Source organism: Oryzias latipes, chromosome 8 (genome assembly GCF_002234675.1).
Source record: "Oryzias latipes chromosome 8, ASM223467v1".
In the NCBI taxonomy this organism is placed as follows: Eukaryota; Metazoa; Chordata; class Actinopteri; order Beloniformes; family Adrianichthyidae; genus Oryzias; species Oryzias latipes.
In genome coordinates, this window is record NC_019866.2 from 12,930,384 (window position 1) to 13,052,117 (window position 121,734).

The 121,734-nt window shown below is 38.4% G+C and overlaps 9 protein-coding genes across 17 annotated transcripts; 6 read left to right on the plus strand and 3 right to left on the minus strand.

Annotated features, from left to right (window-relative positions):
- Nucleotides 1-9,350: 9,350 nt before the first annotated feature.
- LOC101164807 (sterile alpha motif domain-containing protein 3) lies at nucleotides 9,351-17,003 on the plus strand. 5 transcript variants are annotated; one of them, XM_020705349.2, is made up of 7 exons: nucleotides 9,358-9,713; nucleotides 11,269-11,299; nucleotides 13,862-13,970; nucleotides 14,189-15,182; nucleotides 15,467-15,640; nucleotides 15,813-15,902; nucleotides 16,153-17,003. In XM_020705349.2, exons 4-7 carry the CDS (start codon nucleotides 14,226-14,228, stop codon nucleotides 16,486-16,488), a joined length of 1,557 nt encoding a protein of 518 aa, XP_020561008.1. In that variant the 5' UTR covers nucleotides 9,358-9,713; nucleotides 11,269-11,299; nucleotides 13,862-13,970; nucleotides 14,189-14,225; the 3' UTR covers nucleotides 16,489-17,003. The 5 variants fall into 5 exon arrangements, 4 of the variants coding, with proteins under 4 accessions (XP_020561008.1, XP_011476550.1, XP_011476551.1 ...); XR_002873690.1 differs by having other exon boundaries at nucleotides 9,351-9,713; nucleotides 11,269-13,970; XM_011478248.3 differs by lacking the exon at nucleotides 9,358-9,713 and having other exon boundaries at nucleotides 10,795-11,299; nucleotides 13,184-13,970.
- Nucleotides 17,004-18,255: 1,252 nt separating this feature from the next.
- On the plus strand, nucleotides 18,256-64,330 carry LOC101165061 (cytoplasmic phosphatidylinositol transfer protein 1). 3 transcript variants are annotated; one of them, XR_002873691.1, is made up of 10 exons: nucleotides 18,256-19,098; nucleotides 46,955-47,103; nucleotides 51,120-51,208; nucleotides 53,300-53,307; nucleotides 56,776-56,847; nucleotides 58,610-58,705; nucleotides 61,098-61,253; nucleotides 61,789-61,852; nucleotides 62,291-62,485; nucleotides 63,004-63,115. XR_002873691.1 is itself a non-coding variant. In XM_023957599.1 (9 exons), the coding sequence occupies exons 1-9, from the start codon at nucleotides 19,051-19,053 to the stop codon at nucleotides 63,312-63,314; spliced, it is 993 nt and encodes a 330-aa protein (XP_023813367.1). In that variant the 5' UTR covers nucleotides 18,354-19,050; the 3' UTR covers nucleotides 63,315-64,330. The 3 variants fall into 3 exon arrangements, 1 of the variants encoding a protein (XP_023813367.1); XR_002873692.1 differs by having other exon boundaries at nucleotides 62,294-62,485; XM_023957599.1 differs by lacking the exon at nucleotides 62,291-62,485 and having other exon boundaries at nucleotides 18,354-19,098; nucleotides 63,004-64,330.
- Nucleotides 64,331-66,353: 2,023 nt separating this feature from the next.
- slc25a19 (solute carrier family 25 member 19) lies at nucleotides 66,354-72,067 on the minus strand. 2 transcript variants are annotated; one of them, XM_011478251.3, is made up of 7 exons: nucleotides 71,560-72,067; nucleotides 70,623-70,771; nucleotides 70,257-70,412; nucleotides 70,010-70,180; nucleotides 69,431-69,611; nucleotides 69,120-69,250; nucleotides 66,354-69,036 (listed from the first exon to the last, which is right to left on the minus strand). In XM_011478251.3, the coding sequence occupies exons 2-7, from the start codon at nucleotides 70,752-70,754 to the stop codon at nucleotides 68,833-68,835; spliced, it is 975 nt and encodes a 324-aa protein (XP_011476553.1). In that variant the 5' UTR covers nucleotides 70,755-70,771; nucleotides 71,560-72,067; the 3' UTR covers nucleotides 66,354-68,832. The 2 variants fall into 2 exon arrangements, with proteins under 2 accessions (XP_011476553.1, XP_004071531.1); XM_004071483.4 differs by lacking the exon at nucleotides 71,560-72,067 and adding an exon at nucleotides 71,077-71,247.
- mif4gd (MIF4G domain containing) lies at nucleotides 71,387-74,874 on the plus strand. Its single transcript, XM_004071482.4, has 6 exons — nucleotides 71,387-71,494; nucleotides 72,099-72,203; nucleotides 72,295-72,404; nucleotides 72,612-72,767; nucleotides 73,473-73,565; nucleotides 73,652-74,874. Exons 1-6 carry the CDS (start codon nucleotides 71,482-71,484, stop codon nucleotides 73,877-73,879), a joined length of 705 nt encoding a protein of 234 aa, XP_004071530.1. The 5' UTR covers nucleotides 71,387-71,481; the 3' UTR covers nucleotides 73,880-74,874.
- A 380-nt stretch (nucleotides 74,875-75,254) lies between these two features.
- Nucleotides 75,255-77,043, minus strand: mrps7 (mitochondrial ribosomal protein S7). The gene is made up of 5 exons (XM_004071484.4): nucleotides 76,945-77,043; nucleotides 76,249-76,440; nucleotides 76,113-76,176; nucleotides 75,871-76,038; nucleotides 75,255-75,735 (listed from the first exon to the last, which is right to left on the minus strand). The coding sequence occupies exons 1-5, from the start codon at nucleotides 77,019-77,021 to the stop codon at nucleotides 75,514-75,516; spliced, it is 723 nt and encodes a 240-aa protein (XP_004071532.2). The 5' UTR covers nucleotides 77,022-77,043; the 3' UTR covers nucleotides 75,255-75,513.
- A 67-nt stretch (nucleotides 77,044-77,110) lies between these two features.
- Nucleotides 77,111-84,469, plus strand: gga3 (golgi associated, gamma adaptin ear containing, ARF binding protein 3). Of its 2 annotated transcripts, none has more exons than XM_011478252.2 (17): nucleotides 77,111-77,272; nucleotides 78,737-78,821; nucleotides 78,892-78,964; nucleotides 79,043-79,141; nucleotides 79,233-79,356; nucleotides 79,447-79,550; nucleotides 79,640-79,720; nucleotides 79,814-79,951; nucleotides 80,388-80,469; nucleotides 80,552-80,668; nucleotides 80,757-80,999; nucleotides 81,228-81,310; nucleotides 82,048-82,181; nucleotides 82,630-82,913; nucleotides 82,990-83,159; nucleotides 83,233-83,343; nucleotides 83,420-84,469. In XM_011478252.2, exons 1-17 carry the CDS (start codon nucleotides 77,233-77,235, stop codon nucleotides 83,528-83,530), a joined length of 2,079 nt encoding a protein of 692 aa, XP_011476554.1. In that variant the 5' UTR covers nucleotides 77,111-77,232; the 3' UTR covers nucleotides 83,531-84,469. The 2 variants fall into 2 exon arrangements, with proteins under 2 accessions (XP_011476554.1, XP_011476556.1); XM_011478254.2 differs by having other exon boundaries at nucleotides 80,760-80,999.
- Nucleotides 84,470-84,511: 42 nt separating this feature from the next.
- nup85 (nucleoporin 85) lies at nucleotides 84,512-93,284 on the minus strand. The gene is made up of 19 exons (XM_004071485.4): nucleotides 92,569-93,284; nucleotides 90,501-90,591; nucleotides 90,269-90,425; nucleotides 90,005-90,075; nucleotides 89,874-89,917; nucleotides 89,225-89,294; nucleotides 88,992-89,113; nucleotides 88,785-88,919; nucleotides 88,416-88,538; nucleotides 87,933-88,064; nucleotides 87,754-87,860; nucleotides 87,590-87,673; nucleotides 87,442-87,507; nucleotides 87,196-87,347; nucleotides 86,966-87,083; nucleotides 85,914-86,014; nucleotides 85,636-85,787; nucleotides 84,902-85,003; nucleotides 84,512-84,696 (listed from the first exon to the last, which is right to left on the minus strand). The coding sequence occupies exons 1-19, from the start codon at nucleotides 92,599-92,601 to the stop codon at nucleotides 84,598-84,600; spliced, it is 1,959 nt and encodes a 652-aa protein (XP_004071533.1). The 5' UTR covers nucleotides 92,602-93,284; the 3' UTR covers nucleotides 84,512-84,597.
- Nucleotides 93,285-93,486: 202 nt separating this feature from the next.
- On the plus strand, nucleotides 93,487-99,424 carry sumo2 (small ubiquitin-like modifier 2). The gene is made up of 4 exons (NM_001172048.1): nucleotides 93,487-93,525; nucleotides 95,990-96,121; nucleotides 97,133-97,204; nucleotides 99,345-99,424. The coding sequence occupies exons 1-4, from the start codon at nucleotides 93,505-93,507 to the stop codon at nucleotides 99,405-99,407; spliced, it is 288 nt and encodes a 95-aa protein (NP_001165519.1). The 5' UTR covers nucleotides 93,487-93,504; the 3' UTR covers nucleotides 99,408-99,424.
- A 724-nt stretch (nucleotides 99,425-100,148) lies between these two features.
- jpt1 (Jupiter microtubule associated homolog 1) lies at nucleotides 100,149-107,077 on the plus strand. Its single transcript, XM_004071486.4, has 5 exons — nucleotides 100,149-100,492; nucleotides 102,297-102,439; nucleotides 104,357-104,505; nucleotides 105,286-105,316; nucleotides 106,501-107,077. The coding sequence occupies exons 1-5, from the start codon at nucleotides 100,164-100,166 to the stop codon at nucleotides 106,644-106,646; spliced, it is 798 nt and encodes a 265-aa protein (XP_004071534.2). The 5' UTR covers nucleotides 100,149-100,163; the 3' UTR covers nucleotides 106,647-107,077.
- The last annotated feature ends 14,657 nt before the right edge of the window (nucleotides 107,078-121,734 follow it).

The window sequence follows — 121,734 nt, forward strand, 5'->3', positions numbered from 1 at the left end:
CTAAATAAGTTTGATAAATGTGTGTTCTTCCAATAAGTGTATAGTATTTTTAATACCTACTTGCTCAAATATTACATTTGTCTCATAAAAAGATTAACTTCTAGCCACGGTAAACCAACTTAGTGAGTTTTACATGGCAGTATATTATTTTGAAAAATGTTAAAGTATCAATATTTAACTGTATAGTCAGAAAACATTGCAGAAACAGTGCAGCAACAACAACGTTTAAACTCAGTCTAAACTCAGAATCAGCTTCTGTTAAACAAAACAAAAAGGAGGAAAGTCGGCCAATAGGAACAATGGGATGAAGATTAGGATGAGGATGACGAAGGCATTATTGAAACAAGCTGCAGGTAAGGGGATTGAACTGAAGCCAGATGAAGTTAAATGATGAAAAAAGACAGAAAAGAACAGAAGATTAAAAATAAAATCCTAAAATTGAAAAATTGTTCCAAAAGGAACAACGCTGCAGCTTAAGGTAATACAAAAGCCTGGATCAAACACTCTGAGTTTCAACTCACATTTAATTCTAAGCCAATAAAGATTGTTTAAACTGCCAATGTCAGACATGCTTGAGTCTTTTTGGGTGTTAAACATGACTCTTTTTCTGGCACTTCTCCCCAGTGCAGAATAAACTTTGGTTTTCAAACAGATACGGTGGTGCAGTGGGTAGTGCTCTTGCCTTAAAACCCATGGTTCAAATCCCAGCTGGGAGTTTTTCTGTGTGGAGTTTGCATGTTCTCCTTGTGCATGCAGGAGTTTTCTTCAGGCACTCCGACTTCCTCCATGAGGACCTAGCTGCAGACAACAAGATGGCGCCCAGACATCACTCGCCGGAGCTGGAAGTCCTCGACCTGAACCGCAAGTTCACCTTCTCTCCCCCCATTTTGGTAAGAAAATACTTTATTGTTGTCAGAAAAAGCTAATTTAACTGGCAACCATAACAATTATGTTTAAACCTTTAACCTCTTTCAAAACCTACTATGCCGTTTGACGTACTGTAGCTCCTTACGCGATCAATGTGAATCAGCTGATCGGCAGAGAAAAAAGACTTTTCACTGCAACACATTATTAATATAAAGTATTGCATACTGGTGCAACGTTGCTTTTCTCCATGACAGAATGAGCCGATTCACGTTGATCGTGTTAAGCTAAAACTCCAATACAAATGGGTTAACAGTTTTACAAATGTGAACAGGATCTGAACAGGATTTTGTTAATATCCTTTTTGAAAAGAATAAAACTATTACAGTTTTTTGTCCCATTATAAGCTCATTATGCAAACAAAAATTTTCCTTTGACATGGAGATCATAATAGTTACTGTTTTTCACGTTAAAAGGTTTTAATAAAAGTTGCTACAATTCTGAAAATGTATGGAATTTTTGCTTTGGCAAATCTGGCCACCATATTGTCTGCTGTCAGGGATCCCCTCGCTTCCTCCCACAGTCCAAAACATGCTTCGTAGGTTAATCTGTGTCTCTAAATTGCCCCTAGGTGTGCATATGAGCATATAAGCGTATGAGGCCCTGCAACAGAATGCCAATCTGTTCAGGGTGTACCCCACCTTCACCCAACCCAGCTATTACTGGGTTGGCTCCAGCAACCTGTGAGCTTGAAAGGGTACCAGCGGGTTCTGAAGATGGATGGATGGATGTTATTACCAGTTTTTAATGGAAGCTGTGTATCTTGTTATTAGCTTGTAACACATTTGGCCAGAAACAAAAGCAGCATTTTTTATCTCAGAGATTTGTATCACATCAACCTTAATACTTTCCTTTGCCACACTGTCATGCTCATGAGGAAGGAAGGAAGTTGAGTCATCAAATGAGAGCATGTTTGGGAAAACAGGTTTGGGAAAACACGTGATTTAAATGAGATTCTTTGTCACAATAATCGACTTAAAGTGAGCTCGACTGTAAAATATTTCCTTATTTTATGCAGCAAGTAAAAAAACAAGTGTGTGTGTTCCCAGTTGGCGTGTAAACGGCATGTGCAGCTGAATGACAAACTCATATCCGTTAAATCCGCGCTGTTCCTCCAGGGACTTCTGCGCTTGCATAATTAATCAGCAGCATTTCAGCCCGACGCAGGTGAGTGAGCTCGGCTGCAGAAGCGTCCGTTAACAGTGAGGAACAGGTGAGGCTGTGCCCAGCCACCAACGACAGTTGACAGCCACCTCCAATCCACCCAGGTAAATGTTATTTCAGAAGCAATTTACAAAGCAGACGAAGGATCAGTGGAGCATATCGCAACATTTCCTCATCTGTTTTTTTTTTCTCTTAGCAAAGCTTAAGAATGTTTTTTTTTTTTTTTTGTTCTCTAAGGGTTTCATTGTAAATCAATTACACTGTGAAAATTAACTCCTGATAAGACTAGTGAGATTCAGGCAGAATGCAAAGCACCCAGCACAGGTAGAGAAGGAACAGAAGAATAGCTTATTGAGTCAATGTCTTGCTCCTTTCACACGAGGCAATAAAAGGAAGGTTTTATCTTTTAAAAAGTGGAAATGTGACTCATCAATTCATAGTTTGTCTTTGTTTGCACTTTACTGGTAAAAAGGTGAAATGTGAGTGTGTGTCTCCCCACTTTCATCATGGTCTGGGCTCCACCTTAAAGCTCCTCTGATGAACTCATTAGTATCCACCTGAAAGATCATTAACTTTCCAAGCTCTGCCTTTCTCACATCCTAGCCGGCTTGACCTCCTTGCACTCCTCCCATTTTCATCCACTTCCTCCTCTTTCCCTTTCATGTCTGCTGTTTTGACTTCCTTTTTCACCATCACCACACAAAAGCAGCCAGATAAAATTTGTTGTGGTTCTCGTTAGTGCAGTTTTGTCCATGCATTGGCATCATTATTATACATTTGTTGACAACATGACCGCAGCACAGTGAGTGTCCAGTTTGGAAAACACTTAATCACACAAGTTGTTAGCAAACGCAGCCCGAGACCGCTGTCTGCCATCCGCCTATTATACGCATGTCATCGGCTGTTATCACTGCCATTAATTTGGCCAGTAGGAGCCGTTCGTCATCTCCTGGGGTGCTTTTTCACACGCCATCACTCATCATTTTGTTCTGTGACAACTAGAAAGCAGCACGGATCAATTAGGGGGACCTCCAGTCGACATGCAAAGAAAAGCCTGTAAATAATCCATTGTTTGCTTTGGCTTGAAGGTTTTATTCAAAGCATGAACAATTATGTCTGCTCCACCCCCAAGAGTTATTAAAAATAAACTAGACTAAATAGAAAAGTGAAATTATTTTTCAGTTGCTTTGATCCATTGGTTGGTCAAACGTTGGGTTTTGTTGATGATTGCTGGACAGAGGGAGTGTTCACATGACCTGTGCGTTTGTATTGAATCGATTTAAAGACAGTTTTTCTGCCCTGCAATTTTTGTCTTTTGCGTCTCTAAACCTCGACTTTTCTCAATTTTGGTGTTTGGGCAAATTCATAACAATGTATACTTAGAATGATTGTAATGGATGTTCAAACTAACCAGGGGGACTATGAAGTGAGTTACATGTGTTATTTTTTGTTTTAAACATTTTTATAAAGTGATTTTATTTGTGAAATTCATCATAAATAATTCAAATGAACCTGCTTATGCGTACAAATTATGTTTCATCCATTTTCAATATATCTTTATGTATTGTTTTGAGTCAAGGGGGTTGCTTGAGCCTATCCCAGCAACCACTGAACAAAGGTACGGTTCACTCTGTACAGGTCACTAGATTTTGGTAGAGAAGTAATGAAACATACAACACACACAATTAGATCAATACCAATCAACCTATGTTTTTGGATTGGAGTACTCGGAAAAAACTCAGCATTAAGGGGTTGGATTGGGGGGGTCAAACCACCAAATGGTTACCTGCATGGCCGGCCCTCCCTATACGCGAATTACGCAGCCGCGTAGGGCCCCCGTCACCACCAGGGCCCCGAAGTGGCGAAAAAATAAAATTAAAAAAAGACCCAAATCTGGCAACCTTTTTCATAGCTGTGAATGTTGTGCAAAAGAATGTTGCCTGCACTTTTGTGATCCCCCCTTCAACACACCTGAACCAATCTGGCAACCCAAATAATGACGTTACGCCCCTCTCAGCAACGATTGGTCAACATCACTGCATCTGATCCTGGCACAGTGTGTATTTACGAGCGCATTTTGTTTCAATAAAGTTGAGAAAAGAAAAAAAACGAGCGCATTTTGTCACGCTGATCAAATCAAAGCGACAACAAGAGCACTTCATGCCACATAGACTTTAACCATCAGGAGCTGAAAAAAGATGAAGAATTCAACATCAGTCACAAGGTAAGTTTGGAGGATGATGGGGCTTTATTTTTTACATTATCCAGTATTTCTGTGCATTCGCAATTTAAAATACTAATTGATCCGAAGTTCGGTAAAGTTAGAAAGACAGGTGAAGTTTGCACATAAACGACCCCGTTTCGTAATTTCCAATGGAAAACTCTAAAATAATTCTGATACCCAAGTTTCCTGGATGAGGTCAGACATGACCTTCCAAAACGGCGAAGAGAAGATTAAATAACGACAATGGTGATGGCTGATAAATGTTTAACTCACGTTATTGTATTGTTTAATTGTTTTGCTAACACATATTTAGTGCGTTCTGCATTTTCCGGTTTATGTCAGTATAGAAACTGCTGTTTATCTGTTATAGACAGTCTGGTAGTCTGACTTTTTCAACAATGTGTCTTAAAATCTTGCATTGGCATGGAATATGGAGAATCAAAACTGCCAAATACATAGGAAATAAAGGTTCTAATTTATTAATGACAAATAAAATAAATGTACTCATTTTAAAATTATGAACATACAAAATAATAGAATAAGAAGTGTATAAATGCTTATATTTCCATTTATACTCAAATTATTATTCACATTTATTATTTATAAATAGGTACATTTCTTTTTATTTGTATTTTGCAGTTTTGGTTGTACATAATGACGATGTTCTGCACAGTTCCGTGTCAGCCAACATTTTCTTCTGCTCTCAAAAAGTATCAAAAAGTATTGGAGGAGGTGCAGCATCCACATCCCTTCATGTGGCATGTAAAGTAATTTAAAAAACAGTGTCTGCATAACCCTTTTTTTTCCATAAACAGCGGCTGAAGAGTATGGAGCCCCAAACTGTTCATAATTAAATAAATAAATATGATCTTTTGCAAATATATAATCAAACAATCTATTTCTCATAAATATATAAAAAGATCATGACATTGTGAAAAACCTGCACACAGATTTTAACTGAACCACTAAACTATTAGTAGTATTCTGCTATAGTTATTTTATTAACTTCATCATTAATTATTGTATAATAATTCTTGTTTTTTAGCTGAAGACAGAAGACAGAAGACAGAAGAAACTCCTGTCACCACATCTTCTGTTGAAAGGGAAAACGTTGATGCTGCTGCTGGTCAGTTCAAATCTACCCAATATGGAACCCAAATCAAACTTATTGTTTCATTATTACTTAAAAGACAGTTATACATTTGTGCACACACGCACAACAGTGAAGGCACTTCTTTCCAACATTCTGCACTAGAGATATCTCATTTATATTACAACAACAGTTGCGTTTTGTTGGTGCTGCTGATCAGTTAGAGGGCCCACAAATTAAATTTCGCTTAGGGCCCCCGGAAGACCAGGGCCGGCCCTGGTTACCTGGCACGGCTGTGTCTGCAGCTCACTGCTCCCCCAGAGAATGGGTCAAATGCAGAGAACAAATTTCGCACATCTAGGTGTGTGAAAAATAATGGGACTTTAACTTTAACTTTTAACTTAAACTCTGCACATGAAGGACCCACACCCTTCAAATACAAGGACATCCCTTTCTGAACCTTTTGAACCCCTTTCAGGGTCACAGAGTTGCCGGAGCCTATCACAACTTCTCATATACACCAAGGAGCAATTTGGAATCACCAATAAATCCATGAAGCATGCGTTTGGACCGTGGAAGGAAGCTGGAGTGCCTGGAGAAAAACCACACATGTACTGAGAGACCATGCAAACTCCACACAAAAAGATTTCAGCCAGGTTTTGAACCAGGGCCTTCTCGTTGCCAGACGAGAGGCCTAACTACTACACCAAATCACCCAAACAATTACTTGTCTTTCAATGTCTGGTAAACATGCCTAACAGAATCTACTTTGATAAAAACTTCCACAAAATTTTGGTCAACTAACTTGGTCACCAAAGAGCTAACAATAAAAAACATTCCCCATTTTCATCCTGCTTTTCTGATATCAGAAACATCTCACTTTAAGGCAGAAAAACCCCACACCAAAGTAAAGTTATTAACCCAAAGCGAGTGTTTCACCTGGCACCGCTTTACTGTTTTTACTCGTCACTGATTGGTTGATGTATAGCAACCGGTGTCTCCATAGTGATGTGGAAGCTGCAGTTAAGCTGCAAGCAGGGGATGATCACCAGACCCCCAAAACGCTGCAGCCACTGTGACAAAGGAAAATCAGTCTGTTTGTAAGATCCCACAAAGCAGACCCACAAGCTCACCGGAACGGGCGTGAGCACAGAAAACAAACAAACAGACACGCATGAAGAGCCTCCACCCCCCACCCTCCATCACACCTTAATGGCTGTTATATTGGGTGTTTGCGGTTTCATCTTCAAGGAGGAATGGAGGCTGAGAGTAAAGATATAAAAGAGGTGCCACATCTTATCCAGCAATTTCTCCCAATGGCAATAAATTCAGATTTTATTATACATAATGCAACAGACTATCTCCCTCTCAAAATGAAATGTGCACGATTCATACAAACCTCTGTGACCCCCCAGATTCCCAAATAGGAAGGCTGAAATTTCCTGAAAAAAAAAGACACATGAATACCTCAGTCATTGGATTTGTTCGTTTTCTTTTATGTTAATGACTGTCAACCAGAAGCCCCTGCACTTTTTTTGAAAAGCTCAGGAATCTAAGATGTGAATTGTGTTTCAGCGTATCTATGGAAACAGTCTCAGCAATCAGTGGCGGCTCTAAAGGGCTGCAGTCAGAATGACTGATATGGATAATGTTGTAACTCCTTTGCCTGCAAAGAGTTCGATTTTCTCAGTTTGCAAACATCTGATGGTAATGAAAGGTTCTGGTTGGTGATTTCTCATAGATCCGGTTGGCTCTGGAACCGTCCGCAGATTGTCAACCCAAACTCCTCCTTTTTTGTTGATCTAAGATTTATATTTATATATATATATATATGCAATATTTACCTTATTTTGTTTCATTTGAATAAATATCAAATCAATTTTGACTATAAAAATTTATTTTATGAAGGAAAAGTACTCTGGTTTTACAAGTATCTGGATGTTAAAAACATCAATAACAAATCCATTTCCTTCAGTCCTCCCTTCACATCACATGTCACTTCAGAAAGTGTTGTCTGTGGGAATGGAGACAGACCGCAGTTCATCCACAGACTTATCTTATCACCTCACAAAGTCCTTCAGAGATCGAACATCTGTCCTTGTCAGCTTTCTCACGTATAAAACCTCAGTATTTTGCTCACATCTTTGAGGAGATTTGTTTTCTTTCTTGAAGAAAAGCAATGACATTTGCAGCATCTTGCGTGTGCAGTGTTTACTAGATTGTAGACTTTAGTCCCTCTGTATTTTTTTTTAAAAGACACAACCTTCTTTATTTTGTCTGTAACTGCGATGTCGGACATTTTCAGCCGGCTGGTTGTTGGAGTTTGACGTAATAAATGACCTGGCCACAAAATTAGGGTTAAGAAAGCTTTTATTGAGGCAAACATTGATGAAAATTTAAATCTCATCAAACGAAATTGTTGCCTGTTGCTGGTTCACTCAGTTTTCTTGTTTTATATATTTTCATTTCGTATTTTGCTGTTTCTCCATCATCACAGCTGTCCCTTGTTTGTCCCTATTCTGTAAACTATCACTTTGTTCCTCACCAGATGTTGTTTGTTTTTCTGATTGAATTCATTTTTTTGTATAATTTTCTATTTTTTATTATTATAAATATACTTTCTTTGGTTTGATAAAGAAAAAGGAGTTACATTTTCATCCCCTTCATTTCTCCATGCATGTAGGGCCTCACCATCTGCGCCCACTTTTGACAAGAAGATTAGCTGCCATGGTTTGAAGTCATTTTTTTTATCCCTGCACAGTAAAAGTGACTGTAAAAAATGTGTTATAACTAATCATTTTGCACCACATGCTGCTAGAAGAACCAAATGTTTTAAACCATGTTGTGATCAATGTGGAACCCAATCTGTCAGTCCCAAACTGAAAAAGATAAAATACATTTATGTGCCATTTTCTTTTCTGCTGGAAGCTTTTCATTTCTTCCTGTATTTGGGAAGTAACAACAGTTTTGATTCCTAAATTACAGTAGTTTTGATGTTGAAAGTATTTAGGGATCTCTTCCATAGTTTATGTCAGCAGTTTACATCTGAAAGACCTCTTTTTCTGATCAGAGGCAGTTTTATTTACTGCACAATAAAAAATCTAGAGATACCTGTTAAACAATAAAGCAGCATCCCACTGCTTTTACTGTATTTTTGTCCCTTTAGATCTAATCTCATGTAGAAGAAAGATGTTTCAGTAAAAGCATTTTAGACCAAAACAAAGGTTATAGATGTTGGTGATGCTATTCGCCTGAATGTGTGTCTTTTAGTTTTGATCATAGCATGGATGCTTCTCAAAAGAACATCACATACAAGTGCACCCTCTTGAGGTCAAAAGTGAGAACCCTTGCTTAGGTTTTTTGGCTAAAGTTGTAGTTCCAGTTAAAGAGACAAAAATAATCAATGTTTGCATCCTGTTACTATATTTTAAGAGTTTTCAGTCATTTTTGTAATCAAATGGACATGACTACGGTACTAACTTTTCATAATTATTCACTTGTTTTTTTATTTTAACCATGTATCAAAGCATTCTTCTGACACCCCAATAAACTGCAGGAATGTTCGTTTCTGACAAAGGGGTGGATGATGATTGACAAACTAAAGGTCTATTTCTAACTGAAAATAAGTCTATACCTGCATACTCTTAGAGGTCTTTTTCAGAGAATGTATTTAACCCAAAAATGTGCAAGCTCAGCAGGATCAAACACATGCTGCAGACATTCAGTGGTCATCATCATTTGATACTAAATCCCTTTTTAGTGCCAAATACTGATTTTTTTTATGTTCAACAAGTGACTTCCCATCATATTCAACACCCATCGTTGGCTTTTTTTTTCAAATCATAATGGCTCCCGTTTGTCACATGATTTTGCTTACTGAATTACTTGAGTTTACTTCAAAGAGGTTTAGTGACACCTACCTGTAAAAAGCGGAACTGCGGGTACACTGCAAAAAAGAATTTTCATTTTTAGTTCTTCTTACTTATTTTCTTGAGTCAGGTCAACTAAACTTTTTCAAAAAGTGGAGACAACTAGAAATATTAGGTTTTAATCCTTGCGACTAAATAAATAGTTAAGTATACTTTAAAGTTTAATTTTCGCCAACTTGTACAAAAGTGAGATAGGTTTTGGACATGCTCAGTACACTGCCCCTGCACAGTGCCCTTGGTCAACCTGTGCCTGCACACTCACATGAAATGAGGTCACATACGTCCATTTTCCTCACATGTTGGAATCGCCTTTTAGTGGACAAAGGAGTATATTTTTCTGCACTACATTTAAACTCACAAGAGGACTTCGATCAGTTAAAAGGTAAGTCCATAACTTTATTTTTATTATATGAGTGTCAAACTTAACAGGGTGGCTGTTTTCTCTGTGCCTTGTGCGCAATGCAGACTTGCAATGCTAGCTAGCATAATTATCTAGCTATCTGAAATGTCATATAAAAGCCTCTTAGTATGTCTTTTCGTTACATTAACCCACTGTTTAAGTTATGGAATGGTTGTATGTATTTGGTTGGAAAAGTGTCTGGCTAGTTGCTGGAAATTGGATTTGTCTGTGTGTATGCAGAGGAAAAATGCAGACTGCATTTCATTAGTGAAGACAGAAAATCAGTACAACTTGTTCCTTTAAGCTGTTTTCACATTGCACTCTGATTGAATGATACGCCGGCAAATCTGCCTCCGGCAGCAGGATGTCGGCGCGGTGACCCTTAATAGAAAATTTGAAAATCGCGGCTTTTTGGACTGAGCAGTATAACTCTATCAGCGCAGCGCGAAGTCTGCGGGCAGCTCCGCTCATTTCTTGAAGATTCTTCTGTTTCCATAGACTATACGTGTCCCGAAAGTTTTCCTCTTGTCGCTGGGATCCGCTGAAAAACCAAAAATATTTAAGTAGCAGCCCCGTGTGTTGCGGGACACACACACACACCCACACACACACACACACACACCCACACACACAGAAACAGGTGCGCCAGTGGGGGGTGGGGGGCAGGCTGCTGATCGGATCCCGCTCTGCTGCTGGGATGTGGAATCAATGGTTTATTAATGTAGTGATGTTTTTTGGAGGATTTTTACTATTTGCGTTGCAAGATATTTGGAATTTCTAATATTGTATATTAGTATTTTATATTAGATATTTTAGTATTTTCCTAATATACTAAAAACATTATATATATTGGTGCTGCTGTGTTAATGGTTCAGATCAATTTAAATTTAATATTATTTATTGATTTAATTATTTTTCTCAGCATCAATGGTTCAGTTGGTCAAAAATGTTTCTAGTTTAAATAAGGACTGACAGATTTTTATTTCAGTCACTGTAAGATTTTTTTTTTTCTGTTTTAGACTATAAGAAAGTTTCTGTGTTGGAAAAATAAAATTAGCATTTGTTTAAAGTTTATTTATTTTGCTTTTGTTAATGTTAAAAAGAATACAATTTTAGGTACACTTGCACAATTTTTATAGAAAGCGCAGTGAGTAGGGGGTGCGAAACATTTACTTTTTTCCAGGGGGTTTTGAAAATATAATTTAGAAGCACTGTGTTAAAGTTATTTAAAATTTAAAATGGTTAAATGGTTTATCCTGCTTTGGACTTTTGCTTTTATATAATGGTAAAATACCTTTAATTTTAATGCAACAGTCTGCAATCTTGCTTGTTCTGCTTTGGTGCTACTATTAAATGATTTTTGTGCTGTGCAAGACTATTTTAAACTTTTTTTTTAAAGCAGCACACTCCTTTTCCGCACAAACCATCACAAGGGCAACATAAGGAATTGAGACAAGCTTTGCTGTATTTTGCGAGAGGTCATCTTCATGCAGCTGCCAGCATATCACCTTAACTAAATGTCTTTTTTTTATTACAGGAAGGGAGAAAAGTCTATATGAAGTGGACATGTAAGTTTTGCATATTTTCCACATCTAATCAGCGCAGTGTAATAAGACACTACAAGTTGAAGCACGGACATTACAGCAGGTCTTGTCCCTTGCCCTGCATCTACAGTGACTGTGTTTGCACTTTTAAGACTCAGGTGGCTCTCAAAAATCATTTACTTAAGCATGAAACAGTGACTAGTCAAATTCAAGATTCTGTAACTCCTGGAAGTAGCATTGTTACATATAGATTGCATTGTGAACTATGTGAGTTTTCAAAGTCATGTACACTTCAAAATTACTTTGTTCATCTGCGAGTCCATTTGAAAAATAAGGAAACTTTAAGGTGCCCTTTCCAGCATTGTCTTTTTAAGTCAAATGTATATTCCACATATACATCACATAGAAGTAGATATCATAGTGGTTGTGTTTTGAATGATTTAAGACCAGAATTAATTCATGATCTACCAGCAACAGCAAGTGAGATATCTGATGTTACAGCAATAGACAGTGATGTCTCTCAAGGTGATTTTTTAGTAGAGGAGGAATTTGAAGAAGTTAATGAAGAGTCAATCAAGCATAGACTAGCGTCCTTATTCTTGCGTATGCAGACAGTCCTTCATGTATCTAAGTCAGCTACACAGGAAATAGTAGAATCACTCTATGATATTGGTACTTTAGCTGGAGAGTACACAAAGAAATCAATTGAAAATGTGTTGAAGGAGCACAACTGTAACTCTGAAGGACCCCTGTTGGCATTATTGACAGAGGTTGTAAAAGAAACAAATCCACTTGGTTTTCTTTTAAAGAGTGGTCCATTTGGCTCTGATCACAAAAGATCAAATTTTTTCAAAGATAATTTTCCAGTCATTGAACCAGTAGAGTATTTACTGGATGCAGATGAGAAAAAAAGTTTTGTGTATGTGCCCATACTTCGTGTCTTAACTGAATTGCTGAGTAGGAATGAGATCCTTGACAAAGTATTAGATAAATCTTGTGTTAATTCACAGCCTGACCAGTTTAAGTCATTTCGTGATGGCCTTTTCTTCAAAGAAAATCCACTAATCTCCAGAGATGAGTTATCAATAGCAGTTGGTTTGTATATCGATGAATTTGAGGTGTGTAACCCATTAGGTACCTCTAGAAAAAAACATAAAGTGTGTGCTGTGTATTGGGTAATCTTAAATCTTCCAATCAAACATAGATCTGCCCTGTCATCTATTTACCTTGCAGTTTTGTGTAAGAGTGCTGATTTAAAAAAATTTGGTTATGATATTGTTTTAGATGCTCTTTTGAAAGACATCCAAATACTTGAAAACCAAGGTGTTTTTATCCAGCGGTTAGGGGCAAATGTCAAAGGTACTGTGGGTTTTGTCTCTGCTGATAACTTAGGAGCACATTCTCTTGCTGGTTTTCAGGAATCTTTTAATGTAGATAAGTTTTGCAGGTTTTGTTTGGCAAGTCGCAGGGATATTCAGACAATTGAAGTTGGAAAAGATTTTTTTCCTCTCAGAACTAAACTGTCTTATGAAGCCAGTGTATCAAAGCTCAAACAGGACACTGATTTGTTGTGTGTTGATGGTGTCAAAAATGACTGTGTTTTAAACAAGTTGACCTATTTTCACGCTGTAACGGGATTCCCACCTGATGTCCTACATGACTTACTAGAGGGAATTGTGCCTGTTGAACTTAGCTTGTGTCTGCGGAAATTGATTTCTGACGGATATTTCACACTTGACGAATTAAACACTGCCATTCAGAACTTCCCATATTCCTTCTCAGACAAGACTAACCAACCTCAAAGACTAACAAAGACTTTTAAAGCTCATGGAACAATTGGGGGCAATGGACATGAGAATTGGACTCTTTTGCGGTTGCTACCCCTGATGGTTGGTCATCTGATTCCAGAGAACAACACAACTTGGAGAATATTGCTTGAACTGAAAGACATTGTGGAACTTCTTTCCTCTTCTGTGTTTACAACTGAATCATTGTGCTATTTGGAGTACAAAATATCGAACCACAGGCAGTTCCTGCAGGAGGATTTCCCGGACTTCAAGTTACGACCCAAACATCATTTTATAGAACATTATCCCTACCTCATTCGTTGTTTTGGACCATTACTTGACTGTTGGACTATCCGTTTTGAAGCTAAGCACAGTTTTTTTAAAAAAGTTGTCCGTGATGTGAACAATTTTAAAAATGTTTTGCTCACATTAGCTAAAAGACATCAACTCATGCTGGCCTACTTCCTTGACCTGCCCAGTCTTTTTAAGCCCCCAGTGGAAGCCAGGAATGTGATTCATGTTTCTCCAGACATTTTGGATTATTCACTGAGACAGGCCATCAAGTCAAAGTACAAAGATGTCTCATCCGTGTGTCTTACATCTCGCGCCTCTCTGCATGGCACTGTGTACGCTGAGGGCATGTTTGTGTCTCTTGGTAGCACAAGTGGCCTCCCAGATTTTGGCAAAATTCTCAAAGTACTAATTGTTGCAAACAAGGCTTCATTCATCATTGAGCGTTTTTCTTGCTGGTACTTGGAGCACCTCAGATGTTATGAACTTAACAAGAAATCTTCTGCAGATGTAGTTATTGCTGAACCAGAAGAACTGAACAGCTACTGCCCACTATCTCCTTACCACCTTCAAGGAAGACTCTTGGTCTCACCCAAGGATTTTCTACTACATTAGAGGTATTATTTACATTTTTTTGTCATGTTTGTTTGTAAAGTTTCAACATATTAACAAGGATGTTGTAAGGGGATCAAAATGATGTCCAAAAGAGTCAGGGATCATATGTCTGTTGATTAGTTTCTGTAACACTTGGATGTGTGATTTTGTGTTTCATCTTATCAACAAAAAACTTGCAGTGTTATGGCTGTCTGATACCCATGTCTCATTTTATCCCCAGATCTTTTTCCGTATTTTCCCATCAACATCAAGCCAGCATGTTGCTTCATGTCATACTTTCAGATGACAACATTCAGAGAGTTTGTACTGAAGCTCTTCCAGAGACAGTGGATGAGCTGAAGTTGATGTTAATGACCCGTTTGAACCTGGAAGGCGAGGGCGAGATGATCATCCAATTTCAAGATGAAGAATTCAGAGGGGAATTCTGTAATCTCAACAACATGCAGGATTTACATGGTGAAAAAATTAAACTAAAGGTCATCATGAAGGCACCACCAAGCATTCCACAGTCAGACGACACACCGGACACTGAAAGCTTAGACACATCTTGTTGGTCCTCAGGCGAGACATCTGGACGCTCAAAACCCTGGCCGAATCCGTTCCCCATACCCACTTTCTCTTATGACATTGAGTTAAAGCTCAGTCGAGGAAATGAAGATTATCAGAGGGATGGTTCCCTTTTGCCTCTCTCGTCTCACACTGACATAAAAATCGACATTCTTGACAAGGTTGGTCGTGCCATGTATGAGTACAATGCCTATCCAACTCAGAAACAAATAGAAGAAGTTGCCAAAGCCCTGGTTGAGAAACACCCATGCTTAAAAGAGCCAGGTTCAAAAGAGGGATTCTACTGCTGGAAGTTTAGTCTCAGTTTCAAGATGGGGAACCTGCGTCAGAAGTTTCGTATTGCTGGATCGCGTGAGCTTGCAGTAAACCGCAAGAGGTCAGCAGGGCAGATAACCAGAAAGATGAAGAAAGCAAGGCGGTGCGAGACCAATTTTCTCCCAGACTTCCCTCAAGGAAGAACTTCCAACAGCCTTGAGGAGGACAGAGAATCTCTACTAGATGAAGTCAAGAAGAAGAAGCCAGATTATTATCTAATTAATTCACTTATGGGCCAGACCTTTGCACTTCGCAGAAAGGAAATAGTTGGGAACGAGCCACTTGTGACGGAGATTCAAAGCAGGTGGCCAGCTTTGTTTTCAGAAAGACAGGTGAGTTCCAACATTATTCACACGTTCCTCCTTCATTACAATTGAAATAGTTTTGACACAGTTTTGGCTTGTCTTGACAAAACATACATAAAAGGTAAGTTTAGTATTTTTGACATCTATCACTAGTTTTAGTTTGTCAAAATGTTACATTTGTCATAGCAATGCCTGATTATGCAATTAAAATATTGCTTCACTTTTATATCCATTTAACATGTTTTGTATTTGTCCAGGAATGAGCAACCTGTTTTTCTGCATGTAAAATGTTTGGTTTTCACTCTTCAAAGATTGGTGCTGAGTTCACACGTCTAGTATCTGCTGACCTTCTGAAGTCCTTCCTGAGTGGACTTGATCGATATTTGCCAAGATTGATCAACTTGTATGAAGCACAAAAGCAACGGAAAACAAATCTGGGACATGATGCCAAGCTCCAGAGTCTTCTTGTGTCTTTTGATTCTGTTGTAAGTACATAAAACTGAAATGTTTGGTATGATCATCTGTTTATGAAAATACTGATTTGCAGGTATAAATAGGTTAAAAGATTTTTACAAAGTAGATAAAATAATTTCAGCTGTTCAATGTTTGTGTATTTGTGGCTCTAAAGCCGAAATGCTTGTTTTGGTGGTGTTACAGAAGTCCAACCAGAACAGGAGATCCACTGCACTTCTTGCACTTCCATTCATCTTAAAAGAAGATGTCTCAAACTTCATTAGGTTCTCAGAGGTAAGATTGAAACACTCCCAGTATTGCTATAATGCATGATGTTAAAATTTAAAGGACAGTCCTTCAAATATCTCACTATCTGTATTGATGTGAAGATCTGTAGAGTTTCCTCCCCATGTATATTGGTGACCATCTTTAACCCCTGCAGATAAAAGGCTGAAGCACAGGCGTCAGAAGAAATAACCTAAACAAAACACATTTTGAATGCTAGGGTTATATATACACATTTTGTTCTCTTTTTTTACTTTAGACCATGGACGCTGCAGAGGTCCCAGCAGAGACGAAAGAATTGAGTGTCAGCCTACTCGTCACCACAGACCAAAACACGGAGATGACAGCTCAGTCAAAGAACGTTGTGAATGTTTCCATAATCTTGGAGGGGTGCATCGTTTTGCGGGAGTTGCGAGATCTACCAAATGGCTTTGCAGTGCTGATCGGACTACTTTACTGCCTCAACATCGATTATCCAAAGGAACTGAAGTACACCTTTGAATTCATCCAAAAGGTAATCATGGACATTGGGGGTAGTGCATGCTCTGCTCGCGTTCATGGACTGCGGAACAAACTGCTTCAGAGAACAATGTAGAGACGTTCTTCAGAAAAAAAGCAGGTGACACATTATTTTTGTTTGAATTCTCTACAGTTGGAATTTACATTTTTGTGAACTGTTTTAGGAGTCTCTGTTTATGGAAAGATGCAAAAATGTTCTGAACAAATTCCTGTGTTAGTTCAGTTGGACTTATTTTTGACACATTTGTAAAATGTGTAATTGTAAACTTTGAAGTGTACTGTTTAGGAGAAAGCAAGTTATTTGTTCTGTTTTGTGACACACACACGCGCACACACACACACCGAAACATCATCCCGCACAGTGACATGTGAAAAAAAATGGTTCTATATTTTAGTTGTGTTACAGTGTTTAAGATGGTAAGCCAACTGGTATTACTACTTGCAATGATACTATGCGTATATCTCCATAAAATTTTACAACAAACATTGACACATATGTGAGTTTTAAATGTTGTTCTTTTCTTTGTTTCAAAAAGATAATTTTATACTATTTCAATAGCAATGCTTTTGAAATAAAAATTTTCACAAATTATTGAGATTGTCTTTAATATAAAGTTATGTTTTTTTCTTAGTTGTGGATTTAATATTGCATTTTTTCATTGCTTTGTGTTAAATTCTAACTCTGACCGACTTTTGCATTTAAGAAGCTGAAACATCCTGGGAAAAATTTAAGTTAACTCAACTTAAAATAATTTGTAACCTGGCTGCCTTAAAATTTTGATTTAAGCTAGCAAAATATTTCGAATAATTTAAACTCAATTATAGTTTTTCCAACTTAAAAGTTCAAGTTCACATAACTTATTGATTTGTTGTGGGTACTTAATTTTGTAGTTAAAAAGAACGTATAGTTTGTTGAGTCAACAATGCAAATTAAGTAACTGCAACTGAATTTTAAATCTGGCCAACACATTTGTTTAAGTAGTTGGAATATAGTTGTAAGTTGACATTACTTAAGAAATTAGTTGGACTTAATAAGAAAGTTAGTTGAGAATACTTGACTTCCCTAGTCGATACAATAAAAATATTTGTTTATTTAACTTAAAAAATACATTTCCCAAAACAAAGCAATAAGTGATATAAACCCGATCCTTTAAGTTTGGGAAACAAATTGATGAGTTGAAGCTACTTGAAATAATTTGCCAACTTTAATCAAAATTTTAAGGCAGCCAGGTTACAAATTATTTTAAGTTGGATCAACTTGGGATTTTTTACAGTGTACCATTCATGTTTTTCTTTTTTTTATTGGATCAAGCAAGGGAAAACACTATCTATAAATATCATGCAGTGCTTTGTGTGGAAGTGCGACTTAAAAAAAAGCAAGTTTTAAAATATTCTAATGATCTCTGAGTTAATTTATATCCAAACCTTAAGTATGAGAAATAATCTTATTTGATTTGTAAATGGAAATCAGATGATTTGGTCTTTATTCACGCAGTATTTCCCTAAATTAAGCATCTAAACCCCTGAATCAGAAGAAAAAGTGAAGTAATGATTTAAAAATAATAATCATGCGTAGCTCAGTAATCTATTACATGAAACACACGTTAATAAATAGCTGGAACACATCACGTCAAATGTTGCTCATTAGCGGCTATCTAAGCCTTCAATCCTAAATTTTGTTTGACACTTTTTGTGTGGGAAAGAGCTGCTATCTGCTTTTTTTTAAAACTCAAAACAAAATGTTTTAAATTCTGAATTATGGTCTACTCGTGCTACAAATCAGACAAGTTTCTTGTGTTGTTTAAGTCCATCGCTAAATTTGCAGCCTGTCAGATTAATAAAAATACTTGTTTAAGAGGAGGACGCATGAAGGGACGAGTAAAATACGCCCAAATTCAAAGAAATGATAGTTTTATAAAGCTGTCATCTGAAAATCTTTGTTCATCAGCCATGGTTTATTTTGTTTGAGTTTCATTTGTTTTCTCTGCTTTTCTCTGCGCCACACTGAGAGAAATCAACAGAACGCGAGACTTTTCCTCAAGTTTCTTGATAAAACTACTTATTTTAAATCATTGTTTACCAGTAAAGTTGCTTTAAAGCAGTAGTTCATGGTGATTTCTAAATCACTGCAGGTCTCATGGTCACATCCTCGTTTCCTGCAGCGTCGCTGCGCTCCAGCAGCTCCCTCACTGACGCAGGCGCCGCGCACCGTGGCGCATCTCTGCTCATGAGCTGCCCGTGGTGGATTTAACAAAAAAGCTGTCTTGATGCAGAAACGTTGTTTTTGTTTGAGAACCAATTCTACTAAGAGGTTGTTAGATTGAAACTGTGCGTCTTCAGGGACTGACTTGGTTGGAGTTTTGTTTCCGCGGAGTTTGAATCCTTCGGGAACAGCACAGGTGCGGTGGAACGGACAGGTGACTGCTGCTGGCGTGGGGTTGTTTGGCGCCCTGACAGAACCTCTTGTACTTCTGGACTTGCTGTCTGTGCGCACAGAGCGGTCTGGGCATTGCGGAACGGCGGCTGGAGGTGTTGCTGATGCAGAAGTGAGCGGGGATTTGGTGATTTTTGGATTCCTCTGTGCAGCCGCGTTCCACACCGCAATTCAAGAACTGCCATCACCTTTAACACGGGAACAATGTTGATGAAGGAGTACCGCATCTGCATGCCTCTCACAGTGGAAGAGGTGGGTGAAGTTTTCTTGATTTGGGTTTTTTGGGGGGAACATTCCTACATTTGGAGTAAAATCCATGTGCAGCAGCTAGACGTCTGCAGATCTTTTCGACGGTTAGCCACATTTGAACTGTAGAACTGCTTGTTGTAAAGTTGTCATTGATGCATCTCTGTAGTATTTTGCACCAAAGATCATACTGCGGCCTGGGAACCACCGCGGGGTGGAGCTGCTGTTTTCTTCAGTGCGCACAGATTAGTGCGCACAATAAAGTGAAGGCTGTGGGTAATGGAGAACATCATAATATGAACTTTAAGTTTAAAATATTTTGAACCTCAATTAATTACCTTTAAAACAGGTTTCTAATGTGTTATTACAGACAGTTTCTGAGTTGTTTAGCAGGAAAGCATGTTGAGCTCCACATCCAGCATTTTCAGCCTGTTGTTGTCTGTCAAATTAGGCTACATTACAGCCTTTGTCTCTCATTTTTGGATAAATTCACACCGACTAAAAATCTCAATAGGCCTTCATAATATTTGTATGTTAACAAACAGTAAAGTAAATCTTTGTAAAGTCAATCTTGTGCCAGAGAGGAATCTTTACTGATGGCTGCAGCTGGACTGAACAAAGATCAACTTTTTCTTTTGTCTGAGTGCCTCTGAATCCTGCTAATCTCAAACTATTCAATAAGAGTCTCACAATTCTAATCGCCAGCATGCTGCTTCATCACATCTTGTCCTCAGGCTGGCTGGTCCTGCTGCTTTGTTGTGCCATTGAACACATAAATGAACCAAACAGCTTTTACATCTTCTGCTAATATAAATGACCCAGTTCAACCTAATCTATTGATCTGACCGGGGGTTTGATGAATCATTGCATACAAAACTCAAAATCACAGAGTGCATGTGATTATAATTCAATAATATAATCACTTTGAATATAATGTTTGGTGGAATTTTCCAGCAAGGCACTGCTTTATCGACCACACAAGCACTTTATCTCCCAAAGACAATATATGTTTCTCCTTAAAATTGCCATTAAAGTCTCACTCCGATCATCTTTTGATCTATTGTAAAAGCATTCCCAGTGGTATTTTAATTAAGATTATGCCATTTTTAGCCCAAATAAAAAGTAATTAACTAGAAATGTATCTCTGAGTTGTGGGTGGGACTGTTGGTGCAGAATACATTCCTCTCCACTTCCCATAATCAATTTGTTTACACTCTCTTCTGCTAGCTTACAGCCCATCACAACCCCAACTTAACATTTCCAGTGAAACAAAAAAGGTGAGCAATGTTGGAGCTATCCAGCCGTACAGTTTTGATTCAGATCCCAGTTCAGACAAGGAAAAAAGAAGATGTACTTTTATCTAGTAATCTACAAGTGAATCCATCAGAATAGAGTGAAAAAGGGAGCTTGTGGTTTGCAGTTATAGGTTCTACGTCTCACCTACAAGCTTTTTCAAGTTGCATTTTTTGGTCTGCTCCTGATTCACAACGATTTAAATAAATACATACTCAGAAATGCAACTTTTAGCTAAATTTTCCTTATATGTACATATACGTCCCCCATCATGAAGAAAATGCCACAGAAACATGTTAAAAACAGCAAAACCACAATTTTCTTCAAAGTGGGTCTTTGAATTATTGTGTCCTTTTGTGTTATGTTGGTTGCATCCCTTTATCAATCCATCATACAACTAAAATGATCATCCCCTTCTGAAGATTTAAAGTACAAAAAATCACATTCTATATAACTGGAATGTTGATTGATATGCAAAAAGATAATGTGGTATTTAAAAAGCTTTTAGTTGTAAAAACAAATAAAAACACACTTTTTAAAAAATAGATACATTAATAATATGCTTTTAGAATATTGTTTAGTTGCAAAAACTTAAAAGTACCGGTACCATCAACGTTGGGAGTCTCAGACATCATTGTGCAGGGATTGAAGGTGATGTAAGCTCATGGAAACTTATCTCTGCTCAGAAGGTCAGCTGTTGCTTTTTCTGCAGCTTTCTTAAGGTTCCGCCGGCACACTTGTTTTGGTTTGGAGCCGTTTCAGCGCCCTTTTCTTATGATCTCGATCATGAAATCCTTTTGCTGCGTGACAAAATTACAGATCAGCTTTGGAAACAGCATTGCTCTGCTTGACTCAGTCACTCAAAGGAGAATATTTGCCACCACTCCTAAAAAAGCAGAGTCAGATGACATCTTTAACTGTGTTAGTCTGGAAGCTTGTAATTTGATCTAGACAGGCTCATAAGGGCTGCGTTTGTGCAGATAGGAGTAAGAATTCAGCAATGTTCTTGCAGACACAATAGATTGGTCTCATTTTGATGAAGGGAACAACCGTCAGTTAACGTTGGGTCGGTCTTGGGGCTGTGCTTATAATAATCTGTTCCACATGGCATCTCGTCTCAGAAAGATTTTGTTTTTATACCTAAAGTGGATACTTTATGTCATGACTAATGAAAAGCTCATTTCATCATTGTGCCCTGAGGAGCTCGTCACCCAGCGAGAAAGTGAATCTCCAGATGCCAAAGGACAAGCCTGGGAGTCTGTGTGCGACTGCGTGTGTCATTTTGGCAGCTGTCAGAGGTTTTCACCCAGCGGTTCTTCTCAGGGAGAACGGAGCATCGAAATTAAAGAGTCTGGAAGATGCAAAAGCAAAAAAATTAATGTAATGCAGGGATCATTTACTTCGGAACAGTTTTTTTTTGCCATTTTAATGAATACATCACTATTACTCAATGCTTTGGAGACTCCAAAATGTTTGGAATACATTGGAATATTTTTTTAACATCCCTTTTGTTTTTGCAAAACATTAAATTGTCTTTATTGTTTTATTCTTATTTTTTTTATTGCAATCAAAAATGATTCAGGAGCGCTAAACCACAACAAGAGAACACAACAGAGAATTACATTATTTTACATTTTATAATGAATGTTTTAGGAAACAGTAAATGAAAATTATAAGACTTGTGATATTTTTAAAAAGTATTTGTAGGACAATTACAACAGGGCACTAACACCCTCAAGTAAAATGATATCTCTATTTCTGCAAATAAAGAAAGATCAGTTTAATTAAAAGGTGAAACTAACCAAACTTTGTGTTGGGGATTGTTGGGGACCCAAAAGCAGAAAACCCGATTTAATGCCAGAAATATAATAAAGAACTGAAAAAGAAAAACTTTTACCATTGAAAAAAGCTGATCTTGACCTAAATCATTACAAAAGAAAAACGTTTAAATTGTGACAACAGAAACGAAGACAATAGGTTTTGGCAGTGAACAACTAAAAAAATAGTTCTTAAATACACTGAGGCTAATAACAAATAAAAAGAGCTTGTTGATTGGCAGCTTAAACCTGGCATGCTCGTGGCACGGGAAGAGAGCAGAGACAGAAAACGAAATGATCAAACATAACTCTTCACAACATGACGTAAACCTATGTTTGCAGAAATGTACCATAAAATATACATTAATACAGAAACCTGGACTATGACACATAAAAACTCTATAAACCCAAATAAAATATAAAATGTCAATATTTTAGTCACCGTCTATATTAGACAACTTGATTTTTTTATGTCTACTTTTTTCTAGAATTTGTCTCTGGTCTCTTTAGAATCTTTCAATTAAGCTTTACTTTGTTTCTTTTGTCAAAGTAATAACTGAGATATTATTAGGTCTGGAGAACTTGGGCACTTTTATACAGATGATGCCATCTTTTACAAGTAGAAACTTAAAAGCATTCTATTTAGTATTTTGGAAAGTTTGAGCCATCTTAATGAAAAAGGGGTTCAAACCCTTCCACTGGTGTGTTGTACCTGTCCATAAATACAGAAAACTGGTCATTGTTGATGAATCTGAGCTTTTTAGGTCAACAGTGGCTGTTGGTCAAAATAAGAACCTCATTGCAGCAGCTTAAAAAAGTAAGATCAATCTTTTTTTTTATTGGTTCATTGCAGGCAGATGTAAGTCTTTGTAGTGATCTTTGTCATAAAGTTTGCAGAGGTAATCTTTGTGGTTAATCCAGAAGCACATGTGTCACTGTTTTCCCCTTTTATTTACTAGGTTAAGAAGAACATTCTGATTTTCAGAGATTCATTTTGTGGACTGGTGTTGAGGAGTAAACTGTAAAACTAAAATATGACCCAAAAAATTCAGAGATCTGAACTGAACATGACAAAGCGAACACATCAGAGAACAGAAAGCAGCAAGTGAGTGCAGCACAGACACAATCAACCTTTTCTAGACTGAATGAAGGAGTTAAAAAGTCAAAGCTCTTATTTTAACAATTATTGTCAGCCCCCTCAATTGGCAAACATTTCATTCTATCTTGGCTGTATTCTCAATTTTTTTCATCATTATAATTTACATTTTTTAATTCTTATGACTGACTTTCACTAAACAGTAATATACAATGTTTCCCGTTTTTTTTGTTAACACTTTAAACAAACCACTCAGGATTTAAAAAATAAACGACAAAAAATGTTCATTTTCTCTTTGTGTCCCACTGAGAACATTTCTTAGTGAATGTGGCCAGTGGTCCTGCCCTCTTTAAGGCAGTAATTTGATGTTCCACAGCCCCGTTATTACTGCTCCATTAAGTGCATTCAATTACGGCTGGCAGGATTAGTCTTTTGGGCAACAATTGACATTTGCAGGGAATTAAGGCAACATGTTTTATCATTCAACTTTAAAGTGATTGTAATTATGAAGTCGTGCACAATGCTTCAGGCGTGGGATACTTTCATAATTATGTATGTTTTTAGAGTCATTTGGGTATATTTGTTTCCTGTAGGGGTAAATAAGGTTCATTTGCTTTCTTAAAAAAAAAAAACATCACCTTTTCAACTTAATGGTTATCTACTTAAGGTTTGAGGTTTGAAAACTGACAAGTCTATAACCACAAAAACTCTAAAAAAAAATCTGGATTTTTGACAACTTCAAAGTTAATTAATGAAACTATAGATCCCACATTTTTATTTAATCCAAATTCTTATTTTATAAACTGTTAAGATAATTTCATTTGACTGGATATTCCATTGAGATTACATTTTCCAACCTTAAAGGCTAATCTGGCGGATTGAACCAAATTTTGCCACACAAATGGCAACATGAAAATGGCTGATTGACATGAATGGCTTGCTGAGAGGAACTAGGCTTGCTTGAGTCATTGCCCTTACATGAAAAGCAGTGGCGTGGATGCAGACAAGCACACACATGTGGCCCCTCTCCGTAGCAACATTAATGATTTGGTAAACAAGGGGGGTTAATGCTTTGCTTTTTATAGCCAAGGGTGGACGGCTAAATTAAGATCAGTCGCTGGTCAGGTGCCTGCAGGCAAAACTACTAAGACAGGTGAGACATAAAATGAATAGAATGGTGAACAGACACTATTTGAAGGTGTACTACTAGTTATTTAAGGCTGAAGAAATTTTTGTTATAGACTGGAACTCAGGAGACATTTAAGATGGAAGGGAAAAATACACAAAGGCAGGAAAAAGAGAAAAATTCTTAAATGTTGCTCTAAATCTGCCATTTTTGTTTTAATGCTTCTATTTTTGTCTGAAGACATTTCTTATATCTATGCCATGGTTTTATACTCTTCATTCATTTAAAACAGCCAAGCTATTCGAAAAAGCCTGAGACCACTGAGAAGAATACGCATTCATCCTTATAGTATTTTCCTAAATGATTGGTTTCACCAAGATAGTTTTTCAAAAATTACATCCAATTTGAAATCACTGCAGTTAGTCTGCCTCCAGCTCTCATCATTTCAAAGCTTTACACCTGTAACAGTTGCACCTTATTGCTGCTGCCACCAGCTATGTGTTCGAAACTCCTCATATCTTGATCCGCAGCTTCAAACAGAGGTCTTTAAGGCCTTAAGAAAGTGGTATTGCTTTTTTAAAGCCATTCTTGCACGTACAGTCCTGCTCCCTGTCCTTGCACTTCACAAGATAGCAGGCAAAAGAAGCAAAACTCATTTATTATTCATTTTAAAGTATGTAGTGGACTGAGACACCAGAAGAATGCATGCATCTTAGCATTAAAGTGAGAAGTTGAGATTGAAAAACATATTTTCTCGACTTCCTTAAACCGTCACATGTTTTTTTGCCATGGTTGTGTATATTTATGTTCAATGTGAACACTTAGAGGGCTGGATTAAACCTTTTATTAACTAACACTGCAGCTTTTGACGTTTTAATGGAACATTCAAAAGTACATTTGAACATGAGAGGGTTTCAGTTTTTCCACCAACTCATGAAACATTTAGCAAATGTAGGTGTAGATGGCTATCTATTGTAAAATATACTTTTTTCTTCTTCTAAATAAAACGCCTGCTCATATTTTCTGTTGTTGCCTTTAACCCACCTCTGCTCAGCCCCCCTCAAACTTTGCTTACTGTCAACATCCTTGTCTAAACGTGGAGAAACGATGGCTGCTGAGAATAGAACCTGCGCTGACACACTGGATGTGTCAGTAGAATTATGGGACAGGTGTAAAAGGAGATGCTGCATGAGGAGGAGAGAGCAGCTGGACATGCCGCATTATAATGTGATCACAATGCATGAGGACGCTTTGTGGACAGCTATTTACAGAATGATGCAGTGAAATTCATGAACCACTGGTTGATAAAAACCCAACGATAAACACTAGGATGTGGCTTTAAATAATTCTTTATATCAGTGTCTCACTTTAATTATTTCAGTCCCACATCTAGATTTTGAGGTTAAAGTATAGAGAAATATATATATATATATATATATATATATATATATATATATATATATATATATATATATATATATATATATATATATATATATATATATACATATGTTTACCTTTATTAGGTAAACCTGTGCAACTGCTCATTAACGCACATTTCTAATCACATGACAGCAACTCAATGCATTTAGTCATGTAGACACAGTCAAGATGACCTGCTGCAGTTCAAAGCGAGCATCAGAATGGGGAAAAAGGTGATTTGAGGGAGTTTGAACGTGGCATAGTTGTTGGCGCCATACTTTGAGTATTCAGAAAATGCTGATCTGCTAAGATTTTAACGCGAAAACATCTTATATTTATAGAGAATGGTCTGAAAAAGAGAAAATATTTAGTCTGTAATATGCAATATTAAATATGCATATTAAATATGCAAGTTTGTAGGCAGAAAGGCCTTGTTGATGTCGGAGGTCAGAGGAGAATGGCCAGACTGGTTCCAGCTGAGAGAAAGGCAACAGTAACTTAAATAACCACTGGTATGCAGAACCAAGGTCTGCAGAAGAAAATCTCTGAATGCACAACACATCCAACCATGAGTCAGATGGGTTACAGCAACAGAAGACCACACTGGGTGCCACTTCTGTCAGCTAAGAACAGGAAACTGAGGCTAAATTTCACACAGACTTACAAAAAATGAATAAAAGAAGATGGGAAAAACGTTGTCTGGTCTAAAGAGTCTTCATTTCTGCTGCATCATTCAGTAAGAACCTGGTGTCACAACACAGCATTGTATCAATGGTTAAGACTGGTGTTGGTGCAGTAATGATATTGGGGATATATTCTTAGTACCAATTGAGCATGATAGGACAGGAACTGAACCTGTTATCCTCTGATCATAGGTCGACCGCTATGCCACGGATGCTCCATCATTTGTTTTGCACTTCATCTGGGGCAACTAATTAGGTGTCTCTTTAGCAAAATGGGAGTTCAGCTTTTAAAAGCAATGTGTTTGTAAGTAAATTATTTCAAAATTTAGCTGCAAACAGTGACATGGAGAATGCTTTTCTTGCATGTTTCTAACTGCTGTGTGTTCCCCCTGGTTTGAATTACGACGGCTCTCCAATGTTGTGGGGATGGATGACCAATTTGTGTTCCACTAATTAATTGTCTTTTCCAAATCAAAGCAAGTGATTTGACTGATTCAGTGAGTGGCATAATTATCATTTGATCTTTGAAGGGCGTTCAAAGTGTAACTTGCAAACGTTCGCTTGGCACCCCGCAGGCAGTAAACCCAATCAACTCCACAACCTGCTGATTATCATAATGCAATTAAATCTTGTAAGTAACAGCTCTCTGTGTGTCCCACTAATCCAACCATAAGAAGCTCAATGGATACCACAGCTGAACCGCAGCACATCAAAGCGGTGCTTCAAAGGGAAGGGACCAGCTACTTGGTAAGCCGTGGTAAAACCTAAACTGTAGGTACGAACACAAAATGGGACAGTGCAGTTTATGGTTTTTGCAAAAAATAAAAATAAAACCCAGTTGTGCAAATGCACAACTACGATGTTGTGATGTGAGGTTTGGGTCCCCACAACAACATATAGATATGTACACATCGGTGGAGACACCCATGGCTTCACAATGTGCATACCAGAATAACAGACACGAGTGGCACTAGTTGCCATAGAGACATTAACAGTGCACATTTGATTTGAAATCTCTTTGATGCTGAAGTGGCTTTTTCTGTGTGTACAGAAAGCACAATTTGGTTAAGGTTTGTGTGTTGCAACAGTAAAAAAAGAGAAAAAAAATCATAAATATTAAGTAGCAGTGAATGTCATCGCAAAATAAAGTTTTTTTGCTCAGCTTTAATATGCTTTGGAAGTTCTGATAAATTAGCAAACATCTGTTGCAAGTGGGGGAGGGATGATGTTGTTGGAAAATCTGAATGCAAGTAGAACCTCATCCAAAACACCAGATGGTCCAAGTGTGTATTTACTGCTTGTGTGTGTGCCATGACTTGGTAAGTTCTGTGATTTATGTTTATTTCTACTCCATAATTTAGAAACGGTATCAAAATGATAGGAATGCATTAAAAAAATAATAATAATTGTTTTCATTAATTTACCTGAGAAACAGATGAGAGCGCAAACAGAGTGATATTAGTTTATTGTCTACGTCAAAATAAAGAGCATTGCTGATGCAGACATGCTGCTTCAGGGGAATTTTATTGACAGTTCTGTGCTTTAGCTGCTTAATGTCTCAGTAAAATCGATGCAATAAAACATATAAGCCGGTATTTCAAACAAAAATTACAGAATTTGGTGTCAACAACATGAAACTATGGATCTATCCTGTGTCAGGATCGGTGTGGACACAATATGCAGGATGCAGGAAGATCAGAAAAAAGTTCATTTTTATTAGGAACCAAACTGGAGATAACTCGAAACAAGGCTCGTGGCTCTCATACAAACAAAACAATCTGGCAACGAATGCCAGGAAGAGGCAGACTTTAAACAGGAGGAGTGATTAACCAACTACAAACAGGTGCGCTCAACAGGAAGAACAGGTGATAACACTGAGGGAGATATACACTGGGAGGGAGAACTCAAGACACCTGAAATGAGAGGACAACAGGAAGTAACAAAATAAGCCAAAATAAAAGCAGAAAACCCGCCCTGACCTCACATCCTGCCTTGTATCAATGGTTCAGACTGGTGGTGGTCTAATGGTGTGAGAGATGTTTTCTACGGACACTTCGGGCCCTTTAGTATCAGTTTAGCATCGTCATGTCACAGGCTACCTGAGTATTACTGCTGGCCACGTCTATCCTGTTGTGACCACACTGTTCTCATCTTCTGATGACTACTTCCAGCTGGAATAATCTCAGACTGGTTTTTTGAACATGACAATGGGTTCATTGGACTCAGATGGCCTACACCAGTCACGACATCTCAACCCAATGGAGCAGCTTTGGGATGTGGTGGAACTGGAGATTGGCATCATGGGTGTGTAGCCGACAAATCTGCAGCAACTGCGTGATGTCAACATGGACCAAACTCTCAGAGGAATGTTTCCAATACCTTGTTGAATCTATGCCACCAAGGAATAAGGCAGTTCTGAAGGCAAAATGGGGTCCAGCCTGGTATTTGCAAGTTGTATCTAATAAAGTGTCCAGTGAGTGTAAGTAATCAAAATTAAAATTAAACATATGAACATTATAATGGCAGATGTACTCACTTTTGTAAATGTGTATTATTGTATTGATTTGGAGCCTTAATGAACATATCCAAAGTTTGTTGGTTTAATTGATTGATACATGAAAAATATGGGAAAAGACAATGAAAATTGTTGTTATTTAACATGTTAATATAAAAAATTGAAAGAAAATACAAGACAATTGTGCTAATTATTTTGATTACATTTGGAAAACAAAAGGTGCATGAGCTTGTAAATTTCTTCTATTCAAAGAACTGACTAAAGTCAGAAAATGTATTATCTTTGACAAAAGACGAAAAAAATAAGTGTGCATGAAAGTAAAGTTCCCTTTGTCCCAAAGAGACACAATTCCACAAAATACAGAAATGTCCAGGACACAGTATTCATGAAATATCGAAGTGTGAATTTGTCTTGTATGTGTTTTTGTTTGAGGGGGTGACAAAACATTTGTGTTTGCTTTGCTTCGCAGGACTTTGAGGATGTGTGATGTCAGGGTAACATGTCGTCTTTGAGGGCTGATGAGTGAGATGCTTTAGGTAATAGGACGAGGCAGAATGTCTTTTACAGCTCAGACTGTTTTTTTGACTTTGACAGAGGTTGAAAAGGTGGAGGAAGACTGAATGCACATGATTTTGACCAACAGACTTGTTCTGGTAAAGTTCAGCTGCTCTCCTGATTTCTGGAAACAGAGTGAGAGTGGAAGGTTTGAACTGCAATGACAATGCAAAGTTTTCTTGCCGCAAAATAAGGTGCGATTTGCACGTTGACCGCCTCACCTTCGCCACGCAGCGAATTCTGTGCTCGCCGCCTGACCAAATATGTGTTCATAAGCTTGACGCCGCGGCCACATGTTGGAGGAGCTACCAGCTAATGTTTTTAGACTGATCGGTACATGGAGCGGTGTCTGTGTTTATCTCATTTACAATGAATGGAAAACATGGATGATGTTGAGAGATCAGGTTTACTTATTTATTTTAGAACTCTCCAAAAATAAAAAACGGTAATCACATCTCCGTGTTTGGGATCTTTCAGATTCTCCCTGTTCAGCGAGCTTCTCTTCTGCTGTTGTGTCTGAATGACGTTCCGTATCTCTAATCGAGTTTGAAGGCTTGCTGTCCCGCGTTAAGCTGAGAAGGAAAACATAAAAACAAAGAACAAAAACAAGAATAAAATGAGGGGACCTTTTTTATTATTGTCAAGATGAAAATAAGAAAAATCTAAAGTTATGGAGGCTCCCCAGCTCACCTCCTGGGAGCCGCATAGCAAAATCAATTGCTCCAGCTCCATCAACCCTGCGACAAACAGTCTAGGGTCTAGGATACAGAAGCTTAAGAAAATGAATGGAAGTTCAGGAGAACAATGGATTGATTCACTACATTGGATACCATTACCTGCCCGAGGATGAGTCCCTAATTGGTTGAAGCTACACGGTGACCTCCCCGGCCAGAGTTCTGATTTTTCTTTTACCCTGGCCCGCCGCAGCCGCCGCCCAATTTCACGCCGTGCCACTCTAACTGCGCTGCTGCCAAACCTTCGCATTGCGCCCGCCGCTCAATTCGTGCCGCAGGACCTCAGATCAGGTCTGTACCATTGACCCAACATTGAAACTGGCTGCCTCCGCTGCGCGAATCGCGTTCAGGCAATGCAAATCCAAACGGCCATTTTCAATGAAAAGACTATGTAGACGCCCGTGAATGCATGTTTCTGACTTCCACGTTCAAAGCTCTCTTGTTCACATGTTGCTGTGCAAGTTTTACAACCTTTTTCAGGCTCTGCGTATAAAACGTGTGGCCATTTAATGCTTTTTAAAGGTAAAATGGAGAAATGAATAATTGTGGTTTGTGCTCGGCTCGATTTTTAATGACACCAAGCCCTTCGTATGTCGGAATAGAGCTGTGAAAGAAAAACCCTTAAGCAAGATTTGCACCACTTCAAAATTTTATATCATGCCTCTTAAAACTCTAGGTGGTGGACATGCAATAGTAAATAGTAGAAAAAAAAGAAAAAGCCCCTACCTGCTTGTTCAGTGTGAACACCATGGGCCAAGCACACCTTAAAAAACCAACTAAATATTGATTCTTGAAGGCAGGACTCATGCCTGGCTGTAGCTTTAGGGCTTTTGAGCTGAATTTTAGTAATTTTCTATTGAGTTTTTCTTGAGTTTTAGATTTGTTTTGTACTATACTTTTCTAGTAGCCTATATCACTCTCTGTTTAGTTGAGTTTTAGCTCTTTCTGTCATTTTAATTCCTATCAATGCTCTTATCTGGTTTCTGCTCTTTGACTTCGGCTTCATTTATTTCTCTCCCTCAATAAATACTTATTTGAGTTAATTCCAATTTTTTTGTTTTTGGTTGACCTGTTATACGGCAGATTTATTTCATATGCTATTGCAATAATAAAGACACTTTTTTTTCCCGGTGCTCAGTTTCCTCCTGTTGCCACTGTGTTGGGGTCATTCACCCCATTCTGCTCCTGCTTCCACTGTAACACAATCAGGTGCAGGATGAGGATGTGAGGGGTAAGTGGCTGCTTCCTGCTTTTAAGGGCTCTGCCCCCCCTGGAGCACATCTTTTGGTAAGGCCTGATGGATTGGCTGTAGAGGCAGAACCCAGGCACCTCTCCAGCACTTGTAATCCAAAGGAAAATATGTTATTTCCACTTATAAAAACAAACTTAAACAAATCCACGAGTTACACCTGTTGGTGGAGGTAAAGAGTGAATGAATGAAAAGAGATTTTTTATTCATTGCCAGGAATACTCTGAACTGTTTGAATAGATGAAATACAGCAACTCCTTCAAATTCTTTCAGTTAATGAAAAGCTCTCACCATAACATTAGCAGGCAATTTAAGAAAATTATAGGTTTCTTAATAATAAGAATATAATAAACTTTATCTGTATAGCACCTTTCAAGATAAAAATCACAAAGTGCTTCACAGTAAAACACAATGAAACACAGAATGTAAAAGAATTAAGAAAAATGTATTTTAAAAAGCTAGGTTTTTAGCTGCTTTTTAAAAGAAAATACTGAGTCTGCAGACCTGAGGCTGAAAGGGAGGGAGTTCCAGAGTGATGGAGCCACTGCTGCAAAGGCTCTGTCACCTTTAGTTTTTAACCGGGTTCTCTTAACAACCAGCAGACCCTGGTCACATGACCTTAGGGACCTAGTGGGAGTTTACGGCTGCAAAAGGTCTTTTATGTAGACCAGTGCTTGGCTATTAAGAGCTGTGTATGTTAAAACCAGGATTTAAAATGCACTCGTTAGCGGATAGGGAGCCAGTGCAGCTGGATTACTAACGGGGTGACGTGTGAAAACTTGGATGAATCAGTTAAAAACCTTGCAGCAGGATTCTGGACAACCTGGAGCCGTTCTGAAGATTTTTTGCTTAAACATGCGAAGATGGAGTTAATCAAGACGGGAAGACATAAAAGAGTGGATTAGCATCTCCATCTCAGAACGCGACACAATTGGACTTAGTTTTGCAATGTTTTTAAGATGATAAAAACAAGAACGAACAAGTGTCCAGACTTGAGTGTCAAGGGATAAAACTGGGTCGAGAGTCACCCGAAGGTTCCTGACAGAGGGCTTGATAGAGGAAGCGAGTGGACCGAGCCACTGGACTATCTGGGGGAGGCAACTGTCAGGAGCACAGACTAGGAGAAAATTATCATTCATCCAATTCTTGACTGAATCCAGACAACTGCATAAACTCTGTATTTTAAAAGCATCCTGGGGTTTAAAAGACACATAGAGCTGCATATCATCAGCATAGAAATGATAAGAAATGTCATTAAAAGAACTTAAAATATGCAGCAAAGGCAGCAGATATAAAATAAACAATAAAGGTCCCAAAACTGAGCCTTGTGGCACACCAGAAGTGAGGGATGCAGAAGAGGAATTTAATTTTGAAAAAAAAACAAAGAAAAAGATCTACCAGTCAGATAAGAGGAGAACCAGTTTAAAGCAGAAACCCCAACCCAGTTTTTCAACCTGTCCAAGAGAACGTAATGGTCAGTAGCAGTTGCACAGAGCATTTTCCTGCATCACTCTGCATCAAGATGTCATTAGTGACTTTGGGTAGGGCTGTTTCAGTGGAGTGAGGTCTGCGAATACCTAACTGAAACTGATCAAAGATTGCCATGACTGTGGAGAGCAGTTGTAATTTGGCTAGCAACAACTTTTTCTAAAACTTTGGACATGAATGGAAGATTAGAAATAGGTCTAAAACTGCTCAAGAGGGAGGAATCAAACCCAGGTTTTTTAGGGAGAGGCAGGACAACAGATTTCTTGAAGTGCTCGGGGACTTGACCAGACAGCAATGACGAGTTAATTATTGACAGGACAGAAGGACCGATGGATTGGACGGCATCTTGAGCAGATGTTTGAGCATGTTGGCAGCACGTTGAGCGAGCAAGAGGATGACTTCATTGTGCCAACTAATCTGACTAGCTCAGGGAGAGAAACAGGTGACAACGTGTCTAAATTCACAGGCCGAGGTGGACTAACTTGGAAACGAACCAGAACCAGCTGTGTGACACAGACAGTTTCCTTACAGATCTGACTTTTTCAATAAAAAATGATAAAAACTTTTCACAATCATCATTTGAATGGATGGGAACGGCAGGTGGACTGGGCACTGGGCACAATATCACTAATGGTGTTAAATAGCACCTTGGGATTACCTCTGCTTTTGGAAATGAGATTGGTTAATTATGCAGACCTCGCATCCCTGACAGCACTGTTAAAAGACACTAAAAGATCCTTAAGATGAAGTAGATGAACATGTAAGTGAGCTCTGTTCCATAAACGTTCAACTTTTCTGCAAGATTTCTTTAGACGGCGAATGCTGTCGTTTATCCTAGGAGAAACCTTAGTGACAGGGGCCAGTCTAGTTTTTATGGGACAGACTTCATCTAAGATGGAAAGACAGTAACTGCTAAAAGTACGTAATAAAGAATTAGCATCGGTGCATGGGGAGGTTAAAAACAAATACACTGATGGTCAGAAATAAAAATTTCCTCAGAAAAAATAAAGACAATATGTACACCTAATGTAAAAACAAGGTCAAGTCTGCCACCTTTAACATGTGTGGGCCCAGACACATGCTGAGTAAAAATTAAAAGAGTCCATTAGACTGCTGAAACCTCTGGCAAAGAGGTCAGAGTCATCATTAATGTGCATATTAAAATCACCGACTATGATGATTCTTACAATCAAGGACAACCTATTTTGCCCAGGCACACATTAACTGCAAAGCTGGGGGGGGCTCTAGGTAACCGATTGATAGACAGTTTGCTCAACCCAATGAGATCCTAAATCTTTAGATTTTATAATTTCCTACCAGCTTCCTTCTGTTTCACCATCATTGAGCTCAGTGAAGCGGAAAGAGTTCAAGGTCTGGAGAAACGATGCCCTTCAACACTATAGTAACGTTAGGCAGTATTTAAGGTTGTGCCATGCTCTGAAAGGCTTTATCTTAAATGATGGGAAAAACATACAAATTGTTTTATGAAAAGGCAGTGTTTTTAAAATAAAAACTTGTTCTGATTCAGATTAAAGTCCCACTCCGATCATCTTTTGAGATATTGTAAAAGCCTTCCCAGAGGTCATTTAATTATGATAATTCCAGCCAGCATACGCAAGCGGGCCCCATATAGTTCAAAAGTGGCCAGAAAATGTGGGCCCCGAATGGGTTTGTTTGCAGTTTCCGTGGTGGCCCCACTTGTGTTTCCCCACAGGTGAGTGCCCACTCGAGCCAAAATCGGCACTCATAGTTCATAGTTTCTTTGGCTAAAACTAAAAGGGGGGGAAAAAAACTCTAAATGATAGATACGTAAAAAAAAAAAAATCAGCTTGAAATGTTTGATTGTGTGTGTGACAGTTTAATTTCTTTTTTCCCTTAAACATCACTTCCAGGTGTTAGTAATCTAATTATTCCATGTTATTCAGGCCCTATCATGCTACACATTGTCATTTCAACCTTCACATTGTTTTTGTTTCAAACTCACAGCTCATCTTCACTATAGCAACCGACATGAGGATGTTCAGACAGAAAATAATGATGCACACCAAACCAATATCAGGCAGGACTTGGTGTTGTTCACATTTTCTCACTATTATTATTATTTTTTTGTTTGTCTGGATCTTAACATCTCCTTTCCTGCGAGGCTGAGAGAGATGTGCACAACGCTTCCCCTATACATAATAAATGAGATGGTTTTCCCCCAGCAATCTGACATTCCAAAACACTCCTGAGTAAAACAGTGGGGGGGGGGGGGGGGGGGGGGGGGGGCATATAGTTGATATGATAGAAAGGCTTAGTTCAAGGTGAACATTGTGATGGATTTAGATTTACTGGGAACATCAGAAAGGTACATTATTCCCAAGCCGCATAGTGTGGCACTTTCAAAACTAAATTAGAGCAAACAGAAAAACTGCGTTGCTTTGAACGCACCTCAGCATGCAGCTGTGGGGTCCACTTCTTCATTCTCGACGGGGGGATGGATTGATCGCCGCCTGCTCCTTTTTTCCATTGACTGTAAATCAAGCTTTAAATGAAGTCGTGTGAAGCATAGTCTGCATAGAAAAATGAACCATTTTTACTCCACTTTGAGAGGATTTCATGGAGGCTACAGGATCAAATGTTTGCATTTTGCCTTACTGGAATGTATGTTTTGTTTAATGGAAAATGATTTGCCCTGTTCTGTTTGGTAGTTTTCATCTAAATAAATCTTTTCTACGCCTCAGTCTGTAATGGTTCAAAGAATTATGGGATTCAGTAAAGAAAAAAATTGTTGTTTCTCAGCTCACAAAGCATGTAGTCCCATGCCATATAGGCTCATGTCCAATTTTTTGTGCATGAATGCACCAAGTCATGAACCCGCCTAGTAGGTTGTCAACTTCAATGGAAATGCCAGGAAAAACGTATTTGCTTGTAGGTTTGTGATAATGAATGATGCTTGGTTTTGTTTGTGGTACTTTCTCTCTGTGCTGTCATTAACACACAGCCTCCTGTAGATTTTTTGACAATGTGTTCGCAGCAGTTATGAACTCCTTAGCATTCCTATTACCTATTACATTAAATATATTTGTCTTTTTACACAGTTTACTTAAATGTTAGTATTGTCTCCAAAAACCATAACTATAAAAGGATAATTAATGGCAGGTGGCATAAACAAATATAACAATAACAGGGGGCAGTTCATAAATTCTATTCAGTTTTATTTATTATAGCCCAAAATCACAACAACAGTTGTCTCAATGGTCGTCTTATTGTCTATTTGCTGCTGGTTTTTGCTGGAGCCATCGCTTTGTTTAGTTTCATTTATTTAAACTCCAAATTGTTTGATCCAATAATTACTTTTATTCTTCTTGCATTGGGATTAAAATATTGTTTTGTGCAGCCTTGTGTGTGTGTACACTTGAATACAGTTTTTTTTTGCGAAGACTTAATGTCTTTTCAGTCTTAAAACCATGTCATCAATATATTTTCTTTGATCTATTGTAGAAGTGTTCTCGGTGATCTGTAAATGATGATTATACCATTTTTAGGTCAAATTAAAAAACCTATTCAGTTTCTGCAGAGCGGCAGAGGTTAATTAGAAATTCACTTCTGAGTTTAAAACACAATATACTTTAAAAAAAGAAAATGTATAGTGGTTGAAAAAGACATATACAGACATGAGAAATACTGACAAAAGCTCAGAGGGAAGAGGAAATGGTTGTTGTGTGTCAGAAAAGCTGAAGGAGAAAGTGATATGCATCAAGGACAGAATAAAATGGAAAAGGAGTAGATTAGCAGAGAGGGCAAAAGAACCGCTGTCCTCAATCAAGTCAGCTTATGTAATGCTTCACCAGCCTGTCAGTTTCCAGAGCATCTTTCTTCAGCACCTTCTCCTTTACCCCTTTCTTTACCTCACACAATTCTTCCCTTTTCCTCTCCATTTACAGCATCCGTATAAACACATGCAGCGCTGCCAGCTGGGAGATAAAGATGTTGCAGACTAGAGGGATCTGCAGAGAGTGATCACCATAGTGATCTCTTGTGTAATTTGCAGTTCAGTGACCCTAGACACTGCACAGCTGCAGGCTTGAGGGCAAGAGGGAGAAAAAGAAAGAGGGGGATGCAGGTCAATAAGAAGTGTTTGCAGTGATCATTTTTAATAATGTACGGCTCAGTATACATCTCTGAAATAGTTTGTTTAATCTGCTCGTGTGCTCCAGACAGGTGTGTTCTCTTGCTTTATGTTTGTTCAATTACATGTTTCAACAATATATTTTGTTTACACTAAGATTGCACTTTGCGCAATCTCTAACTAGGATTGCTGCAGCTTTAGTGAACAATTCAAAGCAAAGAGACTCTCCCTTCTTCCATGCATGGTTGGAAAAATGTCAAGATTGGGATTTGCAAAGCGGTGGAATTTATTCTGGCATTTTTTAGCGTCTGTTTTCTGTTCATGGAAAAACGTGTTTTTTTTTTAAATAAGATTAGAGGTGACCCAAGGAAGAATGGTTTAAACCCACAGGAAAGATGAAAGATAGAAAGACCTTGCACTGTGGTCAGGTGTCAATGCTCATTAGTCTCCTTCTCTAAAAAAAAAAACACTTCCCACGAAAAGGCAGTGATCAATCATCAATCACATTGTCCTTGAAATCATGTTATCAAAAAGGGTGTTTCTGTCGTAAAACATTTGAAACAGGTCGAGGGATTTAGAAAGATGGGAAGAAGGAAAGCCAGAACAGTTGGGTGCTCTGTTTGGTTGTGTTCTTTTATCGTCCATCTAGCAGGGAATATGACAACTATTTTCCTCAATAAAGCAAATTCAGCTACATACACACACACTGAGACACGCGTGTGCTGGTCAGTGCATAAGGATGCAGCAAAAATTGGCGAAAATTCCCTTGTGTAGACTGTTCAGGTTTAAAAAAAAGCTTTATAAATCAGATGGAACCAACACTTTGAACTTTATTTCTCTCTGTAACATTTAACTAAAGCCCTTTAAACATAGAACTGTATTTTTGTTGCTGTCTTAAAGTGAATTCTAACAAATATATTAATTTTAATTGAAAAAAATTATGCAATTAATAGTTTGTGGAAAAAGACATAAAAATAAACAAATTATAATTTTTGTTTGCCAAAAAGGATTCTGTCTTCTTCTGCTGCTGCACTAACTTTCTGTAGGATTTGGTAGCATCTATGATAGCAGTTCTACTGCAAATTGCAGACATGCTACAAAAAATATTTAAGTATATATTTATTTATATATATTTATATATATATATTTAAGTATATAATTAAATATTTAAGTATATTTAAGTTATTGTTGCTTAGCAGATGTATGTGTATGACAAAGTTTAATAAAACAGCACAATGTTCTAAGCAGCATTGAGAACATTTAGGTGGTGTAGCCCACTATCTAAATAAGGTCTATAGTAAGCTTTAATCAGGCCTGCTGCCCCTTTCAAAACAATTGTAAATGTGACTCACCTGCACTGTTGCCAGAAACATGAAACACATGCGCTCGAAAAAGTTTTTGGTTTTTTTTTCACATTAAGTCCCTGTTCCACCGAATATGGGCGCCATGTCTAATCATGAAGTGAACATCTTATAGGCTAAGAAGGAACAGTAAAAAAAATCCTTCAATATGGTCTTTTAACATGAAATATCTTGAAAGTCAAAGTTGTGACGAAGAGGCGGAGGCGTTTCGATCCACGTGCAACTGTTTGACCACACACAGGGCTCAAAAGGATGGTCAAGGAGCCGATATGTGAATCAGCAAATAAACTGGGCAAGGGCGAGGCAGAGTAAAGTTAAAACAGTCACCAAATCTGGCCCTCCTTGCAAAAACTGTTGACACCCCTGATCTAGACATTATTTTTAGATGATGTAATCCACCATGGCAACAGTATCACATCCATGTTTTAATAGAATAAGTTCCCCAGAATTTTAAAAATGGCAAGCAGAGGTAAAGGGGCTGACTTGGCTTTCTAAGCCCCAACATTTGAGGTCTGCAAAAGCAGCTGCCGCAGCATAAACAGGAACTCTGCCTCACAATTTATACAGCTTAATGATTTGTTGTGCTGTCTTGGCACGTAATATCTCACAACTTTCCTGGAGGTCTTGTAGGGAGTTTGCGTAAGTGCTCATGGCACAGTAGGCGGCACAAAGAGCACGTAGGCAGCATTAGGGAGGGGTTTAATTTAGCTTTTACAGCTGATCTGTGCATTAAGAAGATTGCAAACCCTCTAGTATCATGAAATTTGTACACGTTCATGTCAACATATGTCTGCCTCATTCATACTGGCAAATGGTCTTATTATTATTAAAAAATAATCATTAAACATCTAAGCATCCAACTGTGCACTGCACTGAGTGAGGCCATGCAGCAGCAACTCCAAACTTACTACTTCACTACATCCCTGCCTTGCACCAGCTGCCATCCTCTGCAGCCCAGAAAGCTGCCAATATCACCCATTGCAATTGAGTTTGCTAAAGCTTTGCAGGGAGCCAAGGCTCACCTTGGCTTTTTGCTGAATCAGCACCAATAGAGAAAATGCAGTCAGTTGTGCGCTCATTCTGAACAGCAGTCCAATGTTTCTGCTGACACAACAGATTGCAGTGTGTGTATATGAGTGAGTGTGTGATAAAAGCAAAAAGTCAGGTTTGCCAGATTAAGTCTAAAAGATGTTTGAGAAAATAATGTGATAAAAAAAATACTGCAGAGTCTGGGAATTAATGAAGATGATGAAGAACCTGTGTTTTAATCTATTAAAAAAGCTCAACTCACATGATTGAAAATGAAGTATACCTTACATTTAATGAATTTGACCATAAACATAATCTTGGGAATATTGAATTCTGTTATTTTTCTAATACTGCCAAGCAGGACCCATAATGTGCAAAAGAACTGAATTCAATCTGAGGCTGGAATGACGTTTAAACCCTGGAGTTCTGCAGCTTTGTACTATAGTAATGTCTTTTAAATCAAGGAGAAAAAGGGAAAAAATCAAGTTTTCTCCATCACTCAATAAGGAATCCCTGCTCCTCAAACTTAAAACACCACATGTTATGTTTAACACTATTTGCATGACGAAGTTTTGTCTATATTATCTTGCTGCACTAAAGGGTTTTTCTTTCCCAGTAACATTGTTTTAGCTCAAGTTGCAGGTTTGATGCACGGGGAAAAAATACATTTAGGTTAAAACTGATTTGAAGTTTCTTTACATTTTTGCTAACAATTTATTTGTCTTATTATTCAGAATTTTGTTAAAAGCAGAAATTGTTACGTTTGAATTCAGTTTTTTGTTTTTTCCTACGTTTGCTACATTCACAAGAAAATTATATTTTTTGTTTGTGTTAATTTACACATATTAGCATACTTTAACTGTTTTGTTTTCTTTTTTGTGCCGTTATATTAAACTTTTCTCATGCCACAAAAGATGAATATTAATGCCTTTCATTTTCAAAAATCTTTTTTTTTTTAAATTGTGCAATTTTCCGTACTTTGATAATTTATTCTATGAGTAATCTACAGAGTAATGTTTTATTTTCTTCAATAAGATGAGATAATGTAATTGTTCTGAACTCAGACTTTGAAAATATAAAATTTACCAAAAAATAAAATTAAGATTAGCTCTTGAAGATTTGAATTTTTTGAAATGTTGATGCAGAAATGGTGTTAAATAAAGACTTTAATATAAAAAAAAATAATTAAAAGTAAAGTCTTACGTGAACACATTTTCTTTAAAGCTGGATATAGTGCATCTAAAGCAAAAGAAAAAGCCATTTAACCCAGACTGCTTGTGGCTTAGAGCACTAATTACTTTGTCTGCAGTTGAATTTTAATTATAACTTAGCATTGTGCTTCTGTTAGCATGAATGCTCTCTGTCAGGATTCTTATCTTCCACTCACAGTCACACACTTCTTGGCTGCGGCACAATTGACACTGATCCTCAGCACCTGCTGTTGTGTCAGAACAGAGTCAGAACAGCAGAAAAGCAGAGTTTGATCACAAACCTTATAGGGTTTCTTTATATTGCACATTTGCATATTAAAGTGAGTTTTACACATAAAAATTTGACGTAAAATCCTTCTGTTTTGTTTTGTTTCTAGGTTCTTTACATGGGGTAAAGATTATTTATTTCTCAAACATCTTTTTATGACTCAAGAAATCCATCTTAAAAATTCTCATGAGTCTTCTAACCCAATGGGAATCACAGAAATGATTCTGTACAGGGCTGCTCAACACTGTTACTTTCTTAGAAACTCAACAGTGTCGGGGGGGCTGTGGGGCAGAGTTAGAGTGGTCGGCCTCTGATCAGAGAATCACAGGTTCATTTGCTTGCCGCCTTGTTGCCTTGTCCACCCCTGTGTGGAGGTGTCCTTGGGGAAGACACTGAACTCATGGTGTTCAAAATCATGGGGGTTGCAGGTTGGCAGCAGATCTACCATCATTGTTTGAATGTGTTTGCATCAGTGAATGGCACTGCAGTCAAGGTAGAAAGATGCTATGTACGTATACACCATGCTATACGGCTTGCTAGTAAATATCCTCCAGAGTACCACGAGAAAAAATGTTTTCTAGTAATGTGGCTTTTCTTGGGGTCTGGATGAATTGCTTTAATGCCCAATTTCAAAATGCAGAGGAGGTTCATAAAAAATATTCATACTTAGTGTTAGGAAGCAGATTTTATAGCCCATAGTGCAACAAACACACCTGATCAACACTAGATTTAGGACAGCTGTCTATTTAGAGAAATTAAAAAAAAAAAATTTTAGATTGTTTATTAGACATGTTTCAAATTAACAGACATATATGTTGAGATGTCACAGCACAGGACAGTGGTGTGTGAGAAAACACTCAAATGTCAGCCCCTCCCACCCCCTTCAACAGCCCCCAACAGGCCAGGACAGACAAAAAAAAAGGAGAGAGAAAAAAAAAAAAAGGGAATAAGTAAACCGCTTAGTCATTTAGAAATAGGAAAACATATAAACATAAATAAATAAATAAACACAAAATAATAAAATAAGTGAGGTAACCATGGTAACGGCCTTAACCATTCGTTACGCCAGAGCTCAGTCAGCCTGCGGATTGTGAGGAAATGTCACGGAGTCCATGTATTGTAGAAAAGGGGCCCCAGGTCCCATGAAATGCCCTGAGTGAGCCTTGAAGTGAGTGCCTGAGCTTCTCTAATTTGAGACTAAAAAGCACCTTGGACCCAGCGGACATGCGAAGGGGGACGGGGGAGCTTTCAGTTCCATTTGTTTATATTTAAGATGGTAGCCATAGCATATTTACTTGACAACAAAAAAATAATGACAGCTTTCTGTTTGAAATGACTCCCAAAGACCTTAGATTGAAGATGTAGTGGACGAAGAAATAACAAGTTTTACCCCTCAGTTTATTTACCTTCAATAAAATCTGCTGTTTTAGTGTTTTCCAATAGTCCAAAATCTTGAATTGTAATTTATCACTTAGCTTTCCGAGTACTCCTGCAAATGTTTACACATTTTTCAACTGCTGATACTTTTCTATTTTATCTCTGAATGTTGTTCAGCATTATAGAATGGAGGGTTTGCCCAATTTTGTTTTATTTGTTCAGTTTTTAAATCTTAAATCAGTTTATAGGATTTCTTAAAAACTTCATATTGTGTGATTTAGAGGTCACTATGGGGGGGGGGGGGTCAGAGGGTTAAATATCGAAGTTACTTTAAAGGTTCAAATTTATTATTTCAGAACCACTAATTCTTTATTCTAGGTGCAAAAAAAACTGTTGTCGTCACTAAGAGTAGTTCTATGAGGAAATGGTGTAACTTTTTTTCACTTGCTGATTGTTAGTTTAAAAGCAAACAAAACGGGATGTGTTAAAGCCCCACTCTGATCCTCTTTTAAACTATTTTAAAACTATATTATTTTAAACTAGTTTTGAAACTGGTTTCAAAACCAGTTTTTAGTTTCTTTTAAAATATTTCAAAAGCGTTTCCAGTTATCTTTTAATTATGATTACGCTGCTTTTTTCCAAAAAACCTGTAATTCATAGAAAAATTCTCCTTTGAGTTTGGAAAGGACCATTGGCGCAAAGGAAACCCAGCCCCACTTCCCATCACCCATGTGTTTACTCTGTCTCCCTCTATCTTATTGTAGCTCGTCTCAACCTGAAGCAAACATTACGGGAGCAACAAAAATGGCGAGCCGTACAGCTTAGAGCCAGATGCCAGCTCAGACAAGGAAAATGAAGACGTATATGGATCTATTAGTCAACAAGTGGATGCATCAGAATGGAGCAGAGCAGGGAGCTTGTGCCCGGTCGATTAGAGCCTCTATATATAGCTTTAAGCTTTTTCAAAGAGTATTGTTTGTCTGCTTCTCATTTACAATGATATGAATAAAGAAACACTTAGAAATGCAATTTCCAGTTACATTTTCTTAATATATGTCCTCCATCATCAGAAAAATGCCACAAGAACAAGTTAAAAACTCCCAAAAACAAAATTTTTGTCTGAGTGGGTCTGTAACCCTTGTGCTATCCCAGGCACTTTAACATTGGGAGTGGGGTCATCTAGACCCACTAGACAGTGAGCTGAACCTTTTTTCTTCAATGATTTGTGAACCTCACTGGTGTCCATGGATTACATGAAATCTTTCCACCTTTGTCATGGTAGGGAGAACACCTCAATGTAAGGGTGGGGTCATCTAAGGTAGCACAAGGGTTAAAATCAAAGTTTTGAGTAAGGTTCAAACTATATAAATGCTTAAATGTTTTGAGGAGAAAGAAGAAGGGAAAAAAGACAAGAATTGACAACAGAGCAAATAAAAGTTGTGACAGGTGGAAGTGAAGAGAGTAAGAGCAATTACACCTGAACATCGCAGACAGCAAATTATTCCTCCTTGTGAACCCTCGAGCCTCATCACAGCTCGGTCTCTTTTATAGGCAAAGAGACGTAAATACGCAATTATTCATGGCCACTCTATCCTGAATGAGGATCTCTTCTCCCATCTCATCATCAGAGTGAGATTTCTAAACACAACTATGAAAGCAGCTTTCATTCAGAGGCTGCTTCCAGGTAGACAATGAAACAACCACTCTATGAACCATATATATAGATAATCTCCTAAATTGTTTAATGTAGAGGTCACAAAAAGAAAAAGAAAAAATCAATGCTGCTGGAAATCAAGTTATCAGACGTATTTCCATGTTGACTGTAAAGAAAAAGCTTTTCTATCCACCACCCCATGAGAGGAAAGCATCTCTGGCAGGATTTTTTCCGCCATACTCTCACGTTTCACATGACTTTTAGTGGCTGGATGTTGACTCACAAGTCGAAATCCCAGACAATTCTTGTCCTACTTTCCATTAGCTTAACGCATCTATCCTTGGTTGTGTAGACTGTGTCATTCGGGTCCTACATGGCCCCTCGGCATTCCAGTGGAGAACCATAAGTCGTTGTCAGAGGCGGTATCAGTTTCCCTCTGGCCCGAAAATAGGCACCTAAACATTTAGAAACCTCTGTACTGGAGAACCCTCACTTTAATAGCCGTCATTTTACAAATGTATGGAAAATAACTGGCATGTGACAAGTCTGGTTTGTCAAGGCGGCTCAAAGTCACATTGCAATTGGGCCAAGTGGGTCAGTCATCCATGAGTGATAGATCGAGGGTGTTGACTGATATGTCACACTGGGCCGTGGGAGAAGGTCACCTGACAGGCTTCTGCTTCTGTTGCTGCTGTTGTGCTGTTTAGTTGTGCCGTGATGTGAGGTCTTTGTCACTATGCAGCAAACGCCTTCTAATCCACCAACTTCCTTTCTCTGTGGCACCTGTCCTCATGTGTCATGAAAGTAATCCCAGTATTTTCCCTTCTGCGTTTATTACAAACGGTTGCTCTACATTCATACAGCTCAGTCAGTTGCTGGACCCAAATTATATTTTTATTTGACGACACTTTCGCCTTAATATGTAGAACCGAGCAGTTAAGGACACAATACCACAGGTTACTAACAAAAATATCTTTATTGTCCAGAAAAATGTCAAAAATCTCAAAAGAAAAGCAGCAAACTTACTGATAGTAGAGGACTGGGCTCTTAAAACAAGGTCAACTTAACCTAATTTTGAAATAATTTTGAAAATAATCAGCAAAACCTCAAAATCGAGAAACAAAATCTAAAGATGACAGACCTGGCAACATTTTGGATTTGGATTTGGAAACAGATTATTTCAAGCTATCAAATCAAAGATAAAGCTAAAGAAGACAAACAAAAAAAATATTTATACACAGATATATCCAACTTAGGATATTTATGAGGTGGAGTATGGGAAGGTCATCTCTGATTTTATCATCTAGGGCAAATATAATAAACTTCTTTTAAACACATCCAAAACACATCGGACTGAAAGGACCCATAAGCCTGTCAAAATCAATGACAACACCATGGAGATTGTTCCTACTTTAAATACCTTGGAGTTCACAAGAATAACAAACTTGACTGGGCGGTAAAGGTAAATGCTTCTTTTACAAAAGGTCAAACCAGATTCTTCTTTCTAAGAAGGCTCAAACCATTCAAGGTCTGTAATTTGATGCTAAAAATGTTTTACCAGTCAGTTGTTGCCAGTGCAGGTTTTTTATGCTGTGGTTTGTTGGGGGAACAAAATCAAACCGCTTACAAAAACTGCTGGACAAGTGTGCGTCAGTGGTGGGGGATTGGGTTTTATTTGTGGATGTGCTGGTGGAGGCAAGTTCGAGGAGCATGTTGAAAACCATCCTCGTGAACAAAATGCACCCGCTGCACGTGACCCTGCCCTTCAGAGGAGCAGTCGCAGTGAGAGAATCATCTCACTGCGCTGCATAACAGAGAGGTTCAGAGTGTCTTTTATTCTGGCTGAAATAAGGTTCCATAACAGGCACTGCGGACAGAGGATGTTATTTTAATTTCAATTTAGTAATTTTTAGCATTTTATTTGTTTTTATTGTTGTATTTTATGTTAAGTTTTAACTATTTTATTCATGCATTACGAATTCATTCTATTTATCTTGTTAGTTTAGCAAAATTTATTTTTATGTTTCCTCTCCGAGTGTTGTATGTGTGCTAGCTGGATTTCTCCAGATGGTGATCAATAAAGTAGTTTCTGCTCCTCTGTAGTCATGAAATTGATTAGAAAATACATATACATTCACATACTCTTGTAAAATTGTTACTCTTTATCATATATTGACATGTTAACTCTTATGCATACAGAACACAGACACAATGAGACTAATGAATATTAGGTTTGTCAAAAGGAGTTTATTGTGAGTCATCAGCCCATTTAGGATACCCATGGGTGGGTGGGTGTTGGAGGGGTGGGTTGTATAGAAATAAGCAGACTGTTTCCAAATTCCCTTCCTTCTCCGCAGTGCACTATACAGGGGTTTGTTATTTCGTCAGGGTGTCTGAATATACAATTTTGAAATCCAGTGCCCTAGAAATTTCAAAAGTCACTATAAAAAACTACAGTGCACTGATGCTCACTAGATTAGCGAATGTAGACCACAATTCATTGCATTTGAACAATTTTTCATTTGAAAAGTATACGCAAGATATTTTTTTTAATAAATCATCCAAATTTTTGTTATTAGAACACAATAGTTTTAGTAAAATATGACTCAACCCTGACCCTTAAAATACATGAAAGTAGTGAACATGTCTCCAAATTGCATTAAAACCTAGGTCACTGGATTGTTCCACACCAAATCTTTTAGGGGTTAGGGAGTAGTGAGTGAATTCGAACAAAACCACAGTAACTGACAACTACAAAATATGTCACAACCCACAGTGAAATTCCACTTCCTGTTGTTTCTGACTGAAACTGTATACCCTAATGTTTCCTGATGTTTTAATGGCAAGCCTCCCGGTGTGTTTATCTCTTGCAGTATCAGATCGGTCAGCTGTACATGATCAGCAAACACAGTCATGAGCAGAGTGAACGTGGGGAAGGAGTGGAGGTGGTGCAGAATGAGCCGTACGAAGATCCCGAACACGGCTCAGGCCAGTTTACGGAGAAACGGATCTACCTCAACAAGTGAGTGTGGATCTCTTTCCGTTCCAAGTCCAGTCAAAGAAAAAAAATGTCACCTGAAAGTCCTACTCCCATCATCTTTTGATCTAATGATCTAATATATATATATATATATATATATATATTTGAATATATTTATATGTCTGCAGAGCAGCAGTGGTTCATTAGAAATTCACCCATGAAGTACAAAGGGACCCATGAGGTCCCTTTGTACTTAATTTTCTTTTTATATGTCCTCCATTATGAGAAAAAATGCCACGAGAGCATGTTAAAAACTCCAAAAACACAATTTTCATCAAAACGGGTCTTTAAACAAAATTAACAGTGAAAAGACTTGGCAGGAATGATTTGACTGAGAATCAGTGGTGACAGCCTTCCTTGGGCAGTGTGTGTATGTGTCTGTTGTTTGTTGATATTGAATGTGAATGGATAAAAATGCGGTGAATGATGGTTTGCACGGGCAGTTCCTGTTTGCAGATAGTGGTGAAAAATCCACTCCCAAAAAAGGTCCAGGTGCATGAACGGATGAAATTCTTTTATTTTTTTTGTACACGTTTTATATTGTATCTATTACACAAGAAAAATAACTAAAATGTGTCAACTGTTTTACTGTGAATCTCTTTATATTATAATATATATATATATATATATATATATTTATACTTTTTCTTTTTTTAATGTATAAAAGATGTATGTCTCTCTCAGAAAAGAAGAAGCTTTTAAACAACAACTCACTGCTTTAAAAGTTTTCTTATCTTTTGTTCAAGTTATTGAGAAAACTCTCACTCCTCATTTAATATATAATAATATTCATGGCATTGTTTGTCTACTTTGCATAGCAAAACAATACATTTTTACCTCTGATAATCAGTATTTAAAAGAACAGATAATTTCCTGTAAAAACATTTTTATTTTTACATTTTCATTTCTTTAGAGAAAATGTAAACAGGTTTTATAAGTGATTTAAACAAGTTTTTAAATAAAAAAACATTTGTTCAGCCGTGTCTAAGTTACTTGAGAAATTGTGAAAGGACAGTCCACAAAAGCTCACAGTTTACCTTTGCGTTTTCACAAACATGGTCTAGCACAAAGGAGAGCTCTTCACAGTTGTGAGTAAAAAAAAGACTTTTATGTAGCTCCATACCTTATCCTTGAAAAGCTGAGAAAATTCTATAGAAAGTTCTTGCACTTGACATGTGTGGTTCTACTGTGACTTTCACTTGGTCCTAAAAGAAGATTCAGTTCTTTTCTTCACAGGAATGTTTGTACCTCTCAAGTAGTTGAAGTAATATCTCCAATCTTAACCATTTTTAAGTTACTTTACTAGCTTTGAAGATGTGATTTAAGACACATTACTTCCATTACTATCTCATTTCAGTGCCGTACCGGTACGAAGCTCATTGATACGACTGTTGTTGTGAATTTGGGTGACACAAATAAAATTGAATTGAATTGAAAAGTGCAGTTTGACATTCTTTGTGTGTCTTCTCACTTATAAATCTGTATTGTTGTCACAAAACAGGCAGACAGCTGGCTCCAATTCCAGCAGGTTTTATTGGCACAGCTAAAAGTCCACAAAGCTAAATCAAGGTCAGGCAGGCAGAGGTTAATAATGAGCATGGAAGCATCAGAGAAGAGACGTGAATGGTCAAGATCCAGGCAAGATTCAGGGCAGGTGGCATGCACACGGAGTCAAAGACAAAACAGGGTCAGAAATTAGAAGATCAAGACTGAATGTAACACTCTGTAATGCAGGCAGAGTGGCACAAACAATACTTCGCACTGAGTGAGACTCAGTACAGTGCTTGAGTAGACTGTGATTGATTTGGCGAATGAGAGTCAGGTGTGCAGCACTCAGAAACTGCATGCTGAGATTGCTGGGAGATGCAGTACATCTAGAAGTCCGGAAACGGCTTCCGGCGGTGACTAGAGGGGGAGACAGAGCTCTAACTGCTGACAATTTCTATGCTTTTTTGTAAAAAAAATTCTCCTGAACCCCAATATTTTTTTTCTGTGTGAGACCACAAACAGGCTAGAAAGCAAAGAAAAAGAGATTTTTATCTTCTTGAGAACAGTGGATGGAGAACACAGATGGTGGGGATCACGCTGAATGCAAACTCCAACCCACCTCTGATTCCTTAGGTGAGTCTATAAGAGCTGAGTTGTAGACATCAATAATATGTGGGTCTTAGAGAATGTTAATGCAGAGATTAAGGAGGCAATGTTTTTATATAAGATGTATTAAAATACATTGTTTTACAGGCCTATGATAAATACAAAGGACTCAATCAGTCTTTAAAGACCATCTCTGAAGAAAATTGTGTTCTTAGTGTTTTTAACATTTTTAACACAGGATTTTGGTTAAAAATTGCACAATCTTAATTAAAAGACCACTGGGAACATTTTTATAATAGATCAAGAGGCAATTGGAGTGGGTTTTTAATTTAAGAGATGATCTTTGATACTGTAAAACTGTACAGCTCAGATTATTTTTTAAATATTGCTTGGTATTGATTATTAAATAATTAAGCGATAAATCATAAATGAATGAGTTTATATTAGGGTTTATCTATTTTGAAGGAAAATATTGATAATATATGTGTGTGTAAGCGTGTTCATTTTCCCTCCTGGTGGTGCCTTTCTAAACCAAAATCCTCCATGTGGCTTGCACTAATGAGATACTTCTGTGTAACAAATGACTCCCAAAAAAAAAGAAGAAGAAAGCCTCGACATTACATGATGGGTGAGGTGATGTTTTGTGGTCAGAAGTGACGACTTATAGTCTCTTTGGGAAATGGGAACTGTGATGTCCAACTCCAGAGAAGTACTGTGCTTGGTGTGTGTCTGTGTGTAAGTAAGTGAGTGTTGGGGTTGTCACACTGTGTGGGTGCAGAGAGAGAGATGAGGTTAGCGGCAGTGCTGGATAATTTGAGCAGTCGCTGTTGGACGCCGAGCTTGCTGCTCTCCACCCACAAGCCACCTGTTAATGTGTTATGGCTGCAGTCTGTGCGGGTGTGCGTCTGTAACGCATGTCTCGTCATTAAAGCAGTGCGTGGACTCGTGACCATCATCTGGTGTTTGAGTTGTCCTGTGGTTCTTTCAATTGTCTCACTTACCAACAGAAAACAAATATTTGTTTACAGTTTTCAAAAAAAAAAAAAAGAAAGAAAACACAAAATTCAAAGAAATATCACCTTTTAAGAACACACTGCAGTTTAGGGTACTGATGGATGATTTGGAGGTTTGGATGATGGAGAGAAAGTCAGAGAAAGTCAAATGCAATTTGTAACAGCCCTCGTTAGGATACAGTAATCACTGCCCCCCCACTCCCGTCTTCTACACACATTTTTGTCCAGTCAGAATCTATGTTTATGTCACTGAAAATTTTTACGTGTTTAAGTCAATCTGTCCTTTTAATCCGGGGATTCCTCCATCCGTCGTCTGTTTCCCCTTGGTCCTGTCACGGGAATCCAGGTTACACGCTGGACAGCCTGCCAGTTCATTGCAGGGCCACACACCCTGAGAATCACAATCCCACTTTCACTCCTAAAGTACAATTTTCAGAGCCACCAATCGACCGATGAAGCATGTTTTTGGGCTGTTGGAGAGTGCCCGGATGACTTGCAACCTGCAAAGACAGCCAAGATTCCAACCTGCTGTGAGGCAATGGTGCAAACCACTACACCCCTGTGTGCCCCCTCCATTTTTTTCCTGAATCGTCACCAGTTTTCTCCTCCTAACCATCTTGAAACCCTTTTTTCTTGTGAACGTTTGGTCCTTTGGAGTTTTCTTATCATCTGCCCCCTCATGTCCCTCTCTGTCTCTATCCCAGCTAACCCTGCAGGGTGCAGGCTGTCATCAGTGTAATCAACTTCCCCACAGGCCATTATGGCTGCATTGTACAGCTTCTATTATGGCTCCACTCAGCGGGATGGGTGTGTGTATGTGTGTGTGTGTGTTTTTTTTTTTTTACTGTCTGTTCTAGCTAAGTTTTTCACACTTCTTTCTGTGTATTTCAGCAAGCTGCCAAGCTGGGCCCGAGCAGTGGTCCCTAAAATCTTCTATGTCACGGAGAAAGCCTGGAACTATTACCCGTACACTATCACAGGTAATGCTGTAATCTTACAAGCTATGCAGGGTGCTAGGTACACCATTATTACCCCCATTTTTGAGACTTTTAGCAAAAAAACCAAGTGGAAATATTGGAACGTGCATCTCGTGTTAACAAACTTTAGGCAGTCAATCATTCCCTGCTGCAGTCCACAAAGGTGAGGCTGTTCACCTGCTGGCAGCTACTGTATGAGGGAGGAGGGCAGCAATCACCTGTGCAGCATATAGAGTTAATGAACATTATAGGTTCTTTGTACCTGTTTAGAGCTGTAGTGTACAGGATCATAAAAATAAAGGTACTTGTTCTCAGCACTAAAGAGAATTCAGTTGTGCTGTAAAAGTTGTGAGTTTCCCATAATTCCTTTATAATTTGCTCCCAATGAGTCTTTATGAAACCTCACATTTCATCGAAAGGTATGTATTTGTTTTTTAATTGTGTTTTTCGTTCTACATTTTTGTTTTTATGGTAATTCTTTCAAAGAACTACAAGAGAAAAGAACTACAAATGGACACGGACACATTGTGGTTTTTCAACTTTTAATTGCAGGTCTTCTTACAGCTTTCATGAGCATTAGGTTAGTATCGATAAGACTTCTTGGACTTCTTTGCTTTTGTAGTTCTCATAAAAGGTTTTACAAAAAAACACAAAAAGATTGAACAAAAAACTCTTTTTTTGTTGTTAAACACAATACTCTTCCATGCATTTTATCAGAAAGAAAAGTAATAATAAAATAAGCAGAATCAGGTGATTACAGCTTCCAAAAGGTAACATGAGCCAAATACACTTGTCATTAGTATTTTTCATACATTTCATTATTGAGTAGATGAATTAAGGTTAAAAAAAAGAACACTTCAAACTGCAAATGCATATGTTCAGAAAAATGTGGTGTTTGAAGAAATACATTAAAGAAGACCGGCAGAGTGCTGCCTTTTAGCTTTAAACCCTCAAAATGAATCACTTTTGTCAGCATTTCGCATCCTCACAACCAAAAGAGTAAAAGAATTCCAATTCAATCTGCAATTTTTCACACATAAATAATAGTGCCACCTGTGAAGGTGTCAGAACAAATTTATGGAGCAAAACATGTTTGACTGAAGAATGCTTTTGCCCAGTTGGCCTTCAGTTCTTTTGTTTCACTTTTCTTTTTTTGTCACTGAAACCATGTGGCAGTCTTTTTTAAATAATTTAATTGTTATATATGGAATTTAGACGTTTTGCTATAATTTCTATTGTGATAAAAAAGTATCATAAACAACTACAAGAGAAAGTTTAGTTTTCACACTGAACTGCTTGTTGTGTGTGTATTTTTTTAATTCAAAGTCAAGGTTTTTCATTAGATCATTACAGTTCTAATTGTACCACTTTAAACAGCAAGTAGAGCCTTGATGATGTGACAATAGGGCAGTGGCATCAGATAGTTTGAAAGATTGCTGCACTCTGACTCATCAGAGAATTACAAAGACACTGAACTTCAGAAATGAGCTCTGTATTTGTTCTGACTGATTTGAAATTCAGGGTCCCCCTATCTGACACCACTCTGTTTTGTTTAATAGGTCACTATTTAACCCAAATATTCTCTCAGGGTTTCTGAATCCACCTCATTTGGCTCTTCCATGTATTTAACACTCTAGTGGTGCTTGATGTACAGTGTTTGGTACCCTTTGGATCCTTCTTCCCCATTGGGTAACCATCATTTAATTCAAATTAGAATTTTGCAGTAACAATTCAGTATATGGTAGAGTGATATTATATGAACACAAGCACCATGTCAACAATCTTTTGTGAACTTTTACATCTATTTCCAACTAGATTTTAACTTTGATCATAAAGTGTTAGTTGCATGTGAGCATGTTTTAACAAACTGAGGGAAGTAAAACGACAACAGTATGCACATTAGATATACTTTGAAAAGTCAGCAGGTAGCGATGGACTATGTTGCTTCTGGATGTCTACAGACTTAAGGCAGTGTCTGATGCCATTACTTCCTTTTACGATTTCTTCCCTTTTCCTTCTTGTTTTCTTTTTTTCACAAACCTCTCACCTTCCATTCCTATCCATTACACGCATGTCCTGGGCTGATATGGGCAGAGTACACGGTGAGTACATCCTCTCACACACACACATGCACCTTCCACCTGATCTTAGAGCAGGCAAGAAAGAAGTCTTCTTCCAGAGACATTAAAGGTTTCCCCTTGCAGAAACGTGTATTATAAAATGGAAGCACATACTGTATTTTTTTGTATTTCTTTTTTAGTTACCTGCTTTTTTTTTTACTCCTGGTATCAAAGCACAGCTGTTGAGCATTTTTGGGAGAGATAAGGAGCCTTATTTACCTCAGTGCTTTCTAGAGAGCTCTCAAACCTTCATAGGCTTGCTATTTCAATGGATGCTCGCTACTGTGGCAACAGAGGTGCCAACCCATCAACGGAAAATGCAAATGCCACAGTATCGCAAATTACAGCTGAGACCCTCTTCATGCTCAATTTCATGATGTAACAATAGTTTTAATATGTCATGGTAAACAGCTTGATTAGCTATTTGGTTTGGTTAGCTTTCAAACATTTTAGAGCCTACCTAATAGACTGTATTTTGCAACATGCTTTTAGTTTGACCAATCAACTTTTTGGGGTATTTTTTTATTTATAAAAGGTGTACAAAGCATCCAAATGTTACACTGAAGTGAAAGTAATGTTGTTGTTCTTTTGCATAAAATCAAACAAAAATGAACTAAAAATGAAATAGTTTTTTTCTTCTTTTTTTTAAGCCATGCAGTCAGACTTTCACTAATGAAACCAAAAATCAACAAACGTTACCAAGCTGCTGGAGGAAGTTAAATAAGTTATCAGAAATGAAACAAAGAAATTGGATTATATTTTCACCTTTGTTGTGGAGATAAGCATCTTTATGCGTAGCAATTACAATAATGCCAGAGTTTGTGTGGTGGAATAAAGGGAATAAGGTAAGCTGGATATGCAGTTTTCCAGCATCTGCATTATAGATTTATCCCAACAACAGTTTTTCCACCTTATCTACAGGCCATACTGTGTTTTGGCCCATTCTTTTGAAGAAACACTTTTTGCTTTCTGCACTTCACAACTTTAGTGTTCATTACAACTGCACAGCAACAGAACTAAGCTACTTAGAACTGCAATTCCCAGTTTTCAACCACTGACTGTAAAAGAGAACTGGACTGAGCGAAATTTAGTTCCAATTCAGTCACAAGTTTTTCACAATACTATTGTCGGCATGTTGGAGCCAGAAATCGTCAATAAGTAGTTATTGGTCCAAGTCGGTGTGCATCAACGTTTCTATGACAGCTACTCTCAGAAATCAGAAGTGAGCTTGATTGAAGACCACACTCCTACCACTTGAAAGCAGGCTCAGGAGAATCTGTCAATTAAAGGCTTTGAATGTTCAATGCGAGGCCACATAGGATAGGATAGGATAGGATAGGATAGGATAGGATAGGATTGCATGGGATAGCATAGGGTAGGATAGTATTTTATTGTCATTTGTACATTTAAAACAAATACATTGGAATTTTTCCTCGCCAGTCTCAAGTCAGGGTGAAATACAGAAGGACAACAAAACAACTGAAACTATCAGGCATCATAAATAAAAATGAGGGACAGAATTTAGCAAAAGAGAAGAGTAAAAAATAGGAATTACTTGCAGTGAGACATAATACAGTCATAACTACTCATTATTGCAGTGTCTCAACCGGTTGATAATTCTTCATTGTTCATTGCACTTCATGTCTCGACAAGTTAGCATTAAATAGACTGAAGAAATAAGTCATGTGGAAGGGAGGATTTTTCTTGCTGTGTTGATGACCCTTTGCAGCATCCTCACCGAGGATTTGAAGATTCCGGGCACAGATTCCTGCGTGAGGGACATGTTGAAGGTTTCTGTGTCCACCTCTGCTAGCTGCACCCCGCAGACATTCAGAACTCCTGGTGACACGTGGTCTGGTCCTGTCGCCTTGTGCGTAAAAGTTGTTTGGCTGTCTGGCAGGATGTCATTCTAAAACCAATCAATTTGACTCCCTGCCACAGGCCTGTTGTGTTGTTTTTGCTGTAGAAGCTCTCAAGTTTCTGGATATAGCTCCTCTTGGCAGCCTTGATGGACTTCTGGAGGTCATAGCGAGCGTTTTTACACTCTGTGCCATTTCCCAACTTGAAGGCTGCACATCGTTTCTTGATTTTTTTGCGCACATCTGTGCTTAACCAGGGTTTTTGGTTAGGAAAGATACGAATTGTCCGATAGGGGAAGCAAATGGAGGTGCAACAGTCTATGGCGCTGCTTAATGTATCTGTGTATTCATCAATATTTGCTGAAGCTGCTTTGAATATGCTCATGTCTGTGGCCTTGAAGCATTCTTTCAGTTATTCCACAGCACTGCCAGTTAATGTCATTACAGTCCAAAAATATATATAGATATATCTTGTTCGCCATGAGAGTGGCAAGGATAATGATCAAGAGTGTTAGCCTCCCGCAGCTAGCCAGCCGGCATGGCCTGCATGTCATCCCACCTCATCTTTTGCGCTTGCGTGGCGGCGTGACGGCTTCTGGATTCCAGGAGACAAGCCTGCTGCGGCCTGTCGCTGTAACATCCCAATGTGGGGTTGTAGCTCCGGGTAGGGACTCATTATATTTGTGTCGAATTTCCTCTGTCACTCGTTTGTTCCAACTTTAAGAGAGCTTCCCAGTTGTACTTGATGTGAGCGATCACTGTTCGGATTTTATGAGACAATGACAGAACTAACAACAATAGAAAACAAAACCTGACTCTGAGATTAGTGCGATGTCGCACACGGGAGAGCGTCTTCTTTTCCATACTTTCATTGAGGCATCTGATTGGTCAGTTTATAACTTTCACAACTTGCAATAAAGACAAATATTAGGATAGCAAGAACATGTCATAAAAAAAGTAGAGCAAGAACTGTGACTGAATGATAGCTGTTATTTCTCAATAGAACTCTGTGGGATTTTGTTTTTTTGGGACTAATGTGTACGTCCTATTTGGTACGCCAGAGGGGAGGGGATACTCAGTCCACTTGTCATATATAGTGACTGTTTCCAACAGACAAAGCAACCCGACCTTATGGTTGGTCATCTTTACACGAAATCTGTGTTGAATTCCAACATTGTTGAAAGCTTGAACAATAACGAAGACATGTGTTGTGTCCACTTGTCCTGGTCTTTGTTCCCCCAAAAACCCACAACTGTTTTGTCCATAAACTAATCCTGTTACCAGTGGCACACTTTTGTGTGTTCAATGAAAGAGTTCACCTTGAATGAAGTTATCAGAGAGCAAACCGTATTCAGAGGTAGTGAACTGCAACCATGAGTCGTGACATGACAAAACAACAGATCATTGATCGCTATTCACGAAAGAAAAAAAATCCTGTTTGACTTGCATTTAGAAAAAAAGCTCTGACAGAAACACATTTGGTCCCAGATGCCTGTTGTGTGACATAACAAACACAATAAAGCAGTACACTGGAACAATCACGGTGGTGGGTATTGATTTCTCCTTGTTTAGACTTTTTTTTTTCCTCCAGTGCTCATTCCTGCCCAAGTTTTCCATCCACATAGAGACCAAATATGAGGACAACAAAGGGAGTAATGATAATGTAAGTAGTGTATCTGGTCTGTGACAAATTCTATGATTAAACTTATAAATATGGATTTTTTTTTTTTGTTCTAACAAATGTTTTGTTTCTCTTTTCATTTTCATGCATTAAAAATAGTTTTCCTGTTATGGGTCCAACTCTTCTTTCCCTACATACATCAACCATCATCATGTTAATGCCTTTAAATAAAAAACTACAATTCTTGGGCCATTGCTCTTGAAAGGTTTAAAGAAAACTAGCACTTTTGTGCAACCAACAGGCAGTTTTCACACTCAGCATCATGGGTAAAAATTATATTTGTGGCCTGATGAAGTTGGCCACCTAATTTCTCTTACATTAATCACAGTTCTGGCCTTTGAAATCAATGCTATGAGTGAAACAAAATTAGTCCAAAAAACTAAAACTTTTACTTTTGGTCTGGTATGTAATGGATGAAAGACCCAACTACATGATCTACACGCTTTAAAGAAGTAAGTTACCTATGGAAAGTTCATCACTGGAACTTGAAGCAATATGGGAACATAAAAAGAACACTCCTTCTATGAAACCAAAAGAAATGAATCAAAAAGAAATGAACAGAATCTTTAAGAAAGTTATGTTTTCACTAAAACAACATAAGACATAGCTTAACTTTTTTAATGTTGTTGTTACAAATGTTTTTCTGTGACAATGATCATTTCCCGTATTTAACAAATTACCAAATGTCTGTTATTATTGATCGTTTATTTAGTTAAAAACGTGATAATTCATTGTTAATGATTCTCAGTTCAAATCAAATCAAACTTTATTTATATAGCACTTTTCCTATAAAAGCATAACACAAACAATGTTTGTAGCTAACAGTGAGAATCTGGTGGGATGTTTTTGGTAATGTTTACAGCTCATATTATTTTATAAAAGAAAATCCACCGTTATTAGTATTTTTTTGTCTATAATGTTAATATCTACAAACAAGAGTTTGAAATATGAGTAATGCACCATTAGCTGACTGTCTCCTACCACATCACTTAAAGATGTTCTTAGATTTTTCACATCTTTCATGCCAGTAAAAAGCAGTTTGCCTTGTCTCCAGCTCTTCTTCAAAGCCAGTAAACACTTTGATTGGCAAAATCAAGCAATTCTGACTGTTATGCAACTGTGCTTCATCAATAACTGAGCTGAAAACAGCAATCTGCAGCTCCTCTCAGTGGTTAGTTTTAGTATTTGCACTTGGAGCATTTCAATTTCAAGGACCATGGATGCACTTTTGCCATCTAAGTGGAACAAATGGTAGTGTATGTACATTTAATAAAAGGGTTCACTCTTTGCACTCTCAAGTTAACAATAAACTACTCCAGCGGTTAACCCGCACTCTCAGTTTCATTTGATTTTTTTGTGACCTTTCAATTTATCTGCCTGCCCTTTCATTTGCTACGTCTGTGTGGGAGTTTAGAGTAAGTTTAATCAAGAGTTGGTGACATAGGAGCAGAGAGTCTGCTCCAAAAGGAGCAGGTAATTGTCCTTGCATGAGTCATACAGGAAGAAATCTGTGATCACAAAGTGACTCAAACTCATTCACAACATTGTTGGATCAGAACGGAAGCAGAAGATTGTGTTTCCTTCTGTACTTTTATGCCAGTATTGGTGCAGTTACTGACTTCTTCAAGCTTCTGCATTTTGTATTAATACAGCATTTTTTAGTACACTGCTAGCAGGGTTTTTTTTTGCCACCATTTATAACACCTTTGCTGCCGTGTTAGTCTTATGTTTCTCTGTCCCTCAGATCTTTGGCAGCGAGCCCAAAGAAGAAGAAACAGAGGTATGCTTTGTGGACATCGTCTATGATGAAATCCCTGAGCGCCACTACAAGGAATCGGAGGTACAAGAAGCAAAAAGCTGAATGAAAAAACAAAACAAAAGGGTAAACAAATGGGAAAGAATAGGGGAACCAGAAAAGCGAGTGGTTCTCCATGTGTAAAGTACCAGCGTCTTGTTTATGCTCACCAGCGGGTCATGTAGCTCTGAATGATGAAAGGAGGTAAAGTGCATGTGCACATGTCCCAGACGTGATGGATATCAGCAGAGGGGATGTGCATGGGTGTGTATTGGACCATCTATCAAGGCGTGATGGTCATAAGGAGCTTAGTTATTAATAATCTAAAGGAGTCACGACAGCACTGCTGTGGTATTTTATTATTGACACCTTCATTCTCACACACACACACTGCTTAGCCAGCTTTACGATCCTCTGCTCTCGTATAGATAAGAATAGCTCAGCGATATTAGATGGCCAAAGCAAATACCACTTCACTTATAGACAAAGGCTCTGAAGGTGCTGTATATCATGGCTGTTTCAACTCCTCTACCCTTCAGGGCAGAGATCTGAAAACAGCTGAAGCTAATGTCATAGTTTGGGCAACATTATCATGTAAAAGGCCTGTAAATACCAGCTTTTGATATTTCTCAAGCTTAAAGCATCTGGATGTTGGTTCTGTGTAGGCCTGGTGTATAGAGAACAAGGGTTCGATTTTCAGGGGGGAAGATGGGCTTCATCCAGTGTGTGTACTAGGGCAAGACCTTTCATGCTACTGCCTACCTATGCAGCCACAAGAGGGCCCATATCTGAGTCCCCCTGTGACGGTTCCCAGCCTGAATAAAATACAGGGTTGTGTCAGGACATTCGGTGTAAAAGATATCTGCCAAACCACTTGAGTGAATCAGTGGAAGCTGATTTCATTATGGCGAACCCTGAATGAAAATGCTGAAAGGTGAACAACGATATTTCTCAGGCTTAGTGTTATTCTTATTTCTGATGTTGCTAATATCTACATAAATAAATTGTCTTTTTGTGTAGTTAAACCATCAGTTCCTTTGTCAATCATAACCAAGGCATCAATCAATTCCTGGAAGTCTATAAGATTTGAGCATAAATCTTTACCACCATTGGAGGCAGGGACAAAGCCACAGGGGGGCAAGGGGCAGCTGCTCCCTCAGCAAAAAACTTTGCATTACATTCCCCTCCAATTTTTGAGTCAATATTAGTATCATTATTGACAAAGATTAAGAAATCATCAATACAAACTTTGTTAAGCATTGCAAAAATAATAAAAACAATAACAATTATAAAACGGTTAGAAATATGTATTTTTAATAGTTTCATTTGTAATGGCTTCCACTCTGGTGTTCTGCCTCCCTCCAAAGTCTTCTGCCCCCCTCCCCACATAAAAGAATTCCTAACAAAACTTGCCTGGAGGTCCACTCCATCAGCTCAGTGGCCTTGTAGAATAGTGGCTGACCTGAGACTGGAAGCTTGTAGTTCAAATCCAGGCTGAGTCATACCAAAGACTAAAAATGGGACCTATTGCTTCCCTGTTTGACACCCAGTATTAAAATGGTTGGATTGGGGCGTCAAACCACTAAATGGTTCCTAAGCACGGCTGCCTTTGCAGACTGTGAAACTGACTTCAACGAACCTCAACAACATTCATTCCTTTTTATGTTTCAGATCCAATCCAAACACTCATCCTTTTAGGCTTTCTTACTCCATCCAGGTGGAGGGCGGAAACAAATGTTTTATATGTTTTTCACATTTTACCCTGCACTTCCTGATCATGCCTAGTTATGACTATTTTTGTTTCTTTTATGGGGTATTTGGTAGCTTTTTTTAACTTCACTGTGCTGTGACCTTAATACCTAAAACAGCTACGTAGGGTTAGTTGTTATTTATACATTTGGATATCAGAATTAAAATCAAATCTACCATACACAGGTTGGTACTGTATCTCTGTGCATTTAGGTATGTGGATGTGGCTAAAATGAACCAGTTCAAGCTAAAGTACATTACATTGTACAATTTCTATCACATATACTGTGCACTCACTATGTAAAAAAGTTAGCTAATGCATCTCAAATCGGCTAAGCAGCAGCCTTCTCTAAGTTCTGCATTCGTTGCTGTGATGGAAATTGTTGTATCGCCCCCACACACTGTTGTCACAGAGACAACAGCCAAAGACGACTGGACACCACCCTATAATTAGTCCATGGAGAGCAGTGATTAATGCAAGAGTGGTTTGTGGACTTCGTCACATCACCATGAGTCTTTTAATGAATGCAGGTGTTCCTATTCCGGAGACCTGGAGACAGGTTTAGGTTCATCATTGATGGGAAATGACAACCTTACAATAGACTGTGATTGAAAATTCTAAGCAAAAAACAAGGCTTATACAAGAGGAACATATGGCTTTCTTAACCCAAATGTCTCATCTTTTTAGGATCTTCGTTATTTCAAGTCAAAGAAGACCAACAGAGGTTTTCTGCAGGAAGGATGGATCAGCACTCATGATCCCATCATGTGCTCGTACAAACTGGTCACAGTCAAATTTGAAGTGTGGGGCCTGCAAACACGCGTGGAACAGTTTGTACACAAGGTCAGGATGAGGGAAAACAGCGTAAACCTTTTTTTCATGTGGTCAAACTTTCTGACCCGTGTGGATTACTTCCAGAGCCAGAGGCTGCAATTTTCTGTTGGCGAAACATTCTGTTATGTTATCACGCTCTAGAAAAGTCTTTCCCAGTCACCTCTAACAGCTTTTCCTGGCTGCAGCCTTCAAACTTCATATCTCTGATTTAGCAATCAATTTCTCCCAACACTGTGCAGCATCTGTCTCTGGGTTGTGGTGTCCTGTTCTTTTTTTTTGTTTTGCCTGAGGCTCCCATCCACACATCCACACACCAACACATATAGTCCGGCAGGAAAAAGCCTGGGTCAGTGCTCAGAAGGTAACTTTAATGACTCTTATGTCCAGGGGCAAAAAATAAACATGACGAACTTCAGAGTTTTGTTAATCATTTTCAATTTTACAATTAAGCACAAGTCATATCTCACCTTGAATCTCCTCCTCTGCACTTATTTCTCAGTGATTTTACTCTTTTTGCTTCCTTTTCTTCATTTACTCTGTTTAGGTGATCCGTGATGTCCTGACACTGGGACACCGGCAGGCCTTTGCCTGGGTCGATGAGTGGATTGGTAAGTTATTCAGAAGTGGCATTGAGATGTGTTGATAAATTATGAGCATTTTTAATGATTTGGGGAGTCATAAGTGCACTACTCACAATGAGGAGGGATATTGTTATTTACATTAGTGCTTTTCCTGTTTGGTCTGAGTTTTAATGAAATATGTAAAAGTTCCTTTTGAGATTACTAATAATGAATTAGAGGAAACACCATTTTCATTAGTTTAATAATTATCACCCCCAAAATTAAAACAATAATAAAGAGAGCACCAAAAAAAAAAGACCATGTTATAGACCAGCTATTCCCACCATTTGCTGCAATGGCGGCTTGACATTGGCATCTCAGTTTCATTTTTAGCCTCAGGATGATGTTCTGAGGCAACGCGTTCCTTTCTTCCAAAAGTGCTTACATGTGGTAGGGTGGGGTACAATCATCCAGTCTCTGTTTCAGCAGCTTCCACATGTCCTCTATGGGGTTCAGGTCAGGGGACACTGTTGGCCACACCAAATGAGGCTCTCTCACATCCTGAAGTCCAGCTGCGACAATTCTGGCTCCATGAGGTGGAGCATTATCATCCATGAACAGAAAGTCTGGGGTGTGCTGGTGGAACTGGATGGTGTTGAGGGGTTCTATGGTGTCTCTGAGGTAAGAACTTACAGTGACTGGGCCATCTACAAGAACCAATTTGGTTTTGTGCTGACTGGTGTTGCCTGCTAAGACTGTTTCACCTACTCCACCAAAGCCAACCCTTGTCCTTCTTGCCGAAGGACACAACACTTGACTGAAGGGAAGCAGGGATTGAGACACTGACCCTTCAATCATTGGCTGTCCTGCTCAACTGCCTGAGCTACTGCCGCCCCCTGTACACAAATCAGGGTGTGCCTATCTCCCCAATACAATTGCTCCCCATCCCAAAAATCTGTAAAGTGACACAAACACTGTGTATACAAAATCCACTGAGTTTTTCACAATATCCTTACCTTATTGTGAGATGTGTAATTGTGGTGTTAATTAAGCAATAGAATGTGATAACCTTGGATTTGATAGCAATAACTGTGAACAAGTCATGGTCCTGAACAAGTCTTGCAAACAAAAATAAGAGTAATTGCTCTGTTTCAGTAATTAAGTTGTCTTTCAGTGTTAAAAAAAATGTACTCCATCAGATATGACCATGGAGGAGGTCAGGGAGTACGAGCGCGCCACACAGCAGGCCACCAACCTCAAGATTGGAACATTCCCACCTGCCATCTCCATCTCAGAGACACAGCTGCCGTCCAGCGCTCGAAGCGGACCCAACAGTGCTCCATCAACACCCCTCTCCACTGAAGCCCCCGACTTCCTGTCAGTTCCCAAGGACAGACCCAGGAAGAAATCTGCTCCGGAGACTCTGACGCTTCCGGATACGGGCCGCCGAGATTCCCTATTCAAACTGCCCAGCTTCTTCTCCTGGAACTCCAGTCCACAGCCAGAATGAGAGCAGGGTCGCCCCACCGAGGAAAAAACCCTTCCCGCAAGCCCACAGGAACAGAGGCAGCGTCCTCTCCACTGCAACACGTCCTGGGAGGTTCAAAGATTCAGCCCGTCGATGCCGGAGTCTAACGGCGATCGCAGACTCCTCAATCATCCCTCCTTTGAAACAACAGCCGGCCTTCAATGTGCACCAGTCAGCATGGAGACCATTTTCAACTGAATGTAGCACATTCCTACAAAGCTCCATCCCAGAGTCTCATGTTGTTTTCATCTAAGCTTAAGGTGTCTTGATGGCATTTGGTTGCTTTACAGAACTTGTACAGAAATGAATTCTTTATTTTAAACACCTGAGTCTGGAGCTTCATAACCTGAGGCGGGTAGTTTGTTTATTTTGGTTCATTTTGAAAATATGCTGTTGGGTATTTTGTTTTTTTCATCCAAGTGTACAGTGAAATTTCTTGTATAAACTGTATGAACCTCATTCAAATGATATACGGTCAGTATTTCAAAACGTTGTGTCCAGTGAAGGAGCTGCTATAAAATGTATGTGCATTAACTGATGAGACTCTTTCCTCCATGTTGATTTACAGTGACTTCTCACAGTCATCATGTTGTCGGGTGCTGGCATGATTTTTTAAAAATGTGTAAATATGATGCCTAAGTACGTTTTTCTCCGACTCTCTAGTTTGGTAAAGTGGACTTGTTTTGCTGCCACATTTATTTCAGTTGCGTTACTTTTTCACTCACATTATTGTCATTTTTCTGTTTCAGTATTTATTTGAATATCGTTAAGTATGAAGAGTCTTTGACTTTGTTTTATTTAACTCATAAAAGCCAGTAAATCTGTTCAAATGAGATGTGGAAATGAAAATACATTTTTAAAAAATGGCTCACAATCTCTAACAGTTGAGAGTGTGTGTAAAAAAAAAAAGTACAATCCAGAACTGACTGCAGATCAGCTGTTGTGTATCATAATTTTTGTATATTTGTATGCATCTCGAATAAAAAGCAGTGACCAGATCACATTAGAGCAGTGAGAGTTTTCTATTCCAAGCTGTGAGGTTTTTTATTACTTTTTTTAAAAATACATTTGAAAAATAAACATTTGCACAGCACAAAAATGTAGGTGAAAAACTTCCTTTGCTAATAACTTACTGTACCAGAAATAAAAACAACTTGTCAGGACAAGCAGCAAACATTCAGATATCTTTTAAATATATCTTTCTGTCAAAAACAAAGGGAAAGAAAAACAAATATTCTTAAGTTTATAATTAGACACTCCTGTTATAGGGTAACACTAACAAATGGAACCCCATGTGTTTTTATAGTGGGACATCTGATTAAATCATTGCACTATATGCTTAAAAACATTCATATGCTTATACATTTAAAACACTTAATATGACCATTTCACCTGGCGGCACAAAACAAAATAACTACAGTCTGCAAGGTGATTCCTCCACAACTGTCCAAACTCGCAAGACTGAAGACCAAGAGCTGCAACCCCGGTATTAATCAGGTAAACAACTTCAATGTTTCCAGAAATCATCTTAAATGGGGAGGGCTTACCTCAGAGGGTCATGCAAAAAGACAATCAATCCACACATATTTGAAAAATATTTATTTAGAAAGCTGCAGTGTGAAAGAAAAGGTTGATTCAAATGACAATAAATTAAACTCAAAACAAAATTAAAGGCAGCATTGATTAAAAAATAATAAAGTAATGTTGTTTATTTTTAAACAATATTAAAAATTCCCAATTGGTTTGGCTTTGACTTCCAAGCTTTATCCCCTTTGAGTTTCTAATGAAAAGTCTCAATCTACGTACCCACCGGGCATGTGATGCTCGTTCAAGAATGTGCTAAATGGACATTTTTGAATATGCTTTTAGCATTTGGTCTTCAGCCTGGACTTTTACTACCCGATAGCACATGTTCACACAGTTGGAAGAGCCTTGGTGCGAAATGTTGAAGCGGTGCAATCTTGCACCATACTTTTTCTTTCACAGCTCTATTCTGATAGATGAAAGACTTGCTGTCATAGAATTCTGGCCGGGCACAAATGGCAATTATTAATTTCTCCTCCATGATCAATTTTCAAACGGTTGGCACATCCAGGTTTCGGAAAGGATGCTACCCATAAGCCTCTACCAAATCTGAGTCCCGGATTGGTCAAAGTTCAACTGGTTTAACTTTCAACGTGCATTCAATAGCCGTCCATTTTGTACATAGAGCACAAAAATGGACTTAAAAACTTCCGTAGCGACGTGTGAATGCACAAATGCGTGTTTACATAGACTTTTTATAGGAAGTAGTCACTTGAACACACTTCTGAGCCCAGTGTGAACGTAGCATTAGTGCTCTGTTGGTGTTGTACAGTTTCAAGAATTCAGTGATCGGTGTAGTTAATCCATACAGTACACACATTGCTATGTTTGGTCTTGCAGTCTTGAGTGATTGTTGTATCTGCCAACTGCACTCCCAGGTACTTATGTACTCCCGTTAGCTTCTTTTGCAAGTAGGTGTGGATCATGTCAGGGCCTGGTACTGTCCAGTTCTTCATACAACAGACCTTTCTTGGAGATCTTGTTACACCAAGTCCTTATGTTCTGCTCTTAAATCCACTATCTACTGTTATTAGGTGACATTTTTCTTCCCTTACAAGCTTCTCTTTTATTATTTACTCTCCAGCTTTAATGGTTCTGTCTTCATGTTGTCACACAGCATTAAGAGTACATCTTTAATACTTCAGGGAAGAACATCTGGTTTATCCTACTCTATCTCTCCAGTGTTCCTATTCAAGAGGACAGTTAAGACTGCAAGTCACTAAACTCCAATGGCAGTTTCCTTTAGGCACAGACAGCTAGTTGTGTTAGGCTTTCTTCACACCAATAGTTCCGGTGACTGGCTGACTTCTCTGCATGTCGGCTAAATCTTTGTCTCTACCCTCTGTTTTCATTGAAGATTCTGCTTCTTATGTTTGGTGTCTATCTTATAACCTCAAGGATCAGCATTTCTATTGTGTATTTTAGCTCATTTTTCTCTGTGATGGTTGTCGTTGGGATTGTATGTTAGTCCTCTAGTAGTCTTTCATAAGGTACTTGTCCTAACCTTGGTGGTCAGCTAATGGGGTTCCTGGTTGGTTGTGATCTTCAATGGGAGCTATGTTTGACCTGTCTTGTCTCCACTTTATCAAAGTATTTATGTTGCATCTCTTCCGTCTCTTTTTGGGATGCTTCAGCGTAGTATAAGTTAGCAAATGTTGGAACAATAAGCTCCCGGTTTTATGCAACATTTCTAAAGATTTGGGGTTTTAAAGACTCCATAGTTCCTACATTCTCTGTATACAACCCTTTTCACTAGGGTTTTTGGTTTAGCCGCATTCAAATAGTTCCCGATTTACAACTCTTGTTCATAAAGGTCTTATTCTAATAGCCAAACAGTCACTTCCTAATCAAGATGGTATCTAGAAGCCTTGAAACTGTTTACCACATGAAAGCCTGAATGCCAAAATGTTCCAATAAGTCTTCAGTTTTGCAAGTTTGGACTGTGTGTGAGAATCCCTCTACTTCAGGGGTGGGCAAACTACGGCCCGCGGGCTGGATCCGGCCCGCCTCCATGTTTGGTCCAATCAATATCAGAGACCCGTGTTTCTTATTTTTATCTGGCCACACGATCAAAACCTGCATAGAACGTGACATTTTATTCCACCCTTCTGCAGTCTGTTCTCCAACCTGAAATCCTCTAAAATCCCTGTCAAACAGAACAGAAGACAGTCTTCCCTTTCAATTTTGCAGTTCATCTTTCCTGGTTTAGCTCATTCTTTTAGAGCGGTTATGCTGTTCTTTTTAAACAGCGCCCCCTGTTTTTTGTCCTGATTGGCTGGAGACCTTGTCAATCAATCTCCCCCGTGCCGTGTCTCCTGTACAGAAACGCGGAGCTCTTCAGATCTACAGAAATATTTGATAAAGATCAGATCGTTGTTTTCATTCTAAGATTCTGGACCTAATTTCTATGAAGGTTCGAGAATTTAAACAAGAGAGAAAAGGGAGAAAATGTTCACGTCTGTCTGAGAAAAGTGTATTTAGGCAGTGAGGAGTTTTACTGCCATGAACGTCTGTAATCTGACTCTGTGGATTTCACGATCACGGGTTATTTTTAGAAGATAACTCAATAAACGAGGGAACTCTGTACTGGTGAAAAGGTAATGCAGATATATGCTTCGCTGCAGCACATAGAAATGTGCTTTTTCATTATTACTGGATGAGAAACAGACGTGCAGGACACAGCGCAGCTGCTCAGTTTGAGCGCAAACTGTGAGACCTGTGAGGAACTGCAGTGCTCTAAGTCTCAGCGGGACGAAGACGGGAGAGGATCCATTATTTACTGGTTCTCTTTTAAATATATCAGTATATTTTTTCCTGACTTTTTGTCTTTGAAAATCAATTATTTGGTCATTTTCTTTATTTTATAAAAAGCTTTATTTATTTTATTAAAATGATCACGAATTAATAAAACTTTATTTTAGGGCTTTACAATAAAAGAAAGATAAAAGAAGTTTAAAAAAAAAAGAGTTCTTGTGGCCCTCACGAAAAAATATTTGGGGACCCGCTCTAGCATCCATGTGGTGTTTGAAGATTTGGTGTTTTTCATTCTTCCTATCATTCAAACACCACATGAACGCAGCATTTCTCTAAGCCATCCATCAAGCCATTGGTGCAATTGGCTCTAAATTGAGAACAAAAGTTTTAACCTAAAAACTCTAAAATATTCTGTTTTAAAATATAATTTTCAATCCAAATGTTTTCATCCAGATTCCATGGTATTTCTTTCTCACTCCACGCATCTGTTCCTGGTCCGGCCCTTCTATCTAGTTTTAGAACCCTATGTGGCCCCCGAGTCAAAACAACCCCTGCTCTACTTTCTGATTCATGGCTGCCATGTTGCCACTTTTAGGAAGCCGTTATTTTAACAAACTTCCGTTTGACATAGATGACCCGAGAAACCCCTGTAACAGACACACACCTCGGCACAACTGCAGACTACTACTGGTTACCAAGCATATGTTAAATTTAAGACATACTCAGGTGTCTAAGCATATGTTTTGAAAAAATCTTTAACATTATATCTTTTTAATATCTGCACCTACAAGATAACTCTGAACTTTATTTCTTTTTTCTGTCGAGCAAGTCCACAAGGGTCAAAATCTGACCCCTCAAACAAAAGTTAGAGTTCAAAGTGCAAACTTCAAAATAAAAGCTGAGAATATTTAGTTTTGCGAATAAATAATATGCAAGATATTCATGGAAAATCAGGATGTAAAATGCTCTGCTTGTATTGATCAAAAATGCTCGACTTTTAGTTTTCCTTTTAATCTGAAGGTTTTCCCATCTGTACATGTAAACAAACAGGGAACCATTACCAACGAAGTTGATGGGTTTGTTCCGTGCAAGCACACAAGGCGCTGTAAGTGCATTTTAAATGTGCGTGATTGATCCTTTGGCATTTCCCTGGTCTGTCCTTTCAGTCTTTGGCGGGCTCTGATGTTGTTCGCCTCCTCTCAACGTTATGAATTAAATTAATGAAGAACTCGTACCAAAAAAATGTAAAGCCTGTTGAGAGTGCAGCCTTTACAAGACTGGGAGAAAGACCTTTGAAGAAACCCCGAAAGCCCTCTTCTTTGGCTATCTGAAACATGCAGTCCATCAGACCACTGTACCGCCGAACCTGCGAGGGACAGGCAGAAATGAACGTCGACACTTTTCCTTTATCTGCTCCATTCATGTTAAACATGTTACAGAGAAACATACCTGCCCAAAGCGAGCTCTGGCAGCCTCAAAGCCTCCCACCTGTAGTCTTTTTTTGAACAAGTCAAAAGGGTATGTGATGGTTTTGCTGATCACACCAGCGCCACTGCCACACACCAGGCTTTTCAGACTTCCTTAGAGGCATATAAGAGTACAAACTCAGTTGCAGTGTTTTATACAAACACAGGCCCTCTTTTAGAAAAAATATGCTAATCAGATCTTCAATCTTGCTTACTACTAACAAAAACTGTTTAAAAAAATCATATTCTGAAGTTATTAAAGCATTCAGACCAAAGATTTTACTCCTCATGTACCTCCTGAATCTCCACCTTTGGATGGAGGACCTAGCCATTTCTTGGAGACGTTGTAGAAGAAGAACTGCAATCCTGCGTAAGGATATACGGCAACCAAAGTTGGAGATAATCCGCGAAAAAATGTCAGCGGCCCCTCTGTGCGCCACATGGTGCTTACAGCATGCCGCAGGTTCCTGTACACCTTAAAAAAATGGTTAAAATGTCCTGTTTTAGCTCATGAGGTGTCCACTCGTGACTATAATAATTAACGGTATTTGTATTTTATGCTGCGAGTTGCATCTGTTTAATTTAATCTCACTAATAACCTCAGTAGACCCCAACTGTTGATGACTAGGTGGGGGGTTGGCCTTGTCTAAACGGGTAAACTTGAAACATTTAGACAAACTGCAGCTACATAAATATGCCATATTATATTTGACATAAAAAGAATGAATAACTTTTTTCAAAAGAATCTTGAATACACACAAAATATATTATTGGACACCCAACTGTCCTCTTCCAATTTTACAATTAAATCACATTCTACTTAAAATACAAAATTCTGGAAACAAACAGAGTCTTGGCAGGCGAGTCTCTTACCTTTGGTTCTCCCTGAGAGGCAAAGCGCGTCCGCAGTGTGTCCAGAGGCTGGCAAACCACCGTGGCTGAGCAGGCTGCCAGACCGCCACAGAAAAAATGAACTCCTGCTGACTGGCTGTCATAAGGCGTCAACTTGTAGACCATTTTTGTTAGGACTTCAAAACTGGTAAACTGTAAAATTCAAATACATTCACATTTAAAAAGCAAAAAAAAAAAAAGTTGTCTACAGCCAGGTTACAAAGTTTACCTGGACAGCACCATAACAGATGGATAGGAGCTGTGCTGGAACGTGACCTTTCCAGAAGGCAGAGAGTCCTTCCTCTGAGTAAATGCAGCGAAAGGCCTGAAATAGTCCTGCATATTTCCCCTCCGGTCTGAGTGCAGACACACGCTCGATCTGTAGCTACAGAAAAGAAAAGAAAAGAAAAGAGTGCTAATTGGAATCAGAATTTAGACTTTTTTTTTCTTTGCCAAATGACATATAAGGATTGATATACACAATTCAGGTCCATTCTAGTTCAAAGCTTGAAAAACAAACAGAAAATAATGGGTTTATGCATTTGTTACTTCATATAAATGACAGCACTAATGACACCATCTACTGCACAATTACCTGAAATCGTATTTTTACCACGTCAAAGGGACTGATGAGAGCTCTGGTAACCATCCCAGCAGCCGAACCGGCCAACACGGCTTCTTTCGGGGAGATAGCAGCCTCCTTTGCTCCAGGGTCGAAACCCACCATGTCTGCACAACTTCAAACTAAAGCAGAAAGTAGGCGTTCTTTCAACTTTGTTAATTAAAAACTATGTTTTAAAAAAAGAAATCTTGTGGATATTAATGACACAATAATCACTATAATTTTATATATTGTTTTATATACACACACACCCACCCACACATAAATATAACTGTTGGTGAATCAACTTTCGTAACACATGTTGTAGTACATAGAGGACAGTCAACGCATACGTGGGGCTAGCTAGGCTAAAAACATAGCACTTATTGCTTCGTTTCCGTTACAAAAACAATATATAAATAATATGTAAATATAAAATATAATTTACCTTGTAAGACAACTCATGCATATATATGATTGCAGCTCTCCAACTGACCCATTACATAAAAGCACAATACTATTCCAACACTTCCGCAAACTCGGACAGCGCATGTGCCTAATACCATCAAAGATACCATACTGCAACAAGATGTCTCTCTATTTGCCCTAACCAGTTTAGCGCACAAACGGTTACGGATTAAATTCTAACGGTATAGAACGTGTTTTATATATCTTAATAAATGCATTCATTAAAACATATGGATAATAAGCTGTTTAGTCCGAATTTGTTTTTTTTTTGTTTTTTTCGGTAAATTAAAAAAAAGACAAACATCTTGACATCAACACTTCATCTTCGGAGGATAGTTTCGACGAGCGCTTGGCTGCCCTTACTTCAACATTATGACCATCATATATGAGTCAAATAGGTATATTTTCGCAACCTTTGGCATATCTTCACACTGTAAACGTAACAAAAATGTTGACTACTTACATTTTGTTAAAAGTTTCGCCCGTTTGTGTCTTTTCGCGGATGGATATTATGACGGCTAACAAACCTGATGCCTGACGTTTAGCTGTTTACGGCCGAAGCACACAAGCTAGCAAAGCAAACCGGTTTGTTAATTAGTTCAATTAGTGTTTGAACTGTTTTGTAGTAAATATCAATTTATAGGAAATGTGATTTTAAAAAAGGAGTTCTAAATTTAGTATGGTTACATTATTACATTAAAGAAATCCACGAATCTCAAATCTGAACGTGAAATAAATGTTTGTTTTGTTTTGGAAAACGGGTGCTTTGGTGTAGTTAGATGGTTTCTAGTTGACCCGAGTCTGGCGTAATCCCCTCTAACCCCAGTTGAATGGGCTGCAGGGAGCAGTCTGATGACTGCTGCATTTTTTGTCACAAGTCTCTGTATAGCTGATGTGTTCTCTGAAGCTCACTGATTTTAGCAATCAAGAATCTTGTATAATTGAAGAAAAAAAGCTTTGAGACCAGAAGACAGTTTGATTTCCACATGTGCTGGTCCCCAGATGAAACGGAAGCTCATCCAACTGTAATGGAAAACTCCACGGACGAATACAGATTCCAGTCATTTGACCCAGACACACAGATGTTACTGAAAACTGCCTTGAAAGGTCAACATTTTCCTTTAATATTCTGTAGGCTCTTTTTATGATTTAAAAATGTGTTTAGAAGACATTTTAATGTTATTTAATTAACTTTCAGATCCAAGTTCGGTGGATCTGGAGAAAGTGTCTAACATCATTGTAGATCAGTCTCTAAAGGATCAGGTGTTCAGCAAAGAGGCGGGCCGCATTTGCTACACTATTGTCCAGGTTAGTAATCATGGGGAAATACTTTAAAACTTGACTCAGAGCATCTCCTAATTTAAATATTTGGAAAAACCATATCATCTGATTAAGTCTCCAAGACTGCTTTTCACTATTTCATAAATCATCTCCCCTCTGCCACTGTTTGTCCTGGGATTTGTTTTTAATCTATGCTTTTATCACGCTCTGATTGATTCCTGATCACCACCTCAGGCTGAGGCCAAGCAAAGCGATGGAAATGTATTCAGGCGAAACCTGTTGAACCGACTGCAGCGGGAGTTCAAGGACCGCGAGGACATGCGGGCTCGCTCGATACACGAGTGGGTGTGCTATGTCACCTTTATCTGCAACATTTTTGACTACCTCAAGGTAAAAAGCACAGATGTTTTTTCTTTATTTCTTTCTGAAAGACTTTGACATTTATCTTTGCTGATCAAACTAAAGCAGAGGAAACATAGTGCAACACACATTCAGGATTGCCTCTGTCAGCCATTCTGAATGCATAACTCTTATCAAATATATCTTTATGTTTTTTCAAAACAAAATCGCTGCTCTATGACGGCATTGGATCTTTTTTTCTATTCTTTTTGCGTGTTAAATGTGATCAGGTATATTTCGGGTTCTTGGGTAGAAGTTTTTGATATTTTATTTTATTTCATTGCATTTTGTCACAGCTTTAACTTTTTCCCATCAGTTAATAATTAATTATATGTATTTATTAATGTTAGTTCCGGGTATCAATGCCGAAATGCTGTATCCAATCAGTTTTGATGCACAAGCTCTCGATTAGATTCGATTTTGATTCATTTTCCAACATTTTTATTTAAAAAAAATGTTTTTGTTAAAAAAACACATTTCATACAGTCATTTAAACTGAACAAAGGTGGACTTTTTATTGTTAAAATTCAAAATTCTTACTTTGAAAACCTAATGAAAGTAGACTTTACTTTAAAGGAAAATTGATTCAGACATTTGATGAATCAATATGGATTTTCTTTGTAAGATCAGTTTGCCATTGATTACTAAGTTTATTAAAGGCTGCCCTTATGTGTTGTGTGCCTGCATCCCTGTCAGGTGAACAACATGCCCATGGTGGCCCTGGTCCATCCGGTTTATGACTGTATGATGAGACTGGCACAGCCGGATGCCCTAAAGAACGAAGAGGAGGTGGGAATGTGCTAACGTGTTTGAGAAAAGTGTGGTAAAATCATTGTAGCTTCATAAGGTGGATGTCTTCCTCTCATCCTCTTCAGGTGGACTGTCTGGTTCTTCAGCTGCACCGGATTGGAGAGCAGCTGGAGAAGGCGAACAGCCAGCGGATGGACCAGCTGTTCTTTCTGCTCCGGGACGGATTCCTCCTCCAGGAAGGCCTTACTTCCATGACACGCCTGCTCCTCTTGGAAATCCTAGAGTTCAGGGCTGGAGGCTGGATGCTCAGCAGCACTGCCAACAAGTACTACTACAGCGAAATATCTGACTGACGGAGGTGCAAAGCATTAGACCTTCAAAATACATGAGAGCCCTCACTTCTTTTTAAACTGATGACAAAAAAAACAGCAGCTCTTCCAGGCAGTTAGAACAGCCTGACGAGAGAATCATTCATACAAAAGCTTAGTTTTGGGTGTGTTGTGCAGATTGACTGAGAAGTGGTGGCTGTGGATTGTGCAATAGTTCAGAAAGCTTTCAATTTTATGTTTCTAAATGACATATTTTTAAATTTGAAAGTCTTTTTCTTTATTTTAAGACCATGTTCATTCTAGCTGGAAAAGACATTCCAGTCTGATGCAAACCAAGATCTTTACTTTATGTTTAGTAGAAAATTACCTTTTCTATTTCAGTGTAACATGACAATTTAAAAAAAAAACACATTTTAGTTTACCTCCAGTTTTGCTGTTATATTCCACTTTCTGTTTTGTGTGACCATTTTTTTATAAATGAAATCAATTCAGGGTTGTTCTTTTAATATATCAAAAAGACCAAATGCTAATTATTTTTATCAGCTTTTTTTTACTAATTAGAAAACCTAAATAATAAATTAAATCTGCTCTATACATTACATAAATAGTGCAGAAAAATGACTGATTACTAAAAGGAGCTTCATTTCCAGAAGAAAATGCAGGGTTGAATGATATTGCTGAATGATAATAAAGGTTAATAATTGGCACCAAAAAATACTTAATAGAGAAATGATCAAATTTGACCATAAACATAGTGAAAAAAGCAGAATAACAAAGAGATATTTTCGTGAAAAATGCCAACGCCGGGTCTTGAACCAGCGAGCTTCTGCACCAAGCATTCCCCATGTATCTCAATGGATTCAAAGATCCTGGAATATCTTGATGATGTTCATGGATTTGAAGGACCGAAAGTCATAGCTGGAAAAAGCTGAACATTTTAATAGTTGAATGGTTAAAATAGCTGAAAAATTGTATGAGTTGAGTGGCAGAAAATGGCATAAGATCCTATAAGAAAGAAAGAGAAACAGAAAAACAATGGCTTGAATGCTTTATAGCATTCATAGTTGAATTAAAATAGTAACCCCCTGCAGAAGTGATCTGTGGTTCTTTGTAAATGGGCTTTTACATACCTAGTTTGATAAGGTTACTAGAAAAGTTTAGTCCTTAGAAATATTTTAGTTAAACTTAAATTTCTTTTAACAAGAAAAAGAAACTTTGGATCAAACTGACCTGGTCAGGAATTTTTAAGATTTTCCACATTCCTGCTGGATCCCAACCACTAGTGGGGTTCCTAAAAACTCTGATTTAAAGCTATTCTAACAGGCTCAACATTGAAAGTCTTATCGTTTTAAATCTATTGTGTAATTACAGTTCTTTAAAAATGTCAACAGACACCAGCTCATGTACCTCAGATTTATTATAATGTTACAACACTTTTACATTTGTTTTTATTGTTTGTACAGCAATTCCAAGGATTTTGTTTGAATAAATACTTTTTTTCCATTCTTACTATAATTAGCAGTTATTTTGTATTTATCAGCTGTTTATTCCTCACTGCATGTTTTCTGAATACAAAAAAGTGTTTAGTCATTTTCAGTATTTACAAAACAGCCATAAGTGCTCATTGAGCAGCAGGTTCCATCCTGAAGGGCCAGCGGCTACCACCAGCGGTAGTGGGCATAGGCTCGGTTGGCTTCGGCCATCTTGTGCAGCTCATGCCTCTTCTTGATAACATTGCCTTCCTTTTCAAAGGCGGCCAATAGTTCTTGGGAGAGTTTTTCATACATGTGGGTGCGCCTGTGTTTGTTTTCTCTGCACTCTGTGATCATCCATTTCATGGCGAGGAACCGGCGTCGGTTGTCTGTAAGCGGGATGGGCACCTAATAGCAATCAGAGACAAAAAAACAATTGTGTTCTTTAGTTTTTGGAGCCAAAAGAGGGTAAATCCTATTAAAACTGCCAAAATATTCTTTATTTTGAAAACTACAAATTATCTCGCTGTTGTTGTGACTGACCTGGTAGGACTTTCCACCTTTCTGTATGCTCGCCAGCCCAACAACAGGCTTACAGTTCTCCAGTGCTGTATGGAAGATGGTGTAGGGATTACATTCAATCTCCTCTTTCTTCCCTGCTGGAGATTTGTGATATTTTTCCACTTGTTTCCTTTTTATGTTTTCCAATGTCTAAGAGAAGACATAGAGGAAACAGACTTTGAAAAATTGATTCTGATTTAATCCTCCTGTTTGCTGACGTTTACCTGGGTGATGATCTCTCTGGCTAAAACCTTGTTCCCGTCCGTCATGATCATTCGGACAAATTTACTGCAGAAATGAAGCAAAAACTGAGTGCAATGTCCGCAATGACCGGGTTTAAGAACCTTTGGTTATCTTTACCTAATAAGTGGGTCATCAAAGACTGAGCTGGTGGTGCTGCAGGTCGCTGCTTTTATGGGTCGGAGCTCTTTGAGCTTGCGCTCCTCCTGCTCCTCAGTGCTCAGCTCTGCCTCAGGACGGCTGTATGCCTCCCTCCTCACCTCTGGCTCCAGGTAGTAAGGGTTATATCTGCTCCATCTAACCAGGACCACGCTGTCCAAGGATTACAAAGAGATCGTAAAGAAAATCATCAAACATTTAGTAGATAAGTCATGTTACTAACTGAGACAAATTTAGATACTTTCAAAATAGTTTTAAGACTATCATTAAAATACAAATACAAATAGGGAAAAGCTAATTAACATTTAGATGAATATATTTAGCTAATAAGGCATTGAAATTAGTATTTCGATCATTGTTTTCTAGTTTCTGAGCTGCTCTTTATGTTTACTCTAGCTCAGGTTAATAATTTAGATTTCTTTTTTCAACTTAAACAATGCTGTTTTAAAATCAAGTTTTCTTTAATTAATAGCTTGAGATGATTTTTTTGGATACAAGCGTGATGAGAAACTAATCGTCGACACGGTTAAACCTATTAAGTGACGCTTCAGATAGAAATGTATCATAACTTTCATGTGCTAAATATACAAAACGTACATGAAATGCTCACAATTATGTCCTAAACTGAGAAATTTCAGAAGAAACCGTTAAAATCACCTCGGTGTCCAAGGTTTAAGCAACCCTGCTACGGAGGCCGCCATGCTGAAAATGTGTTTCAGCGAGGACCCCAACATGGTAGCCTCGCAGATGCCTTTGAAAAAACAACAACAATGCTTGGTTTTAGATTCTCTTTATTTATTTATTAATTAATCGTCATATAAATTCGACGTATAGCTCTTTTTCAACCCGAAAAAAATACACATTATTAGGGAATGTTTAATGTTTAGTGTTTAATAGTCTCGCACTCGCAAGCAGATTGGTGACATCCCGCGATGTTTAAGTGCAATGGCGTACGAGGAAGGGGAGTCGCTTGAATCCTGGCTCAGTGAGTGATTAATCTCGTTATATGCATAATCTGATTTGTATATTCAGCGATTAATTTTATTCTTTGGAGCTGGAAGGAAACGGCAGTCAGTCCGGAAGCTGTCAGTCCCTTTTCTTTGTAGACAGGGTGCAAACATTCAAGCTGCGCGACTGTCCGTCTGCCTGCATCATCAGATGGGTGGAGAAGTCAATCCGCAGTGACAGCTCAGTGTGTGCACTGATTGAACAGATTATTGTCCTTAAATGGTGTTTAGTGCCGCGTTCAGGTGCCCACATTTCAATGAGAGACAAAAGCAATCATAAAAATGCAAAATATAAAGAACTAGTGCAGTCTTGATCACAATTGTTCACAATTAGACATAAATCAGTTAAGTAGTAGTAACTATTTTATCCCAGTTTAATTGCAATTTGTGAGCTATAATAAATGTAATTAAAAAGGGGAGTGGTACACTTTTTATTGATATTGTTTATAAGTGCTGTGGCTTCCATCTTTTTTTAAATTAATTTAAAATATAAAAAGTTATTATTATTTGATAATAAAACCTATTTTTTTTAATATTTTCTCATCAGGGTATGGTATCATTGCTAAAATACAGATTAGATTTTGATTCACTAGATCACTATGTGGCTGAATGGTTAAATAAAAATCGATTCAGTTTTCATATTTTTATTCTTAAACCAATTTGGTTTGTTAATGAAAAGCTTAGACTTTTTCTGTGTGTGTGTGAATATTTTCACTTCCAGTATAACAGCACACACTTCTCTTTATTTAAAATCTAAATAAATAATTAATTTTTTCTTTATTTAGACAAATGACTAAGCATGGGTCATTACAAACAAATTTTCTTTGCAAAAGTAAATATTGTTTTGTTTTTTTAAGTTATTTCATGAAACCATTTTATCTTTTTTTAAATGAATTCATTAAGAAATTAACTGTATACTTCAGTGGAACACATAATAGCAAATATAACCTTGTAGCACTTAAAAAATGATAAATGGGGTCATACTTGTATAGCACTTGAAGAGGTTTAATTCCACTTTTTCCTCTGATACTTCTGCATTTTCTATTAATCGGTGCAACCGTCCATTTTTCTATCAACAAACTGTGCTTCACTTTTTCTTTTTGTTACTAAAACTAGACTTTTAAAACAACATTCGAGTGGACCTAAACAAATAGGTCTTTTTAGTTGATCTAATTATTTTTTAATAAAAAGACAACACCAATAAAAATAGCTGAAACAAAACTATCAAAAGCCTATTTTTGGACATAACGACTCCCTTATAATTTGGAATGTTACCTCAAATCAATGGATTAATGATTCCTTTTTTTTTTGCAACTTTTTTATTTGTAGCTGTTAACAGTTTTTAAAAATACTTTAATTTTAATTTGACTTTAAAAAAATGTGTGATGCTGAATGTGTTGCTCAGTTTCATTTAGGTCAATATAGTTGTACTCCACCTACAGATAAAGCCACACATCCAACTAACAGACAAGAGGACTGGGAGTACATCATTGGCTTCTGTGATCAGGTTAACAGGGAGTTGGAAGGGTAAGCTGGTTGCACGTTACTCACTTCAACTGAAGATGTGCTATTTTTCATTTGGGTTTCTTTGTTTTAGCCCTCAGATTGCGGTGCCTCTGCTTTTGCACAAAATCTGTTCACAAGAATGGGAGGCTCTTCAGGCTCTGACTGTAGGAAGCAGCTGTCATCAAGCTCATTTTTGCCCCAAGCTGACCCAACCATCGATGCAAATAATGTGTTATGTGCAGGTACTGGAGGCCTGCATGAAGAACTGCGGGAAGAGGTTTCACCGTGAAATTGGAAGGTATCGGTATTTAAATGAGCTGGTAAAACTGGTTTCTCCAATGGTGAGCTTCCCTCAACTAAATCGAGAACTTTTGTGTTGATAAAAGGAACAGCGGTTGAATATTTAGTGTCCTGTTCATTTGATGTCTGCAGTATGTGGGTGCCAGTACTCCAGAGAAGGTGAAGAAGAGGATTATAGAAATGCTGTGCAGCTGGAGAGTTGCTTTTCCCAACGAAACCAAGATCAATGATGCCTACACGGCACTCAAGAAACAAGGTGTATTTTTTTATTTCAAGTTATCTGATCGCAAATGATAAATGAAGCCCCTACTTTACAGATGATTGATTCTTCTGCACTCTTTATCAGGCCTGGTGACCCATGAGCCGGAGCTTCCGGTAGACAAGACTCTGATTCCTTCTCCTCCAACACGACCGAAGCACCCGGTCTTTGACAATGAAGACATGGGCAAGGTGAGGGATGAAATGTTTTAATAAACTTTTGTATTTATCTACAACAAGTTCGGCTGATCCAACAGATTGTTTCTTCTGTTGTTTTGCAGCTGCTGGCTGAGCTCCTTCGAAGTAAAAACCCAGAAGATCTTCAGGAGGCCAACAGGTTAATCAAAAACATGGTGAAGGAGGTGAGGCATACTGGCATACTGACACTGCATTGGTCCCGGGCTCCCCGTTTGGGCCAATCGCGGCCCTCTTTGTGACGATTGTGTCATCACCAGGACGAGGTTCGGGTGCAGAAGGTCACAAAGCGTATGCACACTTTGGAGGAGGTGAACATCAATGTCAAGTTGCTGACGGAGATGCTGTCCCATTATGATAAAGACAACTCCAGTGACTCGGACAAAGAGATCATAAAGGTTTGTAGTCGATGACACGAGTGCACCATTAAAGAACTAACCATTCTTACCTTTAAACCTGGTTCAGGAAAAACTTTAAACAGGGATTTGAAAATCATTTTAGGCGGGAAAAACATGTATAATCATCTGAGACTGAGACAAGAACAGCATAGAAGCAAACAAATAAATGTATTTGTCAAGAATAGAAACATTTTAAGAAAAAACAAACCTAAATATTCCATGTTTTTGTTGTTTTGCTTCATTTTATATTAACATTTTACACTTAATAAATCAAACAAAAGGAGGTATAACACCATTTTTAAAATCACATCCATTTGTGGGACTCACTTAATTAACAGCTTTTTTTTTTACTTTCACCATCTCTTGATGTTTGCAGAGGCAGGACTCACACTGAGCTGCAGTTTCTCTGAACAGCCCGTTCTTTCTTTTTCCGCAGGAGCTCTACGAGCGATGTGACAAGCAGAGACGTGCCGCTTTCAAGATGGCCACCGAGGCTGAGGACCATGACACCAGTTTAGGTTTGCCAGATCATCTTCAAAACCCTTTTCTCCTTTCTGTTCCCGTTGTCATGTTATAGTCTGTGTCCACCGCCCTTGTCAGGTGACATTCTCCAGGCGAGCGATGACCTCTCCAGAGTCATCAACTCCTATAAGAAGATTGTTGAGGGACAGGTGATCAACGGCGAGAGTGATGAGCCTCAAACTGCAGCTCCTTCGAGTGAGATGTGTTGGAATCAGTTTATGTCTTTGTTTTTCTCACTTTTTTGTTGCTGCAGGTGGGTTTCATCAGTTTTTCTCTCATTTAGCAGAGACCACAGACACACTGGTTGACCTCGGCGGCCTCGATGCTCAAAGCTCTCCACACCCCCCTCCCTTGCAGACATGCCCATACATCGCCGACCCCGCCGTTTCTGCAATCCCGATGTTGCCTCCTCCCCCCAAACGGGCCGCCGGCTCCCTCAGCAGTCAGAGCAGCAGCCCGAGTCACCCGTCTACAGACAAGACCTCCACCGTACTCTCCCTGCTTGACGATGAGCTGCTGTCTCTTGGTAGAGTTTCAGGCTCTTTTTTTTTGTTTGTTTTGTTTTTTGGTTAACGCGCATGCTGGGCCACTCAAACACTTAGGTGTGCTACAATCTTCACCGGGTTTTAAAAGCACATTTGGCTTAAAGATTTTCTAGTTTTCCTGACAGCTTTAAAGCACAATATTAGAGTTTTCAGACCTGCAGCTTTGAACTCGCTTTTTTCCTATTTAACTGGCTTCTTTCATTTTCCAGGACTGAATGACCCCCCTACCTCTGTAAGCAGCCAAGCAAAGCCCAGTTTGGGGGAAATCTCCAGTCAGTGGTCTTCCTTGCAGGTACTTAAAGTATAATTAGGAGAATATAGGTCTGCGAGCGCAGGCTCCTCAAAAGTCATTAAATTTAAAATCTACACTCATTACCAGAAAAAAGTCTTGAATCTGCGTTAAATTACGTCGTAAATTATTACTTAATTACTTGTTGGCTGCATTGTGTTAAAGATCCACTTTTGATCTAGTTTAAAGATGTTCCCAGTGGTCTTTTAATTATGATTATGCAGTTTTTAGCAAAAAAAAAAAACGTTGTCATTTTCTAGGACATGGTTTCTGCAGAGCAGAGTGTGAGTGGGACTGCTGGTGCAGAGTAAGCCCACCCCCACTTTCCATCACCTATTTGTTTATATGTGCTCTCCTGCTAGCTTTCAGCCCCTCATACCTCCAACCTAACATTACCGGCGCAACAAAAATGGCGAGCAGTATCGGAGCTATCCAGATGTACAGTTTAGAGCCAGATGTCAGCTCAGGTGAGGAAAACAAAGACGTCCACGGATCTATTTATCTATAAGTGGATGCATCAGAATGGAGCGGAGCAGAGAGCTTGAGGATACATAACAAATAGCAAAGACTTTCTTTTTCCAACTGCATTTTTTGTCTGCTCCTGATTCCCAATGATTAGAATCAAGAAACACTCAGAAATGCAATTTTGAGCTGAATTTTCTTTACAAACTCTTAAATGTAACTTTTAGGAGCCCCAGTCCGTTTGTTCGAGCAGAGGATAACTTGTCCTGTCTTTGCAGGCCCCTACAGCAGGTCTGGATATGTTTGGCAGTGTGGCATGTTCAGGTCCCGTGCCTCCAGTGGAACCAGCTGTCACGCAGAGTCCACAGAACCTTCAGAATCTGGCTATGATGGGCTTTACTGATCAGCAAAGGTGCAGAGAATCTAGAGTTAATGCCTTATGTGAGGGGAATAAAATAAACAAAGGAATCCAAGATATTTTATCTTTTAATTATCAACCAGTCACATCCATTCCTTAAGTTTCAACCATCAAAAATGTGAAAAAACTGTAGTGGATTCTGCTTTTATGACATTAATAAGATTTTGACACATTTTTTAGCTATAAATTCCCTGCATGACAGCTGTTAAGTTGCAGCTTTTTTTATTAAATGAGGAAAATTACTTAATTGTGTTTTATATTTTATAAATGAATTAAGTCCAAGTTTAAACACGTGTATTTATTTATGTCTACAAATCTTATTTAAGAGATTTTCTTCTCTGAAATCAATTACTTTTGTCACTTTGCCAAATTTAAAGGCTTTTTTTTTAATGCATCTTAGTCAATCTGATCTCAGAATTTCATTGATGTGTATTTTGTTTAGATTGTTCAGCCAGATCACAGCAGCAGGAAGCATTTTTGGGATAACAGCAGCACCGGCGCCTGCCTTCATGCCTGTGCACAGCGCCAATCCTGCAGCTTCCCTTTTTCACAGCTCAATGCCAAGCTCCCCTGCCTTGTCCCGCTCTCAGAATCAGACCGTGGCTCCAGGCAGTCCTGTGTTCTGCTCCCTGTCCCCTTGCCACCCACCCCTCCAGGGCAGTTCAGGCAGAGGTGCAGACATTTCTCTCAGCAACGTCCACGTTCCTTTGGAGGCCATCAAACCCAGTGAGAACAACAAAGATGCCAAGCATAGAAGTATATCATTTCTTAAGCCTAATTGTTAATTTTTGTCTGCTTTTAGGTAAAGTCTTACCTGTTACTGCCTATGATAAAGATGGGGTTCGTGTGCTCATCAACTTTGCGTCAGATTCTCCTCCTGGGAGGCCTGACGTGTTGGTGATGGTGGTGTCCATGCTCAACACAGCACCCATGCCTGTTCACAATGTTGTCCTGCAAGCTGCTGTGCCAAAGGTGATGAGAGAATCAACTAGAGCCTCAGAAACCTTCAACAACTCACACTGTGTCTGTTTTAATCTTCTGCTAGTCAATGAAGGTAAAGCTGCAGCCTCCATCGGGAGCTGAACTGGCCCCTTTCAACCCCATCCTGCCTCCCGCCTCCATCACTCAGATCATGCTGCTGGCCAACCCAGCAAAGGTGGGTAACACAAAGAGGAAGCCGTGACCAAAGGCAAACTTTCATCCTATAGAAACAAGAGTTTCTGTCCCCACAGGAAAAGGTGCGCCTGCGCTACAAGCTGTCTTTCACACTTGGAGAGCGTCTGTACTACGAAGTAGGAGAGGTGAACCATTTCCCCCCACCAGAAACATGGGGACACCTATAGCAGAGTGGTGCTGTGAATAATCCACACTCATTGAAAGGGTGTTTGTGGGCTCCCTTCATTCCAGACAAAGATGAAAAGATGTCCATTTTTTAGCTTTACATTTCTAATATGTGTTCATTTTTTCTCAGTGTTATTAGCACTGTGGGGTTAAAAGAATCCTTTGTGCAGTTATAAAACTAAATAAAAATGCTAAAATCCAGAAACTTCTAAAAGAGGTTTTCCAGAGATAAATCTGAGCCTTGAATGCATCTGAAAGCAGAGTTTGAAGACTGTCAGACTGAAAGTTTAGAACCAATGTTTGCAATATTTTTTCCTGTAAAATGTTTACATACCTGTAGACATGTGAAAGTTCTTAAAAGTACAAATAATGTGTCATATTGTTTCAGGAAAATATTCAACCAGAATGCATTTCTTTCTAGATTCTCCAGGGTTCAACTAGCTGTTGTTGCTAGCTCAATGAATTCACTGCTTCAGATTGAGCCATTTAAACTCAGTTGTTTGTTTTTTTTAAATATTTTTATTTTATGAAATGTGAGGGGAAAGTGATTTCATTTGTTAGAGCCTTAGCCTGGAATGAAAGCACTGATTTTCCTCCCATTGTTGGTATATGTTCAGGTATATGTTCATGTGCGTTTTTAAATCACTGAATTTTGGTTTGCTCTGTTTTTTGGCAGTTTGAAAGGTTTTATTTTGAGACTGAAATATTTTACTGTGCAGTTTGGCAGTGAATGCATCTTGTAACATGAGCAGAATTTGTCCAACACACGTTTTCTTAGGATATCAAAATGTGAGAGCAAAAGGGTATCGAGTCATGTTGGAGCGGATGTACAGAAGTGTGTTTGATGTAAATATTGTGAGATGTGTCTGTTTACTGTAAATTATGGAAATGTAATGTGCCATCTGTCTGCTGCTTGAAAATAAAAGAGTATTGATGTTTGATATTCCCCTTTTGAAGTACATCATTATGAATAAAAAAGCTGATTTAGGTTGAGAATTTTTTTATTATCAAAAGTCACAAAAGTTATTGGATTTTATGTACATCATGGAAAAGAATGAGGGGGTGTACTTCATGTTTCCACCGTTCCCTCTTTGACTATGGCCATTGCCAAGTTTCTTGATAGCGCGAGTCTCAGGAGCTCCACTTTGGTCAACTCTACATCTTCCTCCTAAACGAATATAGATATAATAAAGTGTTTAAATCAACTTCCCATTCACAAATCCAGTATATTTCTTCAAAAACAAAGTTTCAAACATTTAGAGATGTACATTTTACAGGGAATAAAAGCTGCTTTACAAAGCCAAACAGGGAAAAACTCTTACTTTGAAAGGTTACATGAAAGTTTCAGAGGCTGGAAAGGATGAAATTCGTACCTGCATGGATTTGTCCGAGTCTGAAGATGGAGTGTTCAGTGAGGAAGTGAGCTCCTCTAAACAGAACATCAACTCATAGGTTTGGTCCGCTGAGAAGATCACCTTTATAAAAAATAAATAAACCAATAAAAACATTTAAAAAGGCGCTTTTGTCAATATCTTATAGCTTTTCTTGCATCAAAATGCAACAATCTACAGCTTGGTGCTTAAGGCTGCTAAATACCAACAATGTCATTAGGAAATGATTTTTGATTCACAAAATAACGAAACAAAAGCTCATGGGATAATTTAAAAGAGTGTGTTACAAACAAAAATATTCAAATACTTCATGATTTTACAGACAGAAAATTCCTATATTGAATTTTATATGTGATAGAATAAAAAAACACAGTTTGAAACTTCTAAAAGATTCGAAACTGAAAGTGGAAAAAAAGATTTGAAACTCAAATTGAGTTTTGAAACTTAAAAACAGAAAATTTGAAGGTGAAAATAATTATGTTTCTATTAGAATTGCAGAAAGTTTCGGACACTTTAATTTTTTTTTAGCTTAACACCAATATTTTAGCTTGAATTTTCAAGTTGTTTTATTTGGGTTTGAAATCTTAATGGCCCTGATTTGGCTCCATACAACTTAACATTTGAAGAAAACTTTGGCTGAAAATCTCAGTTGGGTTTTATTCTTTGTTTAGTGTAAAAACTGCTCCACAAAAGCTGGAAACTTGATGTTAGCTGACCTCTTTCTGCTCCAGCAGAGGCAGCGCATCAGTCAGCAAGGTCATCCAGAAGCTCCGAGGAGCAATCTTGGCCGTCATGAGGGAGAGGAGCAGCTTTGCAGCCTCCTTGAAGCGCTTCTCCCCGTAAAGCTTGTGAAACTCGCGGTACTTCCCTAAACAAGCAGACAAACGTTATCCACAATTACCTAGAAATGAAAAATAAAATGCTGTTGCCCAATGAGTATTCATAGGTTCTGCAGGAGGAGGAACAACAATTCAAGTGTATTTTAAGTGTGTACCAAGAAAAGTCAGCCTGTCGCTTAGCAGCATGGCTGGACCCAAGTTGTCGATCAAATCCAGATCAGAAAAGGTCCCTTTGGCGCAGTAATCCTGTAAAAATCTGACACAAAAACAGAAAGATGTCAATTTGTTTTATTTCCCCAAACAGTAGGGGTGTAACGGTACACGTAGTCGGACTGAACCGTTTCGGTACGGCAATTTTTGTTTGGATCACTTTTGCAGCGTTTCGGTTTTACGTTTTTTTTTGTTCTGCCTCCGGCGTAGAGGATCTCCTCTGGGTTTTCCGATTACGCCTCAGAAACCTCATTGCAGGAGGTTCAACAGCCATTAGGTGACGGAGTTGACAGTGAGCGTGTCAACAGTATCATGCAGACGCGAGGCCAGAGCTGAAGGACCCCCCCCCCATTTCTCCTTACGCTCTTGTGTGTGGGAAAAGACAACTGGATAAGTCGAATGCTGCGTTTCGACATTTTATTGTTACATGAAGATAGCATATGCCACAGATAATGCATCTAATATGTTAACGCAATTAAAAAAGGTAAGAAATGTTTTTTTTTCAGGCCAGTGTTAAAATCCAAAGTTCTTGGTTCCTGACAGCTAATAGTTGTATTATTTTATGTAGCAGATCACCTACATAGATTAATTTTATTATTGTTATATAAAACCAATCAACGCATTTTGCAAGAATTTTTTTTCTGTCTTTTTGTACCAAAAAAACAAACAGAAAATATATCAAACCGAGCCCTATGAAATTCTGAACCGAACCGAATTGAGATTTTTGTGTACCGTTACACCCCTACCAAACAGTGATGTCTTTTTAGGTTTAGAATACACAATAAAGGTTGACAAAAATACAACAAATTAAACAGAGCTTTGAGAACCATTTGTGATTTAACTGATTTACATCTAAAAGCTGAGAAAAAAGGAGGGAAAACTTGAATAACTCTGCGGCTCAGAAAAACGTCCATTTCTGGACGTCTGGTGAAGCTAAAAGTTAAATGTACAGAACAATGATCAAAGACAAAGGTGCAGATTGTAAAGAGAAGCCAACCTTTCAGAGATGAGGGTGGCAAACGCTGCATCTTTGGCTCTGATGCTCCAGGAAAGGGCGGAGCCAAGTCTGTTGTTTCTTAAGGCCCTCATGGCCATGATTTTACAGATACTCCGTACTGGATCACAAACAAAAAACACATTTCAAATGCCAAACTCAACGAAAGAAAGTTCAACTTGAATGGTATTTCTGGAACCAAGGTGATTACAGAATAAAGAGTCTTTTAGAACCTTGCTCCGACATCTGCCTCTGTTCACAAATGCGGAGGACCTTCAGTGCTTTCCGCTCCGTGTCTAAGGGAACGCGCTCAATCTGGAGCTCAAGGTAGACACGACCAAACTCGAGGCAGTGATCGAAGTAATCCACAGCCAACTGCCACAGACTGATCAACAGACAAACAAAAAGACATCCTTTAAGGGAAAACCTTCACAGAAAAATTCAAATAATTAAAAGGAGGACTTAAAAAACAAACCAACCTGTGATGAGTGAAGAGGCCAGAGGCATATTCCAACAGGAGGAATTCTCTTAAATTGGAACCAAAGCTGCAAAAACACAGAAAAACACTGAATAAAAGAAGTCCTAACCTCCAGACTAAAAAACTAAATCTGCACACAGGGTTCTTACTGTAGATTGTGAGACTGGAGGAGTTTGCAGTGATCCAGCAGGTCTGTCAGATGAGCCACAAACCACCAGTTGTTGAGAGCGATGCTGAGGCAAAAGGAAGAAATTGAATGTTTAAAGTAGATTTAAAATAAGTGTACTTGCATGCATCAGTCCCATTGTTGCACCTGCAGTCCTTAATAACTTGATGGATGTCAAACTCAAAGGCAGCCAGCAAGATGCTGTCCAGAGGTTCTGGTGCGCTCCTTGAGTCCAGAAACATGGTCATACACGACTGCAAAACACACAGGTACACTTAATATCTGGATGCAGCAGACATGAGTGCAAGTTTTGTAGAATAGTTCACCTGTGCATAGTAGTGCAACTCAGTGGGCTTTACAGTGGGATGACAGAACAGCAGTCTTGAGACAAGGAAGTGATACCAGGTTCCCAGGAGGTCTTTGTGCTCCAGTAAAGTGTCTTCATCACCCAGGAGGATCTAAAAAATAAAGAACAGAAATTATTGAAACATTTTATATCATATAGTTGAAACATTTGCACCAATTTATTAATCTGGTGCTGCTAAATGACTAAAATGTATTTTGGTGCCAGATTAGAAATTAAAACACACATTTAATATCCCAGAAATTGCCTACAGTGAAGCATGGCGGCGATAGCTTCATAATTTGAGCATGCATCATATCAGCCCATTGGGATTTAGCAAGAATTGAAGTGATTAAAACTGTTAACAGAAACGGGCGTATTTTTAGGAAAAGCCTACATTAGTACCAACAATGTTAGCATTTTGAAAATACACGATAGCATAAAAAGTAGTAACGGATGGACTGACCTTGCAGATGACCTCCAGATGTTGGTTGCTAGCAAAAGAGTTGTCCTGCAAGCAGCGGTCTACCTCTTCATGCCAGTGCCTCCACTTAACGTCAAACTCTGTCAGTGTCTGTGTGCCACCAGGCTGAAGACATACATGTGAGGATGAAAATGGACATTTTGAAATTGTTTGGTTCGTTATGTGTTTGAACACATTTAAAGGCAGGTCACCAGTCCCTCAGCCAAAACAGAGAAAGAAACTGATGCAGGAGTCGTCGTGCAAACTCCTCTTAAGGAGGCCACAACTTAGATTTAACCTTTATGGCAGGTAAATGACCATAAGTCATTCTTAACCCACAGACTAAAACCAGATAACTCCCATTGTACTTACATTGTAAAAAGGCATCTTGCTGAGTAAGTTATCCATCATCTTGTAGATGTTGTTTGCAGCAGGCGTTAGGGTGGCCTTTTTCCCCAGCATCTGTCTGGCTTCGTCCAACCTGCCCTGCAGCACATAACTCACCACCTGCACAGCACAACGAAACTCTCAGAGATCTCCAGTGGAGGCGGATCGTGTGTGTGCATGTCCCGCACTAACCACATCCCAGTAGTCTCGATGCTCAGCAGGGCTGTCACTCTGCAGCACGTCTCGAGCCTTTTCGTCTACGTCAGCCTTGTGCAGCCTCACCCAGTCCAGGAGGTGAAGCAGGAGCGAGCCGGCTGAAAGCATGCAAAACACACATCAATCATGAATGGGTTTTTATGGAGCCTTGCCTTTGTTTAGTTATAATAAAAGATATTTTGTTGTTAACTAAAAACTGAGATTCTAACCAGGAGCAGCATCGATGAAAAGGACTTCACACAGATTCCAGATCAGTTCTATAGCTAAAAGAATGGAGACCTGCAACAAAACAGACTGGATTAGGAACTAAATAATATTTAAGAGAAATGTTACTGATGAGTCAAGGGTTAAAATACAGATGAGCTCTGACTATTTAAAATGCAACAAAAATATGTCATTTAAAACATATTATAATGGCACAATGACAGCTTTACCCACAAAAAAGATCAGTAATGATTTATATTTGTACCGACAAGCAAAAATCCAAAATAAACAAGCTCCGACATGAATAAGAGTTTGTTTCAAGATCATACAGAAGACATTTCTAGTATAATAAGATCTCACAAATGCAGTTTGAAATAACATCAAAACTAGTCGACGTCTGCTTGGTTGATTTAAAAATCATTAAAAAAAATACACATTTTTTAATTCCTAAGAACAAATTATACACAAAATTATTTGAATTGTATTTATTACAGACCACTAAAATCCACATCCGAGGAAACAAAAAAATATTACGAATAGTAAAAAGATTAAAAAGAAGAGGAAAAAAACTATTATACGTTAATAAGTTAAAAAATTAAACTAATCACAATTTCTAAAAAGGAAAAGATGAAACTAAAGAATAAAAACACGTGCCTGGTTTCCATACTGTACGGACATCTCTGCGTTTTTTGTGGAAACTGCAAACAAAAAAGTACATGCCATTATAAAAAACTACACTGTAGGATTCGAAGATACACTTCATGATTCAGTTTAAAGAAGCTAACCTGCAACTTGCTGCAGCTCCTCCATACAGGCTCGAATAACAGATCTATAGTTTTTACTGATGCTGACAAACCTATAGAGCAAAACAGGAATTGTTTTTTTTTTTTACTTTAACACTGTTTGACATGAAATAGTTACATGTTGATGTTTTGCCTGTTTTCTTTTTCAATCTTTATGTCATCCCACTGATCAAAAAATTAAAAAGAAAATGTCAATAAAAACTAATTATTTGTGTAAGCTGAGCGGTCTCTCATCAGGAGACTTACTGAGGTTTCTTGTTCTTGCTGGGCAGATCCTCCCTGATTGTTTGCAAGCCAACAAAAATGTGATGCGACTCGTTAAAGAGTTTGCGCAAAATAGGAGAGTAGATGTCTTCATCTTTCCGGACTTCATGGATGAAGGGGGAACCAGATCCTGTTGCACCTGAAACACAAGACAATAGAAAGGAAACAAAGCAAGAAGACTTGCGAAAGTATTGAAACTGAAATTAACACATACCTGTTGCTTTGAAGAGGGTCTCATAGACAAAGATATTACCTTGACCCCATGCAAAGCCCATATGCTTTCCTCTTCTGAGTGCAGGAATATTCTGTATTGAGAGTGATAACACAGATTTCCAATTGTAATAATCTCTGCAACATTCAATAGAACATTATTGAACATCACTAAAGTGCTTATTTGACCATTTCTATCTTGTAGCAAAGCTTTTTGGGATTCAATCTAACTAAGTTTTGTTTCCTTATATTTAAAAAAAAGACTTTCAATCAATATCTACTGAAAATCCTGCAAAAGTACGTTCTTTACAATCATAAGGCATTTGACACGGTGAATCATGAGATTCTTTTGTCTAACTTTTCTATGGACTCAATTCAGTGGATAAAATCATATCCAGAATTCAGAAAACAGTGTGATTGTATTAACAGTGTCAAATCAACTCTCTTAGATGTCCCTGTTGGTCTACCACAGGGATCAATACTTGGGCCTTTATTGTTTTCTATGTATATTAATGATCTGCCAAACACATGTGGTAATGTTGAATTTCAAATGTATGCTGATGATGCTGTCATATTCACTAGCGCAAAAAATATTCAAGAAGCAGCCTCTATTCTTACCTCAGCTCTGGTTCCTGTAAATGAATGGCTTTCTAAATCTTGCTTACTGTTAAATACAACTAAAACTGTTTGTATGATGTTCACTAAGCAACCAGTGGACATCAAGCATTCAGGTATATTTTTGGAAGAACGGGAACTAGAAATTCTATCTAAATTTAAGTATCTTGGTGTGACACTTGATTCAACTCTGAGCTTCAAGAGCCATATTAAAAAAATTCACTTGGAGCTGCTAGAATGTTTTTGCATTCAATGATTCTATCACATATTGAATACTGTATTACATGTTGGTCCTTGCCGGGTGTAAATACGAGCAAAACCATAGAATCACTTTATAAAACAATCACTTAAGGTCTTAGATAGAAAACCAATGTCATTCCATGTTTGTAATATCTTGAAAAAGTACAAGTTGTTGAGCTTTGAGAATTTTAAAAATTTTAAATTCGCTTGTTTGATGTACAAGGTGTTACATGGACTTGCTCCGCCTCCCATGTCTGACTTTTTTTAAATAAGGTCTCACAGCGCTCTCAGGACTAGGGCCTCGTCTCGAGGGGACTGTGAGGTTCCACACAGAAAAACAGCCTTTGGACAAAACGCTCTTTCTGTAAAGGCCAGTAAACTCTTGAACAGTCTTCCATTGTACATAAGGGAGTGTCAATAATTACAGACCTTCAAAACACAGCTCAAGCAGTGGCTGAAAGCAAACCAGTCCTGTAACCACTGACTTTTAACTCTCATAATGTACCACTTTCTTGTGTTCTTATTGTATCTGTGACTGTGTCTTTTGTTTTGTCCTGTTTTATGTTTCCTGCCTAGGGACTAGGGATGCAAATTAGCATCATTGCTATAATCCAGCATGTTTACGCCTATAATCATTGTTTGGTAGATGTTCATTAATGTGCACTGTCCCTATTAAACAAAGCTTAAATAAAATAAAATCATTTTAAAATGTCCTGGCTTTCAAACAACATTCGATTTATTGCCTATTAGTTGCAATGTTACAACCAACACTCTTATGGTTTTCTTTTGCCTTTCTTAGTTTTAATCCATTGGACACATGCAACAGGATATTTATTTACCTTGACATTAAGACAGAGACTGGACTCAAAAATGTCCAGGAAAAGACTTACCTTTCTTTGTTTGACAAAGCACAAAATAACTTAACAAAACGTAGAAGACAAAAATAACGTTACATTTTGATTTTCTAACCATTGTTCCAAGTTTGTTTCTTTATATCCAAGAACATGTCAACTGTGACATTGTTTTAGCTACGAAACCTCCAACTCGTAATGTCGGTCCGTAACATTTCATCATAAACTTTTGTGTTTGTATCATTAACTACTAGTGTATTTTTTTATTCCGAATTTTAGGATTTACAAAATTCAAAATGCTTAGCTAACTTGTTAGCTGCTATTCGATAGCGCATAACAATAAACTACATAGTACGAAAGACTTACGGTTATCGTCGGTTCAACGTCTACCTCCTCCATCGGATGAAACTTTTTAGATCCTTTTAAATTTCAAACTATGAACTTTTTCACCTTAATCATGCCATTTAACACGTGCTATAATATAGCAACGCTTGCGCGCCTCTCTTTTTCTACGACTATCTCGCGCATGCGTCAAATGTAGGACTGTCCTACTTAATGCCTGTTTTGTTTTTTGTTTTTTTAAATTTGCAAGTACAGTACTTTCTTTTACTTTTAATCTACGTCAAGAAAACTGACATGACTGAAGCAAATAACACTATCTTTAGAATCGATATACATTTAAAAGTCGAAGTAATTTTATTCCGAAAACGTGTAACATATTCTCAGAATCAGGAAGATACAATCGTATCATATTGTTAATATACATTAAAACGTTATATAAGTTAGCTATCTTAGAAAATATATCGCCATATCGGTAAATGTTGTCGTTTAGTCGGTGCCTGTTTTTTATTGTAACAAAAAAAGAAAGAAAAACCAAGATGGCCACTGGGCTATAATGAGGGGTTAAAATAAGGAGAGTACTAATATATCACGCTGTACATCTAATACCGATCATATGGGCGCTTTATGAAACGTGCAGCACTGATACTAGTCTTCGGCGTGACGATGAACAGATTTCCTTCGTATATAATAGACCTAAACCAAAAACAAAAGGGAAAAATTCTGCCGTGCGCGTGCATGTGAAGCCGAGTATCTCTGTAACGCGCAGGCGGTAGTCTCCCGCCCATAACTAGACTGCGCTTTAGTCCACGTGACTTCATGCGGCCAATTAAATCCTTGTTCAGTGAACGCGCATTGACACATGCCCGCGCACGTTTCCCCGAATAATTTAAACGGGAACGAGTACGTGCGCGCACTCATATTCTTTGTGTGGTAGCATAGAGAAGCGCCAAAAGAGTGACGATGGCTGATGAAAAACCAAAGGTAAGTGACCCCATTGTCAATTACGATGCTATTACAAATTAACTGGATCGCCGATCTTAAAGGTGAATTTACATTCCCGCGTGTGCTGTTCGTATTTTTTTAAATAAAAAAGTTAAGTGATAAGATTCAACTGTACCTACTTTGATGGACCGGAAGGTATGTGAGCGCGCATGGACTGGCGCGCACGTCGCTTTTAGGCTGATTACATCCCGCCAACCAGCTGGTGTCGTTCTCTATAAATCTTGCGGTTTTCTTGCGTTGTGTTTGTGTGGTAATTAAGTTGTCTGTGTTTTGTAATGACGCACCAGAATGGAAAAAATAAACAAGAAAACGAACTGTTTGTATTTAGTCTCTAGACTAAACTGTTCTAGTCAGTCTGCAACACTTTGGCTTGACTCGTTGAAGAAAACGGGTTATAACAACTGGATACCAAAAATAAAATATTCAAATACTTGAAACTAATATTTAACAATGAATACGTGTTTTTTAGCATCTGTTTTTCATACGGCCTACAATTATGTTTCTATCCCTGGTAATTCTGGTATTTTATCTTTTTATTTTTCCACTCTGACAAACATAAAGAACTATAGAACAAACAATCTGCATGATAAACATTGCAACCCACTTGCCTCACAAAACGAACCTTTTTTGTAAATAAATAAATTAAATTAACTTTTTTCTGGTACAACAGAATGGTTAAATCCAGGTACATAGGTGTGACTTGTTGTGTGTCTTGGATCGTGTTTCCTTAAGTTAAAGGTCTTCTTAATTGGAGGACAGGTCTTCTTAATTTTTTTTCTTAGTCTCTAAATTTTGAATGTTGAACCCCAAGAAAAATGGTTCCTATCAATAGGTGTGTTAATGGTCAGAAAAGCTCTGAGCATTGAAACAAAGAAAGAAACCATCGAGCTGCACCTGACGTTCAAGGTGCGTCCTGCCGAACTGTATGACCACGGGGGAACAGCAACGAGGTCAGAAAACTATTCAGAGATGAAGATGAGAGGCAGACGGAGGCAGAGCTCATCTGCGAGAAAGTCAGGGTATGAAGAAATAAAGAAGTACAAATGCAGAAGGAGCTAAAACAGAAGAAGAAGAATCCAAGGCTGTTTGAGTGGCCTTGCACGGAGAGGTAGCTAGGACCGACAAAGCTGCTGCTGAGAGGTTTGCAGGAGAATTTCAGGTGTTAGTTTGGGAAGAAGGCCACAGCCCTCATCAGCTTTTCAACTGAAGCAAAAATGGCCTCTTCTGGAAGAAGTGACCCAACTTGCATCACCAAGGAGGAGAAAAGACCTCCTGGACACAAACCCATTAAGGAAAAACAGAAGGGGATGACTCTCCTCAGAAGATGAGAAGAGCAAAAGGTCAATTCCTTCCATCACCATCAAGAACACACTTAAGAAGTAGGACCAAGACGTCCATTCAGTGGCACCCCAACCAAACTGAAGTCTACAGACTAGTGAATTTGTTGAAGGTCATGGTCATTTCAGGAACATACTCAAAAATGGAGGAGAAACAGACTTTGGCTAAGTTCTTCCAGCCAGGGTGACTAAGAAACTTCAACCTGTTGAAGCTAAAGAACAGACCTATTCTCCACTCAATATTAGGCCACTCAAGGAGAGTCCGTCTCACCTGTCGGCGCTCTTTTGATGGAGCTGGAAATTTTATTTCCCTACATTATTCCTCTTTTTTGTGGCGATGTTGCACACATTGCCAGATTTCACATCGACTTTGGAAAATCATGTCATCCGTTCTACAAATTTAAAGAAAAATAGTATTAAAAAAAAGAATATTCAAGAAAGAAAAACCAGAAGAAACCAAACCAAATGGGGGCAAACATGCTTTATCTTCTTAATGCCTGCTGCACCACCTTTATGGTTTTATTTACACGTGTTTGTGGTTTTCATGGGAACCTGCCACCAACAAGTAAGTGGGCGATTATGATCCCACATGCGATGTAGTTTTGGTGCGACTGGCTGCTGTTGCCATAGTGGTCCTGCCCAGAGGACGGTCTGTACCATTTATCACAACCAGAGGCTCTGGCCTGCATTGTGTAACAGAGGAAAAAACAAACATGCCCAGGTTTGCCATCACACTGGCGTCCAGTCTGTTTGTTTTCAATAACCTAACCAGGAGATGGGGATGATTGGCGGCTTTTAAGCACTGTACCGAGCCTTGCACCGAAGGGTAACAGTCTTCATCTGAATGACACGGCACACAACTGTCTGGATTTGGCCTTTTCCCCCAGAAAATCAATTGTTCGCTGCAAACAGGCTTCGTTACGTGATGTTAATTTGTTTTGCGAGGCATGCAGGCATCCAAGGCAGATAGTTTTTTGTGTGTGGGGTATTTGTTATGCAAGGAACCACTGTTATTTGTGTCTAAAATGACCTGTCCTGTTTGTTGTTTCTTAAACCGTTACAATATTTATTTATTTATTTCTTTATTTATTTATTTCTTTTTGTAGGAAGGAGTGAAGACTGAAAATAACGAACACATAAATCTAAAGGTAGCAGGTCAGGATGGATCTGTCGTGCAGTTCAAGATCAAAAGACACACACCGCTCATCAAACTTATGAAGGCATATTGTGAGAGACAGGTAAGTATAATCCCCTATTAGACAACAAACACACAAAACGGTGGCGATTCAGGAAAACTATCATAATCACAACGCTTATACAAAAAGTAAAGGTTCGTTAAAAAGTAGTTAGATCATTTAAACTTTGTATTACCCAAGGAATATGTTTTTATATCCCTATATAAGCAAAAGTATTGTGGAAAAAAAAACAACAACTTATGATCGCTTAGATACAAATGGGTTTTAAAATTAGGAAGTCTGTGAATTTAAAGCAGGTCAGGTATTTATTTATAATAAATATTAATTTGATGATGCATTCTACATTTTTATTATCTTATGTGAGACTTTTGTTACTTTCTTTTATACTATGTTATATATGTGTGTGTTTCATTGAATTATTAATTGAGTTATAAAAAAGTTAGAGCTAACTGAACCCAAATATAAAATATTGCTCGTAGCTCTTGTATTGGCTTGTAAACGCCGCAGCAGTTTTTTTTTTTTGCTTTGTTTTTTTTGAACGGGTTCATAAACGCTGTTGTTTTTCAGGATTATAACTCGATTACCATGAAATGTTTACATCTTTTCACATCTTTCTAAATAATAACAAAAAACTCCTTATCTTATCCCTTTAGGATCTGGGATTCTCTCTACTCACTGAAAATGTAACCTATAAGTTAAATGAGGTTCTAATAGTTGAAAGCCTGAATTATTGTTTAATCTACAGCTTGATTTTCTCTGTATGACACAGCATGTGTGTGTTTGTCAGTGTAATGTGAATCAACTCTGACCTGTTGTAGGAAAACAGTCTTTCCTTCAGTGTCTCACGTCTGTGCTAATAATACATAACATGTGACATTATACATATTAATTAGTATATTAACTATGAATAAATACATTTATTACATGTATTGTTTTTTTTAATAGAACCACACAATTTTTGCTTTTTTTATGTATATGAACAGGAAATGTGTTCCAGTCACTCTAACGGAAAGCAGGCCTTTTGCTACAAATTAATAAGTATTGTCTTTGCAGGGACTTTCAATGAGGCAAATAAGGTTCAGATTCGACGGACAGCCAATAAATGAGACAGACACACCTGCACAGGTAGGACTGATGATATGCAAAACCTGCTGCCAGTGGAGTTTATCCCAAAAACGTGTTATAACAAAAATCCTTTATATGGGTGGATGAAGATAAAAGTAATGGATAGGTAGATAAATAGCTTGTTGAGTAGATTTGTAGGCTAGCTAGCTATATCTATCTATTTATGCTAAATACTTGCAACATAAATTAGGCAAATCTTGATGAATTGGCTGAACAATATTTCTTTCATCTTTTTTAGCAGGGGTGTCCCGATGTGATCACGTAGTTTCAAACTCGATTGGAATCCGATGTTGCGATCAGATCAGGACTCGGATATTTATTTTATCATTATTATATATTTCAATCTTAACTTTACAGATAAACACTTTACCAGATGTCTTCAAATTCTGACCGGATCCCAACGTTTTACTGCCATAAAGTGCAGCAGACAATGAGGCTAGGAGGCGCTGAAAGACAGTTTGAGAAGGTTAGCAAGATATTCACAGATTTGGACCTTCAGGCTCAATAATTCTTAAATGAGCACTTTAAACTGACAGCGAGTGTCATTGTCTCAACTCAAACAACAACTTAGAAAGGCGTTTAAAAAGAAAAGGGATCGAGCTTTGGTTACTTTTTAATGAGAATTGCTCTCTCCGTGCTGCTGACAGAAAGTCGGCAGTGAAAGGTGAAAGCTCTGGGAAAAAGTTATTTAAAAATGAAAAAAAAAAAGAAATCCATTTAAAAAAAACTAAAACTGATAAATGGTTACATTGATATGAGCTATTCATAAATATTTATGTTACAACAACAATTTTAAAAGACAGTCATCATTAATTTTAATGACTTTTTAATGCAAGTATGAATCACATAAGAACCAAAAATGTTCAATAATTCTGAGGATACTAAAGCTACAGTCACCAAACTTTCTCCCATGAATAATTATTTCCTATTTTTTACTAGTTTATAGTTAACTGTTCTTTGTAGTTGAAAGTTTTACGACTTTTGCTTGATTCTTTGAGTTATTTCACAGCGGCAAATTGTTTAAGTGTTAAATAATTAAAGAAAGTGAATAAAGTAAAAATCTGTGATAACCTGACTTCATTACATTTGATCATTTTTTATGTGTTACAATAATATCGGATCAGGCCTCGGTATCGGTACATACTCAAAATCAAATGACTCTGAATCGGATCGGGACTTCCTTAGTTTTTAGTTCTTGTTCCAAAGCTGGTCTGACTAAATCAATGCAGCCTCTAAATTAATGTATTAGGTTTAAAACATTCATGAGGTTCTTTTGTTGGGTTTGATCAATAAGCCATGAATCTCTGTAGAAATGAGCACATATGTTTTAGGCTTCTTTTGTTTAAGACCCATGATGTGATTCTGTTATTACCTATTTTCATTTTATTTCTTTTATTATTTTTCTCTTAGTAATGCAACCAGAACAAGATAACACTCACATTTTGGTTAAGAAACTCTTTGATTTCTAACGAAAACCAGGCCATTTACTTCTTTTATTTTTTGGTTTTTATTCCATTTTTTTATTTATTTTTTTTTTGCTTTCTGGGCTAGAACTTCACTGCAGTTTAGAGCAAACAGAAAACCCTCCGAATATTGAAGTGTAAATGAATAAACTTGTTGGCCATGCAGGTATTTCATATCCTCAAGCAGCAGCTTGCCGTGCTTGATGTCTTGATGCCAGATAATAGCGCTTCCATGGGAAACTTGTTCTGCCACAGGCAGAGAGGATTTATCATCTACATTCAGATGTCTGACGGAAACCTTTATCCACTTGTAGAGTTTGTTACGACGGCCAACGCACATGCACTGAATTAACTTCTATGATTGTATTATTGTAACCACACCATTGTTGTTTGAGGTTAAAGTGGTATTTTTGCTGTTCAAGGCAAATCTGTGTGCATGCTGTAGTCATAAAAACATCCCGCACTGTCATTTCTGATGCAGCTTTGGGGTTTGATATGCCCAGGGGGCAGAGTGTCAGCCCAAGGTCACATTCCACATGAATGGAACATGATGACATTTGCTTTTTTTTGCCCCCTTTATTGTAGAGAATTTCCCCTCTTATTTTAAAGATTAGATGTATTTAAATGTCTGAAAGGTATGTCTGTATGTATGACACTTTGTCCCCTTTTATCAACAGTTGGAAATGGAAGATGAAGATACAATTGATGTGTTTCAACAGCAGACGGGGGGCCGGATTTAATCAGCCACACATGCTGCCAGCCTCCTCTTCAACTTCGCCAGCATGCCACGCCACCCAGCAGCTGGCTCTCTGCGACTCTCAGTTGTGCCGACAGAATTCCACGCAGAAGGTTTAATTTCTCTGCTACACAAAACTGCTGTATGATATTTTCATCATGGCCCCCGTTACTTCTCTGCCCGTGTACATAAACTACATCCAGATCACCTCCAGTTCTGGTCATTTATTCCGTAATCTAGTAACTAATAACCTCCTGTCCCAGTTTAAAAGGTTTATTGTAAAGATGCTGTCTGCTGGGGCTTGGATTTGAGCAAGTTGGACTCTCACGGTCCATTAAAAAAAGGAGAAAAAAAAGAAATCTGTTTTTAAGATATACAAGTTGTTGGGTTGATTTCACTTAGTGAGCCATATACCTAGTTTATGGATGGAGCTTGGTTATAATTTACTTTTTCTTACCAACAGAAAATTTGGTTTTATACTTTTTATAGGGTATTGGATGTTTAGAAAACGAAAAGTGCTTTGTTAAGCTTCAAATTTGGAAACCAAAAGGATGTTTTAGTTCTACAAACTCCCATATTGTCTATGAAAATTGTCTGTTTAAATAAAGTTATTGTCTTTTTTTTCAATATTTTTCTTTTTGTCTGTCATTAATTCTAGTTTGCTTATATTACTGGTTAAAATGGACAGAAAGGTCTTAGTTTTGACTGTCAATATTAAATGAACGATCTTCAGGGATGAAAGCTGTAGTCATTTATAAACATGGGGACTACCACCAGCAAGATGTTCGACCTCTTGGGTTCTGTCCAATCAGAAAAGAGTTCTGTGATGTCCTGTCCAATCAGAGCGGACGATAGGCTGGTGGGCTGGTCCTTGTGGGCTGGCACCGCAGAACCAGCAGATCTGGGCTTCCCAACGCTTTTCCAGTTTCGGGTGGAGTCCGCAGCGCGGCGCATTTCTGAGCGCAGGGAGGATTTCTCCTTTTGTCATCCGTTTCACTGCTCCTTACAGCCGGGACGTCTGAAACCCCCAAAGATGACGACCACCACCACCTATACAGGAATGGAACCCGGTGCTAAGAGCAGCTCCAGGTAAAAGCAGCTGGAAACCTTTGGCGGAGGAACAAAAGAAGCGGGGATGCGGGGAAGTGTTTTAAGCTAGCAAACGCCTTCTTTTTTGTGTGCTAGTTTTGATTAGCGGGTTGTGGTCCTGTGTTGTGGAGAAGGTTTGAGCCGCACTGTCACACACAGACAGTCTCGCTAATTAAGTTAATCTCATTGGGCCTCGGAGGCTCCAGAGCCCTTTAGCAACATTAAGTTATTTCAGTTAGCTCGTGGGGTTCGGAATGTCAGGCAAAAAATTAGCTAACCGGAAATATTTATCTTTTTCTGCAAAGGACTAATCTTTATTTATTTCTATCATTTAAATTAAAAAATGTCAGACTTAAAGTAACTGTTTCTGCCTATTTACTTCACCTTTTACTTGAAATGGAGACTATAAGCGATTGATAATTTTAAACATGCCATCGTTTTAGCCACACCGATTTAATGGATAGTTTAGTCTCCAACTTAGGCTGCGACAACGTGCAGACAGAAAGGGGGTATTTTCTGTGGGGACTAAAAGCCCCTGAAGACTCACGCTGCAAGCACGCAGTCCTTTCTGGAAGTGATGCGTCTCGTCTGGATCATCATGCATTCTTCCTCCTCCTCCTCCTTTTTTTGCAGTAACAATGAATTTTGTCTTGGTGCTTGACTGTAGCAGTTTTTAGGAATAGAAGCGATGATGAGGGAGGGAGAGCTTGATAAAACGTCTGATCCTCAAGTGTTGAAGTGGTGCTTTTTTTGGGGGGGGGGATAATGCAGGGGCTTGGGTGGGGGAGCTAGCTAGTCGAGCTTTCTGGAGGTTTTTTTTTTTTTTTGGGGGGGGGGGGCCTTGTATGTAACCTTCATTTTCGACCAACTCTGCTGCTCATTTCTGCTGCTGTCTCACCACAGGGGTCTGTAGAAGCTAAAATCATCCTCCGGCCCATCAGATGGTGCCATCTTTGATGGCGGAGCTGTTGCTTCACTTCCCATAAAATATTAAAATAAAGAAAAAGGTGCCCCCCCCCCTCCTGTCTTAAGTGATTAATCGCATATAATTGGTGTGATTTGCGTTTTCATGACAGGGTGGGGTCAGCTGCCCTGCTGTCGCAGTCCGCGTGGAAGCCATGAGCTCACAGCCTCTGCTCAGGAGACGGTCTGCTTTAGAAATTATTGTCACAGACACGTGTGCAGAAAAATGAGTGAAAAATAAAGAACTCTGCTGCACTTTATGCTGTTGTGTCTCTGCATATGAACAAGTCTTTTTTTTTTTTTTTTTTGACTCCCATCTGCCCTGCCTGGCCCTCAGGCAGCTGTTCTGTGTGTCAGCTGGTGGGCTTCCTCCATTCTGTGGAGAGTTTACTGGACAAAAAAAGTGTGTGGGGGTGGGGCTTCACTCTTTTTTTGGGGGGTGTTGCTTCTGGGTTTCCTCTTAAGCCCGATACTAAAAACAGTCAAATTTATTGTGTGAATTTGGCTCAAAACGGTGTATCCTTGCAGAAAATGGTTCTGCCAGAAATGCACACAGACTCCTCGTGTGTCACTGCAAAGGAATCCTGCTGAGGAGAGGTTGTGAATTGACGTTTCACTATGATTCTGTGTGAGTGGAGTCAGCTGCAGGGCAGGAATTGTGACCGCCTGTCTACAGACTGACAGGCCCAGCTTAAAGCAGAGAGCGTGCTGGTATCCCGTGCTTTTTTGGTGCGTTTGGCATGGAAATGGAAGGATTAGGGTGGAGCCGCTGAGGGACGCTTGTTTTTAAATGTAATAATCGTTTCTATTTGTTTTGTCCTTGTTGTTTGTCTGTTTTTAGGGTACTACGGCCACCAGGCGGGGACTCCAGCATCTCTTTCGGCACAGATGACAACACAACGCCCCAACGCAAAAACAAGATGGCATCGAACATCTTCGCAGAACCCGATGACCCACACGCTCATCGGAGGAACAATCCACCAAGTAATTCAACATGACTTCAATCTAATCTGACTTAATCTTGCACGAGACTGATCAGAGCTGCTGGGTTTATGGTTTCAAGACAGCTGTGGTTGGAGTTCTGCAGCAGGAAGAGGCACATTCAGAAACCTTTAGAAGTTTGAAAGCACCTTTTGACCTGAGAACAGAAAAAAAAAAAGCAAACCACATTCAATTTTATCTTTCAGTTTCACATTGTGTCACAGCCAAAAAGATGGGACTATAGGCTAAGTGTAATTTGAAGCCAGACTGTTGAATAAAGGCTGAAAAGATGTCCTCAGTGGAAAGAATATTTCAGTTACAGTGTTTCAGGCACGTAGACACTTGAAGGAGACGCTAAACTTGCAGCCACAAAGACTTAACATTGGGTTTTTTGTATCAATTCTCTTTGTGTGTTTATAATAAACTGGTAAGAGTCTTTTGTTGCCTCCAAGCATTTCCGTGGGGAGGGAGGGGGATTTCAGGCTCTTCGGCACTAAGATTCTTCAGATCACATGCTTTCACCCCGACTTCTTTGGAGAAATGTTTTACATGACGCTTCAAATTATCTGAGTCTGAGGAAGAATCTGATATCAAACCTTCAGCTGAGCTGTGATTTTACAGCCAACAGCTGTTGATGGTGAAGTGGTTCATCCGGCTGTTTTTTCCCCACTTGGTGTCAAGTTCAGTTGAATGTCTCCGCCTTTAGTGGACAATCATTTCTTAAACAGAATCATGAGTTGCACTTTTCTTTTTTTTGCAATCTCAGTTTCCAGATTTGTTGGAAAATAAATCTTTTTTTTGGTGCTCAACACACAAACATCTTAAGAAATGTGGTTATTTTCTTGCGATCCATCTCAGATGGTAAAATCAGTCGTGTTTATGCATGATTTCTTGAGCTGGTTCAGATGAAAAGCATCCCTCGTCACTGCTTGTGTTTAGTAAGCATGACTTCAGGTTTCAGAAGCCTATCGATCAGCCTGACTCTTTGGCAGGTTGCTGTTGTGCTGAAGTGCCCTCAGCTTCTAACCACATGATGAGCACCTTCTTCTTTTTCAAGAGAGGAGGCTTGGAGCGCCACAATTACTCTTTCTGTCTCCGTGTTTTCATACATTTAAGCCATATTCCCTGTAGAGCAGTAAGGTTTGGATGAAGGAAATGTTTTGTATTGATGATAATATAATGTGTCTCCTTCTTGTCCATTAATCTAGTTTAAGCGTCTCGTGTTTCCCGTTGGTTGTGCTCTGGAGATCATAAATCTAGAGCCATTACCCAAGGAGCTCTTCGCCCCAGAACTGATTCACTTCACTCCATTAACAACAATGGACACTCCTCTGCTTCCTCAGCAGCCATTGTCCCCCCCCCCCATCACAAAGGCGGTTTGTCCCACCTCAGGCCATCTGGGCGAGAACTGTTGCCTTATGCGGCTTTGGCTAGTTGAGACTGATACCTCGCCGGGCAGAGGGGGGGTTTGAAGCGTTGTGCTGAAGGAGAGCACCGGCGATGGGGCGTTTTGTGAGGTTTTGGCACTCGGGTCGTCTGCTTGGAGGCGCTCCAGAGCTTCTCTGAGTCTGTCACAGTCGGCCAAGTGGATTTGGTGTTGTTTCCTGTTATTGCCCAGTGATTTGGACGTGTGTTGTTTCAGCCTCCAGAAATCACCCATAAAGCCGATGTTTTGTCAGATCTGAGAAGATGAATTTTGTGGCTGATTTGAAAAGACCAAGGCCCGCGTTGGCTCTGTTGCTAATTGGATTAGCGTCCATATGGCATGAGTCTGCTGCTTCCAAGCCCCTTACTCATGATTTGTGCTTCCTGTTTAACATTACTGTTAACCGTTTCCTCTCCCCCAAAGGAACCAGTAAGACGGTAAAATCGCCCTCTTATCCACACATTTTTAGAATTTTGCTGTTGTTGTTCTCTCAGCTGGAGAAGCTGCAGGAACCTTGTGTGGGGAACCCTCGGCCCCTTTGAGGCGGTGCCAGCAGCCTCTCCTCTTTCCCAAGAACCCCGAGCCGGAGCTGACCACCATCCACAACTCGGGGGCCGCCTTGGTCTGGACCCAGAGACGAGAGGTACCCCTCATTTAGTCTGTCAGTCCCTGAAGAAAACAGATAAAATAGCTCACGAGGTGGTAATCTGAGCTTTTATTTTTTATTTTTTGAACAAATCCAACTTTGTTCCCCCCCCCCCCCCCCCCCCCCCCCAATAAATATCCACCAACATCTGTAATTCATTTGCAGGTTTGGTTTCTGTCTGTTGAGTCCTCACAGTCGGACACAGAAACAAATCTCATGACTGATCTGCTTTTATAAACACTTGGCATCACTCATTACAGGAAGTGGAATTTTCATAGCGTAAAATAAATCAATAAAGGAGCTGATAAAGAATAGTTACTCAGATTCTTCATGGAAAACAGAGCAGGGCTTAAGAGAAACCTAATGGTGCAGACGGAGACAGCAGTATCCAAGTCTGGAGTTCACCTCAGGTCATAAATCATAATCTGTTCATTGCAAAAGGATTACTTTTCTGTGGCTGCAGACCATGTAAGAAATCTATTTCAGGAACAGAAACTAAGCTAAAAGACACTTGTTTAGGGTTTAATTAGTTATATTTTCTTATAAACAACTACGTTCTAAAGGTTTAGCTCTGGCTCTCATTGAAGGGCATTGCTTGCTTTGTTTTTTTGGAAATCATTAACTTCCCATGGACTTAAAAAAAGGGAAAAGCTCCTGAATGGGTTCAGCATTTACTTTATGGGTGTTTTTGGTTTCAGTTCTGGTCATTTTTCCTCCTGGCTGTGTAATAAAAGATGTGGGAAGTAATTTGATCCTCTTTGTTTTTTTTTCTTATAGAATGAAAATGGACAAGAACCGCAGAGAGACGGTATGTTCTCAGAAGAGCTTGCCCTTTAAAAGTAGCCGGTCAAATGCCTGTCACACTGCGACTGTGTCTAAGTGCCTGAATGTGACTTTGATTACTCAGTGAAAGCTCAGCGGTTCACTGTAGCAGATCAGGTAGTTCCACTTCCTTCATCAGGAAGTGTTCACCCAATCAGCTGTTTGCTCACAGGGATGCGACCAAACGTAGCTTTAACACGGTAAACAGGCTCTGTCTGTGTCAGGTAAGAACGGCGCTGACTTTGATGTGGCTTCTCGTCTTCTGATTGCACGGTGATCTGCAGGGAAGCAGCTGTTCTTTAATAGCAGACCTCTCTCCTTAGCAGAAGCTCTGTGTGAACCTCCAGGTGTGTGTTGGTGGCAGAGTGGCTGGCTCTGGGATAATTGGAGGCTCACCAGACTGCTCCATGAAAACACCCAAAGCAAAGATGACAACAACCTCTGTGCACTTTAATATGGCCAGAGCAGAGCAGACTCTTTTCTATTGAAGAATATTTCACAAGTGGTTAAAAAGTGACATAAAGCTTGTTTGTAGAGAGTTCCAGTACATCTCCTCTGTTGGCAGAATTACCGTCAACTCCTGTCTTAAAAGCTGCTAAACCACTAGAAGAGTTTACCACAAGTTACTGTACATTAGGAACGATTCCTTAAACAGAGGGAGCGAGCTGCTAAATTATTTGCTTTCTTGATGTAAAGATGGATCTGCTGATTTGTTCAAATTAAAAGGAATAATCAGTGTTTTGTCTCAAAACAGGAAGTACCTTTACTTTTTCTAGTGTTTTTATGCTTTTTAGCCCTTTAACAGCTAGATAACACTCTTTGACCCGCTGCAACTCACTTTCAGTGAAATGTCTATGGATCTGCACGTTTCAGGCTTCCGTGTTCAAAATAATCGTGTTCGCTCGTAGCCAACAGTAGAAAAAGAAGCCCCTCCCTGCTTATCCAGTGTGAACACTAGGCTAAATGCACTTTCAAGTGTTGCGTATCAGCACAAAGCGGCTTTTCTCCGCTAGAGAAGCGGCTGGAATTGCGTTAATTTGCATAACTGTTGCTGTCATGAAGCGATGTTGACACTGGAGTAAAGACTCTGGTGTTAAAGGTTTTAAAGCGGTGCTTTAATCCTCAGGAATGCAGCTGAATTCATCTGTAAGCTTCGTGTTTGTTTCATAGGAGGAGACTGTCCTGAGGAAGAGGCGGCCGAGCAGGACGAGCAGAGGGAGACACAACAGTCTCCTGCCCCATCAGGAGGTGCCAATAACGCCACAGGTTCCCGAAGAAACCCCCCCGGTGGCAAGTCCAGCCTCATCCTGGGTTGAGACCTCTGCCTTTGTTTCTGTTTTGTTTTTTCCATTTTCTATTTTTTAGTTTGTATTTTTTTGAAGATCATTACTCCGACAACTCTCTTCCCCCTCGACAACATCTCACAGTCACCCCCCCCCCCCCCTCATGTTGTCACGTCCATGATCCTCCCGTCCTTTTCCTCGCTCATGACTGTTTGTTTTGTTTTCTTTTTTTTAAATCCCTTTTTCTATTAAAATAAGAAAACTGTTGGCAAAAGCACTTTATGTACCTTCCTCCCCTCCACTCCATTTCAGCCCATCCTGTAGCGCTTTGCGCCTGCAGGGAAAGGCACGACAATTAGCTTGTCCCTCATTCTCACCGGTTGTAAATGGTAAAAAAAAAGAAAAAGACAGATTTGATGCGTGGATTTCTAAATACAATAAAGATTCATATGAATTCGCCGTGACTGATTGTTTTTTTTTTTTTTGAGCAGTAACTGTTGGGAGAATTTGAATAACTGAAGTTTGCAGACTAGAGACTATAGGAAAATGTAAACAAATGCAGTTGGAGTCATATTTCCTGATAGTTTTCTTGTGAATAAACAGAACTAAAATGATGCATTTCATTTATATGCACTAAAACTGAAATAGTGCTCAACTTTGACGCAGCTTTTAAGACAAAATAAACTTTTTATCCACAGTCTCTTATTTTGTTAAGTCTTTAAGTCATTTTGATGTAAACCATGTGGATAGAAAAGTGAAAAAGGAGTTTGGAAGGATTCTAGTGTGTGCTAAAGCGAGGCCTGCAACAGTCCTTATTTGGCTGTAGCCTCAACTCCCTTTAGTGTTGGCGCAAATTCACAAAAGACAAGAATACATGTGGCAGGGTCTTGTTTAATGCATTACAAAACCCACTATAGTTGTGTTTTTTCTTTATTGTTTTACTTGAAAAATAAAGCACAATTTTTGCTACTTATCTAGAAAGAATTGTAAAATGATACAAATGTGGATGTTTGCAAAAGTAATCCCGGTCTTACTGCACATATTTGACACCAACATTGCAGTAAAAAGGTTTTAGTGTTAGAAATAACGGTGTATTAGTGTTAAATTGTGTTTGAATGAGACAGAAGTTGGATGAAAAGCAACTACAGTTCATACACCAACTTACACTTTATTTTGAATTACATCAACCATTTTTGACGATTCCCTTTTGAAGTATCGCTCCAAACAGCTGAATGGTACAAAGGTTAAAAAAAACTAGTTATACACAGCGAGACAGATTACTCAATTATGACGGAATATATAAATAACATTTAAATGAGCAAAGGCGCAAATTTGGCCCAAAAAAAAAAGTTTTATTGATAGGGACTCATGCTAGCATGACTTTTCCATTCAATGTATTATCATCGCCAGTCCAAGACGTCAGTCCAAATGCTATTATATTGTTGATTTCATAAATCTTTGTAAGCCTCTTACTGAGTAGAATGGAGGGCTTTAACAGGTCTGATCCTCGTCTTTAGATTAGTCATGATAAGGCTTATTTTAAGTGAGCAGTCTCGTCAGAAAAAAAGATTTAAAAAATGCCTTTAAAAGCCAGCGCCCTCTTAACCCGGGGTGGTCATCCATCACAGACTCTGTTTTCTAACCCTTTGTCATAAGTTGACCCTGGCTGGAGGCCCTGCGTTGAGCTGAGATCCACAGACTTCTTTCTCCTCTGAAGGAAGCTTCATGCATCGAGGATATTTGCAGCTCAGCTCCCATCCATTTGTCCACCTATCCTCCTGAGCGAGCTCACAGCAGGGGCTGCAGCCCATCCGAGCTAAGGAACCTAGCACCGACCAACCTAGGAAACTTGTGTTTGGACTGGGGGGAGACGTGCACTCAGAAAAGACTGAGCTGGTGGTGTTGACAACCACACTGTCTCACCGCCTCGTCTTGATTTTACATTTAGAGAGGTTTCCAGACCAGGCTTCTGCAGGAAACAAATTCAAAGTCTTTCTTTGATCAGGACCACAGATTTTAGTCGACCACATTGCCAGCTTTGCCTTTCATCTACTCCTTCTATCCTCTACTGACCACAGGAATGCAGATGCAGCTCCACTCTCTCACTTTGTTTTACTCTTTTTTCCTAAGCAAGACTAGAATGATCCTTTAAGCTATCCCCTGAAGAAGCAGATAATTCACCTCCTGGAAAAGAAAAACTTTTTTCATTCGATTTGGGAGTGTTTCTTCTCATTTCGTCTGAGTGCAGCATCTGGTAAACACTCTTTACACGGAATGAAAAAAACTGAAATGCAAACCATCAAAGTGTATGGCAAAAGTGATTGAGGCTGCTTGAGTTCAACCCTAGAGAGCAACACTGTCATTAAAAAAATGTTCTGAGCAGGTTTTCCAGTCAAAAAAGTCATGCTAATGTTAGTTGTATGTTCAACCCAGCATGCACGCTTTCAGGATGTTGGCGCCATCATGGAAAAATGCAGACCACGCCGAATGCTCTCTTTAGGCTCATGACGAAAGAGTCACAAACAAAATACCTAAGCCAAAACGGTAAGAAAAACAAAAGCTGGGATCAGTACAAATTCAAAGCATATCACTCTTTGGCTAGTTAAATATTAGGCTCATGTTGTTCCTTCCCCCAACATGCGGTGGGTTTTCTGACCTCATCCGCCAAGGAGGCATGCATGGGTCACTCAAGACCAGGAAAAGCACTTCCTGCCCTGGAGAAATGCCAGGAAGTAGGAGAGTTCTGAGTAAAAGCTTGTTTTGAAAATCCCGTTTCCACACGGGAATAACTGCTCTCTATCGGAAGTATCTCTATAATCCCTCTTTATTTCTCCCTTTGTCATGAAAATGACCAACAAGAAGACATTCAATAAATTATGTTGCATTTCAGAAGCTAATTCTGACACTAAATCAGAAAAAAACATAAAATATTATTATTAAATGGAACTGCCAAAATTAAAATAAGTCCCACATTAGCTCATCTAACTGCTCGTTTCTGCTTCATTTAGCTCATTAAATGTTCTTTTGGGTGCAAATACTTAAGATCTATATAAAAAAAATAGCTTTATTTGCAGCAAAAACCCCCAGAAAGGCTTGATTATCTAAAGAAACGAGTCAGTGAAAAGATAAGATCTGAGTCAGGCTATGATGCACAGCCCCAGATTTGGTGAAAAACAAACAGCATACCATCACAAAAAAACTCATTCCAACCGTCAGGGGGAAAAGGTCAAAAAATGGAGGAATATTTTATCCAGCTTGTGATGCAGCTACAGGGCTGCGGCATTTTGTTTCCTTTGCACAGACTTGGATTCTTCTGTGTGACAACATTTCCTCAAGTACAATGTGAGGTTGTCTCGTTGACAGCATGCAAATGAAGTTGCTGTGCTTGCAGACAAGATCAGAGCAAACCTAAAATGCCTTCTGATAAAGGTAATCAGCCACAGAATGCACTTTCTTCACCTCTGAATTGTGCTTTGTTTCCATGTTGTTTATTTGAAGTTCATATTAGCTAAGTTTCACCCCACATTTGTTTTCTTCTTTTTGAACAGGCACACCCTGGACGGATGCTCAATTGATCACAGTCAAACAAACTCATTCCTAAAAAAGAGGTTAATATCACATCCTGTATTTGTATAAAGTCCACCATTTACACAAATAACTACAGGAATGATAAAGACAGCAAAACATGCTCAAATAATCAGTTTAAAAAAAAGCCAAATATAAGTTTACTCTCCTATTTCTTACAAAACTGGCATATAAAGCTAAGAACCACTGCCAACGCTGCTTAACTAATTTTGTAACCAGTATTTGCAATGTTTGCAGTAATGCACACATATACTTTTATTCCTTTTCAATTGATTTTAAGATCATTTGTGTTTATTTTCTGTGGTTAATTAATACCACACTAAAGATTACTCTTGTTTCCTGGTCAACAGCTGATCAGTCTCTTGTTCTTGTTCTACTAATCTTTCCACGAAGACTTTAGATTTCCCGGTTCCTTCCCCCACAGCCATATGGAATCTTACATGACCCTTGAGACTGATGAATGTTTGAACATCTCTGCTGGTTTGCAGCCTCAGTATTGGCATGGTCATTAAAGCGTGTGGAGTCCAGATGAGGCCGTCTGTGTCTCAGGAGCCCCCTTCAGAGGAAGAGGATGTGAGCGTGGAAGCACGGATGGGAAATGAGGTGAGTCATCTTTGAGTGACACAGCAGCATCCAATCAATCAATGCCTTCACTTAGTCATCGGCTTTGACTCAGCAACCATGCAGCCTCCATGCAGAGAAAAACTGCTGGGTCACATTTTTATTATGAGTGCATGAAGAAAACAATGCTTTCTTTGTTTCCATTTCCTTTTTTCTTTCTGTCTCCTGAACGGGCAGAGACTAATCATCCAGATAACATTGCAGACTCAAATGCCCTGCCTAAAACAGGAAGCTCTAGCAGCCAAATGGACAGGGTTGTTTCCTTAGCAACAGAGAGAACATAACAACCCTCGCTGCGTTATCTCTCATTGACATTGTACCTCCTTCACCGAAAAAGCTGGAAGGGAGGAACTGATGAGGAAAAAACGGCTGAAATGGATTGAGCCCTTTTGTTTTTGCTCAGTCCCAGGGGGATGAGGACAGATCAGGTGGTGGGTGTGCCACCTTGGATTCATCTCTGAAAGGGCTTTGGCTGTGGATTTATTGACTGTATTTTTTACTATTCCCTCAGGGTTGTGACCTCTTAATGGAGTTTATTGTGTTCTTTTCAGCTTCAGACTGCCTCTCTAATTATGGGACCATAAAATTATATCACTACTAGGTGCATGATGGTAATTTCACAGCAGTTTGAGTTTAAACGTGATAAATGTTTTTCATTTATTCCAAACTATAAGCCAAATAAGGAAATGCATAGGATTTAAGAACCCACAATATGTTCAACACGTTCTTCTGTTTGTCCTTAGAGTAAAAAAATGTAGTAAATTCTGCAAAAAAAGAATTTAATGGAAAATTAGATTAGAATAGAATAGAATAGAACTGTATTACCTTGTTACTATAGCTCTATTGATAACAGGAGATAGATAATAAATAACACTGAAAATATACTCTTAAAAAGTTAATATCGATGATTAGCGATGACTATTGCCCAGTGTCTATGAGCCATTGTGGAGCCTGATAGTTGACAGGATGAAAGATCTGTGACGGTGCTTCGTCCTGCATGAAGGTGTTAAAGTCTCTGACTGAAGGGGCTGCTCCTTTACACCCATGGATGACGATGGATTCCTGTTTCAGTAACTGATAGATAAGCTATTTGAAAAAATGTTTTTTAATGTAAATCAGGAGCTCTTGATAATCCCCATACATTTTTTTCAGATAGTCGTGATTAATTTAATGGTAATCAATTCGAAGAAGAAAAAAAAAGGGGAGGGGGGAGGGGGGGGGGGGTAATCTGCATCGTCTACTCGGATATTCTCTGTTTTGCCGCTAGAGGGCAGTGCCAACACTGCAAAACAGAGTTTTGGTAACCTGGTGACACCAAAACTGTGACCTACTTTCAGGAGCTGTAGCAGTCACTCTCACAAAGCGCCACTGTTTCAACCCCTTTTTTGAAGATATTTATTTCCTGTAAATCATAATTGATCAGTAATATGAAAGTTTTTTGTCACTTTTAGACAAAACATCATTGTAGCGCTTTGAGATTTTACCTAAAATGCAAAGCGTATTCTAAATAAAATTTATTATTATTATTATTATTATTATTATTATTATTATTATTATTATTATTATTATTATTATTATTATTCACATTGGTTTTAAACACCCCCTCCAATGAAAATCATGCTTTTTGGTGTTCTTAACACAGCCTTTTTCTCCTGATAGAGGACATATATGAAGAAAATTGAGAGTAAAATTCTGTTTTTGAGTATTTCTTTATTCAAAATCCTGGTGAATCAGGAGCAGATAAAAAAACACAATTTAAAAAAAGCTTGTAGATGTGACATGGGGGGCCACAAGCTCCCTACTCTGCTCAATTCTAATGCATCCTGCATCCGACTAGTTTCATGTACGTCTTCGTTTTCCTCGTCCGAGCTGGCATCTGGCCCTAAAACCGTTTTTAAATTGCTGAAGGGCAATTTGCAGTGTAACAGATAGGTGATGGGAAATGAGGGTGGGCTTACATTGCGCCATTAGTTCTGCCCACATCTCAGAGGTGAATTTCCAATGAACTCCTGCTGCAGATCTATGTCTTAGAAAATGACAAAGGTGTTTGATATTGGCTACAAATGCCATAATCATAATTAAAGACCACTGGTGACACTCTTAAAATAGATTAAATGATCACCAGAGCGGGACTTTAATTCTCCCTGTAGAGTTAAGTATCAACCAGAGTAAAACAAAGCAGAAAACATCAGTAATTAAATAAAATTGACATTTTTTTTTTATTTTTTCATCAAACACACATTTTATTTAATAGTGTACTATAATAATGATTAAGTAAAACAAAACGAGCAGTTTTGTGGGACAATAACAAGAAGATTGAAGAGTGAGACAATAAGTGAAAGTATAATAAGAAACAATAAAAATCGAAATCCGGAAACATAGAAAAAACATTCCTGAAAAGTGATTACCAAGTTAAAATATACTCTATATGTGTAACTATAGAGATCAGTAGAAAAACATATAAACATGTATGGTGAAGCAAAACATTCTCAAAGCTTCTTTGTTCTGTGGTCTAATATTTGCATCTGAAAATGTCAAACATCTCAGTCAGCATGTCTGCCGTCTCGTGCAGTTGCAGTTCCATCTTGCTCTGCTGATGCTTAACTCGCAGCTGCCGTATGGACTTGCAAAGTGCTGATTCGAGCATTGGTGCTTTCATATCAGACACCACAATGTAGGTCACGTGAGTCTGACTGAAAAACAAGTGTTGTTTCCTTCTCTACGCCTAGTGAAACTTACCAACAGGCACAGTCGACATGTCTGCTGTCTGGCTGAAGATTGCAGCCGTTCTTTGTGTGCTGAGTGTAGCAGGTAAGGCCTAGATGGATAAAGATGAAAACCTTAAAATGCAGTCTAGACAATAATAGTTAGATTGGAACGTTTTTGTGCAAAACAAATATACAGCAGGAAACTAAAATGTGCTTTTTGTGTCTTTTTGCATGCAGAGGGGGACAACGTAGTTTGGAAAAATGTTGGCGAGGACGTTGCCATCGCATGCAGGTCTTCACAGAAGGAGCCTTACCTTTATTTAAAGAAGGGGCTCCATGAAAACATTACCCTTTTTTATGCAGACAAAAACTCTACCAAGACACACATAAAACCAGAAAACAAAATTCAGCAAAAAGGAAAATTCCCCAACATCACTTTTACAATCAAGAATTTGACAGCGACTGACACAGGACCTTACTGGTGTGTGTTTGTAAGTTTTGATGGTAAACACAAACGAACCACTGAGAAAAGTAACGGATCCATCCTTCTTGTGATCAAAGGTGAGCATCATTACATCTTTAAATTTGTCTTCAGATTAAAAAGCCCCTCTGATGTACATTTCCTGCATTACATTAGATTGAGAAGTGTTGATGAAGTGATGTAAGAAAGCTTTTCGAGCCACTTGACTAAACTTAAGTTCACCTTATTTTGCGTTTCACATCTTTTTTGATTCCAAAAAGTGATTTTATTTTTTGCAGTAGTGGTATCATTTGAGGGGAATTTTCACAGCATGGTTGAGTCACGGAAAAGTTCAACTTGTTATGCTGATGGAAAGTAGTTTCAGACAGCAGGAAAATCGAATGAATCACCAGACACATAAAAAAGACAGAGAAGCAAGTCTTGTGAGGTGAACAATGACATGTGGACGTGTTTTTCTGTCCTTCAGAAGACCCTGTGCCCAACTGTTCATCAAAGGAAAACATGTTTTTGGTAGCCATCGTGGTCTCTGTCGTTGCGTTGATCACCCTCATATCGAGCATCATCTTACTAAGATATTCTAAGGTATTTATCACTGTTTCTGATAGTTGTGTTTTTGTTGTTTGACCATATGTATCTTTGGTTAGGATTTGGTCAGTTTCCTGTGAATGGCTCAATAACCAAACCGTAAACATGGTTTATTTCCATTTGTTTTGCCAAAATTTTTAATTGCAAATTCCAAATGTCACTGAAATTTACATGTTGGTTTCCTGATAAATAAAAGTTTTTTAATAAAATTGTTTTTAAAAAGGGATTCACTTAATGATACAATTAAAACACATATTAGACATATATTAAACGTATTAGTTTTTTGTATTTGGCCTTGCATCTTAAAACTCCAAATTATTGCTTTTGGGTGAGCAAAATGTTGTGCTAAGTAACCTGCATAATTTTATATACTTTGATCCTAAATTGCCCCATACTGTATACATAAACATAAACAAAAAAAATTACAATTTTATTCAAAAGAACGTTTCAGTTGTTAGTTTACTTGTTGAGGTTTCAGTGACATTTACAAAAGAAACCGTATGGGAGTAAAGGTGCTATTTTCTGTTACAGATTAAAGTGTAGCAGCAGCTTAAGCTCACATTTCAATCAAATAAATTGATTCAAAAGGAAAAAAAGAAACACTTCACATCTAACATGCTGATATTCTTTTGCAATCAATCCAAGTACGAGTGCTTCAAAAACAAGGCAGCTCGACTCCCCATCAACGATGTTTATGAGGACATGCGGGGAACAATAAGACGGTGAGGACGGGAGTCTGCAGGGAGTCTGCAGGGAGCAGCACTCCAAAGACACGTCTGTAGCAGAGAGCCAACTCTTAGAAAAGTTTGTGCATTTATTACTGCGTTTTTGTTAAAAAAATGTAGCTTGTGTACATTTCTGTGAAAATTGATGAAGATAACTGCAATTCAGAGGGATGAAAACAATTTCACCTATGATTTTTATTGGAACTTTTTTTATAAAGAGTTGATGGTTTTTGTTGAGCAGTGTCTGAGTCATGGTGGAGATGACTGAGGGCACTTTTGAGTCATTGCCAAAACCGAAAACCAAACCAAAAAAAAAAAGGAGGAATGGTAAACTGTTGCCTCATTCAGGGATCAAGCAGCACAAGAACTAAATATGTAAATTCATAACAGATGTATTGTTTGTACAAAGTCCAGTGGCCTTCTCATTGATGAAAACTGTGTTTTGGTTGCCATTAAATCACCATGACACTCGCTTTTCTTTTATTCATGTTGGTTATTTTATCTTGAACTTAGGGTAGCAGGCTCTTTCTAGCAGCACCAAATCATGATGGTGCCTCTGCCGTGTTGAAAAGCTAGCAAGATGTTTTGATATCCACTGGCTTGTTTTTTTTGCTTAACAGTTAAGCTTTGTTGTTGTGTTTTGTTCAACTATATATTCAGTATCTGTTTACAAATACTATGTTTCCTTTTATTTTAAAAACTCTGTAGACTTGAGATGGTGTGATTTCGTTAGGGAGACTTCTTTATCACCGCCTACACAAAAATGAGGAAATTTACTTTAAAAAAAACAGGAAGTTCCTTTTTTTGAGTTTTTGTGTTAGCTGCATGTTCATTAAGGTCCCTGAAACTGTATATTAAAATCATCCAGATTTATAGTCTGCATTTACACAAGGCAAAACAGTAAAGTGCTGTAAAAATGCAAATAATAAATGAATTTTATATCAAATTGCAATCTTAAATGTCTCTTCTTTACCCCCCTTCCCCCACACACACACACACTGCATTGTTTGGGGTGTTTTTAGCATATTCTGGTGGTATTTTTCTCATAATGGAGGATAAATATGAATACAATTGAGCTGTAATCAGGAGCAGACAGAAAAATGCCGTTGGAAAAAGCTTGTAGCTGTGACATTCGCCGGTTCCCAAGTTCCCTGCTCCATTCTGATGCATCCACTCGCAGACAAATAGATCCATGTACGTCTTTGTTTTCCTCATCTGAGCTGGAATCTTAAACGAAATTGGATAGCTCCAATCTTGCTCCCCATTTTTGTTGCTCTGGTAATGTTAGGCTGGGGTTGTGAAGGACTGACTGTAAGCCAGCAGGAGAGAGTGTAAACAAAAGCATGATGGGAAGTAGGGGACATCTAACAATGCGCCAACAGAATATATAATGAACTACTGGCACGCTGCAGAAAGTATGTGCTACAAAACACATTTTTATTAAAACTTTGGCTAAAACTGCATTATCATATTTAAAAGACCACCAGCAATGATTTTAAAGTACAGCAGATGATTGTATGTTGGCTTAACACGACCACATTTTTTCAATTTTTGCACTAAAAGCAGGACATAAACACCACCAACAAACAGAAAAAGGGTATTTTTTACATGTGATGTGGGATGGTTTTACATAAATTTAGCTATTAAGGATATTTGCATAAATTTTATTCAGGTTGTAACGATTCATTTTATCAATGAATTATATATCCTAATTTGTGGATGGCTATACAATTCATTGTCAAAATTGGTTCATTTTAAACGTTCCAATTCACTTATCTAAAATGGCAAAAACTGATCTTTAGCCAAAAATTCAACCAGTATGACTCAGAGATAAATGAGTCCTGAACAGTGCAGGTGAAGTTTTCCAGATTCCTTGTTTTCCTTCTAAGATAATTAAGTGTGAATTCAATATGTGAGCAAACAAGTCAACAATAATTTAAGTCAAATCCATTCACATTTGCATTGCATAAATCTGAGCCCACTGTTGTTTTTCCACACAGAAATAATACAAACAGAAAATTATTAGAACAATTTACTACAGTGTGTGGTGACATGTTTGTGAAATTCAAAGTGTTTCCGCACATTGGACTGAAAGGATGGACTGTTCCTTTTTTGCTGTCCTCCTTGCTGTCCCTTCGCCGCTGTCATACACTTGGTCTTTTTTACAGTGCAGTAAAATAAGCCCACTCAATCCAAACAGTGTTTTCCAAAATCGATTATCGATTCTTCTCATTCTGAACCATTTTTTATTGAAATGAATCTAACTGATTCCATTAACAACTTGCCTCAGAAAAATCTGGTTGAATCATAGTAATAAAAATTGATTGATCGGCTTATCGTTACACCCCTATATTTTACACTTACAGAGCACTTTATAGGTTTGCATGTTTCATACACTCCTGTCAAATCAGGCAGCAATGCTTTAGATTGTTTGTTTTCTTGTTCATTAAGATTGTTGCTGCTTAGTGACCTCTAGCTGTTGTGTTGCTGGTTCAAGTCCCAGAAAGATTCCCTCCTCCTGTCCCTTTTGATGGTAAGACACAAAATCTTAAACGATACTTTTAATGATAACTGTTTAAAAAGACATGTTCTTTTGATTTAACATTTATCATTTCACTATTTAGATGTGTTTTCTTGTTTTTTTAAGTCAGTTATAGTTTTGATTTAAGAAATAAATATTAAACTGCATTTGTGTATTGGAGAAACAATCAGATCTTTAATACCAGTAAATAACTATACAATATGAAAAAAATCTGTTTCTATTATGTAGTTTGTTGGTGTGAATTTTTACACTCAATTGTTGATTCTGGTTTACACATCCTGAAACAGATGTTCTATAACCGTGTTCATGACAGTTTATTTCCTCTGTTATGCTTCTTTAACAAAGCATAATAACAATAAAGTCAGGTGTTTTAGGCTAAATCTAATATTTTTAATCTTTTCAAACAAGTTGATTTTAGGTTGCATGGGAAAATCAACACAATCTTTCCTGAAGAAGTTCAGGTCAAGTCAGTACGTGTTGGCTTATGCAAACAATGGATCTTCAAATGCTGTAAAACATGGAGGCTGAGTGCTGAAAGACACTTTGAGTCAACAAGGGCTTCTTGACCAAAAAAAACAAAACAAAACAGAGAAGTGTGCATATGGAGGGGATGCAAGTGTGTGCGGTCACAAACTCCAGTGCAGAGATGCACCAAATATGTGTCTTTGGGGTTTTGGAGGAAATGTCACGGTACGGCAAAGCAAGCGGGCCGGTCGATGTTTGTTTTTGAGTTTGTGCATTGAGGCGACATGTGAAAAGTCTAGCCAAGCATAAGAGACGCATTTCTGAAGCCGGCGTCACAGTGAAATGGAAACCAGTGACCTCTCTTCCAGGAACCCCAGTGAAATGACAGTCAGGAGGTCGTCTATGCGAAAGGTGTTGCTTTGTTTTTCATGCAGTTTCCACTTTAACACCCTTTTGTGCTACTAAAGCACAAAACCCCAGATTTTGCAGGTACTGTGATGTATAAGGATCCTCCAAACTGTGTCAAAAGATCAGTAAAGTGCAGTAAATGAAGAAAAAGTGCTGCAAGCGTAGAACCAGTTGAACCCCATTGAACTATCTACACTACAGAAACCACTTATTAAGAGCAGATTGTCAAAAACCTTAGTGCTGCTGATTAAAGAATAAAAGCTGAATTTGACATGCAGTCTCATTATTCACTCCTCATGCTTTCCCAAACTTACAAAATATGTCAAACACCGGGGTTTTTTGCACTCATCTTATCAGTGGAAACTTGTGGCTATCAGCAGTTGCTTTTGGAAGTGTAGAGAGGTGTTTGGTTCGAATTCAAAGAGTCAAGTTTCAGAAAAAGCGAATCTGTTCTTTTTTCCCCCCATTGGAGTCGATACTTAAAATGTATGAAACCCTGTCTTCTATATTTGTTTGGTCCGAGTTTACCGCTGTCTTATTTCAGAACAGGATGTGGTGACAGTCTTGTGAACGTCTCATCCCGCTTGTGTATTTTGTTTGTTCCAAGAGACCGAGTGCTTGTGTTTGTTTGAGTGGCCTAAAATATTTCTCTTTTTTCCCATCTGCATTTATTTTTTCATTCATTTTTGATGCAATTCAGAAACATGTTAATTGTCTTTGTTAACAAATCTAAAGCTTACTTTTGATTTGCTGTTGTTTGCATTTGATTGTATTATTTTTGAAATGACGAATGAACTGTGTTGTTTTAGTGTGTCCTATTTCACAAGGAAACACCTGCAGATTTAACATGTTTTTAGGATTAAAATAGTTTTAAATATTATATATACGTTCATCAATTACAAGTGAATTATGTTGGTATTTCACTGCATTTTACTGTAAATATTGCAAATATTTCTACCTTGAGCCTAATCTCACCTTCTGCAGTTAATGACACGTTTTGTTTTACAGCGTAAACACAACACGGTTCATCCTTTTCATTTGTTTTTTTTCGCAGTGGATTCACACAGTGGTCACCGTGTTACTTTCAGAATTTCCTCCACATAGTGTATTTCTAAGCGGTCACTACTAAAAATAACTAAAACATCTGTAAAATGTTTTTCAAAAGGAATTCTGTGCCCAAAACCTTTTTAGAAAGGCTTGTAAATGGTTAATATTTCTGTTAAAAAAACAATTTTTTAATCTCAGCAGTCAAACTTTGTATCATCAAGCAGTTACAGAAAGAAAAAGATTTAAGTTTTTTTTGTTTGTTTTTTTACTTTTTACTTTTTTGTCCTTTTTTTAAAACATCCTTTTTTAGCAACACATGTTCATGGTTATCAAATAACAGCACCCAAAAATATGTTTTTAATTTGAGTCCTCTGAGAATTTTTTGAAAATAGAAATCAAATTTCAGTCAAGGTCAACAAGTAGACCCTGACTAAAATTTGTTTACTGGGTTCTACTTGTGTGACAGACTTTTTATGAGGAAGATTCTTTGAAGCAATACTTGAAAACCACAAATATTGCATCCAAGTAACGGCACGTATTCATTGCAGAGCTTCAACAATAGTGGTGACCATGTTGTGTAATAAACAGAGAAACATTTGTGTATTATGTTAGGAAGAGGTGCTCCGAAACAAAGGTTTTGGTTTTATGTTATACGTTGGACTGCTTAGATGCTGGTTAACTTCTGGTTTTGGTAAGGAAGTCGGCAGGAAGTTTTACAGTTACTGAATTTTAAATTTGCATGATCGGAAAAAAGAACTTAAAGTCAAGTCAGTGCGGCTATAGGGAGTAAAAGCTGGAGATGATGGTAAACCCGTGTGAGAAACTTGACAGGAAGGGCCAAAGCACTTTTATATTTCTCACACCAAAGTTTGAGACATCTGTAGCACAAACTCACTGATTCAACAGACATACTGTATTTGACTTGAGGTTTATAACCAAGGAAACCATGTCAAGATTTGAAAAATGTTTACAAAAGTTCATCAGACTTTTACTGAACACGAACCTCAGTCTGTGGCCAATTAGAACATCTTCAAAAATAGAAAAAAAAATGGCAAGAGTGTGAAATGTTGACTTGTTTCTGCAACAAAGATGTTTATCTGTTTACTGGTGTTTAGCAGTTTTTGTCACCTCTGTGGTAAGTTGAAAAAAACAACATGTACAACATGTGAAAAAGTACATCCTCTTATCAGGACAACATGAATGTAACTAGAGCTACAGATTTTATTTTAAAAAGAAACAAATGACAAATCTGAGCAGGGGCGGTGCTACAACATATTTATTATATGTTGAGCGGGAGGCGGACAGAAGACTTTGGATGGGAGAACAGCAGAGTGGGCATTAGTGCTATTACTAATGCTTAAAGAAGCCTGTATTGAGGATTTCTTCATGTTTGTCAATAATGATACTAATGACCCCAATCCTTTTCCAATCCAATTGACTGCCAGTACTTTATATTTCATTTTAATTTTGATTCTTGTTATTATTTTTAAGTCACTAACAGGTAGTACCGAACACCCTCTATGCTTAGCTTGCTTTTAAAATATTCCCCACTAGTCCCAACTATCTTTGGACCAGTGTGTGCTACTCTCTTGGAGAGCTTCACAGCCAAACTGTTCCTCCACTACCGTGCTTTAGCATCTGCCTAGCTGACCTTTTGCTTAATTTCTTTTATTTTTTTAATGTGTTATTGCTTTGTTGTTGCTTTGACCTTGTGTACAGCACTTTGGGCCTCCTTGGATGGGAGTGGAAGGTGCTCAAGAAATGATTTGAAGGAGGATGTCAAGGTTTTTTGCTGGGGTGGCAAACCCCAAGCTCCTGCATCTCAGTCATTTGGCATCTCTAATGCCCACCCACAAATAAAAAATAAAAATAGTCATACAGATAATACATCACAATAGTACCCACAAAATCCATCCATCCATTTTCTAAACCCACCCAAGCCCTTTCTGGGTCA

Coding starts and splice junctions, on each gene's coding strand:
- LOC101164807 (XM_020705349.2), top strand. CDS start 14,226: ATGTTGCTTCATGTCATACTTTCAGATGACAACATTCAGAGAGTTTGT. Junction 15,183..15,466: donor CTTTGTTTTCAGAAAGACAG/GTGAGTTCCAAC, acceptor CACTCTTCAAAG/ATTGGTGCTGAGTTCACACG. Junction 15,641..15,812: donor TTGTGTCTTTTGATTCTGTT/GTAAGTACATAA, acceptor GTGGTGTTACAG/AAGTCCAACCAGAACAGGAG.
- LOC101165061 (XM_023957599.1), top strand. CDS start 19,051: ATGTTGATGAAGGAGTACCGCATCTGCATGCCTCTCACAGTGGAAGAG. Junction 19,099..46,954: donor TGCCTCTCACAGTGGAAGAG/GTGGGTGAAGTT, acceptor TATCTCTTGCAG/TATCAGATCGGTCAGCTGTA. Junction 56,848..58,609: donor ACAAAGGGAGTAATGATAAT/GTAAGTAGTGTA, acceptor TCTGTCCCTCAG/ATCTTTGGCAGCGAGCCCAA.
- slc25a19 (XM_011478251.3), bottom strand. CDS start 70,754: ATGGTGGGTTTCGACCCTGGAGCAAAGGAGGCTGCTATCTCCCCGAAA. Junction 70,413..70,622: donor TGGTAAAAATACGATTTCAG/GTAATTGTGCAG, acceptor TCTTTTCTGTAG/CTACAGATCGAGCGTGTGTC. Junction 69,037..69,119: donor CCAGAGCTCGCTTTGGGCAG/GTATGTTTCTCT, acceptor TGTCCCTCGCAG/GTTCGGCGGTACAGTGGTCT.
- mif4gd (XM_004071482.4), top strand. Junction 72,405..72,611: donor TTTGCTACACTATTGTCCAG/GTTAGTAATCAT, acceptor TCACCACCTCAG/GCTGAGGCCAAGCAAAGCGA. Junction 73,566..73,651: donor CCCTAAAGAACGAAGAGGAG/GTGGGAATGTGC, acceptor CATCCTCTTCAG/GTGGACTGTCTGGTTCTTCA.
- mrps7 (XM_004071484.4), bottom strand. CDS start 77,021: ATGTTGGGGTCCTCGCTGAAACACATTTTCAGCATGGCGGCCTCCGTA. Junction 76,039..76,112: donor CCAGAGAGATCATCACCCAG/GTAAACGTCAGC, acceptor GTCTTCTCTTAG/ACATTGGAAAACATAAAAAG. Junction 75,736..75,870: donor AAGGTGGAAAGTCCTACCAG/GTCAGTCACAAC, acceptor GATTGCTATTAG/GTGCCCATCCCGCTTACAGA.
- gga3 (XM_011478252.2), top strand. CDS start 77,233: ATGGCGTACGAGGAAGGGGAGTCGCTTGAATCCTGGCTCA. Junction 79,357..79,446: donor CACGGCACTCAAGAAACAAG/GTGTATTTTTTT, acceptor ACTCTTTATCAG/GCCTGGTGACCCATGAGCCG. Junction 81,000..81,227: donor CGATGAGCTGCTGTCTCTTG/GTAGAGTTTCAG, acceptor TTCATTTTCCAG/GACTGAATGACCCCCCTACC.
- nup85 (XM_004071485.4), bottom strand. CDS start 92,601: ATGGAGGAGGTAGACGTTGAACCGACGATAACC. Junction 89,114..89,224: donor TTTCATCGATGCTGCTCCTG/GTTAGAATCTCA, acceptor GCATGCTTTCAG/CCGGCTCGCTCCTGCTTCAC. Junction 85,788..85,913: donor CGACAGGCTGACTTTTCTTG/GTACACACTTAA, acceptor CTGCTTGTTTAG/GGAAGTACCGCGAGTTTCAC.
- sumo2 (NM_001172048.1), top strand. CDS start 93,505: ATGGCTGATGAAAAACCAAAG. Junction 93,526..95,989: donor TGGCTGATGAAAAACCAAAG/GTAAGTGACCCC, acceptor TTCTTTTTGTAG/GAAGGAGTGAAGACTGAAAA. Junction 96,122..97,132: donor AGGCATATTGTGAGAGACAG/GTAAGTATAATC, acceptor TTGTCTTTGCAG/GGACTTTCAATGAGGCAAAT.
- jpt1 (XM_004071486.4), top strand. CDS start 100,164: ATGGGGACTACCACCAGCAAGATGTTCGACCTCTTGGGTTCTGTCCAA. Junction 104,506..105,285: donor TCTGGACCCAGAGACGAGAG/GTACCCCTCATT, acceptor TTTTTCTTATAG/AATGAAAATGGACAAGAACC. Junction 105,317..106,500: donor ACAAGAACCGCAGAGAGACG/GTATGTTCTCAG, acceptor TTTGTTTCATAG/GAGGAGACTGTCCTGAGGAA.